A 144,179-nucleotide genomic window follows, 5' to 3' on the forward strand; every position below is an offset into this window, starting at 1 on the left:
ACAGAAAGAATAAGGTTCTGGATCCCGAATGAAGTAAAACAGATGAGTTTATTGCATGCAAGGAACAATAAAGCCGAAGTCTTGTTTCCCTCAAGAAACAACAAAACCGAAGTATTGTTCGATGTACCGGTACAAACTTTTAGGTTATATAGTCCTTCCTTGCTGCTTCGGACGTCATTTGGTATTATGGTAAGGGGGGGTCATGGTATTTGGCCAGTTAAGAGACCCTGGCCAAATGGTCAGTTTAAGATTACGCCCCCAGGGGGTTCCTAGCTCGCATCTGGAATCCTTGTCAGTTAACCCCCTTGTCTGCCATAAACCCCTGTTGCTTAGAAGTCTAATTTTCAGGCAGAACTGACTTAAGTTAACCCTTTTTACATCTTGTCTCTTACTTCATATGGTAGGGACTTTTGGCAAATAAATGTTGACATTTTGAGTGAGGGAGCTTATATTGAATGTATGAAATCCAAACTGAATGAGTGGTGGGGCACGAAGAAGAAACATATCCTGGCCTTGGAATGGTGGGAGTGAAGAGGAGAATTAGAAAAGTTACAAGGGAATATTGTCTCAATCGTCGAAGGAGTGAGGAAATGGAAGGGAAGACATTGCAACTGGAATTAAACGACCTCTATGTACAACTTAATGAGGGGAAGGTGGTTGATATGGAGGAGGTTGCTGCTACTAAGGCCAGGTTAAATGCCTATTATAAACAACAGGCTAGAAGCTTTCTGTTTAAAGCACGCATAGATTCTCTGCTACAACAGATGTGCGCCTCCTTTCTGTTTAGGCAGGTGAGGAGATCCCAAGGCAGACAAAGAATGAACGAGGTCCGCGTAGGTATAGACAAGGTAGTGGAGGACTCTGATGGTATGCTGGAAGCAGTTTATACATACTTTCAAGATCTCTTCTCAAAAGAAACTTTAGGTGAAGCGTCAGAGTCTGCTGCGCTCAAGTGTATTTCCTCACGGGTGTCGGAGAATGGTAGGTGTCACTTAGAAAGGCCTATTAGTCTGGAAGAACTCAAGGAGGCTTTGGCCGGGATGAAAAACAGAAAGGCGCCTGGATTAGATGACCTGCCTGCAGAATTTTATAAAGCATTTTGGGAGATATTAGGTCCTATAATGCTCGAAATAACTGAGGTTGTCACTGAGGGAAGATTAAGAGATTCAATGCCTGAGGGGGTCTTGACTTTATTGTTCAAGAAAGGGCAGGCAACGGATCTGGGGAACTGGAGACCGCTAATATTGTTGTGTACCAATTATAAACTCATCACCAAGGTACTAGTTAATCACTTGAAGGAGGTAATAGTGTTACGGATTCGGCTAGTGAAACCGAAACCAAGTAGTGAACCCACTTGCGGGAGCTGACAGAGACAAGTCATGATCCAAATACCGTAGCCGAAGGAGAGAGCCGAGAGTCCAGGGGAAACCAGTGATCCAAACAGGGAGAGAGTAGCCAAAGCCAGACCGTAATCCAAAACCGTAGACGAAGGAGAGAGCCGAGAGTCCATGGGAAGCCAGAGAACCAAACTAGGAGAAAGCAACCAAAGCCGAGCCGTAATCCAAAAGACGTAGTAAAAGGGGATAAACCAAAGTTGGAACCAGAACAGTACGAGGAGGTAGAAGGCGTAGCGCAACTAAGTAGCTCGAAAGGGAAACCAATACTGAGCGAGGGGGTACGGAAAGACTAATGCTTAAATACCAGATGAGACGGAGGTGTGGTGGTGAAAGCGTACACTGATAGGTGGACTGATGAACTAAGGCTACGCCTTCTTCTGCCTCTTTTGTTGCTGAGAGGCAGGGATCGTAACACCTTCCTAACATCGAATGTGAGAGGGCTGAGAGACCCAGTGAACAGGGAGTCTTTCATGATCTGGCCTCAGTCTTTCTCAGTTTGTTTCTTACAGGAGGTCCACCTGAAGGATGAAAGAGACAAACTGACATTCACCAGGGAATGGACGAAGGGAGAATCATGCTGGAGTGCAGGAGGGGTCCACTCTTCCGGGGTGGGAATCCTCCTCGGAAACCCAGAAATGACGCTGGTTTCTGCCTTCTCGGTGGTGCAGGGCCGGATCCTGGTCGCAGACATCGGCTGGAGGGTGCAGAAGTTGAGAGCAATTAACGTCTATGCTCCGACGGAACCCTCTATCCGGAAGGAAGTGTTTGCTGACCTGGCCAGCTGCTGCACCACCAACAGACAGGTGGTACTCAGCGGGGACTTCAATGTCGACCGGGAGAAGGGGAGTGACGCCAGATCAGCAGAGCTGGTGTTGCTACTCAAGCAGTTCTCCCTGGTGGACGGCTTCAGACGGTGTCACCCAGGCGACGCCGGAAGGACATGGAGAAACTACCGGGGAGCGTGCAGCCGCCTAAACTACATCTTTCTGCACACGACCTGCTCCCTGGAGTCGGCGACGGTGTCCCCGGTGTGGTATTCCGACCATGAATGCGTGACTGTTTTGGCTAACGCCAACCTGCTGGCATTCAGCTGTGTGTACTGGAAGCTGAACCGGGAGATACTGGAGGAAGACGACTTCAGGGCACTGTTCCGGAAAGACTACGCGAGCTGGGGAGACCTGAGAGACGGCTACAGCTCCGTGGTGGAATGGTGGGAGTCTGCGAAGGACAGGACCCGAACCCTGGCGCAGACGTACTGCAGACGGAAGGCGGCCAGGGAGAGGAAGGAAGCTGTGCGACTCCAGAAACAACTAGAGGAGGAGTACAGCTTGGCTAACAGGGGAGGAGCCTTCAATTCAGCCCGGGCACGGGATCTGAAGGAGAGGCTCCGCATCCTACACACCTAGAAAGCCAAGGCTTTCCTGGTTAAGGCACAAAGGGAGCATTATGAGAATAATTAAACCTGTTCCTCTTATTTCTTCAATCAGGTCCGAGGAGCCCAGAAAAAGAGGATGATCCACAGCCTTAGACAGGGAGATGGAGAGGAAGTGCTGGACTAGAGCGATAAGGTAGAAGTGGCCACCGATTTGTACAAGGATCTCTTTTCAGAAAAACAGACGGAGGTGGAGGCAGCTCAAGGATTCATGTATAATATTGAGGATAATGGGACAGAGAGAAGAGAAACAGCACTGAAATAAAGTGGTGGAAATGGGATCTAAAATAGATTTGGTGGGTTTCATGCGTGTAACTAGTTTGTTGAGGGATGCTGAGTCAAGAAGAAAGAAGCTGGAGAGAAGGGAACCAGAGAAGTTGGATGAGGAGGGAGGAGATATGGAAATGATATGCATAGTGGAGAGAATGTGATGCCGGATGTTGTCAATCTTAGAACTGTTGTAACAGAACGAATAAGGTTCTTGATCCCGAGATGAAGTAAAACAGATGAGTTTATTGCATGCAAGGAACAATAAAGCCAAAGTCTTGTTTCCCGCAAGAAACAACAAAACCGAAGTATTGTTCCCCGTACTGTTACAAACTTTTGGGTTATATAGTGTCTTCTTCTCCGTTTCTGACGTCACTCGGTCTGATGATAAAGAGGGGGGTTCATGGTATTTGGCCAGTTTACGATGTTCTGGACAAATGGTCAGTTTAAGATTACACCCAGGGGGGTTCCTAGCTTGCATCTGCAATCCTTATCAGTTAACCCCCTTTCCTGCCATAAACCCCAGCTTGTGACTTAGAAGTCTAAACCCCCTACAGAAAGGATTAAATTCAAACCCCCGTCTTCACATCTTTCTTCAGAACTAAGGAAATCTAAGAATGTGTTGCAAAGTTGTGATGAGGCAGGTAATGTGGTAGGGCAGTTTGGCTTGAGCAGTCTGTTGATAGTGGAGAAAAGATGTCTGGGTTTTTTTTTGTGGTTATTTTCAATGATGTGAGAGAAATAGGTGGTTCTAGCAGACTTTATAGTAACCTTATCTCTCCAAGCCTGATAATGTACATTTAGGCCAGAAAGACGCCACCTACGCTCAACTTTTCAAGAGGCTGCCTTCATGGATCGCAGATGGTCATTGTACAAGGGGGCAGGGCAAGAGAAAGAGATGGTTCGAGTATTTAAAGGAGCAAAGGTGTCAAGGGTAGATAAAAGAGCACTGTCAAGTAACTGTATTTTGTCCTCTAAAGGGTCAGAGGAAAAGAAACAGGATAAGGAGGACAGAACAGAATTGGCAAACATTGGGTGATCAATTGATCGCCAGTTGAGGAAATGTACAGAGCGTGAGGGGGAGGTGTTAGAAACAGGTAATTCCAGATTGAAGAGAATGGCTAAGTGTTCAGAGAGGCCTAGATCAAGGGAAGAGCAGTGGGAGACAAGAGTCATTTGCAAAATTAAATCTAAGGTGTGTCCTTTGTTTTGTGTAGGGGTACAAACAAACTGAGTGAGGTCAAAGCACCCCAAAAGAGAAAGGAAGTCTTTAACCAGACTGTAAGAGGTTGAGTCGATGTGTATATTAAAGTCCCCTAGAACAAGGATCCTTTTAAACTTCAGGCATAAGAATGAGAGAAAATCAGCAAGCTCACCTAAGAAGGCTCCACTGGGTTTGGGTGGTCTATAAACTGTGGCAATAATAGTAGATTGGGGGATAGAAACATTTAAAACATGACACTCAAAAGAAGAGGGAGGAGGTATAGTAATGGGACTTAGACTGTAAAAAAGGTTGTAAATAACAATGATGCCCCCACCTCCGCCTGAAGAACGCGGAAGGTCAAACAAACCATATCCAGGAGGAACTAGTTGGTTGAACAGGAGTCCATCGTTTTGTTTGTGCCAGGTTTCAGTTAAGCACAGAAGGTCCAGTTTTTTTTCTTTGATAATGTCACATAAAAGAAGAGCCTTGTTGTTAATGGAGCGGGTGTTGGCCAGTCTCGGGGATTCAGGGGGAAGCGGAGTACGATCAAGGTGCGGTAGTGAGAGGAGATTTTTTAGGTCAGCACCAGTATGTGATGGACTTACAGTCGTGCGCCGAAAGGCAGGGATAGAGACTCCACTGGCAGACCAACAAAAAAAAACGGCGTCCTGTGCTGCGATGGATGTAGCGACTCGGTCGTAAAATTCCAATAAGACGGCAATAATCGAATGTCTTTTTGTTTTAGTTGAAGTTGCAGTGCACTGTACCTCAGAGACATGATCGGTGAATCAAGACGGGAAGGAAATCCAGAGAAGGCGGTAGCAATTGGTGAAGGTCTTCAGTTGAGCAAATTCACGATGCAAGTGAAAGTCGCATTGGTGAATTTGTAATGTGGAGCGGATAAGGTGAAGCGGATGAAAATAGATCAATTAGAAATCAGTGTCACCGAGAAGAGAAAGGAAAAAAAAACATAAATAAGTGGATAAAAATGAAAAACTGGTGAGAGGAGCGGCAGCCAAACGAGCCAGTGTTCCCTCTCGACCGGAACCGGAATCGAGAGACAAAGGAGGACGGCGTTTCTACTAACTTATTTGGAAAATCTGTTACGAAGGATCTGAGACACAACAATGTGTTCAGGGAAAAAATAAGTATTTCATTTTTTTCATATTACTTTTGTTGAATCTGTTTTTCTTTTTTGAAAGCATAAGAGAGGAAACACCTGCTCTTTTGAATTTGTATATGGCAAAATCAATTTTTGTTGAGTGCGAGAGTGACAACAATTATTTTGTGACGTAAGTTTAGTAAAATATTGTCAGATAGACAATAAATCTCTTGCCCTCTGAATAAAACACCTGCTTATCTGTTTACCCGTTTCTACAGCCTTGAGAAAACAGTTTTGAAAACTGACTTACCCTGAGTCTTTGTTTGCTGTAAGCCAACCTGGGCAATAGTTACCTAGTTACAGATTGTTACAGAGTGGCATGAAATATAATCTCTAGATGAATTGTTTTTAGTGAGTAGGGAGGAGGAATATGAAAGTAAGAATCAAAATGTTTAAAGAGTTTCAAATCCAAATAAACAGACAGACGGATGGATTAAGGGAGCTTCAAACAGGCCTTTACAAAATTTATAGGGATTTATAGAGAGAAATCCCATAGGAATAATGTAGGTCAGAGGCTAAAGAGTATTTTAGAGCTTATACAGTAGATATAGATGTAGCACATTCAGAATGTGCAGTAAAACCCCATATAATTTCCTGAGAAGATAAAAGTAATACAACCATGGGTTGTAAATATTATAACTTATATGTTGTATGTTTATGTTGCGTGTTGCATTAGTAATAAATGTTTATTATTAAAAAAGGGCAGGCTGTGGAGGCTGTGACTGTCTGCCATCGGAGAAGCCCAAGGGTCTTCAGACCGTGGCGTCGAGGACTCAGGGCGAGTCAAGGGCAGGCTGAGGAGGCTGTGACTGTCTGCTGCAGAAGAAGCCCAAGGGACTTCAGACCATGGCCTCGAGGACAGGATGAGTCAGGGGCAGGATGAGGAGGGTGTGACTGTCTGCCATAGGAGAAGCCCAAGGGACTTCAGACCGTGGCATCGAGGACTCAGGGCGAGTCAAGGGCAGGCTGAGGAGGCTGTGACTGTCTCCTGCAGGAGAAGCCCAAGGGACTTCAGACCATGGTGTCGAGGACTTAGGGCGAGTCAAGGGCAGGCTGAGGAGGCTGTGACTGTCTGCCGTAGGAGAAGCCCAAGGGACTTCAGACCATGGTGTCGAGGACTCAGGGCGAGTCAAGGCAGGCTGAGGAGGCTGTGACTGTCTGCCGTAGGAGAAGCACAAGGGACTTCAGACCATGGTGTCGAGGACTCAGGGCGAGTCAAGGGCAGGCTGAGGAGGCTGTGACTGTCTGCCATAGGAGAAGCCCAAGGGACTTCAGACCGTAGCGTCGAGGACTCAGGGCGAGTCAAGGGAAGTTTTCCGGGGAGGCTGTGATGGCAGATCTCCATGTTTTGTGACTCAGTGTTTTTGTGTTTTGTAGCCGGTTGTGGCTGTGTCCACTGGAGGCGGAAAGGTGCTGGGTTTGTGGGGTTTGAAGCGCATTGTGTTTGTGGGACTTTCCGGCGCGGCTCAGATGGATCACTGAGAGTGGGGGGGCCTGGCTGCCTGAATTGTTGTCAGAATAAAAAGAGAAAGACAAGGTTGTGTGGAACAGTAGATTGTGGTGTTTGTGGTGTTTGCTTTGTAATATAAGGATTTGAAAGATTTTAAGGACTCTTTTCTCCTTGTTAATCATGACATCTAACAGTAAAATAATAGCTCAGGAAGCATTAGAAGAAGCAGAGAAAGAGGTACAGAAAATGAAAAATACAGGCTTGCATCCTGAGATGACAATTAAAACTCATATAGAGTGGTGGGGGGTGTCAGTAAGATAATGTCAGAGGGAAATATGCTTTGGTTTTATGCGCATGCTGGATCAAAGCAATGGGAGGTATTCATGTAGATCACAAGGGATATCAGCGAAAGACACGTGATGTAATAAAGCCAGTAAAAGAGGCTAAGAAAGAATAGCAAAAATTACAGGTGTTAGTACAGGAAAACAGACTGAGGATGGATTAGAAACTGATGACGGGGACAATGCTTGGGACTGGCGAGATGAGGGGCTAGTTCTGGCCGCGGTCAGTGAACACCAAGCCCGACTGTTACCCTATAATAAGACAGGGAATAGAGACTGGGACGAGAGTCATAAAGGGGAGGACATTCTGGCGGTCCAGTTCCCAACCCTCCTGGTCCGAGTGTCCCTTTGGCTTTGGTGAAACCGACTGATGATTGATGTTAAGTGGAGGCAGAGGAACAGTCTACCAAATGCTGTTTTCAGCACAAGAACATGGTTAAATACTTCTCAACCTCTCAGATCTGAAACTTAATGATGCAAATACAGACTTCTGGAATAGGCAGTGGAGCACAGTGAGACATTTCAACTTAAGCATAGAGGACTGTCAGCAACTGACAGAAGTTCAATGCCCGAGTTTAACAATCAATTGTACTAACAAGGACACTCAGGCTCAGACTGTGATGAGCTGGTAAGGCTCATATTAATGGGGTGAGACATGACTTAAACGATCTTAGGTATATTGACGCATTGTTAAAGGATGGATGGATCACTTTCCCCGACTTCTCTCCTGCAGTGTGAGATTCAGTGAAGGCAGTGATCCCCCATCCAGTCCAAAATAATCTGCATGTGCAGTCAGGAAAAACAGCAGCTGTTTTGTGTGTGTTTGTTCTCTCTACAGTAGCGGCGTGGCAGAGTAAGTGTTAGCAATCAAGCATGCATCGCTTGAGAAGACATTCTTTTTGTATCAGGGCCTTTTATAAGAATGCAGTCGTTGGGGTGTCTGTTCTAAAAACTGTTCGTCGCTTTTAAAAGACGTTTTTAAACTGCATGTCACGACACGGCAGGAGTGACTAGTCTGCAAATAGTATCCATTCACATCCTCTTGGTGGGCTTGTAGCGTTGAGAGATGCACATCGAGCTGCTCTGAGTTATTGACCTGGAGAATGTTACAAGCCCCACAGGCTCTGGCATTGAAGAACCACTCAGTTTCGTTGTAACTTTAATAAAAAAAATAACCCGAGACTCTAAAACAATTGCAGTGAATAAAGGGGATGATTTTATAAAAACATTGCTTAGCTTCAGTGGGATGGCGGTTGAGAGCCGAAAGAGTGATACAGCTGCTGACTTACTGTACTCTCCAGTAGTCAGATGACCAGTTTAACTACAGCAGTTTCCCTTAATTCCCTTATGGTAGTTTTAGCATGTCTGCTACACTTGAGTAGACATTGAACCAGAAAGATTTCTGTTTTGAGTGCAATTTACTGCAAACCACAAAAATGAGAAAATCGTTATTGATCATCCCAGACCCTGCCACTTAGTTACCGCTGATAACATACTTGAGTTTGAGCCAAACCAATACAGAAAGCAATGGAAAAACTGGACAATGCATTGATTTCAATCTTTTTTCAGTAAATAAAAACACAATTATTGAATATATCTGTGTTATAGAAGTCCGTGGCAGTTTGTGGGATTTCTGACAGTTTACGCACAGAGAAGGGTCATGGCACCTTAAAAAGTGTTATGTGGCATAGTCAGCTACAGTATGTGCTAATGGTCACTAACTGACAATAGGTAGAAACCCAGTAATAAAACCTTCAAAAACTCCCTTTATATACATCTGAGAATTCCTCATTCTAAATAACTAATCATTATAAGCCATGCAAATCCATGTACATACAAACCAGTCTTCAGGCTTTTGTGGTGGCTTCTATTGACAGGCCGTAGTTATGATATATTCCTATATAATTATATATTCCTGACCCATGCACTCTGCTAGGCAGATTTACTATAATGCACATGGTGTGATGATCCATCTGTTTTTCTCAGCAGTTTGTGCCTGTAGAAGCACAACCCAGTGATTGTAAACTCTGCTTTGGCTTTGGCTGTGTTCAATCATTTGCTCTATAAAAAGGTTCGACACAGATCTTAATATCTAATCAGATCATCATGGTGTCAGGCTAACTTAAGTTAAAAGGGAAAAGCATAGCACTGCTCTCCCATTATTTAAGTTCGGGATTACAGGGAGAAATTTGGTGAGCTGAAACATGTATGGGCCAATTCAGGGAGGGAAGGATTTTACATTAAAGTTGGTTTAGCCTGAACCATGGTTTTCATAATTTTCCAGAAATATTTTTAAACGTTACAGCAGGTGAGGTTTGATCCTGATTTGAAGGTGTTTAGAGTAGAGATCCTGCCATTTGGAATGCACAAAGCATAATGCATCATACTGCAAATTGAGCACTTCATTACACCTTACAAAAAAAACCTTTTATTTTTTTCTAAAAATTGGATGTGGCACTGCACTACTTTGAAAAAACCACCAGGTGACACAGTATATTTAACCTGGCGAGTGGGCTGTCACACAATATGCCTGGGTATGAATCCAAGCCAATGCCCAACCACATAGGGAAATTTTTTTGTCTGATAATAAAATTGAATTTATATACTATATTTGATGTTTTTATTAATTATATCTATGAATCACAGTATGTTAAATATTACATTTATATTAATTCAGTAAGGTAAAAACAATCAGTTTTTACAGTGGGCAATTTACTGTTTCATTACTTTTGCAATTGCTTGTGTTGCCTGCTATTGATTTTAGTAATAATCTAATAGTAGTGTAGTGTGCTCTCACGAGACACCAGTTCTGTAGGGGTTCGGGCATTTACTGGGACAATTACACAAAATGATTCTTTTAATGGGCTTAGAATCCAACCATGCGATATAACTCAAACAATGCACACACACAGGTACCAATACACTAAAATACATTTATTAATACATAAAATATGCATGCAAACCTAACAGATCTTATCGTAAGGGTTATCAGAATACAAAAGATATATATTCATTCAGTCACAAAGAGTTACACATATCAAGAGGACATATGTTCATTATATCATTCATTTAGACCGTTTCGTAATTTAAGTTGGTTACAACTTCTACATTAGATACTGAAAACAAGTACATAACTCTTAGGAATTAAATTGATATCAACTGGTTGGGATAATAATTGAATTCTCGAGCTGTAATGCAGTGAAGTTGAATTTGTATTCAACTGTATTAATTTGTATTAATTTCTATTCTTTGGGGATTCACATCTCCTGCGGGCACAATGAAGCAGTTGCAGGCTTGTTGCTGTCCAATCCGCGCTCTCTGGCTCCGTGCCAGGCTGTGCTGTGTGGCTTGCGATGGTGCGCTGCTCTCTGAAGACTCACTAGTGTTGGCTTTAACTAGCAAAGTTTGTGCACAGGACAAAAGATGACTGTGGGTCCCAGCAGGTCAGGAAGAGGACCGGTTCGTTCCTGATGAAGCGCTAGCTCTGAATAGTGATTCAGCTGTCCACAGTTCCGACCTGTTCACGAGGCTTGCTGCTGATGCTAACCTCGGGTGGATCTTTTGGTTACTCTCTGGCAACCTCCGCTCTCGACTCTTAGAACAAAGCAAAGTTCTGGCACTCCGACACACTGGCCGTTATGTGGTTGTCCGGGCTGAGTCTCAGGATGGTCAGGAGGCGCACTGCGAGAATGTCCTGCCCTTAGGAACTGTTCTGCTCCTGGGCCGTCCTGCCCTGGAATTGTTCTTCCCCTGGAATTATCCTTCTCAGGCCCTCTGTGTTGCCTGTTTTTACCTGGAGGAACTTCAGCTCGTTCATTGGCTGAAAGTTTCATGGGCATCAGAGACCCACATGGGTTACTCAGCCCTACCAGTCCCTGATTTGTTGATCAAGGTGAGATATGAGTCACTTACTCCTGACACTTCGGTATGCAGTCCAGATGTCCATCTGGCACTCCCTAGACAGATAGGCGCCAACGGATGACCATTGATCATGATAGCCAGGCTTAGCTAAGTGCATCCCCATTTGGGGGATGTCCTTATCAAAAGAAAACATCTTTAAATCAGCCTGCATGAATAGGTTCTCTGTTGCTGCACCACAGAGATGAAGAGAGAGATGGGGCCTCACTGGCAAGGGAGCAGAAAGCTTAATTCCTGTATTTTAATAAGCCTCGCCGCTACAGTAGTAATGTTACTATTAATTAATTAACTAGTAATGCTTCTATTATTAATGTTGCTGTTACTACTATTATCAATTACTGTTAAACTACTGTTACATGTACTGTTAGCGTCGCTATAATACTTAATTAATATTTAATATTTAAAAGCTATGTCCCGCTTATATATCCAGACGTAGCCGTCTAGAATGAGCAAGGTATCAGTAGGCAAAATAGGTACAATATTAAATGTTTTTAACCCATTTAAGCTTTCCTACACTAATGATACTGTATAAATATTAGCAGCAAACAGTTTAATTAAAGGACAGCTTATTACATAAATCATAATAATATCACTTTATTAACCCTTTACAATTTCTTGCATTAGGAATTATTTTTTCACATACCCCAGCTTGCTCTCCATGAGACACACAGATAGGGAGAGAGCCTGGGGTCAGAGTGCAGGGTCTGCCATTGTACAGCACCCCTGGAGCAGCTGGGGTTAAGGGCCTTGCTCAGGGGCCCAACGGAGCAGGATTCCTCTTCTGGCTGCGGGATTTGAACCAGCAACATTCCAGCCAGAGGTGCAGATCCTTAGCCACAGAGCCACCACTCCACCTCATATCATAGTATCGATGGTAGCTGACAGGAGAGTATTATGGCTTTATGTGTTGTACAAATTTGTTTCTCCGGTTGTCTTTAGGATGATGGATAGAGCACAGAATTAGAATGAAAATTAGGTTGACTTAGAATACATTCAGAATGTATGAGTATTATATGATTACATAGCAAAGCTATGACAAAGTGGCTAGTTGGACTAGTTCTACTAGAGCACCAGCTAATAATATTTGTACCCTTGTCTCTTGTGATATGCTTTTACAAGACAGCAGTAAATAACATAACCAGAAATGTATAATAAACTAACATTCTGGCTACCCAACTCGATCATTATTAAAATAATAGCACTAACCATAACCCAAGCACTTTGGCTAAGTTCTATCATTCAAGAATAACAGTGTTATGAATATTAATGTAATAATAAAAAATAATTTAGAAAACATCAAGATTATTGTGTTTGTGATAATATTGTTTTAAATATATAATATTCTAACAATAGTAGTTCAGGTGGGTAGCTGCGTCAGCATGCGTAGGCTGCAAAGGAACAAGTAATAGGTTTATTCCATGCTGAAAAAAAGAAGAAAGAGAACACAACGTTTCGGCCGTGGAGCCTTCTTCAGGTGTGGCTCCTAACAATGTTCTAACAATGTGTAACATTGTAACTGTAGATTAAAATATAATTTATTTACTTTTAGTTAATTTTTAAACACTTTTAAGTACTTAAGACATAAAATACAACTAAGCACTGTCAGTTCTTTATTTTCTTAGCATGTCTTTTTCATTTTTTTAGTCAAAGTCACCTCTTTTCTTTCACAATCGTTTTACATGGAAAAGTCAGTACTTCCTCCAAAGCTCTATTTAACAGCTCTGCATCCCAGACCTCTTGTCCTGTCAGAGGTGAAGAAGTACTCTGCTCTGCAGAGTCAGACTTCAGAAACAGAAAACTGTTGATTACAGTAAGATATGCATTTTTGTATTTGGATACAGTGTTAGAAATGAAAATAATGCTCGGCAAAATTATTTGTAATTCACTTAAAATTAAAATAAGGAAATACTGATCCTCATATTTTGGTATAACTTGCCAACTTGACTATTTTACTTACTATGCCAGAATACAGATGTAGATATTATAATTATTTATATAAATATGAAAGTGCAGCTGTCCCAGTACAGATTCTTGTGGTACTCTACTTATTACTTTACCCAAATTGACCTGTAACTGATACAATTAAGATTATGTGTTTGTCAGTCATTACGAAAAATATAATAGACTTTAATTCCTAACTGCACTAGAATTACAGTATATGGAAATTATATCATAGCCTCCAAACTAATGAGGAAGAATTTTAGCATTTACCTTTTTTAAGGTGTATAAGATAGTGACTAGTTGACTGAAAAATGCTTTTTACCCAGCAACAGTATGAAAGAACAATTGCAAACATATTATTTACATTTTGATATTAATGGTACAACTGCAGGATGTCTAGCTCATTTCACACCTTTTATTTATATACTTCCTTTTGTCTGTATACAAGGTTAAACTGCTTCTTAAGAAGAACATGGTCAATTACAAAGAAATGTTTGTAGAGAGAAAAACAACTAATATGGAAACTTAGAGTGAGCTTTCCTGTGTGAATTTGCTGTATAAAACTCATTGCATTTACCATCTCGGTGGAGAGGTTACTCACAGATCTGTATGATTGTATCCTCCCCATGCGCATGAATAAAGGACTCTGCTTGACCACCCCTTACCTGAGTGAAGGGTTTTCTTCGACAATTTCTTGGCACTGCGAGTAGGGTCACCAACCCCTGTGGAGAGGGAATTTCTCCCAGCTAGTGGGTGACAACAGACCACAGTGCACACCATAAGAGGTAAGGGAGCCTTTTGAAATTCCCTGAATTCCCTGACTTCATTTGCAGCAAGGAATGTACATATTTTAAGTTGGCTTGAAGGTTTTTCAGATAACGTGGTAAAATGTTTTCCTTTTACCTTTTGTTTTAATAAAAATTATTTATTTTTTTATTCTTACACGAAATACTGCTATTAACACTTTTTAGTTTAGAAAACTGCTATCACTGTACTGCACCTCCACCAGCCTATTCTGCTGGCAATTGATCCTCCATCTGCAAACATGCGCTCACAAACGGGGCAAAGTCAAATTCATGAATTGCAGCAACCTCCACCTGCACAATCAGACAAGACCGGTACCTGGTGCAGTGGGAGAACACCCACTGGGTTCAGGGCTTTCAGGGGCAAGTGGCTTTGTTTGCAAAATGCCACTGCACGCTTTTCCAAGTCCAGAAGCAACTTCAGTATACTGTATGTACATCGACCTTGGTCTCCTAGTGACTTATTTGCATTAGTCAAGTCTTTTCCTAAATTGCCAGATGATCGTAAATAATTTAAAAGAAAGTTAAGCCATGTCATTGATTGTCATAAGCCTAATTATAGTGACATAATAATAATAATATAATAATAAACTTTATTTTATATAGCGCCTTTAAAGGTGACTTCTCAAAGCGCTTTACAGGATGACAATAACAATAAATAAGAAGACTACAACAATAAATAAGAAAATTTCACAAGACAGGACACAATTATAATTACAACAATACAACAATAACAATAGAGGAGACCGTGGAAGATGGTATTAAGAAGAGCAGAGGGGTGAAGAATGGAACCAGTTAAGTAAAGGCTTTTCTGAAGAAGAAGGTTTTGAGTCTGGATTTGAAGGAGTTTAGAGAAGGTGACTCTCTAATATCCTTGGGCAAAGAGTTCCAGAGCTTGGGGGCATAGCAGGAGAAGGCCCTGTCGCCCATACAATGTAGACGGGCTTGGGGGACAGTAAGGAGGGCAGAATTTGAAGAGCGGAGGTTGCGAGGTGGGGAGTAGGGCGATAAAAGTTCAGACAGGTATTGAGGTGCCAAGCCATGTAAAGCCTTGTAGGTGAGCATGAGGATTTTAAAGTCTACGCGGAATTTGACCGGAAGCCAGTGCAAGGACTCCAGGATAGGAGTAATGTGAACACTTGTACTAGACCTGGTCAGGATTCTGGCTGCTGAATTTTGGACATACTGCAGCTTGTTCAGAGTAGATTTAGATACACCAGAGAAGGGCATTGCAGTAGTCAATTCGAGAGAATACAAATATGTTGATCAGCTTTTCAGCCACAGTTAATGATAGCATAGGGCGTAGTCTTGCGATATTTCTAAGGTGAAAAAAAGATGTTTTGACAGTATGCTGTACATGTGGGTCGAATGTTAAGCCAGAATCGAATATAACCCCAAGGTTTTTCAATTTTGATTGAAGCTCAAGTACAGAGCCATCAACAGACAGGGTTACAGGACTGGCTTTACGAAGTTGATGGGGGGTACCAATAAGCATGACTTCAGTCTTGTCACAGTTAAGATGAAGGAAGTTTTGAGTCATCCAAATTTTTATGTCAGAGATGCAATTAGATAGAATAGAGACAGCCACGTCAGTGTCGGGTTTGGTATGGATGTATATTTGAGTATCGTCAGCGTAAAAATGAAAGCTGAGGCCATGTGATCTTAAAAGCTGACCAAGTGGGAACATGTAAATGCTGAAGAGCAAGGGGCCCAGTATTGAGCCCTGGGGGACACCAGACTTGACAAGACCGATTTCAGACCTGTACCCATTGAGAGAGACAAAGTGACAGCGATCAGTGAGGTAAGACTTAAACCATTTGAGGGCAGTGTCAGAGACTCCAAACACAGTCTCGAGACGAGAAAGCAAGATGTTATGGTCAACAGTTTCAAAGGCAGCACTGAGATCAAGAAGGATGAGTATGGAAAGAGAACCAGAATCAGAAGCTATTAGGAGATCGTTGGTGACTTTGACTAGGGCGGTTTCTGTGCTGTGAAGTTGACGGAAGCCAGATTGGAGGGGTTCGAAAAGGTTGTTTGTCATGAGGTGGTTATGTAACTGAAGTGTGACAGCATGTTCTAGAATTTTAGAGAGAAAGGGTAAGTTGGAGATGGGGCGAAAGTTGTTAAGATTGTCGAGAGCCATGTTAGGCTTCTTTGGCACTGGGGTAATAGCAGCAGTTTTGAGGACCGTTGGTAAAATGCCGGTTCTCAAGGATTCATGTATTATATTGAGGACAATGGGACAGAGAGAAGAGAAACAGGACTGGAATAAAGTGGTGGGAATGGGATCTAAAATAGATGTGGTGGGTTTCATGCTCGTAACTAGTTTGTTTAGGGATGCTGAGTCAAGAAGAGAGAAGCTGGAGAGACGGGAACCAGAGAAGTTGGATGAGGAGGGAGGAGGTGTGGAAATTATATCCGTAGTGGAGAGAATGTGATGTCGGATGTTGTCAATCTTAGAACTAAAGAAATCTAAGAATGTGTTGCAAAGTTGTGATGAGGCATGTAATGTGGTGGGGCAGTTTGGCTTGAGCAGTCTGTTGATGGTGGAGAAAAGATGTCTGGGATTGTTTTGGTGATTTTCAATGATGTGAGAAAAGTAGGTGGATCTAGCAGACTCTATAGTAACCTTATAATCAGATAAGTAATCTCTCCAGGCCTGATAATGTACATTTAGGCCGGAAAGACGCCACCTACGCTCAAGTTTGCGAGAGGCTGCCTTCATGGAACGCAGATGGTCATTGTACCAGGGGGCAGGGCGAGAGAAGGAGATGGTTCGAGTTTTTAAAGGAGCAAAGGTGTCGAGGGTAGATAAAAGAGCATTGTCAAGTAACTGTATAACCTTGTTGCTAGATCATATCGTTCCTAAAGGTTTACAGTATCCTCTAAAAAGGAGGAGGCAGATTGGCCGGGACATAACCCAAATGATGAAGAAGGCTTTGATGAGGCTGTGTGAATGAAAAGAATTTCCTTAATGACTGACTTGATCAGTATTTGGTGCAGTTAAACAGTTAGGGATCTTTGAAGACATGACCATCGAGCCCCATACAGATGCAGCCATTCAAAATGCGCGGTAAAAACCCGCGGTACGGTAACCTACCCACAAGCCACCGCGGGGCACCGGAGCATACCGCAGGGCAAGTGATTGGCTGGCCAAAATGACCGACAGGGGCACTCGTGGTGCATTGGTTGGTAGTGCAAAGATTTAATCATTTAATGTCTTTACTGTGCACATTTTAATCCGCTTAGTTTTGAATATTTATATGGATTTTACCACTAAAGGGAAATTTTAGTAGCTGAGCATAAAAAGAAGAGGAGCATAACGCATCTGAAGGTCATAAACGATATTAATTTAAAACATTACTGTATGTATGTAAACTGTACTGTGTATGGCTGGTCTTGGTAGTTTAAAGAAAAAATACACACCAGTCTTCCATTTCTCCCTAAACATTTTAAGCATGAAAGTTTTATGAAACGGTACCCAAATATGCGATTGCTGTATAGAATGAATTTTAATTAAAAAAAAATATTTAACACGAACATTAAGCTGTTTACATCTTCCGCCTGAGAACAGTCACCCGTTGCTACCCAACGCAGAATGGTGATTGGCTGACACCATCTGACACCCCTCTGATTGGAGAAAAAAGACGTGCTGGTTTGCTATACCAGGAAGAGGATTTCTTTCAATTCTAAACGTGTATTTTAAAAGTTTAAGAAATAAAAACCTTACAGCGTACACAGATTTCTAAACTGATCAGGATCGTTATCTTTGTCTTATGCATAATAATGTTCACCGCTCTGTCCAGCAAATTAATAATAAACTTTATTTTATATAGCTTTTTAAACGAATAAGTAATTAGATTGCTCATAAACCTAATCACTTGCTTTTTCTTTTTATTTAGGCTCAGATTTCAACTATAGATCGTATTATTAATAACCATAATAACAACCAACCAACAAAAACAACCATATAAACATAATACCAACCAAAAACATAGATAACAACCACAATACAAAATCAAATAATCAAACCATTTTACACTCGCAAGTCCTCCAATTATCATAATCCCGCCCCTTATGCAAAACCAAACCTTCCTCCCATCCCAGTTTATCCTGTTTATCATAAACAAAATCCACCTCAATTTTCAACATAAAGCATTACACAAAATCAATACCTCAACACTCCATACTCAACAACGATAATTCACAAACAGCCAGAACATGTAACTACACATTCCCAAACATACCTACTTTCCATAGCCCCGCCCCTTATGCAAAACCAACATCCCTCCCCTGTTCTCTCTCTCCCCTGGCGGTTGTAATTGTTTTTATTTTCAAATAAATTTTAGCAAAGTCATGTATTTTAAAAATCTTAAGATTTTTCTATTTATGTCTTTATTTAGTGGTTTCATTAGTGACAAAGGCTAAACTTTCTTGGAAAAATGTCTTTTATGTAAACTATGTTTGCTATTAATTCATTCAGGGCTAAAATATGTTCATTGACTTCTAATGAAAGAAGGGTTCCTTTCGCCGTAGTCGGGAGCCTAGCCTTTAACTAGTAAGTACTGTATTTACTGGGTTTTTGAGGGGGGGGTGTCTTTCGCTGGAAATCTCGCCTCCTACTTTGAAAATACCCGTGAAACCGGTTCAATTCGTCACAGCCAGCACTCCTGCAGAGAGTTGGGTTGTACTTGCAGTGTATACAGTACACGCGTTATGCTCTTCGTTAATGTCTGTGAAGTTTTATTTAATCTCTGAGCCATACTGATTCTTCTGGAAGCCAGTTTCCGCCAGGGAGTAAAAAAAAAAACACACTATGGTATTCTCTCCAATGCAGTGCAGTTAAAAACATACCTCTGATGCTGCTCCTAAATGAATATCGTTTATGACCATCAGAAGCTTTATGCTCCTTTTCTTTTTCCAGTGGATTGAACAGGGAGAGGCATTTCATGATGTACTTTTCACTGATGAAACAACAGTGGCTCTGGAACAGTTTTCAACCAAGTCGTTTTATAAAAGGGGAGATATGTACACATTACTGAAGCTAAAAGTTTAGCCTTTGTCGCTAATGTAAACACTAAATAAAGACATATAGAAATCCCTACGTTACAGACTGTATATGGCTGGTATTGGTAGTTTAAAGAAAAAATACACACCAGTATTCCACTTTCTCCCTAAACATTTTTAGGATCAGAGTCTTACATGTGGTTATTTCGAAAACGTTTGTACGTGCTCCTTCTTACCATGTTACTGTTTACCGTTACTGACCATATTAAGTTTAAGTACGCTGGGCAAACGTTCCGAGGTCAAATTCTTCCAGCACGGGGGTACCTTTAAAGCGGAGACGACGGCACCGAAATTTTTTGGCGCACCTTCTCTTTAAAGCCCTGGCCAAATATGAAGACAGTACGTACAGTTATAATTCAAACTGAATTAAAAACTACACATCCCAGTTACCATGGTGGTGCTTGTGATCATTGCGTTTAACCAACGAAACAGGGCGAAAAATCAGTCACATGACTTTGGGGCAGAGTTTCGAAAGCTTAACCTATCAGCAACAAAGCGAAATTTACACGATAGGCTACCTCAAACTGTCAGTTACACGACTGTGTATGTCGCTTAAGCCACTCCTATTTGGCATTTTAGTTATGGAGGCGAGAAGACGCCCCCCCCCCCCCCTCTGGGTGCCTGATTTGCCGCCATCTTTAACCACTTCGTGTCCAAATCGCAGTAGCTACGCGTACGAAATAAAGTTCATCCCAGCTACAAAACATATATATTTTTGTGGTAAGAGGGAGCAAAACATCAGTATTTACTGCTATTAATTAGTGTATGATTTATAGTTGAAATCTGAGCCTAAAAATAAAGTTAAAATCTCGACAAAGCAATGTAGGAAATACAGAGAAAATAAATCCTTTCTGACATCTAAAATCAGTTTCGATCAAGGTCTCTAAAACGAACAAGAAAAAGAGGATTTTCGGAGGGCAATTACGCTGTATTTATATAGAATAAGTGATTTATGAGCAATCTAATTTCTTGTTCGTTTAAAACAGTGAAATGTCAGCTGCAAAAGATCGCACCAGAAACAGCACTCTCTCTGCCTGTCATAGACGTTCAGGAAAGGCTGAATGAAGTCATGGTGATCAATAATAACAGTTGTAGGACAAGAAATAAAAGATAGTGAAAACTTAAGATTTTTAAGGCTAAAACTCAAATTCATTCTACAAATTAAGGCAAATGAAAATTCAGGACGTTAAAGTGCTAGAGGTGTAAAAAAATACAAAAATGCACATGAGCAAAACGTTTTAGAAATGGAGCAAACAGAATAAAAGCCATGCCTATAGTGCAGAAGAGGGATGCAGGAACACTTGCTTAGATATACAAAAAAATCACAAAAAGGTCTATGTTACAAAAGAACACTTGCTTAGATATTCGCGATCAATAGTCTTATCTATAAACATGAAACAGAGTGAGGAATCAGAAATTAGCATGCATAAAAAACAGCAATTCTGTCAGTGAGCCCTAAATGAATTAATAGCAACTATGGTTTCATGGAGGGCTTCTCAGATAGTTGGGCATTTAGGTAAACTGCCAGGTGAAAGGACTTGTAAACATATTTTGTTAAAGCAAGTCAGTTTTTTCCGCAACACATAAAAGACATTTTTCCAAGAAAGTTTAGCCTTTGTCACTAATGAAACCACTAAATAAAGACATAAATATAGAAATCTTAAGATTTGTTTTATTTAATGTTGGTAGCAGGATGAACTGTCAGGTTGAGCTAAGTGTATATTTTGTAGCAGGGTTGCTGCAAGATGTTAACAGTGAAAAGGGTATTTAGAAATGAGTTATTTCAAGATGAAAATTTTCAGAATAATTGCAAATCTAGCAGGATAGAGAAAGCACAGAAAACTGGCAGTTAGATTGATCAGATTAGTATGAAAAGTCATTTAGCAAAGGGAATGAGAAGAGTGACAAACTAGTATACTTTAGATCTTTTTTTCTGAACCAGGGAAAATCTGATCATGTTTCCCTATAACAATAATAAAAAACTTTATTTTATATATTACCATTAAAGGTGGCATCTCAAAGCAATATGGTAGATGTAAAAACAGATAAAAGGACCACAGATTACAAAGTAAATACATATAAGAAAGACAAGCAGTTAGAGGTGCGACCAAAATTAGAAAATGAAGCAGATACAGACACTAAGTCTTCTGAAAAGAAAGGTTCTGAGGTTAGATTTAAATGCACTCAGGGTACGTGACTGATATCACTGGGAATACAAATTGAGAGCTCTGGGGTGCAGCTGGAGAAGACCCTGTCACCCACAGAATGTAGATGTTCTTGAGGACAGCTAGAAGACCAGAGTCAGACAGACAAAGGTGGGGGAGTAGACAGATAATAAGCCATATACTGTAGGTACAGAATGAGGATGAGGAATTTGAAGTTGACTCGAAACCTGATAGGTAACCAGTGCAAGGACTTGAAAACAGGTGTAATGCATCCCTGATAGGATTCTCGCTGTCATATTCTGAACATATTGAAGATTGCTCAGTGTGGATTTAATTTCCCCAGTGAACAGGATGTGCATTTATTAATTCTAGGGAAAAAAAGCCTTTCTTAATTTCTCTAGTTCTTAGTTTCTCTAGTTCCCTTTAAAATAAACTATTATCCCACAATGCAGAGTATTAAATGGCCAGTATTTACACATGATATTTGTGATTTAAAGAAATTAACACAAGCAGCTTTTGGGGATTTAAGTGTTGGCTGAGTTATTGCAGGATAAAAGACTAGAGATGTTGGTAAGAAGAAGATAATTTTGGGAAAGCTAAGGAATACACTGATAACAAGAACACTTCCTAATGGGGTTAGGCATACTTTTGATGAAGATGATGAAGTTAACAGACTATATGTTTACATAGATACTGAAATGAGGATTGTATTTTAGATTTTGTGCAGTTACTAGTATTGAACTTTGTGTTGGATGCACATGAATTGAAGGAATGGGCAAACATAGCTGATGCGGATCCACAGAGCCAGCATATTAAGATGTTTATAATTAGAGGAATTTGTTTAAATAACTAGGTATGGATACTGATGTGCAAGAGAGGTGGAAAGGCCAGCACTATAAAATATTTTATTCTCAGTGAGATGCTGCCATTTCATAGTGGGTTTCTAACACTGTGTATAGTCCATCTATTTCTAATCTCTTTATCCAGTACTGAGGATTTGGAGCCTATCCCAGTAAGCAACGGACACAAGGCAGAATACACCCTGGACATAGCGCCAGTCCATCACAGGACAGACAGACACAAACACACACACACCAGGGCCAGTTTTCCCATAAACCAATTAACTTACCAGTATGTTTTGGAGTGCGAGAGGGAGTCATATCACACATACGGAGAAAAACCATGTAACCCAGAGAGAACATGCAAACCCCACACACACAGGATGGCAGGAATTGAATCTAGGACCCCAGTGCTCCAAGATAGCAATGCTAACCACTTTGCCACCATTATAAATGGATGGATATCTTAGTTATCTTTCTAGTTCACAGGTTTGCATGCATAATTTAATTTTGAAAGGCGCTGAGACATCAGGTACTACTGTTGTATTTATGAAAAAGAAACAAAACAAAAAACATGCTAACAACTGTGCCATCCTACTCCTTAGTTAATACATTTTATTATTCATAAACAGTTAACATTGTTAGCAAAATATTTTGAATTATATTTAACCCTATTTTTTCTTTAGTTTTGTATTTAACTTATTATATGATAGTCAGACTTAATGTATATTTGAACAATGAAAATATATTTTTACAAGATTTTACATTAAGCACTTAAAATTATTATGGTTAATAATAGTAAACTGTAACATGCTGTAACAAGATCGGTTAAACTGCTAAGAAAATCCTTTCAGAGAAAATGTTTCAGGTGTGAAGAACAAACCTGTTCCCACACACCCTGCCCCCACTACCATTAGAATATACACAAACATTTTAGCGTTTCATTCTGAGCAGAAGACCCTCACACCTGAAGAGTGCTGGCTGTGACGAATTAAACCGGTTTTACAGGTTTCAATCACAGATTGGGAATCAGTAAAGTAACACACAGCGCCACTGGATTTGATAATACTGTACCTAACCAAAATCCGCAATATGGAAACAGAACCTGTGTAATTGTTGATAGATGATGTACTCGTAACATTTTTTCAAGACGAACTACAACATTTAAAAAATGACTTGTATGTACTTGATATCTCTAATCAATCCACGGGTTCCAGCACAAAACGAAACTAAAACGCATACCGTTTCGCGCTTCTTATTAGTTGCTCAAAAGTAATTTGACCGTATGAAATGCATAATATAAACCTAGAAACATATACGTGAGCAGTACTTAAGCACTGTAGTATCGGTGTTAAGACATACCTCTCAAATACTGTAAATCAAGTTAAAAATATCTCAAGACCGATTCTGGTCGTAATGAAACCATGTTTCGTGTATGTTTTCTTTTTCATCTTGAAATAACTCATTTCTAAATACCTTTTTCACTGTTAACATCTTGTAGCAACTTTGCGACAAAATATACACTCTGACAGTTCATCCTGCTACCAACATTAAATAAAACAAATCTTAAGATTTCTATATTTATGTCTTTATTTAGTGGTTTCATTCGAAGCTTACAATGTTTAGGGAGAAATGGAATACTGGTGTGTATTTTTTTCTTTAAAGTACCGAGACCAGCCATATACTCTATGTTTATGTTAAGATTTCCCTTCAGTGGTAAAATTAGATATGAATATTCAATACTTAAACGGGCACAGTTAAGACATTAAATATACATAAACATATTGTATACAGTACAGTTTGCATACGGTAATATGTTTATGTTACGCGATTAAAAAATAAATAAATAAAACTGAAAGGTCCAGCACCAGCTGGATTCGAACACACAACCTGCCAGTTGGTAGTCACGCAACTAGACCAGTAGGCTACAAGACAGCTCGCATAAGCAGGCAGGCGAAACAGCCCTCCCGCAGTACACGGATATAATCATACCGTTATTAAATTCTTGAGATACGCGATTCCATATTATATTCCCTTTAAATCAAATTCTAAAAGTATGCTTGTTGACTCCGGTATCACGTTAGTTAAAGACTTCTAAGCTTACAATGTTTAGGGAGAAATGGAATACTGGTGTGTATTTTTTTCTTTTCATGATAGGTGTCGCATTTTAAATCATTTTCGTAGTTAGAAATTATGAAACGCCCTGTTAAAAGCAAGGAAGTTTTTATGCCCGTTGAAGTAAAACGAAATGCCTGACAAAGTATGGCTTGGACAGATTCCAAGTGCTTGTACAAATGTGCTAAAGAAATTATACTTTGAGTATACAGCTTGTCCAAAGTCATCCATTATTAATACAATTAGTAATATCTTCAGTAAAGGCTTTGATGCATAAATATTTCTGATAAAGTTAGGTTGTGTACTTTTGTCCAACTGAGCAATCTTGCTTTCATAAAATATACCAACATTTTAATGACTGATGATTAACATGCTGTAATACACAGTTCAAAATTAAAGGCTCAAATGCTGTACATGAGAGGTTAAGCTCCCCCTGGCGGTTTTACAAGGCGACGCCGGATAGTTAGTCACGTGACACACGTGAACCGCGTGATACCCCGGTGGGCGTGTCGCGGTATGCCGCGAAATACCTCACCCATTTTGAATGGCTGCATCTGTAGCTCTAGCTGAGAGTTTAAAGTGCCAGGTTTGTCTTTGCTAGGATGCTCTCAGATGCTATCCATGTCTGACTGTTGTGAGCAGATGCTTTTTCTGCAGAAAGATATAGGATGGTTTAGATAGTGTAGACTGACTTTGAGACTCACTGCCAGCTTCCCTTCATTAACCTGTCTGCCTTTGTAGTGAGTCATGTAAAGAGACAGCCCTTGTTGAAACTGTCCTGTATCTGTTATAGGAAAACTATTGAGACCATTCATAACTCACACTAAATAATTCTGTCCTTACCGATTCACTCTTCAAAGCAGTGTCATATTTATTTAATTTAAGTTAAATTGGCTTGTGTTTTGTGTTTGTGATAAAATTCTGATGGCTCCTTGCTCTAGGGACATGCTATCTGTTCTGACAGCGAAGTTGTTAAAGCTGCTAAATTGCCTCCATCATGCTCTGCTCAACAAGCAACAGCCCTTATCAAGCATACAAGTCTAATTTCAAATCTGCTGACTGCTACACTCTTACCAGCTTCCACTGCAGTTGTGAAGTGCGAGGCGGGCACAGGAAGATCAGAAAGCGTTTTGTTGGAGCGCACTCAGACTCCTTCCTTAAGTGATGTGGCTGCGCTGCAGGTGGCTGCTGATGAGAGGGAACGGCAGTCTTGGGTGGGCTCTGGCTGCTGTTATGATACTGCTAAGGGACTGTGGGTCTCCCACGATGGCCGTGTGGTGGCACCCCGCTCCCTACTCCCATGGCTTGCCCGCCTGGCGCAAGGCGTAATACAATCTAACTCTCTCATAGAATTATTTTTAAAAAGTGTACGGAAAAAATAAAAGAAATCAAGTACTTTCATAAATTGTAAAGTTATAGGAAAATTAGTTAAAATGGGAAAGCATTGTAATGGACCTGTTTCAGGAATGATTTTACGTAGGAACACGCCATAGCTTTATTCAATGCTGAAAAGAGAAGAAAGAAAACACAACGTTTTGGCTGTGGAGCCTTCTTCAGGTGTCTTCTTTGGGTGTGAGGTGAGGTGAACCCGAAACGTTGTGTTTTCTTTCTTCTCTTTTCAGCATGGAATAAACCTATTTCTTGTTCCTCTGCAGTCTACGCATGCTGACGTAGCTCCCCACCTGAATGGTTTTACTTATAATTCATTCCTTATCATGGCTGTGATGGAACCATTTGCTGATATGCACCCTCTGTACTGTAACCTAATACTTGCTATGATATCGTACCTTTAAACCTGGGAGGTAATCTATTTTTCAGGTGGGGAGCTGTGTCAGCATGCGTAGGCTGCAAAGGAACAGGTAAAGGTTTATTCCATTCCAGGTCATTTTCTTCTTGACACCCAAAGAAGCCAAAACTTCTCTTCCTAGTCCTCTTAATCCTAATTAGTGCACAAAATATTAGTTTAAGCCTCTTTCTAAGAACATGCATTTGTTTGCTAATGTTCGCCTTTTAAGGCTACATCCACAACTGTTCTGATTAGGGTATGATATTGGTGACAATTTTAATTTTCCTGTTCACACAAACGCCCAGAAGATACTGGTATTAAAAGCAAAATCAACCCCCGCCCCCCCCCACGGGCACACAGAGAAACACAACTGCAGAATCGTTACTCTCGCACCGGTAACAGAGTACTTGAACTCGGCAGACAGGGTCAATGGAGGTCAAAGGCACCGTGGATGGTCACATGATCGCCCGAAAAAAGGCGCTATATCTCGGGAACGAAAGCTGCTGGGAAGTTACTTCGGCACAAACCGGCACAAACGCAGGACTAACGAATGAGACCATTTCGGTTTCCCTACAACGTTGTAGGGGCACTGACTGACATCACACCCCCCAAAAATAAAGACGCTATACCTCAGGAAAGAAAGCAGCTGTGAAGTTACTTTCGACTGCACAAACCAGCACAAACGCAGCACTAACGATTGAGGTGGGTTTCCCTTAGACAGAGTAGGGGGGCTGAGTGATGTCATGACCCCGGAAAAACAAGGCGCTAAATCTCGGAAACGAAAGCAGCATAAACTCTACTTTCAACGGCAAAAACGTAGCACTAACGAATGAGGTGGGTTTCACCGTTTGTGCTGTCTGTAGTGGGCGCCAACTTCACGGAGCTCTGTAACATGACTCAGGAAAAAAATCTCTGCCAGGCCTTGTTTACATTAACAATCGGTTTGCTTACATAGCAACCAGGGGTCATCTATAGTCAACAACTCACACCTGCAAAGTCAGCTAGCATTTACAGGCATTCTATAGTGAAGAAAGATGTGAAGACGGGGGTTTGAATTTAATCTTTTCTGTAGGGGGTTTAGACTTCTAAGTCACAAGCTGGGGTTTATGGCAGGAAAGGGGGTTAACTGATAAGGATTGCAGATGCAAGCTAGGAACCCCCCTGGGTGTAATGTTAAACTGACCATTTGCCCAGAACATCGTAAACTGGCCAAATACCATGAACCCCCCTCTTTACCATCAGACCGAGTGACGTCAGAAACGGAGAAGAAAACACTATATAACCCAAAAGTTTGTAACAGTACCTTGAACAATACTTCGGTTTTGTTGTTTCTTGCGGGAAACAAGACTTCGGCTTTCTTGTTCCTTGCATGCAATAAACTCATCTGTTTTACTTCATCTCGGGATCAAGAACCTTATTTCTTCTGTTACAACAATAGTAACTGCATTAGCTATTATAGCTTTAAATATTTTTTCATAAATTGTCTGGATATGCAAACATTATCATTCCAGGTCCTGTCTTCACAAAGAAATTATGTAGGATTTTGGCTCTGTTGCTAGGGATCTGGCTGGAAGGTTGCCAGTTCATATCCTGCGGCTGGCAAAGGAATCCTACTCCATTGGGCCCCTGAGCGAGGCCCTTCATCCCAGCTGCTCCAGGGGTGCTGTATAAATGTCTGACCCTGTGCTCTGACCCCCAGCTTCTCTCCTTGTCTGTGTGTCTCATGGAGAGCAAGGTAGGGTCTGCGAAAAGACAAATTCCTAATACAAGAGACTGTATACGGCCAATTAAGTCCAAATATATTTGTCCAATGTCCCATTTCTATCAAATTTCTATCTAACCTAGTAAACACATAGGGCAAGATCTACAAGCATTTTCAGCTGTCTGACAGGGACACAACTTGAAAAATTGGTCTTTGAAGACAGGGAAAAAAATCAGTTTTTTGGGGGAGAAAAAAACTTAGGTGCATTTTTTGGGATGGGGATATAAGCTCCGGGGTGCAAACAGAGATTTAACTGCAGGTTGCATTGTATTTAGTTAGAAAGCAGCTCATCTCTTGTGTGGCCTCTGTAGGTATATTAAGAGTTTAATGCTTAGTAGCAGTCGGGGGTTTTCTGGGTGACTAGAATGTTAGGCCTCTTGTTTTTTTAATAATGTACATAGAGCAGCTTGCGTGTTGTGCGTTTTTGTCAACTGATTGGAAGGCAGCAGACCGTGCTTTAAATTTACAGCGAATGTCTTTGTTCATTCAGGGCTTGTGATTGGGGTATACCTGGATCTTCCTGGTAGGAACACATCTGTCCATACAGTAATTGGTGTAGGATGTGACCATCTCCGTAAACTCATTTACTGTAGATCAGTGGAAGAATCTTTGAATAGCCACAGTTCTTGCTCAGCAGCGTTTGACCAGTGCTGTGGGGTCTTTATAGCAGGTGGCGTGTAGTCTTCATCGCAGGTGGCGCAGGGTCTTTATCGCAGGTGGCGTGTAGTCTTCATCGCAGGTGGCATGTAAAATATTTATCAACCAAAAGAGGCGCCAGGGATAACAATAGATTTTTGCATATGCAAAGTAGAACATAAGTGTAAGTATATAGAAAATTGAGAAGGAAACCACAGAATTATTTCTCGAACCAGGTGTATTACTTATAAGGAACTTATTAACATTTGAGTAGGAGACTAAAGTCTTTCTGACCACTAAACCTCTGCTGTTTAAATAATATAGGCTGTTGCTTAGTAAATATGAGAAATAAAAAGTTTAAAGGAAAAGTTAGAAGAGAAGGAGAAGAAAGAAAGTGAATTGGAAAGCTTATGTCATGGAAAGAGGAAACAGAAATGATGGGAAGCTTCGAAAAAGGGTAGTCTTGAAAATAAAGAACAGCAGGCTGCATCTAAAGTCATGGCCATGCACACTAAAAAGAAAAAGTCTCCACCGAAATTAGAAAGCGGTCCTGAGCCAGAGCCTTTTTCCTCTGAGCACGATCATGATGACTGGAACCCTCATTATTATAATCCACATCGTCCACCTCCACAGGCTTCTCCCAGTGGACCTCCACCAGCCTATTCTGCTGGCAAATGATCCTCCATCTGCAAACATGCGCTCACAAACGGGGCAAAGTCAAATTCATGAATTGCAGCAACCTCCACCTGCACAATCAGACAAGACCGGTACCTGGTGCAGTGGGAGAACACCCACTGGGTTCAGGGCTTTCAGGGGCAAGTGGCCTTGTTTGCAAAATGCCACTGCACGCTTTTCCAGGTCCAGAAGCAACTTCAGTATATGTACATCGACCTTGGTCTCCTAGTGACTTATTTGCATTAGTCAAGTCTTTTCCTAAATTGCCAGATGATCGTAAATAATTTAAAAGAAAGTTAAGCCATGTCATTGATTGTCATAAGCCTAATTATAGTGACATAACCTTGTTGCTAGATCATATCGTTCCTAAAGGTTTACAGTATCCTCTAAAAAGGAGGAGGCAGACTGGCCGGGACACAACCCAAATGATGAAGGTGGCTTTGATGAGGCTGTGTGAATGAAAAGAATTTCCTTAATGACTGACTTGATCAGTATTTGGTGCAGTTAAACAGATAGGGATCTTTGAAGACATGACCATCGAGCCCCATAGGTCTAGCTGAGAGTTTAAAGTGCCAGGTTTGTCTTTGCTAGGATGCTCTCAGATGCTATCCATGTCTGACTGCTGTGAGCAGATGCTTTTTCTGCAGAAAGATATAGGATGGTGTCACGATTATAGTCCCCCCTCCTTAAGGGTGCTCCAGCCCTTTCACTTAAGACTTTATTCTGTGCACCTGATTCCTATTCCCAGCCCACCTTAAAAGCCAGGCGCTGACGCTCATCCGGGCTCTGCATCTGATTTCCGTATCGTGCGAGTCCGGGACCTGAAAGCGCCTGGTCCCGATAAGGTTTTAATCTCGGTTCCCGTTCCTGTTCCCTGTCCGCCGGTTCCGACCCGGCCTCTGGTTTTATTTCCTTGCGTTGATGGGTCTCCTGGTTTTGGACTTACCCATTTGTTTGGATTCTCTCTAAGGATTACTCTTTTGGATTGTTCGCCTCGGCCACACGTCCCCCGTGCACCAGCGCACCTTGGACACGGCCCCTGTCTTCAGCCCCGTATTCCTGCATGACGTTTCCCCAGTGTTTCCCCACTTCTTCGGATTGTGTCGTCTGCATAGGGTCCGGAAAGAACTGTTCGTTACAGATGGTTTAGATAGTGTAGACTGACTTTGAGACTCACTGCCAGCTTCCCTTCATTAACCTGTCTGCCCTTGTAGTGAGTCATGTAAAGAGACAGCCCTTGTTAAAATTGTTCTGTATCTGTTATAGGAAAACTATTGAGACCATTCATAACTCACACTAAATAATTCTGTCCTTACCGATTCACTCTTCAAAGCAGTGTCATATTTATTTAATTTAAGTTAAATTGGCTTGTGTTTTGTGTTTGTGATAAAATTCTGATGGCTCCTTGCTCTAGGGATATGCTATCTGTTCTGACAACGAAGTTGTTAAAGCTGCTAAATTGCCTCCGTCATGCTCTGCTCAACAAGCAACAGCCCTTATCAAGCATACAAGTCTAATTTCAAATCTGCTGACTGCTACACTCTTACCAGCTTCCACTGCAGTTGTGAAGTGCGAGGCGCGCACAGGAAGATCAGAAAGCGTTTTGTTGGAGCGCACTCAGACTCCTTCCTTAAGTGATGTGGCTGCGCTGAAGGTGGCTGCTGATGAGAGGGAACGGCAGTCTCAGGTGGGCTCTGGCTGCTGTTATGATACTGCTAAGGGACTGTGGGTCTCCCACGACGGCCATGTGGTGGCACCCCGCTCCCTACTCCCATGGCTTGCCCGCCTGGCGCAAGGCGTAATACAATCTAACTCTCTCATAGAATTATTCTTAAAAAGTGTACGGAAAAAATAAAAGAAATCAAGTACTTCCATAAATTTTAAAGTTATAGGAAAATTAGTTAAAATGGGAAAGCATTGTAATGGACCTGTTTCTGGAATGATTTTACGTAGGAACACGCCATAGCTTTATTCAATGCTGAAAAGAGAAGAAAGAAAACACAACGTTTTGGCTGTGGAGCCTTCTTCAGGTGTCTTCTTTGGGTGTGAGGTGAGGTGAACCCGAAACGTTGTGTTTTCTTTCTTCTCTTTTCAGCATGGAATAAATCTATTTCTTGTTCCTCTGCAGCCTACGCATGCTGACGTAGCTCCCCACCTGAATGGTTTTACTTATAATTCATTCCTTATCATGGCTGTGATGGAACCATTTGCTGATATGCACCCTCTGTACTGTAACCTAATACTTGCTATGATATCGTACCTTTAAACCTGGGAGGTAATCTATATTTCAGGTGGGGAGCTGTGTCAGCATGGGTAGGCTGCAAAGGAACAGGTAAAGGTTTATTCAATTCCAGGTCATTTTCTTCTTGACACCCAAAGAAGCCAAAACTTCTCTTCCTAGTCCTCTTAATCCTAATTAGTGCACAAAATATTAGTTTAAGCCTCTTTCTAAGAACATGCATTTGTTTGCTAATGTTCGCCTTTTAAGGCTACATCCACAACTGTTCTGATTAGAGTATGATATTGGTGACAATTTTAATTTTCCTGTTCACACAAATGCCCAGAAGATACTGGTATTAAAAGCAAAATCAACCCCCACCCCCCCACACGGGCACACAGAGAAACACAACTGCAGAATCGTTACTCTCGCACTGGTAACAGAGTACTTGAACTCGGCAGACAGGGTCACTGGAGGTCAAAGGCACCATGCATGGTCACATGATCGCCCGAAAAAAGGCGCTATATCTCGGGAACGAAAGCTGCTGGGAAGTTACTTCGGCACAAACCGGCACAAACGCAGGACTAACGAATGAGACCATTTCGGTTTCCCTACGACGTTGTAGGGGCGCTGACTGACATCACACCCCCCAAAAATAAAGACACTATATCTCGGGAAAGAAAGCAGCTGTGAAGTTACTTTCGACTGCAAATACCAGCACAAACGCAGCACTAACAATTGAGGTGGGTTTCCCTTAGACAGAGTAGGGGGGCTGAGTGATGTCATGACCCCGGAAAAACAAGGCGCTAAATCTCGGAAACGAAAGCAGCATAAACTCTACTTTCAACGGCACAAACGTAGCACTAACGAATGAGGTGGGTTTCACCGTTTGTGCTGTCTGTAGTGGGCGCCAACTTCACGGAGCTCTGTAACATGACTCAGGAAAAAAATCTCTGCCAGGCTTTGTTTACATTAACAATCGGTTTGCTTACATAGCAACCAGGATTCATCTATAGTCAACAACTCACACCTGAAAAATCAGCTAGCATTTACAGGCATTCTATAGTAACTGCATTGGCTATTATAGCTTTAAATATTTTTTCATACATTGTCTGGATATGCAGACATTATCATTCCAGGTCCTGTCGTCACAAAGAAATTATGTAGGAATTTGGCTTTGTTGCTAGGGATCTGGCTGGAAGGTTGCCAGTTCATATCCTGCGGCTGGCAAAGGAACCCTACTCCATTGGGCCCCTGAGCGAGGCCCTTCATCCCAGCTGCTCCAGGGGTGCTGTATAAATGTCTGACCCTGTGCTCTGACCCCCCTTCTCTCCTTGTCTGTGTGTCTCATGGAGAGCAAGGTGGGGTCTGCGAAAAGACAAATTCCTAATACAAGAGACTGTATATGGCCAATAAAGTCCAAATATATTTGTCCAATGTCCCATTTCTATCAAATTTCTATCTAACCTAGTAAACACATAGGGCAAGATCTACAAGCATTTTCAGCTGTCTGACAGGGACACAACTTGAAAAATTGGTCTTTGAAGACAGGAAAAAAATCAGTTTTTTTGGGGAGAAAAAAACTTAGGTGCATTTTTTGGGATGGGGATATAAGCTCCGGAGTGCAAACAGAGATTTAACTGCAGGTTGCATTGTATTTAGTTAGAAAGCAGCTCATCTCTTGTGTGGCCTCTGTAGGTATATTAAGAGTTTAATGCTTAGTAGCAGTCGGGGGTTTTCTGGGTGACTAGAATGTTAGGCCTCTTGTTTTTTTAATAATGTACATAGAGCAGCTTGCGTGTTGTGCGTTTTGTTGTGCGTTTCTGTCAACTGATTGGAAGGCAGCAGACTGTGCTTTAAATTTACAGCGAATGTCTTTGTTCATTCAGAGCTTGTGATTGGGGTATACCTGGATCTTCCTGGTAGGAACACATCTGTCCATACAGTAATTGGTGTAGGATGTGACCATCTCTGTAAACTCATTTACTTTAGATCAGTGGAAGAATCTTTGAATAGCCACAGTTCTTGCTCAGCAGCGTTTGACCAGTGCTGTGGGGTCTTTATCGCAGGTGGCGCAGGGTCTTTATCGCAGGTGGCGTGTAGTCTTCATCGCAGGTGGCGCAGGGTCTTTATCGCAGGTGGCGTGTAGTCTTCATCGCAGGTGGCGTGTAGTCTTCATCGCAGGTGGCGCATGGTCTTCATCGCAGGTGGCGTGTAGTCTTCATCGCAGGTGGCGTGTAGTCTTCATTGCAGGTGGCGCATGGTCTTCATCGCAGGTGGCGCACGGTCTTTAGCTTCTGTCTGTAGGGTGGCAGCAGCACCGTGACCCTTGCTGGGGAGGTTCGTGCAGTGTGAGTCAAAGGGGACTGATGGCTAAGCTGTTGTCACTAATTCTTCTCTTCTCTGTCTCCTGAGGGTCTAGGCCCACCCAGTCATGAGGCTGCACCTCTCAGTGAGTTAGAGTAGTGCTTCATTTTCCTCTCTCTCTTCTGAGGGCATAGTTCCCAGCTGAAGAGACGTCACCTCTCAAAGCAATTCTCAGCGAGGCAGGTTAGCTTAGCTCCTAATCGCTAGTTAAAGACTCTCAAAGGGACTTGCAGCGAGTCAGAGATATTTTTGTTTTTTCAGAACACGGAGGCTGCCAAGCTAGCCAACCCATGAAATATTTTTAGGAAAGTCCGTATCTTCCGAGTCCATGGCTGAGGATGTGGTGAGTACAAATCATTTACAGAATCAGTGCTGGTGTGGAATTCACTTATAATTAAATTATGTAATACCACTGAAAAAACAATATTGAAATGTCACTGAGAGTTATTCAAGAGTTACAGACTTGTTATGAACCGTTCTCTCTCCATTGGTTTGCAGAGAACCAGGATGACTCCCAAGATGGCCCCTTTGCTCCTCTTCCTTGTGGTCATGACTGCAGTGCCTGGGTGGGGGAGCCGTCCACCCCCAGCTAATGAGACACGCTATCAGAAGTTCTTAAGACAGCATTACCATAGGAGTGGCATGAGTGCCAAACAATGCAGTGCTGAAATGAAGAACAGGTGTCTGGGCAGCCCCTGCAAGGAGAAGAACAGCTTCATTGTCAGTGCAACAACGAACCAGATCCAATCGGTCTGTGGCGAAGGGGGCACTCCTCTCGGTGGCAATCTGCGCCAAAGCACCAAGCCCTTCCAGGTTTTCATCTGCACACAAAAGGGCCAATCGCCCCCCGTGTGAATACAAAGGGTCCAATTGCTCCGGAAAAATTGTAATCGGCTGTGACGGCAATCTCCCTGTGCACTTTGAGAAAGTTCTGACTCGAGAATAAGAAATCAGGTTGGCTTGGCTTTTACTTTTCTGCCTAGTCTAACCATGTTTAAACCATACCACGCCATTATCCCAATCTGCTATTTGCTGTCTTTAAAAATATAATTGCGTGCAGAAATAAATCATTTTGCACCACCTCTCTGCAGGAGTTTATGATGAAGATCACTTGTCCATTTTTCTTTTTTAACCTTAATCAGCACTAATTCCTAGTCAGGATTCCTGTTCTCTTGGCCAGGGGTAAAACAGGCATGGTGCTAATATTGTTCATACTACTGTTCTTTATGTGTTCATAGTATCACCTCCTAAAGCCTGAACACAGAGAGCCCCTAGGAAACGGAAGAGAGCCTGTGGGTACAGTGGAGAAATTGCTAGCTGCCGCAGGGAGACCGTCACTCACAGGAGGGCTGACAGGAGCATCATGTTCCCTCAGCTGGGTCAAACTGACGACGCTTTCTCATCCGAAGAGAGCAGAGGCACAACCCTTTATAAACTGTTACAGAATCATGGTAGAGAGAGTCATTCTTGACATCGCATTTGGCAAAGCTTTTACGTTTAAAAAAAAGGAAAGTGCGACTTTGGAAATGAACTTGTTAGCCTGCCCAGGCAATACACTTTTTGCTCCAGTCTTAGCTAAAACCTAATTCATTTGTCTCTTCATTTTCATTTCCTTTCTACACAACACTTGATCTTTACAATTGTGTCTCTTCTTTCACAGGAACAATAAATTATATCTGCTCATAAGTGACAATTGAGCAATATCTCTTCTCCATCACTAATCAGTGTGTTTTAACAGGGAACAGATGTATAGGGTATAACAGTTAGTTGTAAGGACAAATAAGCAATTTTCACGTTTTCTTATAGAACACCAAAGACTACACAAGATAGATGCATAGAGTTATAACAGTTAATCATTGTACACTGTGAGTTGAGAAGATGAGAAAGGAAAGCAGTGACCTCCACAGAGTCAAGACAACTTGAGCAGCAGCCAGCTCACTATTATCCTTCTTCCACATCCTGCCACCCGACCCGATCTGCAGTCCTCTCAACTGTCTATAAGGCTGAATCTCTTATTCTGTCAAGGTGGGTCCCACACTTCCCCCTCAATTAGTTTCCCCCATTTATGTTGAAGGTAATTAATATTCTTTTGATCCTTTGAAATGGTGCCAGTGGTGTTTTACAAACATCTTGAACCTGTTTTTTAAGAATCAAAGGCTTTCCTTACCTATATAATTAAGTTTCCAATATCATCTGAATTATTTCTTATGTCTCCCAAAAGTACATTTACAAGATCTACTCCAAAGGCTACACTGTATGGAGAAATCCAGTGCTCAGGTCTGAGTCCAAAATAAAGCCACTTTTGGACAAAACCAAAATAGGCGAGTTTCATCTAACTCCTCTATATGGCAAAACCTACACATTGGGGAGTTTTCCAAACCCCATAGATTTAGCATTTTTCTAGTTGCTAATATTTTGTGTAATTTAAATTGAATAATCCTAATAGAGACATCCATGGTAGTTCTATATATCAAGTTAAAAATGGAATGACACATCTAACTTGTATTCCCAACTGTTTTGTATCTTTATTGGACTAGACTTCAACCCTTTACTCTCCATGAAATAAGTGTATATGTTTTTATTTCAATCATTTTCAACCATGTGATTTTTTATATATGGAATAGGGGCAGTACAAGGACTTATATTTTTTGTATTTCCTCTTCATGATAAGTTTCCATCTTTTAGGAATTGCTGACACAAGTTGGTTAAACACAGAAGAAACTCTTCCATATATTTCTTTAAAAGTTGTATAAGACATGAAATTACCATTACTGTCAATACGATCTTTTATAAAAACAATACTTTTTTGCATCATTAGATTCCATGCAAAGGGTCTCCCAGTTATTTGAATGTTTGAGTGAAACCGAAGGACTTGTTGCTGTACATCAGTCAGAATTTCCGGGGATTTAAACTGAAACTCCGACCAGCTTCACGTCACCTCTTCTAGGAATCCCGACATACTTGGTAACGGTTCTTTTCTTATCTTTTTGAAATGAACTGGCTGTAATTGCAAAAAGGCAAATAACCCTTTTTCAAAAACTGGATGATAAGATCTCGGTAACTTTCTAGAAAACCATAGTTTATTCAAATACAGGTTTGGACTCAAGGTAGCTTTGAGCACATAATTCAAGGCCCTTATGTTAATTCATTTTAGCCGCCCTTGATTGTACTCATTGTGTAACCGAGTTCGTTTGATCTTGTCTGGCTTACTGTTCCAGATCAAATTAATTATCTTTTGCTCATATACAGTAAGTTAAAAAAAACCTCAGGTGGAGATGGGATTTTATACTTTTCCATGGTTTTAACATCTTATCAATTTTACTTCATTAACAGTCAAAAGTTACTTTGGTAAGTTCTTGCATATTTTCCTGAATAGAAATACCAAACATGTCCACCAGACCATTTGACCACTTTATCGGCAGATTGCACTGTAGTGAGAATGACGATTTTGCCAAGAGACCAAATCGCAAAATAGTACATTTCTCATAATTAGGTTTGAGATCTGACAATACTGAGAGGGTATTTAGGTCTGCAGTTAAAGCTAATGGTGAGGACAGTTTAGGTTTAATAGGAAAATTTGTATCGTTGGCATACATACAGGTAGGTACTTTTAAGTTAATGTTGTTTATTCCAGGTGCTTCTATTTGTTCATTAAGTCTAATTTTTATTGCCAATATTTCTATTGCAATTACAAACAGATAAGGGGAGAGAGGGCATTGTTGTTTGACCCCTCTTAGTAATGAAATGTTCTTAGAGATTTATCCATTATTTAAGATTCTACATGTTGGTTGATTGTTCATTACCTTTATCCATTTTCTGAAGGATTCCCCCAAATTAAAATACTCTAGACATTTAAATATATAATCAAAACGTACTTTATTGAATGCCTTCTCAAAATCTGCTACACAGTTCAATCCTGGAATATTTGGATTGTTATGATAATCTATTATCTCTAAAAGTTTCCAAATATTGTCCCCAATATATTGTCCCTGTAAAAATCCAGATTGATCCTGATGTATAATGTTATGCAGCACTTTTTTTTATACAGTATGATTTGCGATGCATTTTGCTTAAATGTTTGCGCCACAACACTGTACGTTTAAGGGTCTCCAGTTCTTTAAGTGTAAGGTCTTTATATCGCCCTTTTGCATCCTGTTTCAGTAATAGTGATATTAGTCCTTCTGATTGTGTATCTGTAAGTTTGCTCTTCAATTAATTCATAAAAGGTCTGATCAAATTCTATTGGAATACCAATAGGGCTGCATTTATTAAACAATGAATGGGAAGGTCAAAGGCTCAACGTAACTACTTGTGGGTAAGGTCCAAGTCCATATTAGGACCTTTTGACAGGTTTCATAATTACTGTATATTGTTACAGCTTTGGGTGACTGAGAAGTGTCTCTTAGATTGTAGATAAAGTCTGTGACACTGGGAAGAGTAAGCACTTCTAACTTCAAAGCAGATGTCTGCTGATGTCTGGGGGGTCCCTTGAGCAGAGACAACTGTAAAGTGTATCTTAGAATACCTGGGTAAGTGGTGGTAAATTTAGCCAGGACGCCAGGGTTACACCCCTACTTTTTTTGAGAAACGCCCTGGGATTTTTAATGACCACAGAGAGTCAGTCCCTCGGTTTTACGTCTCATCTGAAGGATGGCGCCCGTTTACAGTATAGTGTCCCCGTCATTATAGTGGGGCATTAGGACCCACACGGACCACAGGGTGAGCACCCCCTGCTGGCCCAACTAACACCTCTTCCAGCAGCAACCTTAGATTTTCCCAGGAGGTCTTCCATCCAGGTACTGATCAGGCTCACACCTGCTGAGCTTCAGTGGGTTGCTAGTTGTGAGTTGCAGAGTGATATGGCTGCTGGCCATAAAAACATGAGAGTGATGTGTATAAGATCACATTCAGAGCAAAAAGAAAGAGAGGAGGGAAAGAAGACACAGAGAAGAAACAAAGTCACTGCTGTTTCACTACCAGTTGTTTGAAACATCTCCAGTGGATCTGTTGTTTCTGATTCCTGCAGCTTCATGAGGGGAAGGCATGACAAGCCACCAGCATTTCCATGCTGTCTTGTGCCCTTGAATTCAATGTTTTAAGTAGGAGCCCCTAACAAGTGAACCCACCTGAAATGGTGGAATTTCCTTACCATTACAGAGGCAATGGTGGAATTTATTTACACCCCACACAAGGCTCAAAGCTTCATGGTCAATTTGAGCATAACCATGTTCTACTTATGTCAAAGATCTGGAAGCAAAAAAGATTGAGAGCCTTTCCAGAGCTATCTTTAAGCTTTTGTGATAGTACGGCACCGATACTGTAAGGCAGAGTATCGGAGTCTGATGGGCACTAGCAGTCTGTCTGATGTGATCAATCCTTTTGTTTCTTGGAAAGCTTTTTCACGGCTTTCAGACCAGTTCCAATTAGCCCCTGTTTGGAGAAGAGTGTTCAGGAGAGGAAGAACTGTTGACAGGTTTGGTAAAAACTTGTGATGATATTTTACCAACCCCAGGTAAGATCATAGTTGAGAAACATTTTGTGCCTGTTGTGCTCTCAACACTGCTACCACTTTGCCCTGCGACTAATGGATATTTGTTAATCATGTGACCACAGTATGACATTTCACCTTTATGAAATTCAGGTTCAGCCTGATTAGCTCTCAATCCACACTCTCTGAGCCTGGTAAGTACTCTCTCTGAATTTTCTGTGTTCTTGATAATTTTTCCCTGTCACAATAATATCATCCAGATAGCACTGTGTATCGGGAATTCTGCAAGACTCTGCCATATAGGTGGGGCCAATGACACCCCCAAAACTAGGCGATTGTATTGAAACTGGCCTTTGTGAGCATTAATTGTCAAAAATGTCTTTGATGGTTCCTCAGTCTCCATTTGTAGATGGCCTGGGCCAAGTCAATCTCGGAGAAATACTCACCCCCTGCTAATGTTGCAAAAATGTCTTCTATATGAGTTAAAGGGTAATGAACACTGTGGAGTACACGATTTATGGTGACTTTAAAATCACCACAAATGCACATATTATCATCCTTTCCTCTCTTCACTACAGAAACTATTGGAGTTACCCACTCACTCCATTAAGTTTTAGAGGAAATTCTATTACTTTTTCACAGCTCCTTGATCTACAATGACTATACAGTGACGACATCAATTTCCAGAACCGAGCCCTCAAAATTTACTCTTTTTCATCCACAGAGGATATCCTAGCAGGATTATTGACAGAATCCTGGCACGAGCCAAAAACACCCCTCAGACTATCAACTTGAGCAGGAACTCCCGCTGTAACAACCGCATTCCTTTGGTTCTTCCCCACCACCCCAACACACTTCCTATCCCCAGGACTATTAACAACTTTTCCATCCTACAGGATTATCCCTCCACTGAGGGCCTCTTTTCTGACCACCCCATCATCTCATATTGCCGGCAACCTAAAATCAGTGTAACCTTGTTCACAGCTCCCTTGACTGCCCTCAGCAACCATCGACACCAGGCACTTTCCCTTGCAACAGAGCTCTCTGCATCACCTGCAAGTACATATCTAACACCACACTCATTCAAGGCCCCTCAGGACAATTCCGGATCACCCAGATGGCATCTTGTACCTCCAACAACCTTATTTACTGTATCTCTTGTACTATATGCCCAGCCATCCACATTGGAGAAACAGGAAGGAGACTCCGTGACCACTTCAGAGAACACGTTAGGGCTGTGAAGATTAAAGATTTCTCCAACCCTATTGTTTTGCATCTCACCTCTGACAGCCATGATCACATTAATCTCTCCGTCTGTGTTCTCAAAACAGGTTTTCCGAACTCATACATCAGAAAGACTACAGAAACTAAAATGATCCTGCAGTTAGGATCACACCTTTCCAGTTCTCTCAACGACAGACTAATTTTTTTCTGAATTCTCTCTATTCATTGTAGGTTTAATCTCACACCTCTCTTCACCTGTCCTGACTTCTCACCTCCTGATTGGCCTCTCTGTCTGTCCCCTGCTCCTCCTCCCTCCCAGCCTTTGTTCTCCTGCTACATTACCTTTGCTTATTGCCCTGTCTTTCTCACACCTGAAGAAGGCTCCACGGCCGAAACATTGTCTTTCATTGTCTTTCTTTCTTTTTTTCCAGCATGGAACAAACCTAGTACTAGCCTACGCATGCTTAGCAGCTCCCCACCTGAACTACTACAGCTTTAGGAAAAGTTTGTTTTAATATTACTTGCACACATCACCCGTTTCAACAGTAGCGAAGCTGCAGATTCCACTAGCTCAGCCTGTATCTCTAGGCTCATTTTAAGGAAGCTGTCTGAGCCTCTTTTCAATTTCTGGGTCACACTTTTTTGCAATAAGCTTGAACATTTCTATAAAATTCCCTTTGTGACATGACTCTTCAGTTTCCCTGTGCCCTCAAAGTGGAATATCCTGCTTTGCGCACAGCAGGACAATGTCCAAAACAACTTCCACATGCTGGCGATTCCTCTCTATAAATGAAACGTTAGCATCCCCCTGCAGCTGAATTAGCACTGTCCCACGGCCGCCCGGAGCATGGCTCACCTGGTGTGCCTCTGACTTGCTAAATGCTATATGATACTGTCCACTGTTCTCATGTTTTGAACAAGCCTGTCTAACAAATTCCAGTTTTTAAATCCTTCTCTACTGAACACTAACTCGGTATGCATTTCTGGGACGTGTCTGCAGGCTTTGCAGTACACCGCATCCTTAGCTATATTGTATTCTAGCCATTTAAATTGTTCATACCACTTGATAGAAAAACAGTGTGCCTTTCCTGCTGCTGCCATTGCTGGGAATGACTGCAACCTGGGTTGAGTGGCTAATTCGTCAACGGCAGACAAATCTGTTGGTGGTCCTGTCGCCGTAGACTTGCCTCGGACAAAGAAACTATGGCTGCAGTATTAGCCCCCATCGTCTCCACAGCTGCCTGTAGCATCTCATGTGTCTTATCTGTTTTGGGGCTGGGCTGGTCATCTAAACGTAGCTTTTTGAAAACATAGATATATTCATTTGTTTTGACATGTTGGCTAACGAACCAAAAGCCTAGCGCTAGATAGCTCCAAGAGTGTCTGACAACGACAATAGCCAATTAGGCTAAGGCCACGCATGCAGCGCCCCACTGCAATTTTCTTATTGGTCACAAAAGATACAGCGAGCCAATAGCAAATTAAAATCAAATCACGTGACATAAAAAAAGCAAATCATGTAACGCAAACAAGAAATCACACAAAAAAATCTTAAATGACTTTGAACTGATTGGGCAGGCCTAGGATCAATCAGGGTGGGCCAGGGCCCACCGTTGACTACGCCCCTGGGATACACTGTCTAAAAAATGTCATTTTGTTCCCTCTTTAAATGTAGCTGTTAGTCCAATACTATCCCTGCCAAATAGATTGTATTCCTGACAAAGCACCTTCACTCACTACCTGCATTCTATAACCCACACACACCTGTTCCATAGGACAAAGGAAACCATCTGCAATCACGAATCACTGTGCCTGTCCCTCTGGGGGATCGCACTCCTCAACACTTCAACACTCACCCAGTCTGCTTCTGCCTTACCTTTCATTTTCATTTACCTTTCCCTTTCATTTTAGGAACATTTTTAGAAAACAGAAAAGACAGACGACACAATCAGTGGGGAACATCCAATAACTCCTAATACACTCTAAAAAGAGAGGATTTTAAAGAAGGCTGAGAGCATTATGGATTGTGTAACTCACCCCCTCCACTGTGAATTTACACTTCTCGCATCTGGGAATCACCTCTGGGTCCCCAAGGTATAATGGTACTGGACTCAGGAAATCTCTCATCCCCTCTTCAACCTCTATCTCAAAGAAGAAAAAAAATGCTTGTATCACCTTTAACACCTGTGGTGATGTTTGTCTGTTTCTGTTGTGTTGGGCCCTACCATCATGAGCATCAATCACGCAGTGGGTCGACTACTATCATATGAAGATGTAATTGGTGATTTCACCTCCGCAAAATCTAGGCAAATTGATTTATAAAATGTTTTGTAATCAAATTTCCCATCTGAATTTAAAATTGTATATTTTTAAAATGTGTACTTCTAATAAATTATTTAGTATGTATTATTCAAAGTTGAAATACATAAAAATAATAATAACTGCTTTATAACCAAAGCTGGTTAATAAAAGATGCTAGCTATATAATTCTGATATGATTCTGATATTTTTGAGAATCCCTCTCAATCTCTGCATTCTTTAATAGTTTTAGTTGATAAATCAGCCAGCAAAAATTTATTAAAGCTGAAACATTGTATTTATATTGACTTTGCAGCATGGAATTAACATCGACTTGTTCTTTTAAAGCCTGGACATGGATGTTCATTCAAACCTCTACAAATAGGCCAAGGCACTTTGAAACGGCAGTTTGCCTTAGTTAACAAATGTTGGTGTTACTGGCATATAATTACTGCTCGCTCCTTACTGGTTCAACTAAAGCTTCAGAAACCTTTTGCCTCACTGTCTGCAACATGGCTGAATAAGGCACACAGAATTATAGTAGAAGTAAAATATAACTTGTTTTAAATCAAGCTGCATTAAATAACTTATCATGACAAAAGATTAAGATGGATCTGAGCTGCCACACCATTTCCTGATTCGAGTTACACAGGGGAGTGAAACTACTGAAACCAACATTTGAAAAGAAGCTGAAATAGGTCCAGTATTTCACTGTGATCTAACTAGCAAATCTAGCTGTGTCGACTGCACTGGTGACAGACTGCTCTGACAGGGAGGTTTTGTGTAACTTGTCTTTCAACTGTATTGGCTACTGTCCAGGCTGACTGCATGGTTGAGACATTTTAAGATGTACAGTACTGTATATCTGAACCTCATGCAGTATTTGTTTAATTCCTTCCTTAAACTGGCAAATGTAGAAAATATACTTAAGGAAGATAAATTACACTCCTGAGGAATTATTAGGGAACTGAAGGGGTGGGAAGAAAGTCTGCAGCCTTCCTCAGGCAAAGCAGGGTAGGGGTGGGGGTAGTGAGATCAGCTGAGAAAGTCCAAAACCTGCAGCACTGATACACACTCAGGCAGGCAGAAATTCACACTCTTTCTGACACAGGACAACACAAATAGCAAGGAATGTCAGAAAGCATGCAAAGTACAACATTTGAAAGTATTGCCTGCATACAAAACACAATCTGCATGCAGAAAAATGGAGAGCAAAATGTGGTCAAGATGCCAACAGGTGAGGAGGATGAGGATGAAGCAGCTTTCATTGTACCTGTAATATACAAGTGACAAATATATAACATTTAATTATACACACATGCTAAACACTGGTTATTAAACATCTCTTATATACTTAGTTGTAAAAAACTTTGCAGTGCTTTTTTGTTTTAGGACATTATGAGCAATTTCCCTTGATCTTTTTTTGTAATCAGATTCAGAATGGCTTTGTGTGGTTCTAGGGTTTGAGTCAAGGTTTCTAGACATCTACAGTAGACATCACCTTCCCTGTTTCTTGTGTAATATTTAAGCCCATCTTTACATCGGCCAACAACAGCTTTATCACACATGCGAGAGCAATTTTAGAAAGTTTCCTTGCCCTCTTCATATTACATCTTAGAGAACTGACAACATCTGGTTTGTCACCTGGTCTCCCATTTACGTTTCATGAAAGACTTAACTGTAATACTTTAATCTTAATCAGTATCTGCAAAAAGTCACATACTCTTAACATAACATCAAGTTCTACTTTCAATGTGTACTTAATGAAGATGTACGAAGTTTAAATAAACACACTAAAGCTTAATCATTCGAATTTGTATTAACAGGTTTTGAAAAAAACGTGTTTTCAAATAAACATGAGAAAAAAAGGAAATTTAACTAATCACACAATCCCAGTTTGCTCTGGAGCATTGTTAGTCATTGGTATCAAAACAGCAAATTCCAGGAAAAGTTACAACATGCCCCACCAAGTACTTCACTGTAAACGTTTTGACCTAAAGGGGATGTTTAGGCAAACAAAAGTCTGATAAGAAAAAGCCTTTGTATTTGCACTTTTCTGTAGATGAACTGGCTCACAATTGTGTTGGTCTACAAAATGTTGCTTGCCCTAAACAAGTGTTTGTAACCTTTGACAAAAATATGATGTGTAAACTGCTGGCAGAATTGCTTAATGACCCACAACTGACCAGTGTGTCTGTTTAACCACAGGATGAGAACATGTACCACTTAGCTAAAATGAGGAAGTTGCTACAGATCTTTGGTTTTGTTTGCTACACTATGAAAAAGAACCTCATTACAAACAGATGTTGGAAAACTAGAGAAATATCAGAAAATGACCAAACAGATTAATCAATAGTTAAATAATTACAACCCCAAATTGTAAAAATCTTTGCCAAGAATATATGTGAGCCTTTGAAAAGAGTTATAATTCAGGCACACTAAACTAATTTTTATTAACAATGATAATGGCAATCAAAAATGATCAACACGCAGCCTAAAATGTACAACATACAAATAATACTATTTACAAATATGGCATATCTCCCAGAAAATCCCCAGACTACTACCAAGTATTCAAAACCACTATAATGCCTACAAATACCAAAAGAAGACAAAGCCAAAATGCACAGAATACAACCTACAGTTAATTCTCTCTCTATATAAATCTGGATGCTACAAAGTGACTGGGAAACCTATGTCCCTGTTCTAAACATGCAACCACTAATCAGGAGAGGCTACTCTTTACCCAGGGATTCTCTGTACAGAGCTTCCTAAAAACAACAGAATGTGTTTCTGGATGATATGGACAAGGATCACCTGGCAGATTATTCATTTTGTGATGTGTCCTCCTTTCTCTTCTCTCCTCTCTGTTTTTTCCCCTCTCTTCCCATGTCCTCCTTTCTCTGCATTCCCTCAGCTGTCAAAAGCTGCACTAGAGCTAAAAGAACAGCAACAGAATATTTACCACAAGCTCCATTTATAGCCAGCAGCCACATCACTCTGCAACTCACAACTGGCAACCCCCTGAAGCTCAGCAGGTGTGAGCCTGGTCAGTACCCGGATGGGAGACTCCTGGGAAAAACTAAGGTTTTTGCTGGAAGAGGTGTTAGTGGGTCCAGTAGGGGGCGCTCACCCTGTGGCCCATGTGGGTCCTAATGCTCCAGTATAGTGACGGGGACACTAAAACAGAGGTCCTGACTCTCTGTGGTCATTAAAAATACCAGGGCATTTCTTGAAAACAGTAGGGGTGCAACTCTGATGTCTTAGCCAAATTACCAATCATGGCCTCCTAATAATCCCCATCTCTGAACTGTCTTCATTACTCTGCTCTCCTCCCCACTGATAGCTGATGTGTGGTGAGCGTTCTGGCGCTCTATGGCTGCCGTCGCATCACCCAGGTGGATGCTGCACATTGGTGGTGGTGAAGGGGATCCACATTACCTGCAAAGCACTTTGAGTGGAGTGTCCAGAAAAGCGCTATATAAATGTAAGGAATGTATTATTGTTATTTACCAATAAATAATTCAAAAACTTAAACAGGACGTTTCATTACTGTGAAACCACCAACTGGACCAATTACTTCAATAATGTCCATTAACAGTTTAGGGGGAATGATATCTGAGGGACAGGAGGACGATTTGAATAGAGCCACAGTGTGAAACAGCCCCTGCAGTAAGACAGGCTGGAAAGAGTTAATCACAGACAGGTTGCACAGATGTGGTGAACTTAGCACGTCATAGAGACTATTTTATCAACACGAAAGGATAATAAATTGTCACATCAAACTACAGAGGCAATAGAACGTGTACTGAGGGAAGGATTTACAAGACGAAGTGGCAAACAGAAATTTAGGATTATGTTGATTAGTAGAAATCTATTCAGGGAAATACTTCTTACAGATTGAACATCTTCATTGGGGTTTTTAAAAGATCCTTCAAGCGCATGTAGTGAACTGCTACCTGGCATTCCTTTTTAAATCACACTGCCTCTTGTATAGAGGAAATTGTTATATAGCCAAGGACATTTTTACCTGATTAAGAGTTAACTAATTCTACACAGTCAGAAGACTGCAAAAGCTCTGCAACAAATTCACAGAGAAAAACCCTTTTATAAGTTTAAGTGGGCAATAGCTAAACACAGAATTGAATTGTTATTTTAGAATGTGAAATCAAAGGCTTCAGGTGACAAAACATTCCCAATTTGAACAGTCAGAATGTGACTTACAGTATGGATCACTGCTAAGCCACCCCCACAACCATTTTCTCTGTTTAGTGGAAAAATTATAGTGTGAGAGACAAGCCTCAAAAGTTGACTATACTCATGTTGCTTCATCCAAGATTCAGTTAGAATTAAAAGTCAAGTGAATTTGAAGTAAAATCATGAACAAAACGTTTGTTGCAAAGAAACCAGTGAGTTAGTGAGACAGTGAGTTACAGTTAATAGCGTTACTCAGAATTTCACAAGTGTGGGTTTCTTGTCCTTTCTAAGAACTGACACAACAGGAACTCGCTTTTGATCAAGGCAGAGGGTGTGGAAACTTGGTGAGACACTAGTCAAATATATTTACACTTTTTTTCAAAATCCATAGCATTTTTGAGCCCAACTGATTAGGGTGCAGACCACCTCAGCTTTTCCCAGTAACTATTAACAAAGTACAGTATACATGTCCATTCAGCCAGGTTTGGAGATGGAGAAAACTGCTAAATTTCTCACATCCATGATTAAAGTCTGGAATAGGATAAAAAAAACAATACATTTCTTTCCCAACAGCTTCAGTCTGATGCAAAAATGCAGGAAATGCTGCTCCCTTGTTTCCCAATCCTGCAATATAGTGCCTTTGTGCTGCAACAAATAATAACTGTAGATACATTATGTATTGTGAGCATACTGTCCAATTGGACTTCAATATCTTTAACTTTGGCTCCAGGAAAACATTCCTCTGAACATTTTTCACCATAATGTCACGCATGATAGAGTTGCCAATGATTAAAATACCAGAGACTAGTTCAGACACAGCAGTCCCAGCAGATGAGAGATTATCTGCAAAAATGGCAAACCTGTTTGGATGTTTTGCTTCCAGGGAGACTAGAGCAGTGCTGAGCTGAATCCACAGCAGTGTATCAGTCATTCAGTCATCACTGAGGGCTGTGTGTGGTACAGCACGGCAACAAACACTGACTTAGCGAGAGACACTTTTTAATAACGCAGTCAAGTTCTTCCGACTGTTTGATATCCTGCAAATTTTTTATCCTCTCCTCTAGCTCAGAGATTTTGTTGGGGAAGCTCCTTAATAAGAATGCATTTCTCACACAAAAACATGTCTGAACTCACCCGCCTTGACCGAAAGAAACAAACCGCAGTAGACACACAGCATAGGATTCTACTCATCCAGACGAAAACCTTGCCTGCAGGAAATGAATGAATGAGGTTTCCCAGAGCAGGTCTGGAATCCGTTTCTTTCCCAGACTCCTGAAGAGGGTTAACTTTGCTTGTCCATCTTCATTACACAACGACCATTCAAGACTAGACAAGGCCAGATTTATTGTCCCCAGAGGGAAATTTTCCGTGGACACACAGAACTTCTGTACATTTAAATATAATGCAGAAAAACAAACAACCAAACAAACATTGCATATCACTCTGTTGCACATGTATAACACATAACAACATATAACACTTATAACACATTACAAAACATATCGCACTCAAGTGGGCGGTAAGAGTCAAAATTGTGTTTATCCTTGCCATTTGCATTGACACCTTTAATGGATAGTGGGACACAGGAACGGTTGTATCTGTTTGACTTACATTTAGGAACCCTAAAACATTTGCCAGAAGGAAGAAGTTGGTCTTCTGAATTGAGGATGTTGGAAGGATCTGATAGATTTTTTCCTGCCTGTTTGATTAGGGATTTTTCAAAGATTGTCTGCAGGGAGTGGTGCTGTTTCACTCCCATGACCTTCAGAGCTATTTGGATGAGACGGCTAATTTGCAATCTTAATTGAACTGGTAAATTACCAAACCACACTGTTATGCCATATCTGATAATGCTCTCGATTACAGTATGGTAAAAGAGTAGCATTATTATCTGTCGAACCCCAAACACTCTTAGTCTTCACAAGAAATGTAAGCGCTGCTGAACTTTGGAGCAAACCCTCCCAACATGAGTAGTCCAGCACAGGTTGATGTCTATGTGTACTCCTTAGAACTTGTGGAGTACTACCTGTGAGTGATCACCAACTGCTCTGGGATCAAAAACTATTTCTTTTGTTTTATTAATCATCAAAATTAGGCTATTGTTGTCACGCCATTGCACAAACCTTTGGATTTCTGACATGTATACAGATGAGCTGCTACCTCTTTGCATTAAGCCAAGCACAGCTGTATCATCGGAGAATTTGAAAATGAAGTTGCTTTGACAACTGCTTGTACAATCAAAGTGTGAACAGAACTGGTGAGCTCACACAGCTCCGAGGGGCACCTGTGCTAATGGAAAGAGTTTTATTGACCCTGACATACTGTGTTCTGTTTGTTAAAAATGAGTGATACAATCTTACTATGTTATGGTTAACAGACATTTGCTTCAACTTGCTTATCGATATATGGGGATGGAAATTTTGTAATGTATTACCGTAACATGTGAAGAATAAATCTCTAGTACCCTTTAGCTTGAAGAAACACACCAAGTCTCAAGTCCAGTATTGCATTCTGAGAACAAAATGGCAGCTGGATGGTTATTGTGCTTTATATAGGTGCTCTTTTTCATCTTCTCTATACAGTATTGACACACATTAGTTACTTACAGCATACTAAGTCAGCTGCCCAAAGAGATTCTGAAAATAGCAGCTTGCTTTCAGGGTCACGTTTGCAAAGCCCCATTTAGCAAGGTATAGACTGAATTTTCAAACTGCCAAAAGGGTCCAGAGAAGAAACTGTTCAATTTGAACAACATGCTCAACATGGCAGCCCAGCCAAGTGTCCCAGCATCTTGTCCTGAATATGCCCACATTTTTACATGAGCTAGCATTCAGCTTTAAGATCTGTGCTTTCAGAGTTCCCCAACCTATCAGTCTAATTTTTGTTCAGACACAACTTCCCATCGACTCTACAATCCTGTAAAATTACTGTTTGGAAGTCTAGCAATGAGCCCACTGAAGCTCAGCAGGTGTGAGCCTGGTCAGTACCTGGATGTGAGACCTCCTGGGAAAGCTTAGGTTTGCGCTGGAAGAGGTGTTAGTGGGTCCAGTCCTGACTCTCTGTGGTCAATAAAATTCCCAGGGCGTTTCTCGAAAAGAGCAGGGGTGTAAACTGGTGTCATCACTCTGTTCTCCTCCCTGCTGATAGCTGGTGTGTGGGGAGTGTACTGGTGCACCACGGCGTCTGTCACATCATCCAGGTGGGGCTGCACATTGGTGGTGGTGGAGGGGAGTGGTGGAGCGCTTTGAGTGGAGTATCCAGAAAAGCGCTATATAAGTGTAAGAAATTAATATTAGTAATTATTATTATTATTTTATCTACCCTTATGCACTGAAGTAGCAGTGGGTTTCAGAGACAAAAGGTTGTTATTCAGCTGGAAGTGAATAAATGAGTGAAATGTACTGTAAATCCCTGCCAATACACAGAAGAGTGTGACACAAACGCTGCTTAATATTTTGTTTGACAGTTGTGTGGAGGGCGGGGAGAAAGTGGGAGGATTCAGATGAAGCTGTACTTAAATTCCATCTTGTACTGAAGAGTTACAGCACACACTTGAGACTTGACAGTTCTTGTTCTGCTGAGACAAGTAGCCCATACTCTCTATACGCTGGAAAACTAATAATAACTATGACCACACTTACTTGTAAAGTGTCAGTGACCACAGGTGACATAGCTTCTGCTGGAACCAATGACAATGTTTATATCACCCTGATAGGCACCAATGACACAAGTGACACCTTTACACTGGACAACGGGGGTCAAGATCGTGTGAGAGGATCAGTGAGTATCTCTTTAATGATTTGTATGCTAGTTATAAGTGAAAACGCCTTGCTTTGCAGGTTAGGCTGTCACTTAACATTGCCAGCTATTACAAAAATTGTAAAATTGTCAGAAAATCTGCTAAAGTTAAAGTCGCCTGAAACATCCTGAAATAAATTATTAGTTTTATTAATTATTATTTAAAATATTGTTCACAATATAAATATTTCTTTCCTTTTAAAGTTATACAGCATTTAAGTAATGAAGGGAAGGTCCTAATTCACTTTCTTGTGAGTTTTACTGATGTCATAACTAGATATGAATTCTGTGTTCTGTGATGTTTGTGTTTAGCTGTGAAATTATATTAAAAAGAGATCTGAAATGCTACGGGGAAGTGTGGAGTTTGGTCTTCATAGCAGACACTATGGTAATAAGGTGAACAGTAGTTTTGTCACACATTCTGAATAGTTGCATCTGTAGTTTAGTAAGAGCTGTATCTGTAGGGAGACTTTATTAGACAAAACTTACATGAACTGCAGATGCAGCCATTCAGAATGTGCATCAAGAATAGTGTTCGCCATACAGTACGTTAGGTGCACTGTGCAGCAGTACGATTTGCCTGGCAGAATTTAGATTAGTTACACTGGTGGCTCCCGTTTTATAACGAGAGTGAGGCGGACCTGAAGCTCAAGTGAAGCATAATGCACACACTGAAGAAGAGCATTCCACACATGCCCCCTTATTTCTCACCGTAATTTGTCATATTTTGAGAACGTCTTAAAGAGCTTTAATGTTTCTATAATCCCCGAGCCACAATCTTGTGCTACTTTCACTTAGCTGCACGGGAATGATCTGCAACAGTGGTTCTCAGCCTTGAAACACAATGTCCCCCTTCAGTTAACACAACACCAAAGCTCCCCCTCAGTATATATATTACATTATTTTATGTAAACATTCTTTAAATTATTTTACTGCAGTTGTTATTTGTGAATTTACATGAAAGAAACACATTGAAAGAAAAAAAATGAAATAATGAAAGAAAATAATAATGAAAAAGTAAAGGTAGTTGGATTCCAATTCCCTTTTAAACTTCAGTTTATGTAATTTAAAAGGTCACCTCCAACATTATTAGCCAGCAGCCATATCACTCTGCAACTCACAACTGGCAGCCCACTGAAGCTCAGCAGGTGTGAGCCTGGTCAGTACCTGGAGAGGAGACCTCCTGGGAAAAACTAAGGTTGCTGCTGGAAGAGGTGTTAGTGGGGCCAGCAGGGGGCGCTCACCCTGCGGTCCATGTGGGTCCTAATGCTCCAGCATAGTGACAGGGACACTATACTGTAAGTAGGCACCGTCCTTTGGATGACGGTAAAACCCGAGGTCCTGACTCTCTGTGGTCATTAAAAATCCCAGGGCGTTTCTCGTAAAGAGTAGGGGTGTAACCCCGGCGTCCTGGCCAAGTTTCCCATTGGCCCTTACCAATCATGGCCTCCTAATAATCCCCATCTATGAACTGGCTTCATTACTCTGCTCTCCTCCCCACTGATAGTTGATGTGTGGTGAGCGTTCTGGCGCACTATGGCTGCCGTCGCATCATACAGGTGGGGCTGCACATTGGTGGTGGTGGAGGGGATCCCCATTACCTGTAAAGCGCTTTGAGTGGAGTGTCTAGAAAAGCGCTATATAAGTGTAAGCAATTATTAATCATCGTGTTCTCTTGTGCTGCACATTTGCCATAAGATTTGAAATTCTCAACACTGTAGAAAAAAAGAGGGCAACGTGAGTCACTTTTGACATCAAGTGTGTTTTGGTGCTTATTTTTGATTCTCAAAAGTGCAGAAAATCCAGCCTCACACAAATAGGCAAGTGAAAATGGAATGAGGATGCTCAGAGTTTGCTCAGCTAATTTTGGGTAGACAGAAAATGATTTCAACCAAAACGTAGCGATATCTCCAAAGTTATCGTCATTATTACAATGCAACACTGAAAGAATGTGTATCTTGGCTCAATTTGTAGCCACTAGAGTGGATATTATTTGTTGTGACTGAGATTCAGTGCCTGTAGAAACTCTGCTAACAGATTATGTGGCAAACAGCCCTGTTTCCTCAAATCCCCCAAAAAATGACAACCAAAGTAAATGCATTCTTCTTGAAAGGTTTAATTTTTTTTTCATAAAATAACTGTGATCGGACCAAGCTGAAGACTGTATTTACTTTGGCTGCCTTTTCCTTGGATTTGGGCCCTACGCAAAACCAGGAGGAGACATTGTTGGACTACAGGAAAGCTAAATCTCATGTCAATATAGCACTCAGCCATGCAAAAGGCAAAAGCCAAATACACGAAAGGGCGAGAATTGCAGTTGTCTAATATCCACCCTGTAGAGGGACCTTTAAGGTATTACAAACTATAAATATAAGCCCTCCACCAACCCCTGCAAAAAATGACCCATCCCTTCAGTTTTATTGCAGGTTTGATAAGCAGATTTCATAAGGTTCCATAACAATGGCTCATCATGCAACCTGTTATTTCCTTAAATCAGTAACACCTCACCTCCCCCCTCACCCCATACCCATCATCCCTGCAGCCACCTAAAATCTCTGAATCTCCAAATTGTGTCTCTCCCCTTATTATCAAAGAACAGGAGGTCCTTCAGCTCTTTGCAAACCAAAACTGCAAGAAGGCTGCTGGTCCATATCTCGTTTCTCCAAACGCCTTGAAGCACTGGGCTGCTCAGCTCTACCCAGTGCTCACAGACTTACTGAACCAGTCCTTGGACCAGTGCAGGTCCTTGCCTGCTTCAACTCCTCTACTATCATCCCCGTTCCAAAGTTTTATCGGCCATATACCAGTTGCACTTACTTTGAGCCTGAACCTCCAAACTATCACAGATTCAAATCTGAACGCCCTTACAATTTGCATACAGAGTCAGTCGGTCAGTGGGGAATGCAGTTTAAAATTGCCTCCACTAAACCCTGTAACATCTGGAATCTCCAGGATCATATAAGAGACTCTCTGTCGTTGATTTTAGTTCTCCATTTATCACCAACATCCCAGAACTCCTCTGCAATGAACTGACTCATTTAAATGTTCTCCGCCACATCTGTCAGTGGATCATCAACTTCCTAACAAACACAAGGCAACATGTGTGAATGGGCTCCTCTTTGTCAGACTACTTATCTGTGAACACCAGTGCACCTCAAGGCTGTATTCTCTCCCCATGACTCTTCTCCCTGTATCCCAGTGACCACCTCCAGCATCTCCCCTGTCACACTACTCTCTACTACACTCAGGGTTGCAGATGACACTGCCTTGGTGGGTCTTATCAGCAATGGAGATCAGATCAGATACAGAAGGGCAGCAGGAGTCTGGCAGCATGATAGCCTTCAGCTCAAAACAGTGGAAATGTTCACTGGCTTTCAGAAAAACCCTCCAAAACCCATCCCCCTAGAAACTGACAATTTGCACAGTAAGTATGGTGGAGTCCTTCAAGTTCTGAGGAATTGTCATCTCTAACACTCTCCAAAGAGATACAAACATAATCAGCATAACAAAGAAGTGCATCAGAGATGATTGAGAGCAGTGCAAGCTTTTGTGTAAATTGTACATTCATTATTAACTTGTTTTCTATTTATGTTTTTGCATCAGACAGCAGACCAAATTCCTTGTACGTGTAATGTACTTCACAAATAAAGTGATTTTTTGCACATGTAATATCAGTTGTACACAAAACATCAAATATAGCGCCCTGGGGCTGTTTCGCAAGTGAGATTATTCAGTTAGATGTACAGTATAAAAAAAGAGTTAATTGTATAGTCTGTTGTGAACGCAATGTGTTTTGTTTTTGTTACATACACATCTAAGTGATAGGAGGAAACCAAATAAACATAAAAAGACAGTTTGTTCTTTTATTTCGTGAAGTAATTCATACATAAGGTAAAGAATATGAGTCAGGGGAATGATGTGTTCCTGGAAGCATGAGACATTTAAGTCAGTATTTTAGCTCACTGAGGTACCTTGTTTCCCACAGATTTAAAATCCTTTAATACTTTAAAAGTGCTGTCTCTCTCTCACTCCCTTGCCTATTCTCTCTGTCTCAAATACTTTTAGTTAAGTGTAGTTATGCTTTGAAAAAAAACATAAAAAAAGATTACTGTTGATAGCCAGAGGTGGGATTTTAACCCGAGCTCCTGGAAGAAAGAAGGAATAATTTTCAGCTCAAAAACCAAGTTGGTGGAAAAAGACTGTGCCCTGCTCTTTTAGCTATAACTGTAACGAACAGTTCTTTCCGGACCCTATGCGGACGACACAGTCCGACGGAGTGGGGAAACACTAGGGAAACGTCATGCAGGAAAACGGGGCTGTAGACAAGGGGGCGTGTCCAAGGTGCGCTGGTGCACGGGGGAGGTGTGGCCGAGGCGAACAATCCGAGAGTAATCCTTAGGGAAAATCCAAAACGCAAGGGTAAGTCCAAAACCAGGAGATCCGTCAGAGGAAGGAATTAAAAACCACGAAGGCCGGGTCGGAACCGGCGGACGGGGAACAGGAACGGGAACCTAGGTTAAAACCTTAACGGGACCAGGCGCTTCCTGGTCCCGGACTCGCACGATATGGAAATCAGATGCAAAGCCCGGATGAGCGTCAGCGCCTGGCTTTTAAGGTGGGCAGGGAATGGGAAACAGGTGCAGAGAATGAAGTCTTTAGTGAAAGGGCTGGAGCACCCTTAAGGAGGGGGGACTATAGTCGTGACAATTACAAATGACTAAAAATAAGCTTTGGTGTTAAATTAAATTAAATTTTGGAATATTTAATTAAATTATTCCAACCAATAACTCAGTTAATCAATTATTTTTATTCAAATGCTATTTCCATTTATTTACCATTTAGACAGAACTTCATTTGTTATAAATATTAATAAATGTTTAACCTACTGTGGTATATAAAAATGAAGGTGAAGAACACAAGTTAATTATTATATTTATTTTTATAAATAGAGTCTTTATTATTCTGTCAAGAATTCTACCACTGAACCAGCAATACATCGTTCTGGTAGTCTGGGTATCTGATATTGGTATTTGCGTGGCTGTGCACTGCAGCTGTTTTGGCATGTAGCTGTGGTACTTTGAGGATTCACTGCACCAACTGGCAGTTTTAGAGAGGAGTGCAGTCCTGCACAAGATTATTTGAAAATATCAAATATAAAAAATGCCTTGACACACATCAGTGTGTATGATTGTGAGAGAAGGTGATCTTTGTCATGCTACAGCACTTGTGGTAAACTGCCTGACACTGCGCATTTTAAATGGCTACTGTTCTATGGATGTTAATAGGCCTGGACAATGGGTACACCATATCAAAAGCCCAGGTCCAGACATCCTACAAACTGAATTTGTGCACAGCCATGTAATGTGGCAGGGGGTCTTGATAAACTTTTTTAAAAAGAAAAAATAACTATTTCTCCTTTAGATGTTTGTCTTCACCAGACTCTGAAACCTATATCCTAAGTTTTAAGTATAGTACACCTCTCCCCTATATTAAACATTATATACTATAATTACTGTGAAATAATGTAATATTATGTTGTAATATCACTATAATATTTTTCTCCATGGGGCTATAAGACTTCTGTAGTACCCAGATGTAAAGTACTAGCATAGCCCCTCAGGAAAACAGACAAATAAACACTGGTTAAGCAGAGCATTCCTCTGTACAGCTATAGTTTTTGTTTCTTTCTGTCTGAGTGAAAGAACAACACAGCTTTGAAAGTCTTCAACCCAATCTATAAAAAGATGCCAGAAACTATATGAAGCATAACATACTTGATACAGGATGTAGCATTGCTTCAGGAATAGAAAAATATCTATCAGTGCAAAATAAGAAAGTAAAACAGAATACAAGAGATTATGCCAACATCTGAATTCAACAAAAGAGGTGTGCAACATGCTCCATTCTCCCACAACCCTTTGTGTAAAGAATTGCCTCTTGTTATCAGTATTAAATGCTTTTCATCTGTTTCCTCTGGTTTGTGTATCGCTGTTGACTCTGTGAGAGGTAGCAGGTCTGACATTGGCAAGGATTTGGAATACTTTGGTTAAGCAACGGAATCTAAAATGGACATTCCTGCAACACTCTGGGAGAATCCATTGGAAAGGATGCTACCATGATGTGAAAACTAGAAAACTACATTCAGGAGTCAGATCCATTATCCAATATACATGTATCATTTTGGCAAAAGACTCCACATAGAAACAGAAGTACAAATTAAAAAAAAAACATCTAGTTATGATTCTGTACATGTGTGTTTCTTTACAGACTGACGTGTACTATTTAACTTGCAAAAAACACCTGGGAGAGATTGTGCTCATCAGGCTGGAAAAGTCCCCCATTCTCGCTGGAGATGACTGGTTCTGTTTGATGGTGACAGTGGAGTTTGAGGAGACAACCTACAACTTCCCCTGTTACAGATGGCTGAAGGGGAAAGAGTGCCTTGAGCTGAGAGAGGGCAAAGGTATTCATTCCTTATTATAAATAAAATACATTTCTGGGTTTTAAGAATACAGGTATTCAAATGTTTTCTATTGTTTAATGTAAACTTAACTGAAAATAATGTTTTCACCAGTTTATTTTACTGTTTAGACTGTGATTGTGACACTGAGCACATACAAGTAGCAGGAACTGGAAGTTGCTTTTGGGGTTATTCTGAGGGCTGCTAAATATCTTATCATCACATGACATCAGTGCAGTCACCTCACAGCTTGATGTTGCAAAATCTCAGAACCTAAGCATATCGGGCTTTGGTTAGACATCTAAGATGTACTGTATATGGTGTTTGTGGACCAGTAGGTGGCACTTTACCTACTGGTCCACAACAAATTTGTAAAATCTGTCTGTACAACAAATGTTTAAAATCAATGCCCCAGAATCAAGAACATGGGTACAGTTTTGCTGGAGATGTCATCTTTCAGATGCGTTGAGGAACACAGTCCAGACTACGTGGTCATCAAAAATCAAATATCACTGTTTACAAAAGTAGAGGAGAACCTTTCAGAACTTTACAGAAGTTCTGATGTCATGATTCATTTCCACTCTGGGTTTGCACAATCTGGCCTCTCTAAAAATCCCCCTTACTTCACTTGGTGGGACAATATCTCTTCTACATCACAGCTGCTCTGCAGAATGGTTGCTGGGTGGTCCACTACATTTCTGTGTTGGATGGTGTGGGTCTCCGCTATTATGTATCTTTAGAATTAATTGGAAATCATCCATTTACTGTATAGCTTGTCCAAAACTAATGTGAAGCAAGAAAACTACTCCCCCTTTGACAACACCAAAGAAAGGTTCAAAAGAATGAACACATAAATACACAATAAAACCAATCACAACACACAGATCACTAACATAAATCTTAACAAAATGTCCTTATTTTTAAACAATGTACATGTCAATGCTTCTTCTTAAATGGTTGCTTCCGCACTTGCGATAATGCACGTGTGCGCCTTGACTGAGGCATGATATAGCCAGCCTGAATTCAGCTTTGGTCCTTCAGCAGGGAAACACAGAAGCCTCTCCACTCTCCCAAGCCCAGCTGACAAATACAGAAAGAAAGACAGATACGTCCCACACACAAACAGATCAGTGTAATAAAGGAAATAATCTGAATCCATGTGCATGTGAGGATTTTGTTTGCTAACAGGTTTCAACAGGCACGGAGCAAATATGAAGGGAAATGCATATAATGTATGTAGCTTGTATGAGTGATGAAAACTAGCTTAACTGTGTTTGAACCCATAGTAAGCCAGCTAGTAAATGGAAAACTGTAGTGGATTCATTAGTGCTGCCTGAAATGTGAGCCCTCTACCACTGTAGGGACTAAATGATCCATAATTTATTCTAAACAATCCAGAACATCTTATTGATTTGTGAATACTTTAGAGCCACACACCTGCTGGGTTTCATTCCAGCCGAGCTCTCCGTTACACAATCTAACCCTTCATTGACTTAACAATAATTAATTGAATGTGATTAATGTGAACTGCTTGTTCCCATCTCTTAAAAGTTTCAACTTTAACCATTGTGTGTTGTAAGTGTAATAAAATCCCCAAATTGTGACTTGAAACAAAATATTTAATATTTTGATATTTCATAGTACCTTCTTAGATCAAATAAGGGTTCAATTCTAATGAAGGTGGGATGGAATGAAAACCAGAACTAGGATTGGGAATCACTGGTTTAAAGCAAAAATGGCATCACTTGTTGCATGTAGTTATTCACCAATAATATTACTCTTTAAATGTGAATAATGCCACAAAAAACAAAACATCTCAATCTAGCACTGTTGCAGTCTAAAATCAGTACTGGAACATGTTTAGCAATACTAAACTTTAACTTTAATACTAAGGGACGTCTACACATTAAAATGTCCTCTGCATTGCCTACCAGCTAAGAAACCCCAGGAAGATAAACTTCCCATCCTGCAGAAACACAGAGAGAGTGAGCTGGAGAACCGCAGGAGCAGTTATCGGTAGGTATGATAAAACACAGGTCTGTGTGGAGCGAACAACACAGGTACACACTCCCTACAAAGTATCCTGTGGTGGCTTATTGGGCATTAGAGAAAAATGAATTACAAATCACTGAATCAGGTCAATATGAATACATGTCATGTTATTTGCCAAACCGCTTTATATCATACAGTGCCGCAGGGAGCCTAGCTGGCATGCAACGAGCGCAAGGCAGGGTACACCCTGGACAGGACGCCAGTCCATCGCAGGGCAAGTGCAAGCCAATCATACATGGGGACAGTTTGGAGGCCACGGTAAAGGCTGAGGGGGGAAATTTGGCCCGGACACCGGAATAACTCCCTACTCTTATTGGGAAATGCCTGGTCATTCAATGACCACCGAGAGACAGGACCTCAGTTTAACGTCTCATCCGAAAGACGGCGCCCACAACAGTATAGTGTCCCCGGGGCGTTAGGACCCACACAGATCACAGGGTGGGTGCCCTCTGCTGGTCCCACTAACACCACTTCCAGCAGCAACCATAGCTTCCCATCCAGGTCCTGACCAGGCTCAACCCTGCTGAGCTCCAGTGGGCAGCCAGCTGAGAGCTGCAGGGTGGCTTATTATGAATACAGTAAATGTTAGTAGGTTTTGAGTTAATTAGCACTGTTCGTTTCATTCAGTTCCATGGCAAGAAATCTGGGAATACCAACATTGCGCTGGTTCATCACAGTGAAAACACAAGCCTCTTCATATTAATGAGACAGGTGTGTAGATGGACATGTTTCCAGAAAAAAGGGCCAATTCAGTTTTTAAAACGGAGAACTGAAGAGGAGGGAAATGAAAGCTGAAACCTTCACCTTTCTCATAAATTAAACACGTTATATTCTTCACCACATTAATCAAATTGATTTTATAGAGCACATCTTCCCAACTCCAAAAACTAGACAAGAATCCCTAACCAAAGAGACCCTTCCACTGAAGGACAAAAGACTCACACTGGGAGCCCCTCAACTGCCCTGTGAGGGCTTGTCAATGCAGTCGCCCCTTTCCCATCATGATCAGAAACCAGAGCACCAATCTCCACCGTAACAGTGTTATCTGTCCCAGAGAAACCAAGAAATAGACAACTGGGTCTTGTGGTGTCTTCGGGAGAATGATGCCTACTGTACATGTATAGTGCAGCTACTCCACAATCACGTTTTGCAGTCCTTAATAGAACGCCTGGTTGGTTCCAATAGAATTTAGCTACCAGTTTCTAATGGTCAATGGTGCTCCAGTAATGTCTACTGGTAATCTAATGATGTTTTGTCCAGTTCTCCAGGGTGAGCCCTTGAGTGTCCCCCCTTATGCCCAGTATCCACATGTCATCTCATCCCGAGTGCTCATCCAGCTCCACTGTCCTGAGCTCCAGACATTCCAGCATCAGTTTCGGGATCTTTTTCCGAGACCATTGATGGCTAGAAACAAAGTCCAGCCTAGATATCAATTACTGAATTCTGGTTTGAACATCTGCAACCCAGGAGGTCACTGCAATCATCTCCTTTTCAATGAAGAAAAGGGTCTCACCAACCTGCTGAACAGAGCAGCCATGACAGGTTCATCAGCTTCACCGGTTACGAAAAAAAAGGAAGAATAAGTGTGTGTACCATGATTTATCCTGGTTCCACCCATCTAGGATGGATTCAAATAATTTCAGTGTGGGATAGCGAGAAACACGACCAAGTGGGGACTGGTAATGAAAGATACAGTCTCTGGTCTCCATCACTTCATCCCAATCACATGACCCTCTATCACTTTGTTTTAAATGTTTCTCCCACAGCTGGACAACTAAACTGGAAAATGTGCCAAAACAGGTGGACTTTGGGTCACCAGAGGATTTGCCCTCAGAGGTGCAGTTTTCATTCATCACAGACAGTGGATTTCATTTTTCACGCAGCAAAATGTAAGACCTGTTTTTTTTAATTAATTTATTCTCCACTTGCTTAAAAAGATGTACAGGTACTTTATTTGGTTTGAAACCTGGTTATGCAAAATTGTTCCTCAGTTTCATCCTTACAGTTTGGGTTTTAGTGACCTTAAATTGCTTCTTTAAACCAGATGACCTATAAGACTGCCTTTTACGTGTAAGAAGTCATAAACACAGACACCTGTGATGCCCTCATTAGGGCTCGTCAGCATAATACTAATAAAGCTGACAAATGAAATGAAAAAGGACATTCAAATGACACTTCCCACGTCCAGCTTTCTGGTTTGTGAGAGGTTTTAAAAACAATTTTCAAAAATTCTGAGAAGGTTCCATAGTTAAAAGAAACTACCTATTCTTAATACACACATCTACCTGAAATGTTGTCCTAATAAGAGATGACTACATATGGTTACCGCAAGGCAGGCTCTGAGATTTATCTGACCATTTCATTCTCCCAGTCTAGCGGAGCTTGGCCTGGGAGGGATTGTATGTCCCGGGGGGTCTTGGGAAAGTATGCAGTTTTATGAGAAATTCTACAAGCACTGCAAACAGACAGATGTGTCAGGTACTGTATAATCTGAGTGATTGTTTTAAAAATTAAAGCATCATAATCACATCATATTATGCCGAACTACCTAATTTCCTAATGGGTAAACCATCTAAAATGTTTTTGGTGAGAATGGTTCAGTAAATTGCCAGACTGTATAAATGTACATTGCTTGTTATAAAAGCATTAATAATGCTAAAATGCAAAACAATCCCATTTACAATTTAGTATTATAACACTAAATTGATCTCTCTCTGGGGGCATTTTTTTCCCTCAAGTATAGTTCAATCATCAGTTGCTCAAAAAATATCATCTTGTAAGATATAATTGGTAGTATAACTCCCATAAAACAATAACTTCTCACTCTGGCCACAGCAGCTGAGGAGAACTTGAATAAAATCAGGGAGCCCTTGCTTAGCAATGCAAACCCACTTGGAGTGCCAGTACTTTTTTCTTGAATGTAAAACATATTTCTTGTTAATACAGAGAAAGTGCAACGTAATTGGAAGGAAGACTGGTTTTTTGCATACCAGTATCTAAATGGCACCAACCCCATACTGATCAGACAGTGCAAACAGATCCCCCCAAACTTCCCAGTTACCAACGACATGGTCTGTGAATTCCTAGAAACGTCCAGCTCCCTTCAGGAAGAACTGGAAGTGAGTATGACTGTCACATGGATTAATACATATTTTTGAATAAAGATGACCTCTACTTTATAATAATTAATTAATAAACTTACACTTATATAGCGCTTTTCTGGACACTCCACTCAAAGCACTTTACAGGTAATTAGGACTCCCCTCCACCACTACCAATGTGCAGCATCCACCTGGATGATGCGACGGCAGCCATAGTGCACCAGAACGCTCACCACACATCAGCTATCAGTGAGGAGGAGAACAGAGTAATGAAGCCAATTCATAGAGGGGGATTATTAGGAAGCCATGATTGGTAAGGGCCAATGTGAAATTTGGCAAGGACGCCGGAGTTACACCCCTACTTTTTTGAGAAACGCCCTAGGATTTTTAACAGTCAGGACCTCAGATTTTTACGTCTCATCCGAAGGATGGCACCTGTTTACGGTACAGTGTCCCCATCACTCATCACTATACTGGGGCATTAGGACCCACATGGACCGCAGGGTGAGCGCCCCCTGCTGGCCCCACTAACACCTCTTCCAGCAGCAACCTTAGTTTTTCCCAGAGGGTCTCCCATCCAGGTTCTGACCAGGCTCACACCTGCTGAGCTTCAGTGGGTTGCCAGTTGTGAGTTGCAGAGTGATATGGCTGCTTTAGTGCTTTTTAAAATCATAAAAAGTTACAGAATCAAAAATTGTAAGAGTTGTAAGTTTCCAACCTTTTCTAAGGTTATCTTTTGTAGTAAACAGAAGTAAGTCAGCAATACCCAGTGAACCTCCAGTTTCCTGGAACTGCCTCTCCGATCTCTGTGATGCCACACAGAGTGACACTCTCCAGTGTCCCATAACAACAGACCAGCCTACAACAGCCTATTTGGAAAAAACAGTTTGCAGGATTTTTTTCCCTTTTCCCCATACTCACCTCCAGAAATAGTGTTGCGTTTCAGCCTTCATTTCATGCTGTTAACCTCATTCTTTACCTTACCAGCAAGCCAACATAGCAGGGACCAAAACTGCACCACCTGACTACATCTACCACTAGTCACGGTGTCACATAACACCATTATTCACAGTCTTCTCAACCTCACACCGCAGACACACAACTCACAACTCCCTGGCACCTTAGCCTTGTGCCCTGGGCTGTCCGCTTGTAGCTGCCACTGCACCATGGTCTTGTGGACCCGGCGAATTCTGCATTCACACATGCCCTGCATCACTAACCGGTTCCCCTGAGAGACCTCACTGTCTCACACACAGCTCAGAGCTGCTGGCTGACCTTGCACTCCACACCTCTGTGTTCCACATACCATCCTGTGAGAAGTAACACCTTTCTCATGCCCCCCACAGGGTAGCACAGCACATCCTGGAGTCTAACCAGAGGCCTGTATATAGACAGAAGCCTTCTACCACCCTGTACTTCACCTGTAGCTTGAGGGCCTCTCTATCACACACCTACACTGGTTCTCACAAACTACCAAAGGTCAGCAGCTTCCTTCACTCTGTACTTCCCTTTTAGAGTGAAGGTCTCCTTGTCTACACTAATGCACTCTGCACTTCACTCATTAACTCACTCGCACATCTGCTCTTTTACTTATACTTATTATTCTTAATTTACACACGGATTTCCATTCAGTTAGGCCTCACACACTGCTATGCAGCCCTGCAGGTGAAATCGCCCTTTTCAGTTGATACACCACCGGGTGGTTATTAAAGATGCATGGATGAATCCCTACTGGGGTCCTAGTCCCCTTCTGGTGGACAACTGCTGCTTTCTTTGCTTGCTAGCTTTCCCTACAACAGCACTCACAAACAAAGCCGCCTGCTGAATACAGGGGCTGCAACACATCCCCAGACTGCTCGCTCACATCGCACTAAAACACTACTGCAGCTGTCAGGCTCCTACTGAAGAGGTGGTTGCTACGGAGCAGTACATCAGACTGAGAGCGTCTCCAGAGCACACAAGCCAACACAGACCTGCTATCTCTATTTCTCTCTCAGTTTTGGCCTGGACAGTCTCACTGCAGTACCAGTACATGAGTTAAGTGAATACAGATACAGCCATTCAAAATGCACAGTACAAACCCCGCGGTACGGTAAACTACCCACAAGCCACCGTAGGGCACCACAGTAAGTGATTGGCTGGCCAAAATGACCGACAGGGGCACTCGTGGTGCATTGGTTGGTAGTGAAAAGATTTAATCATTTAATCTTTTTACTGTGCACATTTTAATCTGCTTAGTTTTGAATATTTATTTGGAATTTTACCACTAAAGGGAAATTTTAGTAGCTGAGCATAAAAAGAAGAGGAGCATAACACATCTGAAGGTCATAAAAGATATTAATTTAGGAACATAAACATTACTGTATGTAAACTGTACTGTGTATGGCTGGTCTTGGTAGTTTAAAGAAAAAATAAACACCAGTCTTCCATTTCTCCCTAATCATTTTAAGCATGAAAGTTTTATGAAACGGTACCCAAATATGCGATTGCTGTAGAATTAATTTTAATTTTAAAAAATTATTTAACACGAAAATTAAGCTGTTTACATCTTCTGCCTGAGAACAGTCACCTGTTGCTACCCAACGCAGAAACACAGCCACTAACTAGCAAAGAGAGGACATTAGTTAGCCAATATGATAAAGAAATAAATGATTATTTTGTTTATTTCTTTTGCACATTTATTTGAACATTTCCATCGATTGTACAAGCACTTGGAAACTGTCCAATCCCTAGTTCATCAGGCATTTTCTTTTATGCTGCGGGCATTCTCCCGGTCTGGCGCCGGTCTGTGTCTTCTAGGATATAATGCCAGCGAACTCTTGTTTTTATGTCCACCACAACAGACAATCTCCTTTGCTTTTAACCGAGCGTTTAATAATTTCCTAAAATGAAAATGATTTACTTTATTTCCCTCACAGGATCAATAAAAGTATCTATCATCTATCTATATAAACTATTGGACAGAATTCTGGGGTCTCCCCATACCAGAGATTACGGTAGGGCTTCAGAATGGTGATTGGCTGACACCATCTGACACCCCTCTGATTGGAGAAAAAAGACGTGCTGGTTTGCTATACATACTGTACCAGGAAGAGGATTTCTTTCTATTCGAAACGTGTATTTTAAAAGTTTAATTAAGAAGTAAAAACCTTACAGCGTACACAGATTTCTAAACTGATCAGGATCGTTATCTTTGTCTTATGCATAATAATGTTCACCACTCTGTCCAGCAAATTAATAATAAACTTTCTTTTATATAGCGTTTTAAACGAATAAGTAATTAGATTGCTCATAAACCTAATCACTTATTCTACATAGACACAGCTTAATTGCTCTCTGAAAATGCCTTTTCTTTTTATTTAGGCTCAGATTTCAACTATAGATCATATTATTAATAACCACAATAACGACCAACCAACAAAAACAACCATATTAACATAATACCAACCAAAAACATAGATAACAACCACAATACAAAATCAAATATATCAAACCATTAAACTCTCTCAAATTCCTCCAATTACCAAAATCCCGCCCCTTATGCAAAACCAAACCCTCCTCCCATCCCAGTTTATCCTTTTATTATAAACAAAATCCACCTCAATTTTCAACATAAAGCATTACACAAAATCAATACCTCAACACTCCATACCCAACAACGATAATTCACAAACAGCCAGAACATGTAACTCCACATTCCCAAACAGACCTCATTTCCATAGCCCTGCCCCTTATGCAAAACCAACATCCCTCCCCTGTTCTCTCTCTCCGCTGGCATTTGTAATCGTTTTTATTTTTAAATAAATTTTAGCAAAGTCATGTATTTTAAAAATCTTAAGATTTCTATATTTATGTCTTTATTTAGTGGTTTCATAAGTGACAAAGGCTAAACTTTCTTGGAAAAATGTATTTTATGTAAACCATGTTTGCTATTAATTAATTTAGGGCTAGAATATGTTAATTGTCTTCCAATGAAAGAAGGGTTCCTTTTGCCATAGTCGAGTTGACATTAGACGCTTGCCACGCCCGGACTGTTACACCAACGCATTAGCATGTTAAAGCGATTTCATTGAGGAGCCTAGCTTTCTTAACTAGTAAGTACTGTACTTACTGGGTTTTGGAGGGGGGGAGGTGTCTTTCGCTGGAAATCTTGCCCCCTTCTACTTTGAAAATACCCATGAAACCGGTTTAATTCGTCACAGCCAGCACTCCGGCAGAGAGGGGGGTTGTATGCAGTGTATTGGTATACAGTAGATGGGAAAGCCAGAGCCGACGCCGGCCACGTGTTATGCTCTTCGTTAATGTGTAAGCCGTAATACATCATTATATCTCATTTTGTATTTCTTAAAAAAAAATTGTTTGGCCAGCCTTACAGTATTGTTGTTATTGTTTTTAACCTGTAAAGCGCTTTGAGGAGCCACCTTTAAAGGCGCCATATACAATAAAGTTCATTATTATTACTATTGTTAATTTGCTGGACAGAGAGGTGAACATTATTACACAGAAGACAAAGATAGCGATTTAGGTTGCATTGTGCATTGTGTTGCTGTAATACAGTTTTAAATAATTAAAAGTCTAAACATTATCAGCTTTATTTATGGGTTTTAAATAAAGGCGATTTAAACGCAATTTAAATCAATATAAATGTTTGTATTGTAACGCATAGGTGACTATTCATTGTTATTAAAATGACTTAAATTCGATCATGTTGTGATATTTAGAAATATGCATTTGTTTGGTGTGAGTGAAGTTTTATTTAATCTCTGAGCCATACTGATTCTTATGGAAGCCAGTTTCCGCCAGGGAGTAAAAAAAAACACACTATGGTATTCTCTCCGATGCAGTACAGTTAAAAACATATCTCTGATGCTGTTCCTAAATGAATATCATTTATGACCATCAGACGCTTTATGCTCCTTTTCTTTTTCCAGTGGATTGAACAGGGAGAGGCATTTCATGATGTACTTTTCACTGATGAAACAACAGTGGCTCTGGAACAGTTTTCAACCAAGTCGTTTATAAAAAGGGGAGATATGTACGCGTTACTGAAGCTAAAAGTTTAGCCTTTGTCACTAATGTAACCACTAAATAAAGACATATAGAAATCCCTACGTTACAGGCTGTATATGCTGGTATTGGTAGTTTAAAGAAAAAATACACACCAGTATTCCACTTTCTCCCTAAACATTTTAAGCATCAGAGTCTTACATGTGGTTATTTCGGAAACATTTGTACGTGCTCCTTCTGACCATGTTACTGTTTACTGTTACTGACCATATTAAGTTTAAGTGCCTGTGGGCACTTTTCCTGTCCGTGGGGAGTGGACCGTCTTTCATTAGAAGGTTAGTCTGTTCTACTCTGAGAATGTAGAGTGGGTGGAAAGTGCCCGCGGTCATTTAATTAGTATTAAAATTCGCACTGATTCCCTTGCGAAGATACGGACATAGGAATATTCGTGCGTGGTAAAAAAAATGGCATAAAAACGACAAAGTGAAGGCGTGAAAACATTCACAATGTACTTTATACACAAAGCAAGTGTTCTCACAACTCTAGGAGGTTTCGTGAAAATGCTACAGGCGTGCCAAAATCGTTTTTTAAATTCAAGGTGACTTTACCGCGGTTTTCATTTTCAGATTGTGAATCAAAAAAGGCATTTAATTAAACACCCGATTGCAATTTTAATCAATTACTGTATTGATTGAAACACACATTCTGTACAGATACAGTACAGTCACATTCTCCTGTCGTCCAGTGGTGTAAAACGAATTAGCAGGTGATTGGGATAACAATGCACCGCCCACTGAGTGGAATGTTCTCATTTGTTCTCAAGTGTAAAAAGAGGTGATAATTCTTAATAATTCCGTGTCGCATTTACTAACCTCTTCAGTTTATTCCGCCAGACAGTACATGAATATAATTATATCGTAATTAATTTGTTTAGATACGCAATTCCATATTATATTCCCTGTTAATCAAATTCTAAAAGTATGCGTTTGTTAGATAACAAGCGAATTCACAGAAAAGGTTAAAAGACTATCACTTTTCACAAAGTATATAATCCTAATATGGTCAGAAGGAGCACGTAAAAACATTTCCCAAATAACAACATGTAAGACTTTGATGCTTAAAATGTTTAGGGAGAAATGGAATACTGGTGTGTATTTTTTCTTTAAACTACCAAGACCAGCAATATACAGTACAGTTTACATACAGTAATATGTTTATGTTCCTAAATTAATATAGTTTCTGAGCAAGTGAAAGGCGTGGTGAATCGGAGATTCTCAAGAATTACTTTGTATGATTGGAAACTAATGCGTGATCGGACCAACTAAATGCTACGGTGTTACTTTTTGTCAATTAAAAAATAAACTCTTTTCGTTTACAAAGACGGTTACAAAGAATGTGGACCAGGGTAATACTTTGAGCTTACAGCTTGTCCAAGGTCATTCATTATTTATACTATTAGTAATATCTTCGGTAAAGACTTTGATGCATAAAATATTCCTGCATAATTAAAATATTTATGATAAAGGTGGTAGGTTGTGTACTTTTGTCCAACAGAACAATCTTGCTTTTATAAAATATACCGCCTTTTTAATGTTTAATGATTAACATACTGTAATACACTGTTTAAATTTAAAAGTCTAAAGAGTATACAACTTAAATTCTTAATTGAATAAAGATTGTCCCTCAGCAGTGATCGGGATTCGAAACCAACGTTTTCTGGTGACAGCTCAAATGCTGTACAGGAGAGGTTAACCTTTATTAGCTCCACCTGGCGGTTTTACAAGGTGATTCCGGATACTATTAACAAAATCTAATTTGCATACGGTATGATGCGGTATACTGCGACACGCCCACCGTGTTATACTGCAGCATACCCTGCTTGTTTTGAATGGCTGCATCAGTACATAAAAAACCTGGCCCCTTACTATCTCTGGCTTGGCCAGGTATTCTGCTGCGCCCTGCCTGTGCCAGGTAAACTACATACTGTACTTGTATGGCACTGACTCCCCGTCTCTCCCTCTCTGACTGCAGCGAAGTATGCAGTTTACACTTATATACAGTAAGACCGCTCACAGCTGTAGCTCATCATACCTCCTACAGCTGCCATCACTGTGATTGTATACAATGATTGCTGACAAACACTAGATACTGTGTATAATGTGTATAAACACTGTGTATAATGCTTTATGGAATTGTAATGGAGAATCCTAATGTTTTCAACTGCTCTCAACAAGTCGAATTAGCAAAACAAATAAAAGTTCAGGAATTTACCATTTGTAATTTTCTTAAGAGCTGAAAGGAAAAAACAGGGAAAAGTTCTAAGTCTTAACACCCTACATTTATTACACATAATAGATAATACTGAAACATACTGTAGGGATTGCACACAAAACAAAAATACATGGAAGCATACAAACCACTGAAACTTACAGTATTATGGGTGGGTGACAAATAAAATGAATCTTATCACAGTTTAAGATTCAGTCCCAGACAGCCAAATGAAACACTTAGGTGACAGGTGTAGCACCCGTCAAAAAAAAAACAGCAAACCAAACTTTGCATTATACTGTAACTTAAAATCCTTATTTCAAATGAAGGAAATATAAAATTATTTTGTCTTTTCACTCTCAAAACCAAAACAAAATAAAAACAGCAAAGTCTGAACACTTGGTCTGTTTTATATGACTTTTTCTAGGAGCTAAATAACAAATCACCTAGATTTTGTTAGAAAGTCAACAAACAATACCTCTAATTTATACCCGTTTTCCTCTACTTTTAATTAAATCTTCCTGCTGTCAACTTTCTCCTTTCTTCACATATCCTTTCCCATAATGCTCTTAGAACTGTCTTTTTAAAGGGCTTCTGATTCTCTTAAACCGTCTGTAATACCAATAGATCTTAAATATTCATTAATCATAACATCTCTGGACAACCCTGGCCAGGACCTGGTGGTGTGCAACTAGGGATAACTTGATTTATGTAACTTATCTGGTCTTAGCAATCTCTCTCCCCCTCCAGTGTATCACACAGCTTTTTAGAGAGGGACAATTTAGGAGCTAGTCATGTCAAGTCAGCTTTGGATGTTGAGAGGAAACCAGATGAAACCAAGAGGGATCCCAGCTCCCTGGATCGAGGAGACAGCAGCGCCAACGTCTATGGCACTGTTAGTGTATTAGCATTTCAATTTGAGTGTGAATCATGGTCAGTGTCTTGAGTACTAGGAGTCTTGGGTTGTCTTGTTTCCAAACAAGTACCGTAGCAACTCCAGTTTGTAAAGACAGCAAATGAGTTATTGTGTTTCTACAGAAAGGTACTATCTACCTGGTGGACTACAAACTGCTGGATGGCATCCAAACCAACACCATCAACATGAAGAAGCAGTACCTTGGTGCTCCACTCTGCCTGCTGCATCTGAAGAGAGAAGAAATCCTGATGCCCATTGCCATTCAGGTGCCAGACTAACTGCAGTTACTCACTTGTCTAAAATGCTTGAAAATCTATATTTCCAGTATTATTCAAGGATAAAATAAAGTATTTGGTGAAATTAAGATGAGTTAATTAATTAAGAGAGATTAAGAGACATCTTTTCTTTTTTAAATTAGTTCCATCCACCCATTCTCAGTTAAAATGGCCTGCTTCTGGACATATGCGGTTGAGATTAATTGATATAGGACTTTTTTTCATTAAAAGTAAAACGTCTATTTTCATTTTAAAAGGTAATGTTTTATAATGAACTCTGGTAGGAAGTGCTTCTTCCAGTTCAGGGTCACACAGGGCAGCCAGTGCCTATCCCAGCAAGCAACAGGCACAAAGACACCATGGACCAGACCCTCTCAAGGCCGACACAAACACAGAGATGCTCACGTTCATAACAGGGCCAGTCTTCCCAGAACCTAATTAATCTACCAGTATGTCTTTAGACCGTGGGAAGGAAGCACCCAGAGGAAACCGACACAAACAGAGGGAGAACATACAGTACAAAGTCCGTGCAGATTCCACCCCACTAATTGAACCCTGGGCCCCAGTGCTGCAAGGCAGTGAATGCCAATCACTGCACCACTGTGCCGTACTAGACTGATTATATGTTTTGTTAATTATAAATCGTATGCTAGTTTATCAATAATACCATTAATAATGAATAAAAGGTCTGGGATTGGGTTTTGTAATTCTGTTACCTAGGCATCATGGTATAGTCAAGGATTATCTGTGTGTACTGTATATACTGTATGTACTATCTTCAAGAAGTGAAAAATATTAGGTACGCTGAATAATATGAGTCCTACAGTATTTATATTACTGCATTATCATTTCTTGTTATAGCTCAAGCAGAAGGCAGGACCAGAAAACCCCATATTCCTGCCCAGCGACTCTGTCAGCTGGCTCTTGGCGAAGACCTATGTGCGCAGTGCTGACTTCAACTATTTCGAGTTGGTTACTCACTTGCTGCGAACCCACCTGTTGGCAGAGGTATTCTGTGTTGCCATGTTCAGGCAGTTACCCTCAGTGCACCCTGTGTTCAAGGTACTGTTACTGTGTTTTTCTGATATCCAGCATAAACATTGTGCATTTTGTATTTGTGTTTTGGATTTGCTCCTGTGTAAGGATAGTCTTGGAAAGTGTTTCAAAATATTTTTTTACAGTGTTTGTTAACTACATTTCAGTATGTTACGCAAAGACTTCCTGTAATAGCAAGGATCTGAAATAAAACAACAGCCAATAACAGATTAATTTTTTTTTTCAGTGTCAGTCAAGGGGAGAGAACCCCATTTAAAGGTTTTATTATTTTTAGAGGAAATCGAAATGCATCTTGTATTTCTTGAAAGGGTACAGGTGATTACTGGCAGTATATCAGGGAAATTATAGATTGAATTTTGTGCACTGACCAATACCACTTCTGTGATGGTATAAAAATTAAATTTATACCTTTAAGGTCTTATGCATTTTGTCAACATTTTTTCAAATCTATTCATTGTAACAGATGTTGAATTTAAAAAGCCATTTAGATCATAGTGAATTATCAATGGAGCTGGAGCCCATCATGAATTGGGTGCTAGTTGATGTGGTTCTGTCTTGAGGATCACCTAGAGCTGTGAATTACATTTCTGGGTTGAAACTAATAGATCTATCAAATGTACCCTGAGTTCAGTCTTCTGGATACAATGTTCTTGTTTAAAAGCAGAACAGTACTATGGATTTAGAGAACATCACCCCCCTATTTCCTCAGTTAGGACCTAGTTGCAGGCAGGATCTCTGTGCAGCACCCCAGTACGTTCCCCAGTACAATAAGGGTTTCCTGGAAAAGCTCACTAGATGGATTGTCAACTGCCCTGTTTGACACTAGGAAGAGTGTTATTCAATAGCAAGGTACTTTTCTGACTTTTCAAAAGATGCCAAAAGAGTAGTTAGAGGTAAAACAGCAATGCAGAAGTACAGTAGTATTAATGTGAAACTTACATGTCAGACAATAAAACATATAGTATACCATTGCCTCAGCTAACAATGTTGTTGCTCTTCCCTAATTCGTTATTGATTAAAATGTCTTTTCCGTTTCAATACGAAGCTCCTGAATCCTCATACACGGTACACCCTTCACATCAATATTATAGCCAGGAATGATCTGATGGCCACTGGAGGAGTTTTTGACCAGGTCAGTCTCTACTGCTGTAAATAACTATTGCAGCTGCACTGCATTGTTTTATTAACAGTTAACAGCAATACAGCTAATGCCTGGTAAAGATTAATTTAAAATGTTAAAGAATCAAACCCATCACAAATCATAACTTGCCAATATCAAAATGTTTGGCTCAACATGAGGGTGGGCAAACTACAGTGCCTTGCAAAAGTATTCACCCCCCTTGGACATTTTATTGTGTTACAGCATGGAACCATGATGTATTTAACTGAGAATGTTTGCCACTCATCAACGCAACTTACTCTATAATGTTAAAGTGAAAACAAATCCAGACATTTTACTAAATTAATTAAAAGTAAAAAACAGAAAATAATTGAATCCATAAGTATTCACCCCCTTGCTTTGACACACCTAAATATAAAAAACTAAAAAAGCCCAAAGGGGGTGAATACTTTTGCAAGGCATTGTAAGGTCTGTGGGTAACATTATTCTGGTTTGTGTCATATTTCATAATCCTTCATATTTAATTGTGGTATTAATTATGTTAATTCAAGTGTCGTATTAAAAGTTAAATAAAATTCCTGTAGGTTCTGTGGTTTTGAAGGACAGAAAACTATTTTTCAACCAAGCCTGCTAATTATATTAGTACTTGGTCTTCTCAAGAATGGGTATAGACAGCTTCAAAATTAAACACAAATTTATAGGTTCAGCAAAACACTGCAGCACTTAAAATGCTGGGGTTCATGACTTCACAACAAAATCACCTACCCCCCAAGTATCTTATATACACAGTTACTCACAAACAGATCATCTCGTAAACCAATGCAGCCTGGTTTACTGTAGCTGATGGTTCACAGCAAGGCTGCAAATACAAGCATGATGGAGTCTAAGCAAGTATATTAACTATAGGGGAGAAACAACACAAACGCAACATACAGATGCAGCCATTCAAAATACGCGGGCGATACCGCATTATTTTGCGGTGCCCTTTACGCAGTCTACCGCGAGTTACCGGTAAATACCGCTAGTTACCGTAAATTCTCCTATAATACCGCAAGCAAAATAAAAGTATCCGGAATTTCCGCAAGGTGGAGCTAATAAAGTTCATCCTCTCATGTTTGAGCTGCCGCCATCAAAGTCTTTAACGAAGATATTACTAATAGTATTAATAATGAATGACCTTGGACAAGCTGTAAACTCAAAGTATTGCCCTGGTCAACATTATTTTTTTCATTGACCGTCTTTGTAAAAGTAACACCACAGCATTTCGCAATCACGCATTTGTTTCCAATCATGCAAAGTACAGTAATTTTTGAGAATCGATTCACCATGCCTTTCACATGCTCATAAAAGAGATTGATTTAGGAACATAAACATATTACCATATGCAAACTGTACCGTATACAGTATGTATATGTATATTTAATGTCTTAACTGTGCCCGTTTAAGTATTGAAGATTTATATGGAATTTTACCACTGAAGGGAAATCTTAGTACCTGAGCATAAAAAGAATAGGAGCATACTGTAACGCGTGTGAAGGCCATAAACGATATTATTTTTGTAACTTAAACATACAGTATATGGCTGGTCTCGGTACTTTAAAGTAAACATACACACCAGTATTCCATTTCTCCCTAAATATTTTAAGCATCGAAGTCTTTAACTAACGTGATACCGGAGTCAACAAGCATACTTTTAGAATTTGATTAAAAGAGAATATAATATGGAATCGCGTATCTAAAGAAATTAATAACGATATAATTATATTCATGTACCGCAACACAAGAATAGTACACGCTGTACATTGTCTGTTGCAACGTAAATTGCAAAAATGCACTTGGAATCTGTCCAAGCTCTACTTTGTCAGGCATTTTCTTTTACTGCAACGGACATAAAAACTCCCTTGCTATTAACAGAGCGTTTCATAGTTTCTAACTATGAAAATTATTTAAACTGCAACACTTATCATTCAACCAGAGCTCGAAATGTCACAAGGATCCTCTAGAGCACAGCAAAGACTGTATTAAAAGAATCGCGTATCTAAAGAAATTAATAAGATATAATTATATTTGTGTACTGCGACAGGGCTGTGTAGGGCTGTTTCACCTCTCTCTTCATGTGACTCTATTCAAAAGCCATTTAGCAAAGAGGGGATGAGAAAAGTGACAAACTAGTATACTTTAGATCTTTGTTTCTGAACCGGGGAAAATCTGATCATGTTTCTCTATAACAATAATAAAAAACTTTATTTTACATTTCCATATTATATTCCCTTTTAATCAAATTCTAAAAAACACATATATTTAAACCCAGTACTGTCTGGCGGAATAAACTGAAGAGGTTAGTTAATGCGACACGGAATTACTTTCCACCCCCTCTACATTCTCAGAGTAGAACAGACTAACCTTCTAATGAAAGACGGTCTACCCCCCACGGACAGGAAAAGTGCCCACAGGCACTTAAACTTAATATGGTCAGTAACATGGTCAGAAGGAGCACGTACAAATGTTTCCGAAATAACCACATGTAAGACTCTGATGCTTAAAATGTTTAGGGAGAAAGTGGAATACTGGTGTGTATTTTTTCTTTGAACTACCAATACCAGCCATATACAGCCTGTAACGTAGGGATTTCTATATGTCTTTATTTAGTGGTTACATTAGAGACAAAGGCTAAACTTTTAGCTTCAGTTACGCGTACATATCTCCCCTTTTTATAAAACAAAATGGTTGAAAACTGTTCCAAAGCCACTGTTGTTTCATCAGTGAAAAGTACATCATGAAATGCGTCTCCCTGTTCAATCCACTGGAAAAAAGAAAAGGAGCATAGAGCGTCTGATGGTCATAAACGATATTCATTTAGGAACAGCATCAGAGATATGTTTTTAACTGCACTGCATCGGAGAGAATACCATAGTGTGTTTTTTTTTTAACTCCCTGGCGGAAACTGGCTTCCATAAGAATCAGTATGGCTCAGAGATTAAATAAAATTCACCCGCACCAAACAAATGTATATTTCTAAATATCACAACATGATCAAATTTAAGTCATTTTAATAACAATGAATAGTCACCTAGGCGTTACAATATAAACATTTATATTGATTAAAATCGCGTTTTGATTTAAATCGCAAACGCGGGTTTAAATATATGTGTTTTTTGATTCACAATCAGACAAATGCAACATAAATTGATATCTTTGTCTTCTAAGTATCTTAATAAACTTTCAGCATAGCTTTCTCCCCGTTTAGATTTATTTTTCTTGGGATCTTGGGATCAAACGTGGAAAGATTAGATTTTAATCGTTTTTATTTTTTAAATACATTTTAGAAAAGTGTAATCTATGCTAAAAAGTTGTACACCACCTGCTATAAAGATACATATTGTAAAAACTTTCGGTTCGGATAGGACAGACACGAGAACTCAGACTTGCGGAGTTAAAGCAAGTTAAAGCCTTGATTTTCTATATCACCTTTAAAAGTGGAATCTCAAAGCAAAGTAAATACCCAACACTGATTTGAATTGAATTGAATTGAATTGAATTGAATTGAATTGAGGGGGGGGAGGGCGAGCGAGAGAGCCAGGACAGACAGGCAAATAAGATACACTCCACAGACATTCACAACAGCGACATATCATAAAACGTTTGCACATATAGTTAAGTTATTACTTGGTTTTCAAAGTGCAATGAAATACAATATTGTTGTTGTTGCTGTTATTCTTGTTTTTATCCTGTAAAGCGTTTTGAGAAGCCACCTTTAAAGGCGATATATAAAAGCGCTGATTCTTATGGAATGTGTTCTGCCGGGGATTAAAAACATTTTTTTTTTAATCGTGTATCTAAGGAAAATAGCAGTATAACTTTGTTCATGCACAAACAGTGGAATGTTACATTATTAATTTGGGTGTCTCCTCTTGCCAGAAAGCTTTAAATTGCATTTTGAGTGCGGTTTTTGACTCTTTCTAAATTGCAACCCATAAATATAGCTGATACAGTTTAGACTTATTTTAAACTGTATTACAGCAGCAAAATGGCCAATGCAACGTAAATTGCAAAAATGCACTTGGATTCTGTCCAAGCTCTACTTTGTCAGGCATTTTCTTTTACTGCAACGGACATAAAAACTCCCTTGCTAACCCACAGCGCCACCGGCAAGGTCACATGCAGAGTGCTGAAAAAGCACTACAGAAACATTATCAACAGACAATGTACAGCGTGTACTATTCTTGTGTTGCGGTACATGAATATAATTATATCGTTATTAATTTCTTTAGATACGCAATTCCATATTATATTCCCTTTTAATCAAATTCTAAAAGTATGCTTGTTCCAGTATCTCGTTAGTTAAAGACTTCGATGCTTAAAATGTTTAGGGAGAAATGGAATACTGGTGTGTATTTTTTCTTTAAAGTACCAAGACCAGCCATATACTGTATGTTTATGTTCCAAAATTAATATCGTTTATGGACTTCACACTCGTTACAGTATGCTCCTATTCTTTTTATGCTCAGCTACTAAGATTTCCCTTCAGTGGTAAAATTCCATATAAATATTCAATACTACAACGGGCACAGTAAAGACGTTTACTGTAAATCTTTCTACGACAGACCAACGAGTGCCCCTGTCGGTCAACCAATCACGTACCGCGGTACCGCGCGTCATCGTGCATCACAATGTGCGACGCCGTAGCCAATTACCTCCGGTACGTGTTTGTACTGCGCACTTTGAATGGCTGCATCTGTAAGTGCACACAGCAATACTCTTAGTCCTTTCTCAGCATCCCCTCTGCTTAATTAATGTCATTTTCCTGTCTGTAATAACACTACAGCAACGAAGTATCACAATACCTTCACTATATAGTCTACAATTCTGGATTGTGCTCAGTCATGACAGTTTAATACCTCACAGCTCCAGTGGTCCAATATGTCTTAGGGCATCATTTGTGTGTAGATGTTATCACTGCATTTGCAAAGGTTTTTGCTGTGCACTCCAGTTTCTTTCCACTAGCCATAAAGCATAAACTTGATATTTTTTTAAGGTTTGTTTTAAGGTAATTTCAAAACTAAAGGAGTTTATTCTTACTACAACCTGTAGTGACTGTGAGACTACAGAGAGAAAAAAACAGTCACACTAATGAATCTTCTTTTCCTTCTGAACAAGGCCGCCAGTACTGGAGGATATGGGAAGTTTGAAGTGCTTCAGAGAGCCCTCACTTCCCTGACTTACAGCGCCCTCTGTCTGCCGGAGGACATTACCGCTCGTGAGGTTGAAGGAATACCCAACTACCACTACCGCGATGACGGCCTTAAACTGTGGGCTGCGATCAACAGGTGGGACCTCCAGGAGTCTTCACAGCAAGCATGTGGAAAGTCCAGTCTTCATTCATTTGTACTCTTTGTCTAAGGTAGCCAAAAATTGTGTAATACTTGAAATTATTAAGAGGGAACACCTTGGAATTTCTCTAGTGACAGGTATGAGCTGTACTTAAAAATAACTAAAAATGTTTAATATAAAGATTTGAGTTTGGAAAAAGACAATACTGTATAAAAAAATCAATTTTAATGACTAAAACTCATTTGCACCACTTATTCCTTAAGTAAACAAATGGTTTGATAATTTGAGACCTGTGTCGAGTGAATACTGTTCTATTAAGATGCTGGGCATAATCTACATCTTCACAAACACAGGCAACAACTATCCATGTCATTAAAACTTTGTAAACGTTTTCTTAAACTGCAAAGTAACAGGAATTGGGGATAAAAGTACAAACTGACTAACTATTTTTGACTGGGTACCACAATGCATTATGACTAATCCCCCATTTCTTAAAGAAATAGAAAGTACTCACGAGCAGTAGCAAATTGGTAATTGTATTAATTAGATATCATTTCTGAAGATATGTTTAAGTTACAATTATTGTCTCACTGAATGTAAGACTTTACAGCACATCCTGCAAAACTGTCTCCCTTCCTCCTGCTGTGTTGAGTGAGTTTCTTAGCTGCTGTGCTTGCTTGTCAGGTTTGTGGAGGGCATACTGAAACATTACTACCCATCAGACAAAGATGTCCTGGAGGACACCGAGCTGCAGGCCTGGATAGAGGATATCTTCACCAACGGTTTCTTAGGAAGGCAAGAGTCAGGTAGGTCACCAACACTAACAATTAAGAATTTTGCAGTGAATGCCCTGTATTTCTACTTGGGCTTCAAAGATTGAAGGGACTTATATACAAATGAATTACATTTCACTCTGAACAGAATTTGCATGTGTGGCTGTGCTATGAACTAGGCTGAAGAATACAAGGACAAAAAAATAATAAATGAAACAAGAAATGAAAATGTCAGCAACTATGATGGTGTAAACGTAACTGAAACTACTCCTGAAGGATGTATGAGGTTGGAAAATTCAGTTTTCTCCAATTTATCCCCATGGAAAGAGTGTGATCGATCTGCTCTGGCATACCGATTTCAGCACTTCCCTGTTTAGGGAAGATCGATAGCTGGCTCTTGTGTTGCTTTAGATGTCCGTGAAACAGCAGCTTCAATTAAGCTCTGTTTTGGTCTAATAATCATATTTCATGAAAAGATCACATTTTACGTTATATAAAATATAAAAACTAGCAGCCTAGCTACTAGTGATGCGCGGGTCGACTCACAACTGCGGGACGGGCAGACTTGGGTTAAAAAAAAAAGATTTCAGATCGGGTCAGACGTGCGCGGGGTCGTTCTCACCACCGCGGGTGGGTGCGGGTCTAAAACAAGCCGACCTGCGCGTCACTACTAGCCACCATTTTAAAATGTAATGTGGCTGTTTGTTTTTTTTTCTGAAAAGGGTTACAAATGAAAGCAATGTTAATGAATATTGAAAATATTGAAATTTACCATGGAGTAAATTCTTAGAGTGCCGCACCTGTGTGTGGTCGTCAGACAAATCGGCACAGTATTAAATGTTTATTAACCCACGATTGCTTTCCTGCACTAATTCTCTCTCATCTGTCAGCTGCTGCTTATTTCTACCTTAAGCAGTGAGTATAACAAATAACTGATCCTTATAAAATAAACCCTTATAAAAAAAAAGAAACATTTTTCTCAAAAATATGTCACAATTATTGGCACCCCTACATATTTTCATTGCATTCATTTTAAATACATTTTTGCATTTCATTTTGCTCATCTTTACCAAGGGTGCCAATAATTCTGGAGGGCACTGTACCGTATATGACTATTGACATTAAATCACACGTCTGATTCAAAAGTTATTCCTTTGAATAATTTTACCTCACTGAAAGGTTTGTTTTCTCTCATATTTTCATTGTAAGATCAAACTGATAAACAACAAAGACACTTTTTCATAGCCTTTTTTGCTCATCTTTACCAAGGATGCCAATAATTCTGGAGGGCACTGTACATCACTGTTAATCCACATACCTATGCATATAAATTGTAAAAATTAAATGACAGCTTTAGAAAATGCTACAATGTTATCTTGATGCTGGAGAACCGATATACAGGTTAGAAAATTAGTGGAGAAAAAATCATAGCCCTGCTATTATGCTATCAGTGAACACTGTTGATGCCTGTGAGAGGAGAGCATATACAGATGCAGCCATTCAAAATGGGTGAGGTATTTCGCGGCATACCGCAACACGCCCACGGGTATCACGCAGTTCACGTGTGTCACGTGACTAACTATCCGGCGTCGCCTTGTAAAACCGCCAGGGGGAGCTTAACCTCTCATGTACAGCATTTGAGCCTTTAATTTTGAACTGTGTATTACAGCATGTTAATCATCAGTCATTAAAATGTTGGTATATTTTATGAAAGCAAGATTGCTCAGTTGGACAAAAGTACACAACCTACCTTTATCAGAAATATTTATGCATCAAAGCCTTTACTGAAGATATTACTAATAATATTAATAATGGATGACTTTGGACAAGCTGTATACTCAAAGTATAATTTCTTTAGCACATTTGTACAAGAACTTGGATTCTGTCCAAGCCATACTTTGTCAGGCATTTTGTTTTACTTCAACGGGCATAAAAACTTTCTTGCTTTTAACAGGGCGTTTCATAATTTCTAACTACAAAAATGATTTAAAATGCGACACCTATCATTCAACTAGAGCTTAAAATATCACAAGGATCCTCAAGAGCACAGCAAAGAGTGTATTAAAAGACACTTGTATTTATCAACGCTTTCTTTTCCGTATACCAGATTTTATGGAACCACTTCAGAGGGGTGTTCCAGGAATCGGCACTTTAAAGAAAAAAATACACACCAGTATTCCATTTCTCCCTAAACATTGTAAGCTTCGAAGTCTTTAACTAACGTGATACCGGAGTCAACAAGCATACTTTTAGAATTTGATTAAAAGGGAATATAATATGGAATCGCGTATCTCAAGAAATTAATAACGATATAATTATATTCATGTTGCAAAAGAACTGCAACGGACATAAAAACTCCCTTGCTTTTAACAGAGCGTTCCATAATTTCTAACTACGAAAATGCCAGGTGAAAGGATTTGTAAACATATTTTGTTAAAGCAAGTCAGTTTTTTCCGCAACACATAAAATACATTTTTCCAAGAAAGTTTAGCCTTTGTCACTAATGAAACCACTAAATAAAGACATAAATATAGAAATCTTAAGATTTGTTTTATTTAATGTTGGTAGCAGGATGAACTGTCAGAGTGTATATTTTGTCGCAGAGTTGCTGCAAGATGTTAACAGTGAAAAAGGTATTTAGAAATGAGTTATTTCAAGATGAAAAAGAAAACATACACGAAACATGGTTTCATTATGACCAGAATCGGTCTTGAGATATTTTTAACTCGATTTACAGTATTTGAGAGGTATGTCTTAACACCGATACTACAGTGCTTAAGTACTGCTCACCTATATGTTTCTAGGTTTATATTATGCATTTCATACAGTCAAATTACTTTAGAGCAACTAATAAGAAGCGCGAAACGGTATGCGTTTTAGTTTCGTTTTGTGCTGGGACCCGTGGATTGATTAGAGATATCAAGTACATACAAGTCATTTTTTAAATGTTGTAGTTCGTCTTGAAAAAATGTTACGAGTACATCATCTATCAACAATTACACAGGTTCTGTTTCCATATTGCGGATTTTGGTTGTGTGTTACTGTAGTTTCCTGACTCCCATGTCACATGGTCTGTGATTGAAACCTGTAAAACCGGTTTAATTCGTCACAGCCAGCACTCTTCAGGTGTGAGGGTCTTCTGCTCAGAATGAAACGCTAAAATGTTTGTGTGTATTCTAATGGTAGTGGGGGCAGGGTGTGTGGGAACAGGTTTGGTTGAAATTGCATTGGAGATCTATGTTCTTCACACCTGAAACATTTTCTCTGAAAGCATTTTCTTCGCAGTTTAACCGATCTTGTTACAGCATGTTACAGTTTACTATTATTAACCATATTAATTTTAAGTGCTTAATGTAAAATCTTGTAAAAATATATTTTCATTGTTCAAATATACATTAAGTCTGACTATCATATAATAAGTTAAATACAAAACTAAAGAAAAAATAGGGTTAAATATAATTCAAAATATTTTGCTAACAATGTTAACTGTTTATGAATAATAAAATGTATTAACTAAGGAGTAGGATGGCACAGTTGTTAGTATGTTTTTTGTTTTGTTTCTTTTTCATAAATACAACAGTAGTACCTGATGTCTCAGTGGCTTTCAAAATTAAATTATGCATGCAAACCTGTGAACTAGAAAGATAACTAAGATATCCATCCATTATATTCCATAATATCCGTGAAATATATGGCGCTGAAATATGTGTGACGCAGTGGTGGCCTGACACGGTGAGGTGCCCTGGCAGCTGTATGATGCAGTGGTGGCCTGGCACGGTGAGGTGCGCTTGCAGCTATGTGGCGTAGTGGTGGCCTGGCACGGTGAGGTGCGCTGGCAGCTGTGTGATGCAGTGGTGGTCGGGTATGTAGAGGTGCACTGGCAGCTGTGTGTTGTGACGCAGTGGTGACCTGGCACGGTGAGGTGCGCTGGCAGCTGTGTGACGCAGTGGTGGCCTGGCACGGCGAGGTGCGCTTGCAGCTATGAGACACAGTGGTGGCCTGGCACGGTGAGGTGCGCTGGCAGCTGTGTGATGAAGTGCGCTGGCAGCTGTGTGGTGTGACGCAGTGGTGGCCTGGTACGGTGAGGTGCGCTGACAGCTGTGCGGTGTGACGCAGTGGTGGCCTGGCACGGTGAAGTGCGCTTGCAGCTGTGTGGTGTGACGCAGTGGTGGCCTGGCACGGTGAGGTGCGCTGGCAGCTGTGTGGTGTGGCGCAGTGGTGGCCTGGCATGGTGAGGTGCGCTGGCAGCTGTGTGGTGTGAAGCTGTGGTGGCCTGGCACGGTGAGGTGCGCTGGCAGCTGTGTGATGCAGTGGTGGCCTGGCACGGTGAGTTGTGCTGGCAGCTGTGTGGTGTGACGCAGTGGTGGAAATGTTCACCATGTTTCACCATGCTGAAAATGTTTGTACCAGACTTTTTTGAGGCCTGTTTAATTGTGTCTGAAGTCTGATGTTGTAAATTTTATTGTTAAAAAGATCCATGAAAATGTCACTACTTAAGTAAGCTGGTACTGATGGTATTGTAAATGGCAAGTAGAGCTCATATTTTAGATTTTGTGTAGTTGCTAGCGTTGAACTGTGTGTTGGATGCACATGAATATATTCAATATATGCCAGCGCACCTCACCGTGCCAGGCCACCACTGCGTCACAACACACAGCTGCCAGTGCACCTCTACATACCCGACCACCACTGCATCACACAGCTGCCAGCGCACCTCACCGTGCCAGGCCACCACTGCGTCACACAGCTGCAAGCGCACCTCACCGTACCAGGCCACCACTGCGTCACACCACACAGCTGCCAGCGCACTTCACCGTGCCAGGCCACCACTGCGTCACACCACACAGCTGTCAGCGCACCTCACCGTGCCAGGCCACCACTGCATCACACAGCTGCCAGCGCACCTCACCGTGCCAGGCCACCACTGCATCATACAGCTGCCAGGGCACCTCACCGTGTCAGGCCACCACTGCGTAACACCACATAGCTGCCAGCGCACCTCACCATGCCAGGCCATCACAGAGTCAGAGATTAATTAAAACCTCACTCGCACAAAACAAATTTATATTTCTAAATATCACAACATGATCGAATTTAAGTCATTTTAATAACAATGAATAGTCACCTAGGCGTTACAATATAAACATTTATATTGATTTAAATAACGTTTTGATTTAAATCGCAAATGCGGGTTTAAATATATGTGTTTTTTGATTCACAATCAGACAAATGCAACATAAATTGATATCTTTGTCTTCTAAGTATCTTAATAAACTTTCAGCATAGCTTTCTCCCCGTTTAGATTTATTTTGGGATCAAACGTGGAAAGATTAGATTGTAATCGTTTTTATTTTTAAAATACATTTTAGAAAAGTGTAATCTATACTAAAAAGCTGTACACCACCTGCTATAAAGATACATATTGTAATACTTTCGGGTTCGGATAGGACAGACACAAGAACTCAGACTTGTGGAGTTAAAGCAAGTTAAAGCCTTGATTTTATATATCACCTTTAAAAGTGGCATCTCAAAGCAAAGTAAATACCCAACACTGATTGTACCCATCTGTCATGCTAATAAAGCAGCTTGAATTGAATTGAGGGGGGGGGGGGGTATATTTGCTTTGTGTATAAAGTACATTGTGAATGTTTTCACAGCCTTCACTTTGTCGTTTTTATGCCATTTTTTGACCACGCACGAATATTCTTATGTCCGTATCTTCGCAAGGGAATCAGTGTGAATTTTAATACTAATTAAATGACCGCGGGCACTTTCCACCCCCTCTACATTCTCAGAGTAGAACAGACTAACCTTCTAATGAAAGACGGTCCACCCCCCACGGACAGGAAAAGTGCCCACAGGCACTTAAACTTAATATGGTCAGTAACAGTAAACAGTAACATGGTCAGAAGGAGCAAGTACAAACGTTTTCGAAATAACCACATGTAAGACTCTGATGCTTAAAATGTTTAGGGAGAAAGTGGAATACTGGTGTGTATTTTTTCTTTAAACTACCAATACCAGCCATATACAGTCTGTAACGTAGGGATTTCTATATGTCTTTATTTAGTGGTTACATTAGTGACAAAGGCTAAACTTTTAGCTTCAGTAACGTGTACATATCTCCCCTTTTTATAAAACGACATGGTTGAAAACTGTTCCAGAGCCACTGTTGTTTCATCAGTGAAAAGTACATCATGAAATGCCTCTCCCTGTTCAATCCACTGGAAAAAAGAAAAGGAGCATAAAGCTTCTGATGGTCATAAATGATATTCATTTAGGAGCAGCATCAGAGGTATGTTTTTAACTGCACTACATTGGAGAGAATACCATAGTGTTTTTTTTTTTTTTACTCCCTGGCGGAAACTGGCTTCCATAAGAATCAGTATGGCTCAGAGATTAAATAAAACCTCACTCGCACCAAACAAATGTATATTTCTAAATATCACAACATGATCGAATTTAAGTCATTTTAATAACAATGAATAGTCACCTATGCGTTACAATATAAACATTTATATTGATTTAAATCGCGTTTAAATCACCTTTATTTAAAACCCATAAATAAAGCTGATACTGTTTAGACTTTTAATTATTTAAAACTGTATTAAAGCAGCACGATACACAATGCAATGTAAATCGCTATCTTTGTCTTCTGTGTAATAATGTTCACCTCTCTGTCCAGCAAATTTACAATAGTAATAATAATGAACTTTATTGTATATGGCGCCTTTAAAGGTGGCTCCTCAAAGCGCTTTACAGGTTAAAAACAATACTGTTAGGCTGGGAAAACGATTTTTTTTTAAGAAATACAAAATGAGATATAATGATATGTTCCGGCTTAGACATTAACGAAGAGCATAACGCGTGTACTGTATACACTGCAAGTACAACCCCCCTCTCTGCAGGAGTGCTGGCTGTGACGAATTGAACCGGTTTCACGGGTATTTTCAAAGTAGGAGGCGAGATTTCCAGCGAAAGACACCTCCCCCCCCTCAAAAACCCAGTAAGTACAGTACTTACTAGTTAAAGGCTAGGCTCCTCAATGAAATCAATGAAAAACAGTCCGGGCGTGGCAAGCTTCTAATTTCTAATTTCAACCCGACTACGGCGAAAGGAACCCTTCTTTCATTAGAAGACAATGAACATATTTTAGCCCTGAATGAATTAATAGCAAACATGGTTTACATAAAAGACATTTTTCCAAGAAAGTTTAGCCTTTGTCACTAATGAAACCACTAAATAAAGACATAAATATAAAAATCTTAAGATTTTTAAAATACATGACTTTGCTAAAATTTATTTGAAAATAAAAACAATTACAACCGCCAGGGGAGAGAGAGAACAGGGGAGGGATGTTGGTTTTGCATAAGGGGCGGGGCTATGGAAAGTAGGTATGTTTGGGAATGTGTAGTTACATGTTCTGGCTGTTTGTGAATTATCGTTGTTGAGTATGGAGTGTTGAGGTATTGATTTTGTGTAATGCTTTATGTTGAAAATTGAGGTGGATTTTGTTTATGATAAACAGGATAAACTGGGATGGGAGGAAGGTTTGGTTTTGCAAAAGGGGCGGGATTATGATAATTGAAGGAATTTGCGAGAGTAAAATGGTTTGATATATTTGATTTTGTATTGTGGTTGTTATCTATGTTTTTGGTTGGTATTATGTTTATATGGTTGTTTTTGTTGGTTGGTTGTTATTATGGTTATTAATAATACGATCTATAGTTGAAATCTGAGCCTAAATAAAAAGAAAAAGCAAGTGATTAGGTTTATGAGCAATCTAATTACTTATTCGTTTAAAACGCTATATAAAATAAAGTTTATTATTAATTTGCTGGACAGAGCGGTGAACATTATTATGCATAAGACAAAGATAACGATCCTGATCAGTTTAGAAATCTGTGTACGCTGTAAGGTTTTTACTTCTTAAACTTTTAAAATGCACGTTTTGAATAGAAAGAAATCCTCTTCCTGGTACAGTATGTATAGCAAACCAGCACGTCTTTTTTCTCCAATCAGAGGGGTGTCAGATGGTGTCAGCCAATCACCATTCTGAAGCCCTACCATAATCTCTGGTATGGGGAGACCCCAGAATTCTGTCCCATAGTTTAGACAGATGATAGATACTTTTATTGATCCCGTGAGGGAAATAAAGTAAATCATTTTCATTTTAGGAAATTATTAAACGCTCGGTTAAAAGCAAAGGAGATTGTCTGTTATAGTGGACATAAAAACAAGAGTTCGCTGGCATTATATCCTGGAAGACACAGACCGGCGCCAGACCGGTAAAATGCCTGATGAACTAGGGATTGGACAGTTTCCAAGTGCTTGTACAATCGATGGAAATGTTCAAATAAATGTGCAAAAGAAATAAACAAAATAATCATTTATTTCTTTATCATATTGGGTAGCTAATGTCCTCTCTTTGCTAGTTAGTGGCTGTGTTTCTGCGTTGGGTAGCAACGGGTGACTGTTCTCAGGCGGAAGATGTAAACAGCTTAATGTTCTTGTTAAATAATTTTTTTAAATTCAATTAAACGGGCACAGTTAAGACATTAAATATACATATACATACTGTATACAGTACAGTTTGCATACGGTAATATGTTTATGTTACGCGATTAAAAAATAAATAAATAAAAATGAAAAGTCCAGCACCAGCTGGATTCGAACACACAACCTGTCAGTTGGTAGTCACGCACCTAGACCAGTAGGCTACAAGACAGCTCGCATGAACAGGCAGGCGAAACAGCCCTACACAGCCCTGTCGCAGCACACGGATGTAATCATACCATTATTAAATCCTTGAGATATGCGATTCCATATTATATTCCCTTTTAATCAAATTCTAAAAGTATGCTTGTTGACTCCGGTATCACATTAAAGACTTCGAAGCTTACAATGTTTAGGGAGAAATGGAATACTGGTATGTATTTTTTTCTTTAAAGTACCAAGACCAGCTATATACTGTATGTTTATGTTCCAAAATTAATATCGTTTATGGCCTTCACACGCGTTACAGTATGCTCCTATTCTTTTTATGCTCAGCTACTAAGATTTCCCTTCAGTGGTAAAATTCAATATCTACAACGGGCACAGTAAAGACGTTTACAGTAAGTCTTTCTACGACAGACCAACGGACCACGAGTGCCCCTGTCGGTCAACCAATCACATACCGCGGTATTTTGCGTCATCGCGCATCACGATGCACGACGCCGTAGCCAATTACCGCGCACTTTGAATGGCTGCATCTGTATCTCATCATCATACACAGGTCCTAATTCTCCCATGGCTATACAGAGGCTGTAACCACCTGATAACTTAATTCATATTTTATGTTTCCACTAAGAAATACATCGGCACTACTAGTATTATATTAGTGTTGTCACCATGTTCTATTTTATGTAACTACATTTCTGACAGGTATTCCAGGAACTTTCCTCACTGTTCAGGAACTAATGAAGTTTCTCACCATGGTCATATTCACCTGCTCGGTGCAACACAGCGCAGTCAACAGTGGACAGGTGAGCTCTGCTCTACTGACTGGAAAAGTCCATTATTCATTTAAAATACCTTTTTCTTTCCAGTTGAATCGTGCCTTATCGATCATTTCAACCCCTGGAGTGCAGCCATGCACGTCGTTTGTTCATGCAATACAAAGCACAACATGGCACATTTTAAAAAGGCTTAAAAATGGGGTTTTGATTCAGGCTTGTACACTACTGGAAAATGCATTCCTGCAAATCACTGAGTGGTTCTTGCGATGCTACATTATCTTCTGTTTAAATGTCCTGTGTATGTTGTGCTTGGAACATTTTTGTTAATATCTTTATAATACAATAATAACTGAAAATGTATCACTTAATGGAAGTAATACACTGCACTATTCCATATGTTCACATATGGATAAAAACGTAACTTTTCTGTTTGATTTATCACTGATTATGGGATAGACAGCATTATCATAAAATGAAGTACTCAAAGTTCACTCCAAACATTAATTGATTTTAAACACATGGTTCTCCTGTGTGCCTCTCCTACTGCCCACGGATCATCATAAATCACTGTTCAGTCTCCTTCAGAGACTTTCAATTTAATAGGATATCAAATTTGGGACTTCACTTTTTTGGCTCAAAACATTTTTCTCCTCATGCTCGAACAAATTCATTTTTGTTAAAGAGATTCATTCTTTCACTTCACTGTGAAGTCTTGATTGAAGTACATTCTAAACCCTTTATAATAAATGTCTTGTTCTATGCAGTTTTTGAGACCTTTGTTTAGAAAAACATCAATTTATTTAATGTGATCTTTCATCTCGTCACAACCAGAAGGCCAAAACATTTGTTTTTGTCTGCTTCTGATCTTTAATATTTATCTTAGAAAACTGGATACTCCTACCTGAGTGCAATTTGCCCATTCAGATAGATTTGCAACTGTTAAGTTCAAGGCAATATTTCTCTATGTTTTAGAGGTATAGCAGGCTGATTCTTCTACCATCTCCTAATGTGCCTCTAGCAGACATCGCTAACTCAATCCGAGTTCCGTGTTAAAAAAAACACTCTGCATCAGTGGTTTGGGGATCCTTTGGGGTTTCTGACACCTCAGATGTTTGGCCAGCACTACCACTTCCTCAGCTAAGACAGCTTCATTAAAAGAATGAAGTACAATATTCCTTTATGTTTGCCTGTTAATTACATCATTATTAGTATTTGACCACATAAAACTGAATTAAGTCAGAAAATAAGGGAAACCAGAAATTGTACTACTTGTACACCTCTAGTTTTAGACAGACATTTGACCTACTTACTACGGACCTTGGTTCAGTGTCTCAGAAATTGTGGTGTCACAAATACCACTTAGTGTCCACCAATACCACTTACAGCAGCGCCATGCTTTTCTATAGAGAAACCATCCCAGAACAAACAAGGCCTAAACTTGCTTAACGTTTGGAGATGAGTCTTTGTATAGCATCAGAAGAACCCTGACAGAAACTGAACGCCTGCACATTCAGGACATGTGTACTGATGTCTGTAGACAAGGATGGCATTAAAATATGTGCTGCTATATTCTGAACAATCTTCAGTTATACTGATTGATTTTAAACATCAATAGTTACAAGTCATTAGGACATTTTGTCTGTTTTAGTTCTAAATCTTAGGATCTGTCTCTGCTGACTAATGTATACCTTAAATAACTATAACTGTAATATTACTTTTCATTTAAAAAGTCATATCTATAAATATTGCAGTTGTATAAACATTCTGATTTAGAACATTTTACACAAATATCTCCATTGCCACCATTTAGCAAGATACCAGAACACAGTTCATGAAGGCAGACTCATGCATGGCTGATGACGATTGTGAATATTTTTCTACATCTACCCATGGATGTTTATGAAATTTGGTACAACCTAATTTTCTCCAAATCTAACTGAGCATAAATTGAATGGAGAAATCTATGGGAGATATTTTTAATAAATCAAAAGACAAGTTAACATTTACGCTAGAACATGTAGAAATTGTGCAGTATTTATGCATGTGTGTTTCATCCCTCAGTTTGACTACTGTTCCTGGATGCCTAACGCCCCCCCCACCATGACCCAACCTCCACCCTCCACGAAGCAGAACCTCCGCTTTTCTGAGCTCGTCCACAGTCTAGCTGACTGCAAGAGCTCCTTACTGAGCCTGATTCTGACCAGGACACTCAGCTTCTCTTACTCTCGCAATGTGAGTTTCTCCGTCGGCCACAGTGACATAAGCTGTTGAGACATTTTAATGCTGACTACCACATTCATTCTGGCTTTCTTTTGAAGCCTGAATCGATTAGATGTGAATATATATATAGGTTGCCTATTATGAACTATCATTATATTCCATTATTATTTTTCTATTTATTTTTCATTTAATTTATCGTTATCAAGTAGAACAAATTCCAAAGGAAATTAAGACATTGCTGCTACCTCCCTCTACGTATAGACCACATTATGTCTTAACTACATGAGGAGCAGCCTCCAAGTCTGCCTTCTCCTATGGACCAGCTACGGGGTCAATGGCTGGTGGGGAGTCTGACAGGGTGCTAAATTGTAACATAGGTGTCCCTAATGTGAGCTCAGGGAGGACAAAAAACATCTCTTGATACCAATATTCAGTTTGATTACAGACCATAGAAAGCCTCATGATCCTTTAGTTTTTGGGGATTTTAAGGAGGAGTTGTCAAAAAAGTTCACATAAAGATGGCTGATTTGCGGCTGCCAAGCATTCACGGTGACGTGACTTGTTGATCCTCTGATTCTGGATCTTCCGATCACCGGGATTCACCAGACATTGCTCACCCCCTAACCGGCAACACGAACTGGGACTGGACACTCAGGAGACAGGTTATAGCCTGCAGATAATGTGCTGCTACAATAGTAATAGTAATTTCACTCGGTACAAGACGAAACCATGTGACATTCTGTGCACTGGATGTGCTTGGCTGAGGAGACAGTGGCAAAGAGTACAAAACAGCTTGACTGAATCCCCTGTGAAAGACATGATGAGGCAGTGGGTGAGTGGGCTCCAGATTCTGGTTTCCAATATGTTTTATAAATGATATGGGTCCACCAATGTTAGTGGAGGGAATATGGGGGATGCCAAACTAGAGTTGGCATCTTTTTAGCTGCAGTCAGGCCAGCCAGCTAGATTCATTTCTAGTTGAAGCGGATCAGCTTCAACAATCTGAAGTTCTATTGCCTGCTCCTGAGCGACCCCTGCATCTGCTGACTTTCATTCCAAATGGGCCTGTAACTGATATGCTTGCATGTTTAGTCCATGTTTGTGTGCTTCGGTTTGCAGTCTTTGGTTTCTCTAAAGTACAGTAATCGATTTCAACAACTTCAGTCTAGAAAATATTACATGGCATTAACTTGCTAATAAAATATCTGATGCCTATTTTTTTCTAAACAGACAGTTCTTAACAGTTCAAAATGACAAATTAGCATTCACACCCTGTTTTAATTTAGTATACTTAAGTCCAATTCATTTGTAGGAATTATGACAATGCTGAATTAGCACAATTTAATCTATCTTCATTAAAGCTGAAAACAAGTTTAAAAATAAGATGATAGAAAATTGAAATCAATTGGTATGTTTGTACCATACTGAATTTTAAACATACTGCCATAATCATAATCATGTTTTCCCATATTGCATACAACCTACACCCTAACCTATGGATCATCCCATTTCAACCAATCAAACACCTTCTTAACTTTCAGGGAAATAGCAGAGCAGAGGGAGACAATGTCTGTAGCTGGATGCATGATGTAGACTGCAAGATTATCAGAGGCCAGACACTGTAAAGACTGTCTGGTCTTGGTCAGCTAATTTGGTCCTATACATCTGCTATCCATATAGTATGTTTAGTGCCTCAGCATAAAACTTCACTTTTCTGGACACTCCACTCAAAGACCTTTACAGGTAATGGTGACTCCCCTCCCACCACTAACAATGTATAGCCCCACCTGGATGATGCGATGGCAGCCATAGTGCTCCAGTATGCTCACCACACATCAGCTATCATTGGGGAGGAGAGCAGAGTGATGAAGCCAGTTCAGAGATGCCATGATTGGTAAAGGCCAGGGGGAAATTTGGCCAGGACACCAGCGAACACCCCTATTCATTTCAAGAAGTGCCTTGGGATTTTTAATGACCATGGAGAGTCAGGACCTTGGTTTTATGTCATCCAAAGGATGGCACCTTTTGTATTGCATGGTGTCACCATCACTATACTGGGGCATTAGGAGCTTCAGTGGGTTGCCAGTTGTAAGTTGCAGGGTGACATAGCTGCTGACAATACATGGGTGTTTTTTCTGTTCCGAGTGTTTTTCTAATGAAAGAAGTCTGGTATGCGTAATGTTAATGGATTCTGGAGTATATCTATTTGAAATGTAAATTCTTTGTTTGAAAGATACCACACTCAGATCACATATACAGTATACTGACGTTTCTCAGTACTGTGGATGCCAGATGCCGTCTCCTTTTACATCAATCACTATTCAAGACAGAATTCATATCTGCACCCTGGATAATATCAAAATCAGTGTCAGTCAGACAAGATATTAAAAACCCATAGGGATATAAACAGAAAAAAATATATTTTCTAAAACACTCGTTTTCAGAAGTATCAAACTCCTTTATTCATCAATAACTTACAAATTCAAATACTGTATTAGTTTGCAATGCAATTAAAGCTTTTTTTTGTTTGCTGCAGAAGATGTTGTCACATACACTGTAGTTACAATACTCAGTCAAAGCCATAAACATTTTAGATGAGACATCTGTGTACAACTAATGCCCCCTAATGCCAAACAAAAACAAGAGTTTCCACGCCGAATAACAACATTTTTATCTTTAACTAAAACATAGTTATGTTCCACATGACATTTGTGGTTTAGGTCCAGCCTTTTAACTCATTACTGAAAAAGACGTATTTCAACATTGTCAATGTAAAACGAATAACTACTTTCCTTTCTCAGGCTAAACTGGGAGAGTATCCAGAGAAGTACTTCACAGAGAAAAGACCTCAGGATCTGATTTTAAGGTTCCGATCTGACCTGGAGAAGATTGAAGACGAAATAAAGTCACGCAATAAAAGCACTGAACTGATGTACACTTACATGCTTCCATCGCTTGTGGCCAATAGTGTAGATATCTAAGTGTCACCATCAGAGGTGCCACCCAGAGTCTGCGGTCTTTGGCCGTGTCGCAGTGCTCACACTGACCCTGACCCATTCAAGCCCGCACTTCAGAGACGTACTCAGGTGCGGACCTCAGTTGCGGGAGTATTGCAGGACTCACCGTTATAAACAGGTGGACGGCCCCTCGCGTGATGTCACTGGCTGGGTACACGACGCAGGCTCAAAATGCTTCCCGTCGATGCTTCTCTTCCAATATTAAAAAAAAATGATTTGTCATTCTCCGCTCGCAGTTTGATAAAATTGAATGTCACCTCGTCTATCCCTGCACAAAAGTAGAGACACGTCGTGTTCATTCGTGTTGAACAGTGTGGCATTAGGCGGGGGCGTGTTCAGCGTGGGGGCAAGGCCCTGGATTAATGGCGTGGTCTGGCTGTAGCAACCACAGCTGTTCTGGCTCATGAAGGACGAGTCGCCCTTCATCCAGGGCTCCGCCTCCACACTGAACACGCCCCCGCGTCATGTTTCTTTAAAGACGTTTTTAAACTCCAGAAATACAAAAAAGGAGACAGAATAATGAAATATATACAGGAATAGATACTTCACAGCCAGAGGAATTCACAATTGTAAAAGCTAAAAATTGTACTTTTTTATATATTTCCATTGTATGTCTTGCCTTTTGATTCTTTACATTTCTAATAGAGTTTAAATAAAAAAGGAATTCAACTTTTAAAGCATGAATAGAGGGAGCAGTATTTACTTTTGTGGATAAAGTATTTAGCCAAAATAATTAACAGATTGCCCCCGCGTAATGCCACACCAGGCTCGACTCAAAACTGCAGAAGTAAACTAAGGAAATCTTGGCTCTGTGTTTATTCAAAGCTGTGTACTGCTCAATACATTTCATATCGTCTGTCCCAGTACCAAAATGACAGTGCAAGGAAAATAACGAATTCATTTGCTTTCTTTCGAAGTAAACTAAATAAGGTAAACTTGGCAATACCTCAAACCTTTGGACTATTAAATATATATTTGGTATTTTTTTATTTATTAACAGAATAACACAAATTGCAAAACAAACAAGAGTACATATAACAATTCAAAACAAAAAGATCGTCGGGGGTACATACGGTATTACTACATAAATTAAAGTTATGAAAAAAGATCAAACAAATTAAATAAAAATAATGTCCGCACCGCTTTAATATTTTTGCACTTCGAAATAGTCTTTAAATACCCCCTTACATCCATTTTAAAATGCTCAGAAAAAGGGTTCTTCCCAGACCACTTCATTTTATGTATATAATAACGTGCCATTATGATAATTAAATGTATTACAAACGAAATGTTAATATTGTTTGTACTATTAAATATGGGTACCGTTAACTATTCCGAGTACAAAATACTGTAAATCGTAGGTAAACGAATATTCATCAGTCGGAATGGGGTGACAAAATAAAAGCTTTAAACCTTTTTTAAAAGTTTTTAAAAAGTTAAATTTTACGAATGCATGAATATTGTTTAGAAATGGGACACCGTGAGAAAATGCAGACTTGAGCGAGAACGGCCATATGACGGGCGCAAGGTTGCTAGTGTTTATACTGGGACAGGGCCTTGGTAGCTGTGTTTAATCTTAAATTCTTAGAAATGAGTATGAACAAAATATAGGGTGGTCATTTACAGTTAGCTCTTTGATGAGTCCTAGATATGTAGTGCAATACAGATAAATCATTTTTGAAAATAAATGTGTATATTGTCTATGGTATAGATGTCTGTGTGATCATTCACAAGGTCTGTTAATTAAAAGAGAAAAAAGGCGAGATTACACATTTCCCTGGGTGTGGAACCACACAGCAACTTGACTAGTGTTAAATCAACTCTAACAGAGTTCATGTTCACGCATTTTTGGTGTTTACTGTATATGGTTTCACAGTCACCCGATTTAAATTAACAATAAATAGTTTGAGCTCAAACATTGCCACAGTGTTAAATATTTAACACTCTGTGTGTCATTTTCCGACCTCTCTCAGTATTATTTCAACACTTCTTCAATGATGAGCACAGTGTACAGTGCCAATATTAGGGTTAGAGAAAATATTGTAGCGTGGCGGGTTCGGTGAGGATTAATAACAGGAATTGTGGCTCGTTTGTCTAAGAACACAAGTGCTTTATTTTTGGACCCGTGTCCAGCACAACAGCAACAGCAGGAGCAAGGCCCAACAGGGGTTATAGCACACTAGGGTCATTCAGGTACATGTACATGAATATAGGCTGGAAGGTGGGTACAGGAATAAAGGGGTATAAACCAGGAACAACTACATGCTGATTAACAGTTCTGACTGCTATGTACTTCACTCCGGGTGGTCAGCTGCGCTGCCCAGTGACCTTTAATCCCCACCCTGGCTACTACGCCCTTCGCCACACACATTGGCTGGGCGCTCTTCGGCCACAACGCCGAAGGAGCTGCAGGTTGGCTGTTTAGCAGTCTTATTGCCTGGAGGTAGAAGCTGTTCCGTAGTCTGTTGGACTTGGACCGAATGCTTCGGTACCGTTTACCGGACGGTAGGAGGGAAAACAGTTTGTGACTGGGATGACTAGGGTCCTTGAGAACGGACCTGGTCTTCTTAAGGTTTTGCTGTTTTGCTGTCTGTCCCTTGTTGTGTGTGCAATAGAGTTAACACCACTAAAGTAAAATGCTGTTAAGACGTATTTTCTCATCTGTATAAAAGTTAACCTGTAAATCACTCAAACACAGTATATTCCACCACATGTTTTTTTTATTTAAAATGCTTTAAACATCTGTTTTTGGTAACATTTATGCAAGTAGAACAGAAAAAACTTTAAAACAAAAGTTAAAAGTTTGACAAACAGCTACAGCTTAATGCTAAGTAGCGGTCTGAGGTTTTCAGAATGTTAGGCCTCGGACACACCTTGTTTTGTAAATACTGTACATTGAGTAGCTTGTGTTGTATGTTCTGCTGTGTGTAGTGTAGTTTGTGTCTTGTTCTTAATAAATATGTTTAACCAAATGTCTGGATTGTTACTCCTCTCAACAAATCTGCGCCACAGAATAAAGAGTTCACGTGCCTCTAATTATACCAGCCGCTCAGGTATATTGCTAGAAATTACTTACAATTTGGGGGTTATGAATAGTTAATTTACTTATTGACTAAAGTGCTCAGTCAATTCCGATTTTCATTAATTTCGTAACCCCCCCCCCCCCCATTTGTCACAATATTAATATTCTATTTATTGCATAAGGGGAATCAATCTTGGGGCGATCTTGCTCCAGCTGGGAGGCAAATGAGAGATCTCTGGGGGACGACGATCCAGGCAGCAACTCAGCGGGGCAATCACAGGAACAGAGTGGGGGGCAGATCCTGTGCTTTTCCTTCTGCTCTAGAAGCTACCTTTGTTGGAGACCTTTCCACAACAACGTCAGGCACATCTCCACTCTCCCACCACCAGGACACTTCCAGCACAGAGTCGGATCGCGGACATGCCCAGCCCGGGTACGGATTTCCAGTGGGATGTTTAAGTCTTGTAGAGATAGGAAATAACAGTACAAAGCTGACAAGACTTCCACGATCACAACAACGCCTTGTGAGGCAAGGGTGAAAAACTAAAGTTTGTAAAAATGAAGTTTGGGGTTGGTGGCCCAGTGGTTGGCACATCTCCCATCGTGGGGCTGTGGGTTCAATTCCAGACACGCGGTTCTGTCTGTATGGAGTTGAACTATGCCCTCCCCATGTTTACATGGCTTTTGGTCTGCTTGCTACCTTTCACTCCCACAGTCCAACCACATACTGCTCGTGTCACCATCCGCTGTACCCAGGGCGAACACCGGCGACAGATGAACACGGCTGCCAGCAATCGGAAACGAGCACCTTCCGATCCTCCCAAACGCCTAATCAGCCAATCACACTCCTCGCTCGCCACTACACCTCCCGGTTCCCAGTATACCTCAGGGCTCCTCACCTTCATCACGGTGCTCAGTATTGGGAATCCCTTTGGAGCTCCTTCCTGCGTTTCCCTTGCTACCAGACTACTGATAGGTTCTCTGATCTCCCGGATATTGGACCTGCGCTTTCCAACGACATTGATTTCGGATCTGACGTATTGGCTAAGTTCGTCATTGGCTAAGCTTTCTCTTTTATTCATCAACTCCCTGCTTATTATCTGTGCAGTTACCGCATAGGGTCCAACTTCAGTCTGTGCTCTGTGCCATTACAGCTAGGTTAACTGCCTTCTGGGAAAACTGGTCTTAGGTGTAAGTACTGTATGTTTTTGTCTGTGTGTCTGTCCTGTAATGGATTGCTGTCATGTCCTGTATATATCCTGCCTTCGCCTGTTGCTTGACAGTATAGACTTCTGCTCCCCTGTGATACTTAATTTGATGTAGTGCTTAGAAAATGGATGAATGGATTTTTAGAGTACACAAATAAAATTGCCACCAGAGCTCCAAACTCCACTCCAAGTTCCACAGCATGCAGCACCAAGCTTGTGTTTACAGCACTGATTGCCTACAAGTGCTGCTGTATTCAGGAAAACAATTTACATAGAAGAGACACTCTTACATAGAAGTGTCACCATCCGCGGTACCCAGGGCGAACGCCGGCGACAGATGAACACGGCTGCCAGCAATCAGAAACGAGCACCTCCCGATCCTCCCAAACACCTAATCAGCCAATCACAGTCCTCGCTCGCACACACTTCAGTGATCTGGAAGTACTTATAGCCATGTGATTTTCACACTTCATGAGTGAGAGCTGCTGTTCAAGGCAATAATATAATCTGTGCTCAAGGCAGATATAAAATATTATTTTTATGTCTAGAGGTCAGTTTAAAGACTTAAAATATTTTCTGTAAAAGCAGGACATTAAATCAAAAACATGAAACTGTTTTTCTGAAATGTTTTTATAAAAGCATCCACTTACGGCTTTTCAGAATCCCCTGGACAGATTACTGTGACTCAGAAGTTTGTGAAATCTAGTGCACCAGGACAGAATGTAGCTGTGAACTGCAAGACCAGAGCTGCATTGCTCATTCATAACACTCAGCGTGGTCCCAACAGAAGTATTAAAGTCCTGACTCTGAGAGCAACAACCTGTTAGCCTGTGATCTCAGAGTGTTAAAGAGGTAGTGGACCTGGGAGTGATTTCACTCTGACCATCACAGTCTGAAAATGCAGGGGACTACTGACTACTGACAGAGTTTACACTAAATTACACAAACAGTCATACTACTTCATCAAAACTGCAAAGCAACTGCATTGCAGAAGCTGGGACCTCCTGCAGGTGCTGAGGGTAAAGGCAAAGACACAGGACACAGCCTCTGGAGAAGCTCTGCTTAAAACACAAATAGCATTAAATGTATAGCATAAAACCCTAATTAGTCTTTTGTTCACATTCTTAAATTGATATACTGTAGCACTACAAATTACACGTGGAACAGATCAAACTACAGTATGTAATCTGATTTATTTCAGACTTTGTATCAAACATTTGACACCAAGTAATTGTGATTTTTACAGTGTCTAGTCTAAACTGTACATATAATGAATCATTTACAACAACAAAAATCATAAACAAAAACCATGTTCTCGTATATCTTTGTATGTACTTGGTATACTCAGAGCTTTACAGCAGTGTTGTTCAGTGACTCTGGTGTCCTGTGATAACACATACTGTAAGTCTCTCAGGGTAGTCCTACTGTCCTGACACTTTGCAGTAAAATATACCAGAGATAGAGCTGTACAGCAGTGTTGCCCAGTGACTCCAGTACTCCATGTTGAGAATATTCTATAGTTTATTATTGCTAAGCAGGGAAGACCAGTGTGGGTACCTAAATTCTCTTTGAAGTGAACAGGGAACCTGAAACAGGAATTAAACCATATGCTGCTCATGCCACAAGTCCCTTTCAGGATTTTGAATACTCAAACCCAAGTTCAAAGCAATAAGAGATTAGAGGGAAATTCCTTTAAAACGAGGAATTAACTATTACCCATTCTTGAAATGATTCAAAGCCATCAAAGTTTTGTTGAACAGCAGCCAGAAGTACTAAATAAGTCTGGCACAACATTAATTTAGTTTCTTTTGATTATCTTCCCTGTATTGTCTTTTTAATCATTTCATTATAAATTTGAGAATTTAGTGGTATAATATTAGCAGTTATTGCATTAACCCTCAGCACAGGTAGAGGGTCCCAGCTGCGACAGTGCAGTCACTGTACAGTCCTGATGAGGAAGGTTTTTGTACAGGTGTGTAACTGTGTGAAGAGCCACTTACCGTTGAGGTTGTGGGCACTCTGACAGTAATCTCCTGCGTCTTGAGCCTGGAGTCCTGTGATGGTCAGAGTGAAGTCAGTCCTAGATCCACTGCCACTGAAACGAGTGGAAACACCAGAGTGTCACCTATTTGCCCAATAGATCAGGAGCTTAGGTGCTTCTCCAGGTTTCTGTTGGTACCAGGCTAGAATATCATCAGAGCCATCATTATACACTGCAGGACTGGTCTTACAGCTCACAGTGACTGCCTGTCCTGGAGCAGTAACTTGCACTGGAGTCTGAGTCACAGTAACCTGTCCACTGGCATCTGAAAACAAGAAACAAATGAATAAAATATTAGAATTCTTGGAGCTGTAAGAAGTATTTTCTTGTATTTACTTTTTTCCCCCAACATAATTATAACAATCCATAATTTCTAATAAGCAAATACACTTAAGTAAATATGTAGCTGAATATTACATTCCTACCCTGAGCAGTGATGAGGAGTGTCCAGATGAAGATGGTGATGAAAGTCATTGTTGCTGTGGGTTCTGTTTCTTTAATGGGCAGCTCTCAGTCATGAAGTGTTAAACTCACAGGGCTATAAACACTCCTAGAGCACTGAAGCATGTGCTGCCAATGCAAAGTGTCTTTTCTATGCAAATGAAAACCATCAACAGCCAAAAATAAAACGGTATTGTAAAGTGATATGTTGCAGTTATACAAGTCTGTGTTGTTCTGTGGCAGAGAGAACCAGGGAAATCTCAGCTCGTGCTTCTAACCCCAGAATTGCACCAAGAGGTAGCACTGCTGTTTTCCATAAAAAAATGAATGCAGGTAATTTGATATCAGTGTAATACAAGTGTTTGTTGAGACACTAAGATTAGGGCTGCTAGGGCAATAGGATCCTATGCAGGACTCAAGACAAGAGAAAGACACTAAGCAGATACGCTAGGCAAAAACGAAAACCAGGAGCCAGGTGAGTAGGTCTGAACACGGAGAGACAAGGAGGAAGCAACAATCCAAAAACACTAGGCGAAATCGAACCCAGGAAGCAGGCGAGTAGGTCAGAACACGGAAGTACAACCGAGGAAGCAGCAATCCAAATCACAAGGCGAAACCGAAAACGAGAAGCAGGCAAGGAGGTCGAAAACCGGAGAAAAGCAAGAGATAAACGCGCACTAGGGAGCTCGAAGAGAATCCGCAATAGTGAGGAAAAAGGAGAACTAAAATAGAGACGGGAGAGAAAGGTGATTGGCGTTTACTTGCGGCGTGAGCTTGTTTTACAGGGTGTGCGCGTGGGAATGCAAGAAGGAAGAGACGCGCGAGTGGAATGCGTAACAGACACTGGAGCAACACAAAGGTAAAAAGTAACTAGTGTTAAGACATTAGATTCCCTGTTTACCAGCATCACTAATAGCTCCTTCCTCGAGCCACAGATGATAATACAGAGTTGATGTGTCAGGGCTGAGGAGTCTTGAGAAAGTAACAGGTGCAAAACTGCACCATATGCTTTGAGAATTGTTCTCTTATTATTTTAATAAGTTGTTTTAAATAACTACATCACTCAGATGAATCTATTTTAATCAATAAAGCCCAAAGCAATACCAGTTGTTGTCTTTGTCTACCTCCTGTGGACAGTATGTAACAACAGTCTGGATGGTGGATGTTGCTGATATGTACTGTATTACTGTTTTATTTAGATGTGTTATTGCCCCATGCAGACATATAGTACATTTTAATCTTTTTTAATGTAATGTATAGAGTTCAGACCTTCAGGGTGAAAGGGAAAAGTGTCTCTTAATTAACCTGCCTTGTCCAACCCAGGCAACTGTACAGGGGTCTAAATATCTTAGTACTGATAGCATCCTTCCTGAATGTCCTGACTTGACATTTTTGACCCAGTTAGATCCTATTCAGTTTGGAGTGAAACATCCTAACCTTCAGAAATGTTCATTTTAGGTGTTTGTTCATATTGCTGTGATATTCCACTAAGTGGAAAATGACAAAGTTGCTGGTTGCTTGGAAACGTCTCTTGCTTGTGACTGTCATTGTGCACTGAACGGGAGCACAGCTCTCAGTCTCTGCATTGACTGACAACATACAGTAGCACCTCTCCTGGTGCAGTTCTAGGGCCAGGGGAAGGAGCTGATTGCTCTGGATCTATCTGCAACAGACTGAAAGATACACGTAACTGAAAGTCATCATTGCAGACAGCTGGGATATTTTTGGCTGTTGACTGTTTCCATTGGCATAGAAAAGACACTTTGTCAAATTTGTCTACTAAGCAGACAAACATGTCAAGGGCCTGGAAATGATTTGAAAACCTTGTTCTATGTGACTACTAGCTTGGATAAAAATCTGGGACAAATTGATCAATTAGAAAAAAATCTACATCATGTTTTGTGAAGACTGGACCTGGAATGAAATAAATAAATTAATAAAAAATCATAAAAATATTGAAAATAAGAATAATAACCATTGCAATTGTTACAAAAACCTTAAGACACTGCTAGAGAGCCTTTATCTGCTGTTATGCAATGAAAAAAAACTCAGAGTTGCCTTCTGGTGTGAAAAAAAGGAGCACTGATAAGAAACTGATAAAAAAACTGATTGATTACCCTTTCTGAGTCAATGAGTTACAGGTTAAAGGCAGGCGGAATGCAGCCTGAAGCTTCTAGAGGAAGTCTTACCCCCTAAGGCCTCTGACTGGCTGAAAATACAATGAATGACAGCGGTTTTTACCAATCAGATCGCCTTATTTCTAGAGGTCGGTTTTCAAACATTTATTACGTAATCAATAACGTTCGATAGTCTGCACGTCTGGAGATAAGCTAGTCTGGGTTATTTTGGATATATATCATGCTTCAGAACAAGGTAAGAACATGGGACATATATATATTTCTGCTGGTTTTTGCTTTTGCAGTTTTGTTGGTAAAAATGTATGATATTGACATGCTGTGCTGGCCGGGTGGCAGGGTGTTTTTATTGGGATTCTGCTGGTTCATTAATTTATTGGTTTATTGCATAATACTGTCATATCTGTGGAAACAAACTTTATGGTTTTGCTGTTATGATATTGGAGAATACGTGCATGTGAGAAAATTTGTGGAGCGGTTTGAAAAAAACGTTGTTTATCTTGCGTTTATCTTTTAAAACAAAGTGGCATCTGGGGAGACAGGCGTGGTCACCGGTGACCACGATCCGGGCTAACAGGATACACTGGGGTCTCATCAATAATTATACAAACCTTGGAAACACAAAGCACAGAATATAAATTTGCAGTTTCAATCCTAAATTAGTACACTTTCAGAAAATTATGTTGACAAGTCACACAGACAGTTGAATTGCCTCGGTTTGCAATAATAGTGTTCACATAACTCCAAAATACAGCACACCTCTTTCTATAAAGTCCCTGGTTCAGGTGGAGAATTTCAATGTTAATGTCAACCAAAGAATCCATGGAGCTTTCAAACCTACCATGTCAAAAGGCATAATTCACGACAAAGGTGCAAAAGAGTTTTGAAGACACTGAATATTCTTTTGAACACTGCAAAGGTGATCATTCAGAAGTGGAAAGTGTGACATACAGTACCTGTCCTCCAAGTCTGACCAGCCAGGCAAAGAGGAAACTAGCCAATGGCTGAGATGTGACAAAATGTCTGTGAATAAACAATGTCCCAGTCACTATTAAGTCACCAACCTCTATCTTGTTAGACATTAATAAGACTCTGCTCTGGGCTCCTATATAGATTTGTATTCCCAACCTCTTTATTCCCTTCCTTTGTACTATACTCTCTGGGCTTTGAAAACTCTCTTGTTTTGTATTTTGCTGGCTTGATTCTGGCTTGTTCTCTTGACCACAAATCCTAGATCTCTCCCTGAATTTATTTGCATTTCCCATTTGTGACCCACATTGCCAGTATGGCCAAAGACATGCTGGTATGTTAATTGCCTTCTGGAAAAGTTGGCCCTGGTGTGTGTGTGTGTGTGTGTGTGTGTGTGTGTGTGTGTGTGTGTGTGTGTGTGTGTGTGCGCGCACATGTTTGTGTCTAAGTCTACCTTTTGCTTGCTACAATTGACGGACCCATGAAGACTAAGAAGCTTTCAAAACAAGAAATTACAAGGGATAAAATTGTTAAAATGCATAGATAAGGACAAAGGTTCTAAAAAAATTAAAGGCACTGAATATCGAGCACAGTCATGTAGTCATTAAGAAGAGGAAGATGTGACATACCAGTCCTTCCAATCTGACCAACTGAAAAGAAGAAACTGGTTAGGGAGGCCAGTGGCTGAGAAGTGAGAAAATGTCCATAAGTAAACAATATCCCAGTCACTCCACAAAGCTGGCCTGTATGGCTGAGTGTCAAACCCATGTTAAATCCCCACATGGAGTTGGCATCAAAGCATTAAAGTGACACTGCAAACGAGACTTCATTTCCAACATTAATAGACTGGGATAGGGGATCTAAAGGGGAACATTTCAGTCTCTTAAATGCTTGGCTGTTAAATAGCAGTCAATAATAATAATAATTGCTAACACTTGTAGAAACATTAAAATGTCCGAGTCTGGGTGTTGGTGAAAGAAGAGCTGTTTATTCGTATGCATACAGGAGATCAGCTTGTAAAAACTAGTCTCCCCGAAAGATGTTCCTCAGTGCTTTTTATAAAGAGTAACAGACAAACTTCCAACCTCTAACATAGATTATCTAATCGCTAAAACGAACCATTAGTTCTTAGTCAAGCTTGGATAACGGAAAACAACTCCTTATTGAGACTTTAGTTATTGCTTACATTTGCAAAACAAGACATTCTACTTCCCTTTTTACTATATTTAAGACATGAGCTGTACTTTTCCACTGACCTATAGATGCCCCCCTCGTATATTCCCACTTGCCAATGTTATAAGCAGTTAGAAAACTAAAAGATAAGCAGTTTGTCAGTTTTCATAAAATTTATAACATTCCCTCACACTTATATAGCGCTTTTCTCTCTGTGGTTTTAACTTGGAGTTCTCTTTGTTGCACTAAGTCATCACCATCAAGAGATGTGAGGTGTCGGACATTAAAAACTTGTAAGAAGGAGGATTGGAGAAGGTGTTTAACAGTACATCTGTGTTTCTGGTCGTATCCAATGCAACACAAAATAGCTAACAATTTCCAGGGTCCTCATGAGCTGTGAGGTGATGCAATAAGTACGTTTTGGATCATGGTGCTCAGTGATATACAGTAGACTTGATCAATGATGTTATATGTATTGAGTCTGTTGATGAGTAGGTCAATATTATGAACATCTGAATTCTGAAACTCAGTCTCTTGTGATGTATTCAGGCAAGGCATTAGTTATGTGATGTTCCTCAGAGCTCAGCTTTCCCTCTGTGTGGTATTTATATCTGTTCCCATCTGGCAGCTCATGGAGGAGTCTGCAGTTGCTCATAATGAGATTAAATATCTAATTTCATCTCCTGGGATAGTAAGTAAGTAATGAAGTAATGCAATCCGTAATCACCTCTCCTAGGATTAAACTTTCCAAACATATTGCCATTATTATTAAATTGAATGTCATGTGCAAATCAATGCAAGAGTTTAAATCAATTTCTGGGGCAGCTGGCATCTAATTCCACCTCTTTTAAACCTTCTGCGGTGTTCAGACTTCAAATTTCAAAAGACAGAGAAAGACATTAAAGTTCTATTAGTTCTGTTAGTTCTATTATTTGCTCATATACTGCAGCTCTACATCACTATTTAGTGTGCTTTAGAGCAGTTGTTCTCAAAGTGTGGACCACCTGGCCCACGCTCCTCAGACCACTGGTGGTCTGCGGGCTGACCTAATAATTTTTCTTAAAACAAGTCTGCGCTGTTTAAGTTTGAGTGAGAAGAAAGAATATTGTAGTGTCCACTATGAAGGGGCTCCCCCTAGGAGCACTGTTAAGAACTGCAAGCTGTAAAAAGTGGGAGGAGTTAACTTAGTTAATGATTATGTTTGATTATATTTGTTGGAGCAGTATATACTAGTGTTTATTTAGTGTTAGTTTGGAATGTTGTAGTTGTGTATTAAGGACTGTTATACAGTAGTTCTGGTTCTTGAAAAACTCAATAATTTAGACAATCTTAGAGTTAGTTATCTGCTTTTGTGTATGTCTTTTTCATGAATGCCAGAGGTACTCAAAATGTTGTAAAAAGAAAAGCATTTTTTTTTGTTTTGTAAAAAAGTGAGTGCTGATACAGGAAACGTATGCATGTTGAAACACGTGTTAAATTCTATAATTTAATTCTATAATTCGCATGCATGTTAAATTCTATAAATAATTGAGAAATAATAAAGCAAGGAAAACATGATATATGTAAAAAATACAATATTATCACATAATTTACTTCATTACCTCTGGCGGTTAAATTTTTTTTTCTGTTGTGTTTTTTCCTCTTGTACCTGTTTCTGATCCTGTTTTTAGTTATATTTGTAAATTCTATACGTTTAATAAATAAAGGCAAAAAAACCTTTTGAATATCGTGGTGCCCTCGCCAGGCGTTGTGGGCGAAGAGTGCCCGGCAGATGTGCGCGGCGAGGGGCAGGATGGGAAGAGGAGCCCAAGGGGGGACTGAGGGCTACTGGCCAGCGCGCGTTGACCATCTGGAGCGGTTGCACATTGTTGTGGGCCGTTGAGTTGTTGTGGAAATAGTTATCCCCGTTTACACCCGTTTATACCCACTTAGCAACCTTATAGTACCTGTACCCCAAGTGACCTGAGTGTGTCATAGCCCGATGACGCTGTATTTGTGCGCCGGTGTCTTTCCTGGTGTGCTGGGAATAAAAGGCACTTTCTGCTCTAAGAGCCTGAATTTCTCTTATAAGGTGGATGCAGGTGGTTACATTACCTGTAAAGCGCTTTGGGTGGAGCTTGAAGAAAAGAACTATATAGGTATAAGCAATTATTAATTATTCTGATAATGTCTTACTTTGAGTTTGAAAGTTATAAAATTTGAAAGTGTCATTTAAAGAAGCAGAAGCCTTATTATGGAGAACTTGCTCAAATCTGGGACTCTGAAACGCAAAAATAGCGATGATAGTGACAACACAAATGCAAGTGTGATGTGCAAGGAAGCAGAAGGTGTGCTTGATGTGATGTCTTCATCTGCTTCCAGACATGAGACTAAAGACAGACAGCAGCCATGTCACCCTGCAACTCACAACTGGCAACCCACTGAAGCTAAGCAGGTGTGAGCCTGGTCAGTACCTGGATGGGAGACCTCATGGGAAAAACTAAGGTTGCTGCTGGAAGAGGTGTTAGTGGGGCCAGCAGGGGGCGCTCACCCTGTGGTCCATGTGGGTCCTAATGCCCCAGTATAGTGACGGGGACACTATACTGTAAACAGGCGCCGTCCTTCGGATGAGACGGAAAACCGAGGTCCTGACTCTCTGTGGTCATTAAAAATCCCAGGGCGCTTCTCGAAAAGAGTAGGGGTGTAACCCCGGTGTCCTGGCCAAATTTCCCCCCTGGCCTTTACCCCATCATGGCCTCCTAATAATCCCCCTCTATGAATTGGCTACATTACTCTGCTCTCCTCCCCACTGATAGCTGATGTGTGGTGAGCGTTCTGGCGCACTATGGCTGCCGTCGCATCATCCAGGTGGATGCTGCACATTGGTGGTGGTGGAGGGGAGTCCCCATTACCTGTAAAGCGCTTTGAGTGGAGTGTCCAGAAAAGCGCTATATAAGTGTAAGCAATTATAATTATTATTAATTAAAGTTGTCCAGCTTGCATCCAGATATCACTTCTCTGATTGCTCAACAATAGCAGCTCCATTCTTCATATTAACTTTTTAATAAAGACATTTGCAAAACATACAGCTTTGTTTGTAAAATATTAGTACTTTTCATAAAATTGAATTCAATATTGTTTATTTTTAGTACTTTAATAGGTGATGATTTTTACAGCGGAAGAAGTGGACATAGGCATACTGTAGGTGGTCCACCGCCTCTGCGACTTGGTGTCAGTGGTCCGCGGACCACTGGATATATGGTGTGGACAAAATAATGGAAAAACCCCACAAAAAAGGATTCATATTTTGAAGCAACTAAAGCACAATTGACAAGAGCTGTATTATATTAATCTTAATAGTAATTACCAATATCTTTCTGCTACAAAGGACATCTTAAAATCCACACTTTATTATGTGGAATTTAAATCAAATGAGAGCTCTTACAAATCTAATCAAAGAGGCGGCGCCTGAATTGTTTTATGAAAACATAAAAAGACTTTGTGCCTGTGCTCTGTTTCCTGTCATATAACTGTGGCAGCGTGGCATCTTGTCACAACATGGTCATCGTCAGTGAAGTGAATGCATTCACTGACTGCACATGGTCTTTTCTTTCATTTTTATTGGATTATGATAATCACCTGGGTAGTTAGTGGGATGTTTTACATGTTTGTCATATTCCTATTCTTGCTGTAACCTGGCAATGTTAGGTAATTCTACAGAGAAGCAGAACTGGGGGTGACTTAAATCTTCAGAGTGTATATTTCTTAGTGATCCCAGGATTAGAGGCTACTTTCTGAGATGATCTGTGGGAGACTACTCTGTACCAGAGCTTCATGGATGTTACATGAGCTACCAGCAGTGGAGCAGCTTGTGATTAGCCCAGTTAGCTGCTACTTTCTCTCTTTGCATTTTGCTCTGATCCAATGAATTTAAATTCAACATCTCTAGGTTTAATTACTTAATAATTACACTGTTAAAACTATTCTTACAAAAGAGTAGGCTGCCAGAGTTAAGATTAAGCACAAACACTTGAATGACACCTGTATGCTGTGGGAGCAAATAATAAAGATCAATAATGCCCCCCATAACAGTAAATATCCTGGCATTAAACACAATACTGTATGTATTGTCTGGAAGAAACATCCACCTCATCCAGGTGGATGCTGCACATTGGTGGTGGTGGACGTGAGTCCCCAGTACCTGTAAAGCGCTTTCAGTGGAGTGTCCAGAAAAAGTGCTATGTAAGTGTAAGCAATTATTATTATTATTATTATTATTATTATTATTATTATTATTATTATTATTATTATTATTATGTGTCCTTTTCACTTTGGTAAAGGTGTGAAGATCCAGTAATGATCAGGTTCAAACTAAGACCAGAAAAACAAAATATTTATTAATAATATAATAAGTAACACAACAATCAATAAACACAAGCAAAACTTTTAAAAAAAGTGGGTTATGGTGTTTAAATCATAATGGACCTGACCAGGTACTAAAATCCGTCTCCTTCTTTGAAAGACAGACGATCACAAGTGAATGGGAACCAATTTTACTTTTCTAACAAAGCATCACTAAAATAAGAGAGGAAGCTTTTAGCTTGAGGGCTCCACAATATCGAAAACAAGAATTAATCAAGTTCATAAGACTGTAGGCTCTCTTATAATACTGCTCAGATTACCTAGTCAAAATCTTGTTCCAGGACTCATGAGAAAATGGATCTCTTCCATGGCTCAGCTTTTGAGGAAAAGAAGAAATATGACTGAATTGACTAAGTTTCGTCTTTACTTCCTGGAGTCTCCCTTCTCTGTCCTTCTTCCTCCCTTTTTGATTCTGTCTTCCTATTTATCCTTTCCTCCTTCCTCTTCTGTTGATGTACAGTATTTATGGAATGACCCATCATTGTTTATTGTTTACTCTTTAGTATGATGGTCTTAAAGTGAAGTTATTTCAGCTGCGAAAATCATTCGAGACTTGAGAAAACTTGCCTCGAAATTCAAAGGCAGCTAGGTAAATACCACCAAACTCTACATTTTCTTCCAGACCTTGTGAGTAGAGCTGTCAAACTGGAAAGTAAGCATCGCTAACTACAGATGTCCACCTCAATTCACAACTGTATTTTAACAAATGTGAAATGTCATCTGCAAACCCAGGGCAGCACAGGAGTGATATGATTAGCACAGCTGGACCCCGAGTTCAATTCCTGGGCTGCTGTCTGTGTGCCGTTTGTATGTTTGTGTGAGGTTTTTCTGGGTATTCCAGTGTCCTCCCACAGTTCAAATACAAAGTGCTACGTGAATTGGCTTCTGAGAAAAGTTCTCCTAATGTGAGTGTGAGTTTGTGTCTGTTTAGGGTACATCCTGCCTTGCGCCTGTAATTTGCCAGAATAGGCTCTGGCTCCGCAGTGGACCTGTATAAGATAGAGCGGTTAGAAAATGGACAGATCTTCAAATTACAGAAACACAAGTGCTGCATGAATGTGGAAAAAAATTAGAATTACGAATTGTTAGGAATGGTTGACTTACCTTTGAAAATGTCTGTGTTCACGGCTGACGTATTCTGTAGCGGATTTGAAATGCGCCTGCATTTGATCCTTGTTTAGCTCTGTGACAATGCGTCGGTTTTAGGAGCGTGGCTTGCCGTCGGGTATCTTTGAAGCAGATAAAGGGCCGGTGTGGAATCGCGGATGAAGTTTTCTTATAAATGTTTTAGGAGTGAGCGATAAACCTCGGTCAAGAGACAAGGAAAATGATTCTTTAGAGAGGAAAACAAATATGCACCTGTGCTATGGAGATTTCAGCATGGTTCTGCAATGGATATTTAAGCAGCAGGGTTACCATTTAGTGCAGGGCTCTCAATAAGAAACACAGTGGTGCTGATGGGAGAAAAACGCATTTGCATGTGGATGTCAGGGACGAAGGCTGTAATTGCTGGTGTCGTGGGTGTCTAGCGGTACTGCAGTAAGAAAAGTAATTTTCTCCGCTGTGTCACAGCTTGCTGTATCCACTATGTTGCGAACTTAAAACCATAACCACAGTAAATATATTGTGACAGAGGGAGAACACTTTGGGCCTACCCTCTAGAACCCTGTCTCTTTCAAATGTGTAATAATCATGAATAATTCCTTATACTTACAATATGTAATACAGCACTTTTCTAGACACGCCACTCAAAGCTCTTTACAGGTAATGGGGACTCCCCTCCACCCCCACCAGTGCACAGCTCCACCTGGATGATGCACCAGTAGTCTCCCCACACACCAGTTCTCCATGGGGAGGAGAACAGAGTGATGAAGACAATTTGTTGCCAGCTTGTTTTCTGTCACATGAGCTCCAGATGTCAGGGATTAGCTGGCTCCTCTCTAGCAAAAACAGGTTTGCTGTCTTTTGGATGAAAGGACCTGCAATGTTTGTATTTTTGATTTTGCTGTGACTTTCTGTTTTTTTTTTTAAATGCTGTGGGAGTCGAATTGAAGATTTATAGTAACTGTAAGATTCTGTGTATGTAGTTGGCCTTTCGTTGTCGCTATGACACAAAAATTTTGGCTGTTTATATATTTCCGGGACACCCTTTCCTCCTGGCTCAGCATTGAGGGTTCAGATGTCTTGGGATCCATCTAGCACCAGGTCCTCCCCTCCGCGGCCTGAGGGCACAGGTTTCTACCCAACATCGTCTGTCCTAACCTGAACCTGGGCTAACCCCCGTTTTCCCGCTAAGCATAGGGTCGCTTAGGGTCTTTTTTGCTCTCCTGCCTTCCGACATCCGTGACAGGCTGGTTGTGATCCAGCAATCCCAGCTCCTCTGTCAGACTAGGACCTTATAGATCAAACGGCCTCTTGTCGAAGAAAAGTTTAGAAATTGTCAAAGAAAACTCTTCACTCAGGTTAGGTGTGGTCAAGCAGAGTCCTTTATTCATGCGCATGGGGAGGATACAATCATGCAGATCTGAGAGCAGCCTCTCATACAGATCTGTGAGTAACCTCTCCACCGAGATGGTAAATGCAACAAGTTTTATACAGCAAATTCACAGTTTCCATATTAGGGGTTGTTTTTCTTTCTACAAACATTTCTTTGTAATTGACCACGTTCTTCTTAAGAAGCAGTTTTACCTTGTATACAGACAATAGGAAGTATAGAAATAAAATGTGTGAAATGAGCTACACATTCTGCAGTTGTAGCATTAATATCAAAAAGTCAAATAATGTTTGCAATTGTTCTTTCATACTATTGCTAGGTAAAAGGCATTTTTCAAAGCCAACTAGTCACTATCTTATACACTTTAAAAAAGGCCAATGCTAAAATTCTTCCTCACTCTCCACGGGTCTTGGTCCTGCACTAACTAAAAGCCCAGTGTCGGAAGATCTGACAGGAGCAAACCTTGGGTGCAATACAGGCATACCTGTATATTCAGGTGCCAATCCATTTCAGTGAGATACTGCATATACATAACAGTGAAGGAATCTTAAAATCACCTTGAAAACTAACAGGGAAACAGGTGAAGGGACTTCAAAACAGATGTAGTATATGCTCTCCCTCTGGGTTCGGTCAGCAGATGGTAGACTGGACAAGAGGGCATCGCAGTAGCTATCGGGCTGCAGTTTCACAACATTTTAAGGTGATAAAAGGCTGTTTTTGTAACATTACTAAAAACATTAACGTAGTAATGTTTTGTAACATTACTAATGTGGGTTTTACATTTTAAAACAGGATCTAAAAAAGCACATATGAAAGTCTAACAGGAAGTATGGATTTGTCTTATTTAAAGACAGGCCTAGAAAAACAATCTACCCAATCATCCGAGGTTCCCATTCTTCACTGATACTATAATCCTATTCCAGCAAGCAGACCAATATATGGCAATAAAAAAGAATACATTTTTCAGAGCCAGTCTCTTTCGTACGCATGAGAACAGCACCTCACCCAACTGATTCATCTGTAGTTGTGATCGGTCAAAATCAGTGTCTTCAAGTAGGACTCAGATAAGATAAGATCGCTTTATTGGCCATACACAATTTCTTGCATTAGGAATTTGTCTTTTGGCAGACCCCAGCTTGCTCTCCAGGAGAAACACAGACAGGGAGAGTCACTTGGGGTCAGACCCCATTTATACGGCGCCCCTGGAGCAGGTGGGGTTAAGGGCCTTGCTATGGGAAAAGACAGGAAGAACAAAATAATGTGCCAATTTTTAAAATGATCAATGGGTCATCATTACCACAATGCCTACATTTCTACTTAGTTATCTATGCTAACATAGGGGAACACGTCACTGTAGCAGGCAGGGCTGGGACCAGGATGTGGGCACTAGGAATAGCGAGGACCAAGAACAAGACGGCATGGACCAGAGCATCCCGTTACCAAGCTGTGTGGGGCTTGGGGACAGGAGGGATGGGAAAGGTGACACAGCAAATATAGTCTGGGGCTGTAGGTGCCGTGGGATCGATGCTCAACTGGAAACTGAGAGAAGGAAAGGGAGACAGCAGAGCGAATAAGGTTAGATGAAGAAAGAAGGGGAAGGACAGGGGAAATGAAGTGGCTGCAAGTGTTTGAAGTTCCAGGGAGGGTTGTTGACATCAGGAGAGCTGAAAGGTGCAGAGCCAGTTATTTCACATGGAAAATGTTGAAGTAAAAGCTTGTTTGAGAAGAGGTGGGAAAGTGAGGCTGATCACTCATAGGACCTGTGGATTGAATGTGTCAAGGATGGCTGCTTGAACCTCAAGTCAATCATTAACATGCTCTAGGAGAGCAGCACATGTGACTAAATTGAACCTGCTGTAAGCTCTTTTGACTGCAAGGCCTACACCTTATATCCTCTACATTAGATTGACTGAAACACCAAGGGAAGATATAAACAGGTCTTGGGATCTACTGATAATCACTGCAATCTGAAAACACAATCAGGTTAATATGATAATATACATAATGCTTACCAACCTGAAATCAAGATAGAAGTGAGATTGATCTGTGTGAATCCAGTTGAGGACTGTTTTCTTTTACTGAAAGTTTTTTGTGAAGAAAATATTAAAAACAAGTCTTATAAACAGCTTTGAGAAAATGGTTTAAAAAGATTAGAACGGTGAAAGTTACAAAGTGATATATTTGATGACTAATCATTAGGAAAACGAATTTTACTTCACATTACTTTGCAAAATCAGGGCCAGTTTGATTCAGACTTCTACAGGGAAGTGAAGACCAGAGACAAGAAAGGAGTAACAATTCCCAGTCAGAGGCGCTACCTGTTGAAAAACCAGCTGGAATACAAACCAGTGGCGTTGCTGTTTCGCAAAATGGTGTTTGAGACCATTCCAATGTTCAGTGGAGGAATCCCCAGTTTGTGGTTTATCAGCTCAAAGTCAAGATCCACACCTCCAACCCAGCGCACACGAGGCGAGAACACAAGTACATGTTCTTTAAGTTTCCACAGCCTCTGCCAATGTGTGGTGGCATCAAAGTGGAGATTTTCTACAAACAAAACAAGATGAGGAAAAAGGATAAAATGTTCCACTTCTGGATCAACACTTTCTTCATACCTGGACCAGAAGAAAATATGGAGAAGGTTGAAAATGGAGTCAAAGAACTCAATGGAATTCAAAGTACAGAGCGTGGAGACTAATCCTTATCTAATCCTGACATTAACAAAGAATGATTTGGACAAAGCAAATAAAGACAACGCCAACAAAAACTTATCTCCAAATTAGAAGGTGAAACTGCATTTTACAAAAACCGTGGAGAAGCCATTGAATTCAGAGGCCAGCACTTCAGTAACCCCGGACATTAGTGACAGTGAACCCGATCACTATAGATACTCTGACCCTGAAAATGAACCTTTTGATGAAGAGCAACATACACAGGTAACAAAAGTCTGAAATATTTTTATGGGAAGAAAAAACGAGAAAATAAGGAGAAAACTTGAATATAATCTGAAAACCAAGTACCTTTTTTCAAATGGCAATAGGACATCGTGTTAAGTAAAATGCTACCAGTTATAGGAACTATTTTTTTTTCCTGACTAATTTTGTTTTGCCCCATACATCCGCAAGAGATTGACACCATTGTCCAGTAGAGGAAAAGTTCAGTAGCTCTGTTGTGTATATACCTTTTTGTGTCAAAGAGACAATGGAAAAAGTAACACAATCAGGAGGTAAAAGACAGCACTTTCCCATTTAATTCCAGTTTTAAGGTGGAGACAGATCATGTGTCACACCCGCTGCCATCAGTAACCTTCACACTAACAGTCTCGCCCCAATCAAGCAGCAGCTGGGGGCAGTCCCCGCAAACGCCGCAGATCAGACCCGTTAACCAATCAGGACAGCTCACTGGTGACCACACCCTCCACATCCAGACACATTTAAACCCTCTCCTGTTCTCATCTCATTGCTTGGTATTGGTAGCTCCTTAGGAACGCCTTGCCTCGCACTTTCACGGATGTCGGAAGGGACGAACTGTGGAGAAGCAGGACAGCGGAAAATGACCCTATGCAAAGCAGCAGAACGGGTAGTTAGCCCAGGCTCAGCAGTGGAAAGAGTTCAGGAGTGCCGTATAGAAACCTGTGCCCTCAGGCCACAGACGGAGCAGCGACCTGGTGCTCGGCGGGTTTCAGGACATCCAAACGTCAATGCTGAGCGAAGGTGAATGAGAGACACGGAAATATATAGCCCCAGAGAGAGAGACACCGGAAGGAGACCAAAGCACAGGAAACTAGGGACAGGACAGAGTAGGAGCGCCCTCTGGCTTTGTCCTTGACTTTTGTCTTGTTTCTTGTCTTGTCCGTTACATCCGGTGTTTAATTGTAGAATGGGCCTTCCCTTTGTATTCCATCACTAACTGTAGGTGCTAAATGCAAACAAAAAGGGTCTGTCTGCTACACCTCTCTTTCCCGCGAGAAGTACAAAGACTAGATTGCAGTTGGCCAAAACCGTTACTGAAACAGTTTGCCTGCGTTTGAACAGAACCAGTATGGATAAGGGATGGAAAGAGCACTTATGATGAGAGGAAGACAGACCAGACTGGTTCGTGCACCATTTCCCAGCTTATTGAAATGCACCTTTCAAGCTTGCAAACGTTAATAATCCTTGGATGTTTATGGAATCGGCTGCTACTGCTGCTTGTGTTTTGTGCTTTTCTTTCTTTTTTTTAAAGCGTAAAGGTGCTAGCAAAGGCAGCTAGAGGGAGCGATTCACTTTCCACAGAATGCTAATGGCCCTTGCATGAAGAGATTTGATGCTTTGGGGTCAAACAAAATAAACATCTAGTACTCAACCACAGAAATGTGATTGCTGTTATAACAATGAAAAGTGGGGGAGGAGAAATGAGTGAAGATTGTTTTTTAATTGAACTTTTCTGCTCCTTGTTCAAACAAGGCCAGTGCTTTTGTCACTTCTGTCCCTCTCCTAGTGCACAGATACAGACAGCTGCAGAGTCCTGAACCAAGTCCCAGAGACTGCTGGAAGGCACTGAGTGTTGCAAAGAAAGATATGCAGCGGATACTGGGGAGGACACACACACAAGTGGACGGCTTGTTGTGATGCTTTCCCTGCAGGCATTTCTCCAGCTGGGGCACCTGCAGCACCCAGTGGTGGGCAAGAATATGAAACATGAAACAACATGAAAAGTATATTTTATGTACAGGGTTAGTCAAAATGCTGTTGTTAACTTGAACCGTTTATGAAAAATTAATTACATGGGTTACTGTGACAAAAGAGGTTTCAAATGAAATCATTAATATTAAGGTTTCTAACAGTTACCTTACAATCCTTTGCCATCTGTGGAGGAGAACATAAAGCTTTAGTAAAATAACTGGCATTTATACTTGTTGACAATTTTGACTAACCCTGTATATATAGATGGAATTCTTACAGTTTGGCATATTAATTTTATTTTCTTGCTATTACAGGTCAAGGAATGGAGGCAAAGGAAGAGTGTTGTTTCACCAAGTGAGCAAAAAATGGTCATAACTGCCGTGAAAGAGCACAAAACTGCATCACAGCAGCTGGCTTCCTTTGCATTGCATTGTGAAGAGGAACATGTAAGTTAATGGCTACACTGATCTACCCCTCCACTTGATTCAAGGCTGTGGTGGAACTGGAACCATCCTGGCAAGCAGAGGGTGCAAAGCAGAGTAACACCCTGCATGTGACACCAGTCCATCACAGTACTCACACGTATTCACACCACAGCCAATTTTCATAGCAGCCAATTAAAATCCATATTAATACAGAAAAAAAGACCTCCACCTGCATAATTCCCATCATGTGCAGTATTTAAGAAAATTTGGAAAATCGGTACTACAAATAACTGTAGTATTTCAATACTCTGGTTTCTACCCATCGGTCCGATGATATATTGGCGGTTTAATGGGATTCTGGCAAAATTGGCCCTAGGTGTCAGTATGTGTCTGGATTTGCGTCCGGCATCCTCAGAAGAGTGCTTTATGTTTTCTTTTCTTAATTTCATTTGATTACTACAGATTATAAGGTATAATACATTTGTGATCAATGTTTTTTTGTTAATACCCTGTTTTGTTAAAACCCTGAACCAGCCACCTGGACCACTGACTCCCCTGCCACCCCACTCCCCACACTATCCAAGCTAGATTCTGGAAATCACTAAGTGGAGTGAACTCACAAAAAGCTGCTGGACCTGACAGTATCCCTGGCCTGGTACTCAGAACATGTGCCTGGCAGATAGCTGATGTCTGTACTGACATCTTCAACCTGTCCTTGGCCCAGGCCACTGTACCTAGCTGCTTCAAGACAAACACCATTGTGCCAGTACCAAAAAAATCAGCACCCACATGCCTGAATGACTACCGCCATTCATAATGAAGTGGTTTGAAAAAGTACTTATTCCACACATTAAAGCCAGCATTCCAAAAACACTTGATCCTCTCCAGTTTGGTTATCGCACAAATCGCTCCAATCTTTATAGCTTTACTCCCCATGAAAACAAAGATGTCAGTGTGGTAAAAAGAATGTTTGGCCTTTAAGTGGGTGAGGGAAACCTTAGATATTATTTGTTTGGCAGGAAATCCGTGTTAGTGATGGATCACTTCCCATAAAGAAAAGAATGCCTGTTAGCACAATGGTTTCTCAGCCTACAAGGTTATGAATTTACGGTGAAACACAGAGTGGACCGTAAACATGGCAATGCTGATGGAGTTTACAGGGCACATTGCTTCTGGGCACAAGTCACTCACCCCATTAGGTCTGAGCTAGGGGTGGGAGTGTGTGACAAAAGGGAGGGTGCTTTTGTGCACAGAGGTTTGAGAAGTCTCTATCTTATTTGACCCTGTCTCTTTAAAAATGTGTAGTTTTCTCTGTACTGGGGATGTGGAGAACTACCCATCCCAAGATGCCTTGGGGGGAAATGGCCTGCTCATTTCCTGTCTAAACAATCTCAGCTATGAGGGATTAGCTGCCTGCTTGCTGAATTTAAAAGGGAGTGGCAAACACAAGTTGGTGCCTTTTGTTAGGGAATGACCTGAAAGCTATTCTGGTTTTAGTGATGTTTGTTTTGGACCTAACCCGAACCCAACAGGAGGGGTCGTGTGCTCATTGCCCAGTGAAGGAGCTTGTTCTGGAGGTCTGCCTGCAGCTTCGGGAAAACCACCTTGCTCAGCAGCCCGAAGCGACTCGGCTGAGCAATCCAGCTGCTTCCCTACACCCTCTCATGTGCCATACTTTGCCAGCTTGTCTCCAGGGGTCCAGAAAACGGCAAAACCAAGAGACTTTCATCCACTCTGGGGACACGGTGAAGCTTCTCGACACTACAACAGAGGAGCGATAACGGAATTCCCTTGGTGGCGATTCGCTGTGCTGCCGAGTTCAAGCCCTTGATGGAGCACCGATTGGGCCCAGGATTATCTCCAAGAAAACAGGCAGAGCAGGGGTCAGTGCTAGAATTGGCTGGTTAAGATCCTTGAATCAATTAGCTGTCCACAAGGCTGAATATCCTTGGATCTCCAGTCAGTTCTTCCAGTCATTGACGCAACTAACACCCTGAACACAGTCCTCACATTCGATGTCAAGGTGTCCTGCAGTTTGTTTTTCTCCCTCTTAATTATAGCCAGCTACATTGAACCCAATAAAAAGTTAGCTGGCTGGCACTTCCACCTCTTGGAGTATTTCACCCCAAAGATGAGCAGCACCTCCGAGAACTCTGTTCCTTCTAAAAAGACCTTGAGGAGACCAAATAGAGGCTTCGGCCTAGAACTTGTGAAATGATGTACAACAAACAATGAACCCCTACCCACAGAAAGGACACCTGTCATCAACTCCGTGCTGAATAGTCCCCAAGAAAGAATTTATGCCAACACTAGTGTGTAGAACACTCCACAGTAAATCCCCAACTCTTCTCTGCAATGGTGGCTTGTATAGGCTACTCCAGCTGGGCTTGCCATCCTCCCCTGCACCTAGCCTCTCCCTCCAGGGTCTATCAGCCCGATCCTCAAGAGCATCAATGTGGTGAACCTTGAGACAAAGTCTGTGCAAATCTTAAAATGTGAAAAATAAAACTCTCCACTGATGACAAACTCCGAGTTTCTGAGGGCAATCGGCAACAACGCTGACATTTGGTTGTGCTTTCAATTCAAAAAGACAGAAAGCTTCTTTTAGCTGGAATGTTTTTTTTACTATATAGACTATTTTTGATGCCTTCCACATTCGTGTTACCTTGAAAAGCTGACTGAACACCTACGGGCTTATGCTTATCAGAGCTGCCCGCAGGCCTCGGCAGTGGTCCATTTCTTTCAGTCTGCCTCCAGCTACTGACCACTGTTGGGGAAACTACACTGCACAACTACCTCTGTGGAGCAGGATTTTGTCTGGTACCTTGGGTAGACATGCTTCAGACCACAAAGAAGGCACATCAATGGTGGAGGACGCACAAACAAGAGCCAGAGAGTATGTTGAGACCTGGTTAGGAACTGTCAAGCACGCAATCCTTCAGCACAGGAGGAAACCGAGGCCAGCAGAGTATTAGAAAGATGAGAACTTTCCTCTAAGGTTGGTATAGAGAACTTTAGAGTGCCCCCCTGATAAGGTTTTGATGGTACCCTTGAGTACCACTAAGAAAAGTCTTGAACAGGAACAGTGGGCAAAGAGGGTGTCAGATGTAGGCAAGCTAACCAAAACCAAATTCTCCAGCGCACCTTCCGATCCCCACACGATTTGAGAGAGGTGAAAAAGAGACGACAATACAAATATTGGGCCAAGGGGCACACCGCAAGACAACAACTGAGGGCAGGTACGGCAGGGGAAATCAGGAACCCGGGAGTGTGCAGAATGGCAGCACAAAGAAGAAGGAAAAGTATCACCCAAGCACGTTGCCATGCTCTCTATAGGCAGGGCCATCGTGCTCATGCCACACCACGATGCTCGCTCCATTTCAAAAGTGCTAAGAGAGAAAACAGATTCCAGAAAGAAGGTATAATTTATATTATAACAATTTTTTGGCATGGCACCTTTTTCAGGGCATACGTGTTCAGGGCGTTCGTGGTGTCCAGGCTGAAGCTGGAGTCTGCTCACTCATCAGACTGACATGTTTCAGGAGGTGTGGGCAGTGGACGTTGGGAAATTAGAGTTCTTATGTTGTGACTTTTTTGTTTTTTTTACTTTTTTCATTTGTGTTATTTGATGTGTGAGGGAGGGGGTGGGATTCTGTTGTTTGTGGTGATGTTGTTTTTGTGTCTTTTAATGGAATAAAGGTATTTTTAAAACCTCAACCTCTCTCAGTGCAGTGTTATTGTACTGTAGTGTCCAATAGTTGTCTGTATTAACCCCTCTCTCTCAGTGCAGTGTTAATGTACTGTAGTGTCCAGTAGTTGTCTGTATTAACCCCTCTCTCTCTCAGTGCAGTGTTAATGTACTGTAGTGTCCAGTAGTTGTCTGTATTAACCCCCCTCTCTCTCAGTGCAGTTTTATTGTACTGTAGTGTCCAGTAGTTGTCTGTATTAACCCCCCTCTCTCTCAGTGCAGTGTTAATGTACTGTAGTGTCCAGTAGTTGTCTGTATTAACCCCTCTCTCTCTCAGTGCAGTGTTAATGTACTGTAGTGTCCAGTAGTTGTCTGTATTAACCCCCCTCTCTCTCAGTGCAGTGTTAATGTACTGTAGTGTCCAGTAGTTGTCTGTATTAACTCCTCTGTCAGTGCAGTGTTAATGTACTGTAGTGTCCAGTCAGTCTCTATATTAACCGCTCTCTCTGTATCAGTCTGCAGAGCCAGCTTACCAACACATAGACCGTTGCTCTGTTTATGGAGACAGCCCTTCAGGTGAGCAAGGGACAGGGGACTCCTGGTCATCTCTACCTCTTTCCTCCTTCTTCAGACTCCCACCCTCTCCTTACTCAAATTCAGCCTGAAAGAGCTTTATTTGAATGACTAAGGCAATTAAACTAGCTGGACTTTTATTGTACAGCATTTATTAGAGGCTCTGTTCCTCAGGCTGAGACAGGAGATCACACACTGTTTTATTATTATTATTGAGAGACAGGCTCACTGTCTGTTCCTCAGGCTGGGACAGGGGATCACACTGTATTATTATTATTGAGAGACAGGCTCACTGTCTGTTCCTCAGGCTGGGACAGGAGATCAGACATTGTATTATTATTGAGAGACAGGCTAACTGTCAGTTTCTCAGGCTGGGACAGAAGATCACACACAGTATTATTATTATTGAGAGACAGGCTCACTGTTCCTCAGGCTGGGACAGGAGATCACACACTGTATTATTATTATTGAGAGACAGGCTCACTGTTCCTCAGGCTGGGACAGGAGATCACACACCGTATTATTATTATGTAAGGCAGGTCTTGAGCTCAGTTAGTCATGAAATAGTCCTTATGCGGGTTCTACTGTCACAAACAATCCAAAAGAAAATAATTGAGGGTTACCCAAAGTCAATTCTTGATCTAAGTCCAGAACCAGAAAGATTAATCCAGAAAAAAGAATGAAGAACACAATCCAGAAGTTGAAGACGAGAAACAGGCCAAAGTCCAAAACCAGGTAAAGAACCCAGGTAAGAAAACAGAAAAACATGAACTAAGAACAACAAACTGATTGGCAATTTTGTCATCTACAGGACAGCACACTGCCCTTGGTTCACTCCTGTTTTGTTGTCATCCTTTTGTCTGGAGTCTGCATGCTCTTACTCATACTCCCATGGGATTGTATCAGGTGCTGGTGCTCCCTCCCTCCTCCTCCTCAACTGTGTGTAAGCTGTTTAATTGGCATCTCAACACTTCCTGCCTGCCCAGTAAAGCACCAGCGTTGACTTTCCAGTGTTGAGATGGTTTCCAGGTTGATGCAGACTTTAACAGCAAGAAGTGTCTCCCTGATAGAAGGTGCATGAATTAGTACTGCTTCATTTTTATATATATTATGCCCTACTCCATTGTGCTGGTTATTGTGATGTGCCTCCATGTCCAAATTTGGAAGACGTTGTTAGGCATGTACCTGAGGGTATATTCATGTCCTCTGAGGTATTTTATACCTTTTGTTTTTTACAGTCGCACAGTGGCCCCATAACACAAATTTAGGAAGGTTTTTGTTCTGCTGTTGTCATGGGTTTTTGCTGGGGGGGATGTTATAAACAGTTATTGACATCATCGCTGACATGACTTGTGTTAAATGCTGTCATTGAGACATCATTCATAATGAATTTTCTCAAGAGAACAGCAGATTGTTATTTTATACTTGTCTCATGTCGGCGAATCCCGTTACCTCCAGTCCTCCAAGTCTTCTCCAGCCTCCTGGGAAAAACAGCAACAAGAAGAACACTGATCGCGCCCAGTAATCTTACCAGGATGCTAGAAACTGTGGAAACGGCACAGTGCCTGAGCAGAGTGGGGGGAAAAAAAGGATGCAATGGTTGAGTTAATGAGCAAAGAGGCAGAAATGGTCTTTATACACACTTGTGGCTACACACTCACTGCTAGGGCCAATTTTCCCAGAAGCCAATTAACCTACAAATATGCCTTTGGACTGTGGGAGGAAACCCATGAGAATAGGATGGGAACATGCAACCTCCACCCAGACAGCACCCCAGGTCCAGAATTGAACCCAGGGCCCCAGAGCTGAGAGGCAGCAGTGCTATACACTGCACCACTTCATTCCTTCCTGTTAAAAAGCCAGGTAACCTACTGTGCTCTGGGCTTTCATGTAGGCTGACGAGAGGAATGTTTTGACAGCAGGACCTTCATGTTGTAGAGTCTACATTCTGTTTTAATGTTGAAATATACAGTTACGAGCATACCTGTTTACCCATATGTTAGAACAGTGTCATTTACTGTATTTAACCCCCCTATGCGTGGTGAGTCGAAATACTGGGAAAAACATTTTTTTAATTTATATTCCATGTTGGATTAATTGTGAAAACGTGAAAGCATGTGAATGTATGTTGCCAGACTCAGTTTTTGGAATTTAATTTTGGGTTTGACTCATGTCTTGGAAATGGCCCTGGTCTGCCCAGCCACTGGCTGTTGAAGTAGACCTGTCTTCTTTCAAGACACAGTGGGTGAGCCTGTAGTCATATCAGCAGGCGCTTCTTTACGCAGAGGGAGGTGGGAGTGGGGAGCAAGCTGCCCAACATTGTTACTGAAGCCAATACCCTGGATCTTCTCAAGAAACTAGATCTAAATACCAAACTGGCTCCCCCCGTTTCTATAATCTTAATGCTTTCAATCATTATTTTCTATGACATTTAGTCTGTTGCGGCACACAGTGAAATTTACCATTTGCTTTGCTTTGAACTGTGAGATGTGATGCACTGTACTGTGCTACCTGTGGTGAAGCCTGAGAAAAGTGAAGCACATTAAACAATTTGTTTTTTAGTGTTCTTTTTAGACTTTTAAAAAACTCTGTCCCTGTACTCTCGAGCTAGCTTCTTAAAAGCTTGTTCAATAAAACAACTCAAGGTGTCCAAGTCTGTAGGAGGAACACTGGGGAGCAGGTCTGCAGTTGAAAGTCTCAAAAACTGGTGACCAACACAGGGATACTACTAATTACCATTTAAAAAAACTGATTTGAAAGAAATAGTAAAAACTGTTTCAAATAACACCCATGGTATTGATCTCAAAGGAAGGTTGTAGAATCAGGAAACGTCTTATTGAAATTACAATTATTTTGTCATAAAAAGGGTGAAGTCTTCCACATATAGGTCAAAGAACTCAGTCGGGAGGAGGAAACCTTTGGTTTAGTTTTTACATTTCTACAACAAGGCTCATAAAACTGTCAATGAATACAAGGTTGCAACAGATATTCAGAAAAGTAACTAATCTCAAATGCATCATTGCTTTAAAATCTTCCCATTTTACAGGCGACCGGTAATACTTTACTGTAGGGTAAAGCAACTGCCCATTGGATTAGAACAGCTGGCTTTCATGATTTAAAAGTTACATCAATAAATTCATGTGCAAATTGAGCCTTTTCTGTAGCTGCTCATCCCATCTGTTGCAAGAATAGTTTCCTTGGGGTTTTTAAGCTGCTCTTCTGTGTGCGATCCATGCACTGATGGATTTTTAAACCGCTTGATACACTCCTCCCACACTGACGCCAGCTGAACCGTTCCCCTCCTGTGTGAGTGCGCTGATGGGTTTTTAAGTTGCTTAATTGACTAAAACTCTTGTCGCACTGATTGCAGCCGAACGGTTTCTCTCCTGTGTGAGTGCGCTGATGCCTTTTTAACTGTGTTAAATCAATAAAGCCTCTCCCACACTCACTGTAGCCGAATGGTTTCTCTCCCGTGTAAGTGCGCTGGTGGTTTTTTAAGGTGCCTACCTGACTAAAACTTTTTCCATACTGCAGATGAACGGTCTCTCTCCCATGTGTGTGAGCTGATGCCTTTTTAATTGGGTTAAATCCATAAAGCTCTTCCCACACTCACTGCAGCTGAATGGTCTGTCTCCTGTGTGAGTGAACTGATGCCTTTTTAATTGTGTTAAATCAATAAAGCTCTTCCCACACTGGCTACAGATGAAAGGCTTCTCTCCACTGTGAATCAGCTGATGCCTTTTTAATTTTCTTAACTCAATAAAGCTCTTTAACACTGACTGCAGCTGAATGGTCTGTCTCCTGTGTGAATGCATTGGTGAGTTTTTAAGTGGCTTGAATTACTAAAGCTTTTCCCACACTCACTGCAGCTGAACGGCCTTTCCCCTGTGTGAGTGCGCTGGTGCTTCTTTAAGGTGCATGACGAACTAAAGCTCTTCCCACACTCACTGCAGCTGAACGGTCTCTCTCCTGTGTGAGTGCGCTGGTGGATTTTTAAGTTGCCTGATGTACTACAACTCTTTCCACACTGACTGCAGCTGAACGGTCTCTCTCCTGCGTGAATGCGCTGGTGGATTTTTAAGTTGCCTAACTGGCTAAAACTCTTCCCACACTGACTGCAGCTGAATGGTTTCACTCCTGTAGGGATCCTCTGGTGGCTATCTGAAGTGTTTAATGGACAGAAATGCTGTTGCTGTCTGTGCTGTGGTGATAGTTTCTCCATTTCATCTGTGGAAGGCCTGGGCTGACTCTTCCTGACCCTCTGCAGCTTCTCTCTTTGCAAGTGCCCCCTGTACTGACCCCTCTCTGCGTACTGTAACTCAGTAATGTCCTCTTCGCCATCTCTTTTTTGACCTCTTGTGCAGACACAGACTTCTGTTCATTAAAATGTTGCTTTGCAACATTCTTCATGTCCAGATTAAAACATTTCTCTACAAAGTCATCAGATACTGAGAGCCCAGGTGTCTCGCTCTCAGGCTCGGTCTTCATCCTGGGCACAGAGTCCAGATCCTCACCACTCTGTCCGCTCTCTGTGTGCTGCGCACTGAGTGTCTCTTTCCCTCCTGCAGCAGTGAGCTCTGTCTCCTGCATCAGACTGGAGCCCCTCTCCTCTTCACTGGGCTGCTGTCCAAGAGGAGCCCTCTCCCCAGCATCAGGGAGAGCACTGACCTCTGACCCTGCAAACATAGGACAAAAGAATGAGACCTTTGAGTCAGGGTCAAAACCAAATATAAAGTACCTGCATATTAAAAAAAACAAGATAACATTGAACAAATGTTAACAATTGCCTACCTTCAGATATTATAAGTATGTTTGCTGTTATATTCCAAGATTAAGGTAAAATGATAGTGAATGAACACAATAAGGTTTCTATTGTTGAGTCAATACTACAACACTGCATCGAATTATTCAAACTCCATGCATATTCAATCACAGAAACCAGCAAAGCAGGTCTAACAGTAATCGAGAAATCAGCTGCAACAAAATTAAAACTTCAGATTTAAAAAAAAAGGAAACTTTATTTGCATAAGAATTATTCCTAAGGAAAACAGAAAACAATGAAGAGACCACACACCACAAAATCACCCGCCTAAATCTCAAACCACAGGGAAGTGATAGCCCAAAAAATCAGTACAATGCACTAGAAACAAATGTAAGCATCAATATAAACGCATCAAACAAATGATGACAAGATATAAAAAAGGAGGCTTACAAATCTGAAATTCCAAAATGTCAAACATACAGCCTGCAGGGTGAAAAGAAGTTTTTGTTTGGACCACATTCCCCCAGAATGCCTTGGAGAATGTTCCAGTGACCTTATTAGTCACCAGATCAGTTGGCAGAAGACACCTGATGACTTTACAACCAGGCCACTGAAGTGAGTGGATCCTTATGAAACTGAACAATTGTGTAGGATTTCAACTGGAGACAACAGCTGCTGAAAGAAAGGATGTCTTCATGAGCTACTGTCGTGAGCTGTCCGGTTTGTTCAGCCTGTGTAATCTCTTTTGAGACACAACATACATTTTCTCCTGGTATGCAAAAATATAGCACAGATTCTCTCTGAATACAGGCTGGCCAGGGGAGAGGCATTGGGGGCTGCAGGAGTGTAGATTACAGGCTGGGTGGGTAAAAGAGACACTGGGGCTGTAGGAGTGTGGATTACAGGCTGGCTGGGTAAGAGAGACACTTCAAGATTCAAAATTTCTTTATTTGCCATATACAACGAGTGTATTGGAATGCTTACTCGTCCAGCTGTACGCAGTAACATTAGAGAAAAAACAAATAGGCACAAATGACAGACATGCACAATAAATTTACACAATAGACGTTATAATACAGCCAAGACAGGACATAATGCAAACAGTCCAGTACCTTAAAGTCTTTAAAGTGCAGGTGCTAATATGTGCAGGTGCTAATCTGAGCTGTGTATGATGCGGACTGCTTGGGGGAAGAAACTGTTTTTCAACAATCTATTGGTGAGTGTTCTGATACTACGATACCAACTACCAGAACCCCAGGGGTGAAAACAGATTACAGATTACAGATAGGGCTGTAGGCCATCGTATAAATGGCTGACCCTGCACTCTGACCCCAAGCTTCTCTCTCCCTGTATGTGTATCTCATGGAGAGCAAGCCGGGGTATGAGAAAAGACAATTTCCTGATACAAGAAATTGTGTATGGGCAATAAAGTGATTGTATCTTATATGGGTCAGTTTTCACAGAAGCCAATTAACCTATCAGAATGTATTTTTGGCTGTGGGAGGAAACTCACAGGAATACAGGGAGAGCATGCAAACAGATTACAGACATGTAATATCACTCCATGCAGACAGCTCCAAAATCGAACCCAGGGTCCAAGTGCTGTGAGGCACAATAATAATTACCGCAACACCGTGATGCCCCTAAGAACAACAGTTAAGAGAACATCTATAAAAAGTGTGAAGTAGCGAACAATGATAATAATTGCTTAGACTTCTATTGCACTTTTCTGGACACTCCACTCAAAGCGCTTTACAGGTAATAGGGACTCCCCTCCACCACCACCAGTGTGCTGCCCCACCTGGATGATGCGACGGCAGCCATAGTGCGCTAGAACCATCCCCACACATCAGCTAACAGTGGGGAGAAGAGCAGAGTGATGAAGCCAATTCATAGATGGGGATTATAAGGAGGTCATGATTGGTAGAGGTAGGGAGAAATCTGGCCAGGACGCAGGGGTTACACCCCTACTCTTTTCGAGAAACACCCTGGGATTTTTAATGACCACAGAAAGTCAGGACCTCGGTTTTACGTCTCATCCGAAGGACGGCGCCTGTTTACATAACAGTGTCCCCGTCACTATACTGGGGCATTATGACCCACATGGACAGCAGGGTGAGCGCCCCCTGCTGGCTCCACTGACACCTCTTCCAGCAGCAACCTTAGTTTTTCCCAGGAGGTCTCCCATCCAGGTACTGACCAGGCTCACACCTGCTGAGTTTCAGTGGGCTGCCAGCTGTAAGTTGCAGAGTGGTATGGCTGCTGGCTAAGGTAAGAGAGACAAAATCACTCATCGTGTACATTTGTAATTACGACACTTCACTGGTGTGCCATTCTGAACATGGCATGTTAAACTACATAGAAAATCTAGATCAGGACAGCCTAACTGCAATTCATAGTGATTTGTCATTGTCTTACTTTCTGAATGAAAAAAAAATCGTATTTTTTCAGTGATTATAACACTTTGGTATGACAAATAATATGCTTCAATGCCAGAATAAATAATCGGGGAAAAAAGCCGACAGAGGACATTCATAGTTGAGATTATAGGAATGTTAGATATCAGGTGGGGAGCTGTGTCAGCACGTGTAGGCTACAAAGGAATAAGTAAAGGTTTATTCCCTGCTGAAAAGAGAAGAAAGAAAACATGTGTTAGCACGTGTAGGCTACAAAGGAACAAGTAACAGGTTTATTCCATGCTGAAAAGAGAATAAAGAAAACACAACGTTTCAGCTGTGGAGCCATCTCTGGGTGTAAGAAAGACAGGGCAGATGGGCCATAGCAATAGAGCAGAAATCGCTGTCTTTTTTTCCCCAATGCGTTCTCTCATGCCATGTTCAGAGGGTCGTACTTTAAAAATGGTACAGCAAATGTTCTTGTGCCTCAGGAGTTTGACAATCTGTAACATTGTCTCTCACACCTCAGTGTCAGAATTGTGAGATGATTTTATAATCAGGGGGAAGGGCCCGTAGTAATAAGCAGAAAGTGCAATCACCTTTTCCCAGGGCAAGTTTTGTGTTATTGTGAGTTTTTTAAATTGGTGTTCGAGTTTCTGAAATATATTCCATACATAAATACAATTTAAACAGTCACTATTTATTTGGATATTCCATAGCTACTGTTGCTATGAAACAAAAAAGGGCTTCTGCGCTGTGGACTGTTATTGTCAAATCGCCGCCGACTTTGCACAGTTAAATGTATCAAAGACAGTTGTAAAAGGGCTTCAGAAATAAAAGAATATTGTAATTTTGAATGACTGACTTATTTTTTAAACATTTTTGTTGCAACAGTGATACCGGTTATACAGTACAATACACACGAGAGTACATATAACATCAGGGCACGTAACCTAGTTGCATCTTACAAAAAAGGAGGTAAATAAGGTACGCACAGCTTCCATATTCTTACATTTAGAAATAGTTGGGTGATGGCTCCTTTGATGAGGACATTGAGACTCCTGAGTACGTTGCCTAATGAAATCACGTGGGCTAATCAGTCTGGGTTTGCTAGTTATAGAGGGCTCGGCCTGTATATTTTTATTCATTGTGTTTTTCATGTGCATTTTTCATATTTGGAGGTCTTTAGCTTGCGGAATAATGAATATAGAAACTTTTTCTAATGTACATTATTTATGGGGGCTTGAAATGGGAAACTAACAACCGGATTTGCATATAAAAATGGAGACGGGCTGTGTGTATAGTATGCTGTCCAATCTCAACATTGAACTAAATTGACTTTCAATTAAAAATGCACTGCAGTTTGTTTCTTTGTGCCTCTGGGTCCAAATGTCCGCCATTGCAGTCCCCCTCGTTTTATAAATATATGTATTGTAACGCATACGGCCACCATTGCAGGTTGTTCGAGCTGGCTTACCAGCGCGGTGACATCGCCGCCCTTACCTGTGAATAGAGGGACCGCAGCTGTCAGGCTGACAGGAGATTTCCCTGTAGCTCAACTGGCTGGGTCCCTGTTGAGGGATGCTGGAGGCCTGGGTTCAAAGTCCATGATGGTGGGGGGCCGACTTGAGGCGGCAGAGGCAAGGGCGCATACCCACGTGAACCCGAGAGCGCTACAGTATAAAAGTGCGTATTAGCGTCAACGGTAGGCGATCATGACTGCCGCGGGTGTGAGCGCTCTATTATACCCCTAAGGGATTTGGGAGTTAGGGCGGCGGGGGGAGTCTGGTGAGGGCTGTGAGTCCAGCCGTGGCCGGGTGTCAGACTGGCTGTCCGGTCATCGGGCTTATACACTGCACAAGTGGGATTTCGAGGAACAGGACGCTGCTGCCCGATATGGACTGACAGCAAGGTCAATGACGGGTTCTGTTACATCTTAACATGTATAGACACATTGTCTAACTACGCCTGGGCTGTGCCACTGAAAACAAAGTCTGGAGGGGCTGTGACAGGGGCTTTCGAAATATACTTCAAGAGGGTTGCTCTCCTAAAAAGCTACAAACGGACAAGCAAAAAGAATTTCTTAACAGGACCTTCCAACATTTTCTCAAACGTGAGAATATTGAACATTTTGTTGCAGTCAGCGATGTGAAGGCGGCTAGTGTGGTACAGAGGTTTAACAGAACTATTACAACAAAAATGTGGAAGTACTTAACACACAAAAATAATACATAAGCCATGGGTACATCTGGGGGGAGAAGACCTGTTCTCAATCGGTAGTCAACTGGGGTGTCTGCATTTAAATCCACCAGCAAGTAACCGAAAGGTTTTTTAGAAGCATCCTCGAATGCTTCCAAAACAAATTTGGCCTTACTGGGGTACATCTGTCGGGACAGCATTGTAATCTGTAGTTTATCTCTAGGGTTTTTAAACAGCACCATGTACTTTGTATTTAATGTGATGGTTCTGCTTTTCCGGCCCTGACAAAACACATTTTGGACAATATACAAAATTAGTAGTTCAGGTGGGTAGCTGCGTCAGCATGCGTAGGCTGCAAAGGAACAAGTAATAGGTTTATATCCATGCTGAAAAAAAGAAGAGAGAAGTTTTCTCCCTTCTTTTTTTCAGCATGGAATAAACCTATTACTTGTTCCAATATACAAAATTGTTAAGGTTTCTGTGGTGTACGTATTTGCTAAAAGCCTCTTGTATCTCATTATTTTCACACGCAGACTCCATCAAATCATCAACTATAATCAAATTTACTTTATGAGGCAGCAGTAACTGATCGTCCGAAAACGACGCCGGTAGACCTTCTATAAATTGAATGTGTGGAGATTTTAACTCCGAGTAAAGAGGCCGCCAGCAGCTGTAACACCAGGCGACGTCAAAACGGCATCACACTCTCCAAGAGCTGTTTTATAAAATAACTTTTACCACAGTTCGAAGGTCTTGACAAAATGCATGAAAAGGGGTACTTTAACCTGACATCCATCATATTAATATCCATATGGCAGCGATGTAAAATTTTCCTGCAGCACCCGCTTGTCATACACCTCTCCGTTTTCTTTAATGTCCGGGTCTCGATGCACCAGTACTTTTTAACACACACAATCCCCGACTGCTGAATAGAAATGTGTTTAAATTCCATGCCCTCATCATACTGAACAATTCATCGGGGTTTCTCACAATGGTGGTCTGTGGTAAATTGGGTCTTTGCCCGTACTTGCCCCATAAACTGTTCAAGGCCATTTTTGAGAGCTGTCTTTTGGCCGGGTTCTTTTTAATGTTGTCAGGGTCCAAGCGGACACCCTCTTTTTCATAATACTCATTATACCTTTGCTGTGTCTCGGCATCAGTACGCCACACTGGAAACCCCGCAGCTTCTGGTTTTCCTTTCAGATGCAGTTTGATGTAGTCGGAAAAAAAGATTGTGTGAGGACTCGTCAAAATGCCAAATCTCGTAAATTTCACCCACCCTATACCCCAGATAGGGGGTATATTCCGGAGTGCACCACACGCCAGTCAACGCGCAGTCTTCATCACAGTGCGCACAGGGGCTGCTCTGTTTTGTTTCGGCACATGTGTGACACAGTGTGAACAAGTTTTTTGTCCATTTTGGTTGGAAGAACAGGAAAGTAGAACCGTCTGGGTGGGTAAACTTTCACCTTTGCTAAACAGAAATACCCTTTCAAATCTCCCCCCAAAAAGCGAATCGCGTGGTTGTAGGGGCTCTGGTAACTGAGCAGCTGTGAGAAATTTCCGCAAGTCTCCATTTTCAACAAGCATGTCTCTGAACTCGTGCTACTACAAAATACGCACATTAAAACCTCTCATTTTGAGAAAATCGTCTTTCTTTACAACCAGCCAAAAGTAGTATTTCTCACCGGATTAAAATCATTTTCACCATAACAAACACTACACCCGTGAAAAAAGCACCCCTTGAACTCAAAAGCAGTCTGCACTCCGTCAATTCCAGCATAACCATGCAGAAAATAAGGCCGACCTCAAACTTGCCAGGTGTGGTTAATGCGTGTTGAATCTTAATGTGCTCTGTGTGTTCGATGTACATAAGCCACTGAATGTTGGGTGTAGAAAATTGTTTTTGCTGGTGGTGGTAATTATCTGGGGGCAGTAATGCGATCATCTCTTCCTGTAAAAACACAAGTCTGAAAGTGGCCATGCACACGCTAGCGATGGTCACAAACTGGAAGGGGTCAATGCACACCACGCACACATGGCCCTACTCTGTCTGGTCATGACCTCGTCCCTGAACCTGACACAACCTTCTCTTAGAACTGCAACCTCCTGCCGGCAGTACTGCTTCAGTTCAGCCTGCAAGTTAAACACATTCCCCTTACATTCTTCAACCCATTCAAAAAACTCGAATTTCTCCCTCAGCAGCGTATAGTTTACACTGTAAACGTCTGGCAGCGGCATCGGTCCTGCATATTTTTGATTTTTTGAAGTTTCATCAAATGTGGAAAATGCCCCTTAGCCCCTGGGGAACCCATGGCTAATAAGGTCATTTGCTTAATTTCATGAGGTGAAAGTTTAGAGAATCGATAAATCTGATGTTCAGAGCTTTTACGGTCATGCACATTATTGTACCACCCTGATTAATTAGTTCAACGTCCACCTTTTCGTCTAGTAGCTGTCGGATTACTAGGCAATTGTGCCTAGTAATCCCTTTCCATTGTGCGATATGAAAGTATAGTTTTTGAAACAACCATCAATAAATTTACGCACAAAATCCTTTAAACAAGTTTCACCATAACATTCCCAGCTTCGTTTATTGTTAATATGAAGGGCATAAAGGTCATTTGGAATGTGTGTCCCTGTTTCTTGCATGCATTCAAAGTCAGAAAAAAATGTACTTGTTTGAAATTTTGGGGTTGCCCAAAGGCTGTATGTAGCACAAGTGCCTGTCAGGGGTGTCGATGATGATGTTACACAGCAAGCCAAGTTTCTCTTTACATTTCTCACAGAAGGACCTGCTCTCACACTTACCGACACCTGTCGCCACATTCTGAAAGTAATGAGTCAAACCCTGAGTCTTTGAGTCTGTGAAAGACTTTACAGACAGGGCAATTCTGAATTTCTGCCTCAATTTCGCAACACTGGGGATCTAAACATGTTTTACAAGATTTAACGCATGCGTGCACGTTTTTGTGGCTATAGGTGGCATGGCACTGACTGCAAAAATACGCTGAACCCACAAAAGCTTTAATATTTAAAACCCCGTTGAAATGATCTTCATGCAGTAGAAAAAAAAGTATTTTCAATTCTGGTGGCGTGGGGCCCGATGTAAAATATTTCCACTCGCCCTGATCATGGTACAAAATTTTAATGACCACCTTTAAATGCTTTTCAAAAGCTGCAATATCTGACAAGCCAATTTTTACGATTCTCTGAAAAACCCAACTCGTTGTGTAATCGTTTAGCCCCCTGCAACATTTCCCTATCACTACAACCAGTATTCATCATTACCCTACTGTACAGAACAGATTTAAATCTTCTGCGGGCAGCCCCCTGCAGATTCCAAACTATCATAACTTCTAATCTGAGGCTGCTGTCTGTGAGAACTTCTGTGTGGCTCTGTAAGAGATCCGAGATGGGGTTTAAAAAATCAGTAGCATTTAATTCTCCGGGGCGTCTTCTGAGCGAGAACAACGGCGAGAACAACCCGCCAGAAGACAAACGCAACTGTACAAAATAATTCAGCCCTACGCTTGGCGAAAGTTCATCCAATATTCTCTGGACTGCACCACGCACAGCATCTATAGCTTGTACATACGAGTCTATCCTGTCAAGATGAACAAAACGAAATTCTTCATAGTGTTGCTTTAAAATGATTATACGGTCTATCACAACTACGCACACGTTCCAGGAAAACTAAGGGGGTCTCTATTCGCATCGCCACCGCCGCCAACCTGATTCTCAGCGTTCATCACAACCGGCTCTCGGTTTTCAAAGTTACTGTTCTCAGGTTCAACTGCCCCGACCCTGAGCATTACATTAGTTTCTACCCCAGCATTCTCATTGTGTGGCTCCGGTTGGCCCTGGGAAATCCTGGTGCCTCTCTCCGAATCTTTTGTGTCTCAACAAAGATGCCTTTGTAAGTTAATTTCTTTTATTAACATACAAACGCTTGATGTTAGTAAGGGGTCGGTCTCTTAACCACTTCTTAGACTGCATGTTTAGTCATTTAGAGACACCGGGGGTCTGCATCATTGAACCATAAAATAGCATTGCCAGGTCGCGAAATCCCGACTTTAGAGCTGTATCCTCTGAAGAAGTTATGCCAAAAAGGAAAGTGGTCAAAGACTGGATAGGTTTGGGTAGAACAGATTGTATATCTGCAAAAACAGCTTTTAGGTGTTCTAAATCTCTCTTTTTATCCATTTCATTAGTGCTCGCCTTAGCTACTAACTGAGCTATGTTGCTCGCACAATTTATCACAGTTCCACTCGACAAGACTCTAAACGCATTATTAGTTCTTTCCAAAGGTTTGGCACCCGTTGATCTGGACAGCGTTTTAACTGCAACTTTCCAAGCGGAAATGCACTCCGCTGGAACTACCGTCGCGCGAAGATGCCGCGTCTGTGTGAATAAAAAATGAAAGGCGGATTAAGGATTAGTCCGCAATACTGAATATCTCAAACATAGAAAACTATGTTAACTAGGAACATTTAATGAATTAACATTCCACTAAAAGAAGTAACTGTTGAAGACATATGACGCAAAGTTCATATTTGTTTTTGGACAACCTTTTATTTGTAACCGCTGAAATAAAGTGGTTCACGTTACACCTTGACACCGCTTAAAATATATCAACCCTTTGTCGCGGGTGTGCTACGTCTTGCGTTCTGTGTTTTGTTTACGGTATTTGAAGTCTCTGTCTGCACGTCTACTTGATTTTCTGATGGTGTGGCGTCATTACGGTTGAGAAAAAAAGGGCAATCACGAAAAGGCTACAAATGACCAAAAATAGAAAACTGGTGTAAATCTGATTTTTTTTTAATCCGTTAAATTCACCTGTAATCGTGATCGATACAAATATGTTTTATAACAACTCTTGACTAATACCAACACTCTCTCACAGATGTTTTGGAAATGCTCCCCTTCTCCTCAGGATTTCTGTGGACAACGGCCCGAGTTTCCACACGATTTTGAGGAGGTGTTGAAAAAACCCCAAGCGGGGTTTTTTAAACCTGTACCGACCCGGACCGTGACATCGCCTGAGAGTAGATAACACATGATGGTGAGGAGAAAGCTACAGCCAATGGGCTAACTTCAAGACCCGCTCAGACGTAAAGCGTTATTCAAAACAGCATCGTGATCATTACCCACCGGCGCTGGAGCGAACCGATGAAGCCGATCGCTTGACTCCCGCCGAGCCTGCTGGCTGTGGCGGCTGGGCATCCGGAGCACCTGATGGGAGAGAGGGGGTAGATGTGCTCACTAGCAACGGTATTAAGTTCTGTACAGCTGGCGTTTGCGACGCCGTTTATGTTGGCTTCAGTCATTAGCGCACATCCAGACTCAGAGCATAAAGCGTTATTCAAAAGAGTGTCGTAATTCTGACTCACTTGTGCTAGTGAGTTCTAACAACGTTGCCCCGTCGAGCTTGATTGTTTTTTTAAAAAAATATTTATGCTTAACAGAATAACAGAAATTACAATAGAGACAAGAGTACATATAACAATTCAAGACAAAAAGATCGTCAGGGGTACATATTACTACAGAAATTCAAGTTATGAAAAAAGATTAAACAAATTAAATAAAAATAATGTCCGCACCGCTTTCATATTTTTGCACTTTAAAATAGTCTGCAAATACTCCCTTCCATCCATTTTAAAATGCTCAAACACAGGGTACTTCCCAGACCACTTTTGTGTATATTGTATTTTGTGTATATAATAACGTGCCAGTATAACAATTAAATTTATTACAAATGAAATTTTAATATTGTTTTCGATGGGGCTGAAACTTAACATAACATCTTTTTCATCAAAACAAGTATCAATATTGGTTTCTTTTTAATATAAGTCTGCAACTCTTTTTACCCTGGGGCATAACCAAAACAAATGCTGAATAGTTTCAGGGCTATTGTCACAAAAAACACATTTGTCATCAATATTAATTTTAAATTGCTGGGTAACGGGAGTCTTAACTGGGTAAATTCGATGAATTATTTTGTATGAAACCTCCTTGACCTTATTGGTTATACAATATTTATTGGGCATCATTTGAATTTTTTTCCAATCAATGCGTTTTCCAAATGAGGAATTCCAATATATTGTAACCCGAAGTAAATTATCATTTTTCAACAGGGATCTGAAAAATTGGTTATAACATCCACAACTCAGAATGTCCTTTCCTTGTAGTCTAATGTGAGCTGTAAATTCTTCCAACTTTCTAAAGGAACCCCGTCAAGCTTGATGTCTGTGTCAGGAGTAGCGTGAAGCTAGCGACATTAAGCGACGTGAATATTTGAATGCGAATAAACTGAGATTTGCAGAGGACCTTCCCGCCGCGGACAGGAGCACCAGGAGCCAGCTGTGGCCCCAGGCTGAAGCTGCCAGAAGAGAGGGGAGCGAGGGTCTTTGTGGAGGGGAAGGAGATTCGCTGCCAGTGACAGCTCAGTTAATGATTATGTTCCATTATATTTGTTATAGCTGTCACAGTCGCTACTCCTCCTCTTAAGGGCGCTCCAGCCCTTCCTTGTTATACCTCATCCCCACACCTGTTCCTTATTCCAGCCCCTCTTCAGTTCCACCTTAAAAGCCAGACGCAGACATCACTCGAGGCTCCTCACTGAATCCCGTTTCGTGAGAGCCCGGGTCCTGCTGCGTCTGGCTTAGGGCTGGGCGATATGGCCAAAAACATTATCACAATAAAAATGTTCTTATCAGTCGATATCGATAATTATCACGATAAATGTCAAATCATTATTTCTTTCAAGTTTAAAGGCAGATTTTTTCTCCTGAGTAGAATTTGAAGAAACCAGACAGTTAATTGGTAAATTAAACAACTTTATTTTAAGAACACAACAAACACTTGCCAAACAGCAGAAACATTAAACAAATCTGAGGTAGAGAGTATTCAAGTCTTTTTTATGTCCAAATATTTTAATATTTAAATAATTAACAAAATAAATCTTAATAGAAAAATTAAATGCTGCAGTGTGATAAAACACACATAGAAGATGGCTCAGACAGACTGCAAAGTTTAAAGTGCTTTAAAGGATCATATCAGAAGTAGTGGCGAAGAATGGCACCGTTTGCAGCTGCCGCTCTACCATCTCCCTACACTCTGCATACAGCCGAGGAAGTGCAGTCAGTGCAAAATGTTTCCGACCAGGTAGCTCGTATCTGGGGTCAAGGACTCTGATAAGCTTCTTGAATCCCTCATTTTCGACAGTGCTAATGGGAAGCATGTCTTTTGCAATGCAATATGCAACTGCATTTGTGATGTCTTCTTGTCTTTTCGTTTTTTTGTCGTAAGGCACGGTGCTCGAAAATGATGCTACTATGGTTTGCTGCTGTGTAGTCACACTGAATACTGGGCTGGTGCTTATAGATGGTCCCATTCCACTAACAACACTAGTTTGTGACTGTAATTTTTTACTTTCTGCGTGTTCTAACGGGTGATGTTGTTTTAAATGGTGAAATAGGTTCGTGGTGTTGCCTGTCTTTGCTGGCACGGATCTGCGACACAGTTTGCAGTGCACGCTGCTCTGATTTATGTCTGATCATAAAAAGCCAAAATATCTCCAAATTACGGAAGATTAATGATCTTTTCTGTCAACTATGTCATTGTCCTTCGAGCTGGTCGTTGGCAGCACTACATTTGCTTCAGTGTCGCTCTTTTCTTCACTCTAACTACAATCCTGTCAGCCACCACCGTGTGGGTAAACACCACCACGTTAGCTGCCCGGTCTGCAACACACACACACATATCATGCGCAAAGCATAAACATATATATCGAACATTTATTGAACTTTTGTTAAAATTATATCGAGCACAATTATATCGCAATAATTATCGTTATCGAATTATCGCCCAGCCCTAGTCTGGCTCCGTTATGGTTTTAATCCCCCCCCCCCCCGCTGGTTCCGACCCGGTTCCCGTGTTTTAACCCCTGGATGGATCGCCTGGCTGTGGACTCTCGCTTCTTTTTTTGATACCCCCTTGGATTTTCTCATGGATTGTTCACCCCGGAATCACTACCCCTGGACACCTGCACCCCTTGGACACGCCCCCCTGTCTCCATACCCTCTCCTGCATGGCTTTTCCCCCAGTGTTCCCTCACTAATCCGGATCGTGTCATCTGCATAGGGCCCGGAAAGAACTGTTCGTGACAATAGCAGCAGATACTTAGTGTTGGTTTGGAATGTTGTGGTCCTGGCTCTTGAAAAGCTCAGTTAGATAATCTTAGAGTTATCTGCTTTTTTTATTTTTTCTATTAATACCAGAGGTATTCGAAGTGTTGTAAAAAGAAAGGTGATTTTTTTTGTAAATAATTAGTGCTGATTTTTATTTTATACAGGAGGACTGATTTCCTCTCTGGTTTTATAATTAATTTATTCTTGGATGGTGTGGAAAAGGATAAGAAAGGTAAATAACGCACATATATAATCTTTGTAAACCCCATTTTTTCTCTCCTTGTTTAGTTTTTTGGAAAGCAATGTTTGGAAAAAATAATTTGGAAGTTAGTTTGGACAACTCCTGATAGAAATTGTATTACAAATAAAGTTAAAGAGATATCGTTTAAAATTGTTCACAAGTTTTATCCAGTTAAAATCGCACTTTCTAAATCTAAGCATGAGCAGGATGATCTGTGTGTTTTTTGTCGGGCTGAAAGGGAATCTTTGGTGCAATTATTTGTAAGTTGTATATCTGTGAAGTTTTATTGGGAGGACTTGCAGAGTTCTGTTTGTAGGCATTTAAAGGCGTTTTTTAGATTTAAAGATTTTGATATTTTGTTGTACTAAGAAATAAAAGCATTTATAGTAAGTTAGTCATTCTGGGTACATTTCATATTTATAAATTAAAACGGTCCAATAATACTACCCTTTTTATTACTTTTAAGATGGATTTGAAATAATTATTTTAATTCTAAAAAAATTGAAAAGTGCAAAAGCAGGATAACATTTGACAAATGTAAAAGATAATTTGGTTATATAATTTACTTCATTATCTGTGGCAGTTGTTTTTTTCTGATTGTGTTTTTTTTGTACCGGTGTCTGCTCCTCTAGTTGTATTTGTATTTGTAAATTCTTTAGACATTTAATACAAATTAAAAAAAACTGATGCGAATGATCAGGAAGTGTATGTAAATAGCCGAATTTCAATCAAAATAAAATCCTTCTGCTGCCACAGTAGCGTATGACGTTATTTCTTCGTGTTGAACTGTAATTCCTCAAACATTCTGCCAAATTTTAAAGGGTACTTTTTTGAATTTTTAATCGCCTCCACTAATCCCCAGGTTGAACAGATCTAAGATTATTAGAAGTTTTTATTACTTTTACAGCACCTTTCTTGGTATATTTTTTTCCTTAGAAATGTTTTTTTCCTGTTCAATGAAAAAGGTTTTGATATGCAAGCTTTTAAAGGAGCTGTATCTGATATTTGTAATTAATAATAATAATTAATAATTGCTTACACTTATATAGCACTTTTCTGGACACTCCACTCAAAGCGCTTTACAGGTAATGGGGACTCCCCTTCACCACCACCAATGTGCAGCCCCACCTGGATGATGTGACAGCAGCCATAGTGCACCAGAACGCTCACCACACACCAGCTATCAGTGGAGAAGAGAGCAGAGTAATATAGCCAATTCATATATATGGGGATTATTAGGAGGCCATGATGGGAAAGGGCCAATTGGAAATTTGGCCAGGACGCAGGGGTTACACCCCTACTCTTTTCGAGAAACGCCCTGGGATTTTTAATGACCACGGAGAGTCAGGACCTCGGTTTTACGTCTCATCCGTAGATGAGGATGGCGCCTGTTTACAGTATAGTGTCCCTGTCACCGTACTGGGGCATTAGGACCCACATGGACCACAGGGTGAGCGCCCCCTGCTGGCCCCACTAACACCTCTTCCAGCAGCAACCTTAGTTTTTCCCAGGAGGTCTCACATCCAGGTACCGACCAGGCTCACACCTGCTTAGCTTTAGTGGGTTGCCAGTTGTGAGTTGCAGAGTGATATGGCTGCTGGCGGTATTAAATCAAATAATTTATATTTTATATAATTTATATTTTAATTCAATCACACCTGAAGAAGGCTCCACGGCCGAAACGTTGTGTTCTCTTTCTTCTTTTTTTCAGCATGGAATAAAACTATTACTTGTTCCTGGGCGGTTTAATTTTTGTCTGTAGCCATTTTTGTGGGAGAGGGGGATGCTGCATGTGACTGTGTGGTGAAATCGGTCCAAACTTTTCAAAGTTGGTTATGCTGTTACATGTACCTGATTTAAAAACATTACATTTAATATTTTTAATGTTTAAAAAACTACGTACACTGTGTAGAGAATTATTTTTTACAACCTAGCAGCTCCATCTGCAGAGACGTTGTCGGTAAAATTTACAGATCCAGCCCCACAATGTTCTTCTCAAAAGATAAAATAACCTTTACATTTTTTAATTCAATGTAATTTCTTTCCTTCACCCTGGGATTGCGTGTTAATATTTTTAATGTTTAAAGACATTACGTGCAGGGTGTAGAGAATTATTTTCAAACTTTTAAAAGATGGTTATATTGTTACAGGTCTCTGGTTTAAAAACATAACGTTTAATATTTTTAATGTTTAAAAATTGCATACACTGTATAGAGAATTATAATAAAACTTTCATATCCTTGCAGTTTCAACTGTTGAAACGTTATCATTAAAATTTAAAGATCCACCCCCACAATGTTCTTCTCAAAAGATAAAATAACTTTTACATATTTTATTTAATTTCTGTTCTTTACCCACATCACAGGGGTCTGGGGTTGCGCGTTAATATTTTTAATATTTAAAGACATTACATTCAGGGTGTGGAGAATTATTTTCAGACTTTTATAGCCTCCTATCCATTCTGAAATGTGATTCTGGTCATGAGGAAATGTCAACACCTGACGATGAAGAGTCGCTACAAGAGGTAAATATCTTATTTTAAGTAAAAAAGCAAACTAACGACTACTTTTTTTTAAACATTCATTTTCTTTTATCCTTTAATAGAATAATGAAGAGGTCCACGCAGCAATCTTCAAACTACCATCAAGATTGAATGTTTCATGTCTGTGTATGTGTGTTCGCAATAATGTGAATAAAGACGCTGGTCAACCTAGTTTAGCTAACGAGGACCCCAATGCGACTTCTGCTATGGACCAGGTTGTAAAGTCGGTTGTTTGTTGCATCTTCAGCCACTGTTTATGGGGTGTTCTGATTGATGAATGCGAAGCCTGTTTGATTAATCATCCAGGTCAGCTGGGGCACTCATGCTTGACTGTCAGGTACGAAGATGTGTCAATTGCAGCGTTAGAAATTTATGTCTCTCAGTTCAGCCCGAATTTCAGCAACTGTTCTGTATGTCGCACAAGCCCTGGGTACATTTACTATTACGCAGGATACTGACGGGGTATAAGGCAGTTGTTAAAAAATATAAATGACGACCGATCACCACGCCCCTATACTAACTTGAAAATGTAGATGAAATAAAATACTAGACGATACCTTTTTAACAGAAAGAAAAAAGATCTAAGTAAAACCAGGGGGTGTGAAATATTTGCATTGTGAATAGAGAATAGATTGAGGAATATCGATTGTATACACAAGAATTCTTACAAAGAGTTCTTTATATTCGCCTTTCTACAAACCTGGAAATGAAAATCAAAGAGCCAAAGGCTAATGTCCTCAACTTTGTAAAGAGTCTGAGGTATATGTAAATAACATGAGTGAAATCACTTCAAATCTGCTGTTTTCAGATGGGAAACTAAAACCTGGTGCTAACCGCGGGGTCTATTCCAAAATACAACGTGTTTTTGCATAGAATGTGGTAACACCGTACCACCGATCACCCAAGCAAATTTCTTTGCCCCGATGGACAGAGTAGCGCAGATACAGTAGGTGTTCACGGCTATAGAAGTGGAGAGAGAAAGGGTGTTATAATGCTTTTTCAGATGCAGCAGAGTTTTTGAGCCATGTTGGAATAGTAGCTACAGGTACTGAACTAATTTTCCGCACCAACATTTAATTGTAGATTGCAACCAGGAGCCTGTAACATCTGTAAAAAGTTTAAAAGTGTGTACTGGGGTGTTTTTTGTCTCTGTGCTTTTGTATTTGAAAAGCTGCTGCTGAAATAAAGTGGTTCACATTTCACATGCTGGTTGTCCTGCGAGTTCCTTCCGGGACACTTCACTCGGTCAGTGTGTGTGTTACTCGGCCATCTGATAGGCCTGCTATCAGAACAAGACAAGCGCCAGGGTCACAGCCCCTCCAGACTTGGTTTTCAGCGGCACAGCCCAGGCGTATTTAGACAGCATGTCTATACATGTTAAGATGTAACAGAACCCGTCATTGACCTCGCTGTCAGTCCATATCAGGCAGCAGCGTCTTGTTCCTCTGAAATCCCACTTGTGCAGTGTATAAGCCCGCTGACCGGACAGCCAGTCTGCCACCCGGCCACGGCTGGACTCACAGCCCTCACCAGACTCCCCCCGCCGCCCTAACTCCCCCATCCCTTAGGGGTATAATAGAGCGCTCACACCCGCGGCAGTCACTATCGCCTACCGTTGACGCTAATACGCACTTTTTTACATATATTTATAAAACGAGGGGCACCGCGGTGGCGGACATTTGGACCCAGAGGCACCGGACCATTCGGGAAGGCGGGACATCACAATTCGATTCAATTCAGTTCAAGATGCTTTATTGGTATGACCGATGGGTACAGTCAGTGTTGCCAAAGCAAATAGGAATAAAATTAACATGAAACAAAACAAAAAATAAAAATAAAATAAACGACATATTATAGACATTTACAACTGTTGTGTATCTTAATAAAGAGCCGTTCTTATATTATTTTAACTATTTTATTAACTACACAGATCACGCCCTTACACCATATAGTCCCGCCTTCTACTCTCCCGTTCTGTTGTCTTGCCATGTCTACTCACTATACTACATCCCTTCCTTTGTTATTTTTAAAGTCCATAACTTTACCATACAATTGTAGCAATTCTATATCAACACACAGTAAACGGTTATTAACTATTACAACAAAATGCATGTAAAACCTTCCATTTCTGTTCAACACATTCAACTTTTTTTTACAACTATTTCTATGCGTACCAACTCAAATTTTAATTCATTCACAAAAGCATCAACAGATTCGTCCTGAGACTGAGTTCTCTGCCTAAATTTATTCCGTTCCAAAACCACATTTCTCCGCGGTGTAAAGTAAGCGTCTAAGGCAGCTACAGTCTGTTCATATGTACCTTTTTCTCCAGGGAGGTTGGCGAAAATCCGCTGCACGGGAGCCCCGATACAGTAATGTAGCCCGTCTCACGGCATCCGGAGCTTCTGTAGATCCACTGGCAATTTAAAAAAAATGTACGACTCCATCCATATCTTGTATTCCGTATACAAATCCGGAGCTCCGAGGTTCAGTGGAAGCGGTGGAGAGAGCTGGTCATAAGCAAAGCTTCTCGGCGCGGCGGCCATATCTTCCACAGCGCAAGCTAAACGAACAGTCCGAAAATTCAAAAGTTCATTTCTTCCAGCAAGAGAACTAAATCTGCAGTGTTCTGCTCGCTTTGAGTTCGTCAAGCACTCATCTCTCGTCGCCATAAATGTTGTGTATCTTAATAAAGAGCCGTTCTTATATTATTTTAACTATTTTATTAACTACACAGATCACGCCCTTACACCATATAGTCCCATCTTCTACTTTCCAGTTCTGTTGTCTCGCGATGTCTACTCACTATACTACAACAACAAAGACATATCATAAAATATTTATATATACTGTAAGCATATGGAGCATTATTGGGAGACAGACTCACTGTTCCTCAGGCTGGGACAGGAGATCACATACTGGACTGCCAGTTCAACTGAGTTCCCCCCTCCCTCTCCCAGTAGGATTGGG

At 40.7% G+C, this 144,179-nt stretch overlaps 1 protein-coding gene, 1 long non-coding RNA gene and 2 pseudogenes across 3 annotated transcripts; 2 read left to right on the plus strand and 2 right to left on the minus strand.

The window, feature by feature from the left end:
* Positions 1 to 33,572: 33,572 nt before the first annotated feature.
* LOC148647759 (uncharacterized) lies at positions 33,573 to 93,944 on the minus strand. The gene is made up of 4 exons (XR_015926698.1): positions 93,753 to 93,944; positions 45,373 to 45,493; positions 42,295 to 42,398; positions 33,573 to 34,240 (listed from the first exon to the last, which is right to left on the minus strand). It is a non-coding gene; the product is annotated as an uncharacterized LOC148647759 (long non-coding RNA).
* LOC148647760 (polyunsaturated fatty acid lipoxygenase ALOX8-like) lies at positions 50,276 to 95,352 on the plus strand. Its single transcript, XM_088607666.1, has 14 exons — positions 50,276 to 50,532; positions 56,818 to 57,013; positions 58,945 to 59,026; positions 60,829 to 60,951; positions 61,434 to 61,540; positions 62,009 to 62,181; positions 70,477 to 70,620; positions 71,491 to 71,691; positions 72,731 to 72,817; positions 77,963 to 78,132; positions 78,821 to 78,942; positions 88,336 to 88,436; positions 90,471 to 90,641; positions 93,431 to 95,352. The coding sequence occupies exons 1-14, from the start codon at positions 50,380 to 50,382 to the stop codon at positions 93,608 to 93,610; spliced, it is 2,010 nt and encodes a 669-aa protein (XP_088463792.1). The 5' UTR covers positions 50,276 to 50,379; the 3' UTR covers positions 93,611 to 95,352.
* A 16,147-nt stretch (positions 95,353 to 111,499) lies between these two features.
* Positions 111,500 to 125,372, minus strand: LOC148647761 (uncharacterized; annotated as a pseudogene). The gene is made up of 2 exons (XR_015926620.1): positions 124,385 to 125,372; positions 111,500 to 122,442 (listed from the first exon to the last, which is right to left on the minus strand). The product of XR_015926620.1 is annotated as an uncharacterized LOC148647761 (transcript).
* Positions 113,726 to 120,333, plus strand: LOC148647762 (phosphatidylinositol 3,4,5-trisphosphate 3-phosphatase and dual-specificity protein phosphatase PTEN pseudogene; annotated as a pseudogene).
* Positions 125,373 to 144,179: the final 18,807 nt, after the last annotated feature.

This window comes from Lepisosteus platostomus, chromosome 15 (genome assembly GCF_059453375.1).
Source record: "Lepisosteus platostomus isolate fLepPlt1 chromosome 15, fLepPlt1.hap1, whole genome shotgun sequence".
Lineage (NCBI taxonomy): Eukaryota > Metazoa > Chordata > Actinopteri > Semionotiformes > Lepisosteidae > Lepisosteus > Lepisosteus platostomus.

Excerpts from the sequence above, each read along its gene's own strand:
- LOC148647760 (XM_088607666.1), top strand. The coding sequence starts at position 50,380 with ATGACCACACTTACTTGTAAAGTGTCAGTGACCACAGGTGACATAGCT. Across the intron at positions 70,621-71,490 it reads TGATGCCCATTGCCATTCAG|CTCAAGCAGAAGGCAGGACC; the intron begins GTGCCAGACTAA and ends TTCTTGTTATAG. Across the intron at positions 88,437-90,470 it reads GCGCAGTCAACAGTGGACAG|TTTGACTACTGTTCCTGGAT; the intron begins GTGAGCTCTGCT and ends TTCATCCCTCAG.